We start from the raw sequence: 136,030 nt of genomic DNA, 5'->3' as shown, positions 1-136,030 counted from the left end.
GTATATAGACAGTAATTAGATAGACAATGTCTAGATAGACACCAGGGGCCAAATGTAATAGGTAGACAGTTTTAGCAACAGTACAAACTCGCACTTTTTAAAAGTGCGAGTTTGTACTGAAATTCGCAAATTGAATAGCCTGCAAACTTTTCAGCTCAAGGCTACTACATATGCGAGTTTAGGCGAGTTTAGGACTATGTAAACTGACACCTTTTAATGCGAGTTTTAGAGAAGCCATCACAGATCAGTGAGATCCATGATGGCTTCTGTGTGTGTTTTTAAAAAAAATGATGTGCACCCCCTCCCCAAAAGCATAACCATCCCCGGGCATTATATAGCCTGTCCTGGTTCTAAAAATATAGGGGCCAAAATGCTTAGGGGGCCCCTGTATATTAAGAACCAGCACAGGGCTTTGTTTTCCTAGTTCTAGAAAATCAGGGGACAAAACAAGTAGGGGTCCCCTGACAGATCCAAAACCAGTACTGAACTCTTTCTAGCGAGGGAGATAATGCCACAGCCAGGGAAAACCTTTCACCGGTTTCCCCGGCCAAAGCATTACCCCTGACCGCTAGTCAGCCCAGGCCGGGGATGCCTGGGAAGTTGAAGACCCCCCAATAAATGGGTCCCCCTCTCCAGGGTAGCCCTGAGGCTATCCCCGCCCTAGGGTGCCGGGGATAGCCCCGGGGCTATCCCCGGCACCCTAGGGCGGTGGGTGCCGGGTTGATAGTGTTAGTGTTTTGTGTAAATTAAAGGGTTAAATATTGTCTTTAGATGTAGAACCACACATACCAGCAAGCCTCCCTCCCATGCTGGTATTTGGAGAAGCACAAATACCAGCATGCGGGGCATTATGGGCCTGCTGGCACTTGTAGTTCCACAACTAAAGAAATAAGGGGTGAGCGGGTTTCGATTTCTGAAATCTGAACCCCCCCGAGCCGCCCGATCCGAGGCAGGCTCGACTTTTCCCGCCTGACTCGGATCTGAAATCGAGGCAAAACGTCATCATCCCGCCTTCCGGGTCTCGCGGGTTTTGGATCCTATATAAGGTACCCGCGTCGGCGCCATTTTCTCACTCGGCTGTGGACAGTGAAGAGGGAGGGTGGGAGTTAGGGCTGGCTGGGCTGTGTAGTGTAGTGTAGTGTAGTGCAGTGTAGTGTTGTGCTGTGCTGTGCTGCGCTGTGCTGCTGTTGTCCATAGGGGCTGTGTCCACTCCTTCAAAGTCCATAGGGGCTGGCTGGACTGTGTTGTGCAGTCAGTTGTCCATAGGGGCTGTATCCACTCCAAAGTCCTGTGCAGTGTCCCAGTCCTAAAGGGGTGCTGTAGTGTTGTCCAGGGGGTGCTCTGTCCATCAGGGGTGCTCCCCCCAAGTGCAAAAAAAAAATATTTTTTCTGTGTTTGTGAATTGTGTGCACTGTGGCTGCACGTGCAACAACAAAGGAGCAGCGCCAAGCGTGCGCCTGTGTCCCATAAGTAAAGGGCCGGCTGGCTCATTTCTTAAAGGGTGGTGTAACCCACAAAGTGCACTAGTCTCCAACAAAAATAAAAAAATATTTTCTGTGTTTGTGTGCACCTTAGCCGCACGTATATATCAATATAACATAAATGGAGGACCAAACTTTCTCCAATAAAAATAAAATAGGGAAAGATCAAGAACCACTTCCTCCAAGTGCTGAAGCTGCTGCCACTAGTCATGACATAGACGATAACATGCCATCAACGTCGTCTGCCAAGGCTGATGCCCAATGTCATAGTAGAGGGCACATACAATCCCAAATGACAAAGTTCAGGAAAATGACCTTAAAAAAAACATTTAAATCATCTGAAGAGAAACGTAAACTTGCCAATATGACATTTATGACACGGAGTGGCAAGGAATGGCTAAGGTCTTTCCCTATGTTCATGACTAGTGGTTCAGCTTCACATGACAATGGAAGCCCTCCTCCCGCTAAAAAAATCAAACGAGTTAAGCTGGCAAAAGCACAGCGAAGAACTGTGCGTTCTAAGAAGATATCACAAATCCCCAAGGAGAGTCCAAGTGTGGTGGCGGTTGCGATGCCTGACCTTCCCAGCACTGGACGGGAAGAGGTGGCTCTTTCCACCATTTGCACGCCCCCTGCAAGTGCTGAAAGGAGCACCCACAGTCCACTTGCTGATATGCAAATTGAAGATGTCACTGTTGAAGTACAACAGGATGAGGATACTGGTGTAGCTGGCGCTGAGGAGGAAGTTGGCGAGGAGGATTCTGATGGTTTGTTTAAATCAGGCTCCGGGGGAGACAGTTGTTATCCGTGGGATGAAAAAGCTAGGGGTGTGCACCGGCCACTTTTCGTGTTTTGTGTTTTGGATCTGGATCTTTCTTCGTGTTTTGGATCTCGATTGGTTTTGCCAAAACCACCCTTCTGTGTTTTGGGTTATGGGTTTTGTGTTTTGGATCTGTATTTTTTTTTTAAAAAGCATAAAAACAGCTAAAATCACAGAATGTGTTGGTTTTTCTGCTCCTATGCTATTATAAACCTCAATAACCTTAATTTCCACTAATTTCCAGTCTATTCTGAACACCTCACACCTCACAATAGTGTTTTTATGTCCAAAAGGCTGCACCGAGGTAGCTGGATGACTATGCTAAGCGACACGAGTGGGCGGCACAAACACGTGACCCATCTAGGAGTGACACTGCAGTGGCAGACAGGATGGCAGTTTGAAAAACTAGGCCCCAAACTGTACATAATGCAAAGAAAAAAAAGAGGTGCAAGATGGAATTGTCCTTGGGCCCTCCCACCCACCCTTATGTTGTATAAACAGGACATGCACACTTTAACAAACCAATCATTTCAGCGCCAGGGTCTGCCACACAACTGTGGCTGAAATGATTGGTTCGTTTGGGCCCCCACAAAACAAGCTGGCAATTAATCTGTCCCTGCACAAACTGGCTCTATGGAGGCAAGATGTCGTCCTCATCCTCCTCATCCACCGATTCCTCACCCTCTTCAGTGTTGTGTACATCCTCATCCTCACAGAGTATTAACTCGTCCCCACTGGAATCCACCACCACAGGTCCCTCTGTACATTCTGGAGGCTGGTCTCCCTGGAAGAGTTGATAATTCATTTTTATGAACATCATCTTCTCCACATTTTGTGGAAGCAACCTCCTACGCCTTTCGCTGACAAGGTTCCCGGGTGCACTAAACACTCTTTCGGAGTACACACTGGAGGGGGGGCAACTCAGTTAAAATAGAGCCAGTTTGTACAGGGGCCTCCAAATTGCCTCTTTTTCCTGCCAGTACAGGTATGGACTGTCTGACATGCCTACTTGGATGCTGTCACCGATGTAATCCTCCACCATTCTGTCAATGGTGACAGTATCATATGTAGTGACAGTAGACATGTCAGAAATTGTTGCCAGGTCCTTCAGTCCAGATCAGATGTCCAAACTTGGTCCTGCCTGCCCTGCATCACCGCCAGCGGGTTGCTTAGGATACCTAAGTTTTTTCCTGGCAGCCCCAGTTGCGGGAGAAAATGAAGAAGGAGCTGTTGACGTGTCACGTTCCGCTTCAGCTGACAGTGTGTTCACCAGCAGGTCTTTGCACCTCTGCAGGCTTGTGTCAGCCGGAAAGAGAGACACCACATAGGCTTTAAACCTAGGATCGAGCACGGTGGCCAAAATGTAGTGGTCTGATTTCAACAGATTAACCACCCTGGAATCCTGGCAAAGCGAATGAAGGGCTTCATCCACAAGTCCCACATGCCGAGCAGAATCGCTCCGTCTTAGCTCCTCCTTCACTTTCTCCAGCTGCTTCTGCAAAAGCCTGATGAGGGGAATGACCTGACTCAAGCTGGCAGTGTCTGAACTGACTTCACATGTGGCAAGTTCGAAGGGCTGGAGAACCTTGCACAACACGGAAATCATTCTCCACTGCGCTTGAGTCAGGTGCATACCCCCTCCTTTGCCTATGTCATAGGTGGATGTATAGTCTTGAATGGCCTTTTGCTGCTCCTCCATCCTCTGAAGCATATAGAGGGTTGAGTTCCACCGCGTCACAACCTCTTGCTTCAGGTGATGGCGGGCAGGTTCAAGAGTGTTTGCTGGCGCTCCAGTCTTCGGCACGCAGTCGCTGAATGGCGAAAGTGGCCAGAAATTTTTCTTGCCACCCAAAGCGTCTCCTGCACGCCCCTGTCGCTTTTCAGAAAATTCTGCACCACCAAGTTTATTGTGTGAGCAAAACATGGGAGGTGCTGGAATTTGACAGATGTAATGCCCGCACAATATTGGTGGCGTTGTCAGATATCACAAATCCCCAGGAGAGTCTAAGTGGGGTAAGCCACTGGGCGATGATTTCCCTCAGTTTCTCTAAGAGGTTGTCGGCGGTGTGCCTCTTACTGAAACCGGTGATACACAGCGTAGCCTGCCTAGGAACGAGCTAGCGTTTCTGAGATGCTGCTACTGGTGACGCTGCTGCTGTTGCTGCGTAAGGTGATACATCTACCCAGTGGGCTGTCACAGTCATATAGTCCTTAGTCTGCCCTGTTCCACTTGTCCACATGTCCGTGGTTAAGTGGACATTGGGTACAATGGCATTTTTCAGGACACTGAGGACACTTTTTCTGACGTTTCTGTACAGTCTCGGTATCGCCTGCCTAGTGAAGTGGAATCTAGACGGGATTTGGAACCAGGGGCACACTACCTCCATCAATTGTCTAAATCCCACTGCACTAATGGCGGATACCTGACGCACGTCTAACACCAACATAGCAGTCAAGGCCTCAGTTATACGTTTTGCTTCAGGATGACTGCTGTCGTACTTCATCCTCCTCGCTAAGGACTGTTGGAGGGTCAATTGTTTAGTAAAAGTAGTGGTGTTCCTACTTCCTCTCTGGGATGATGAACGACTCCCAGCAGCAGCAACAGCAGCAGCGGCAGCAGGAGGCGTAGCAATGCAGGATCCTCCGGAGGAATCCCGGATAGGAGAGTCAGTCATGCCAGTGACATGACCTGCAGGACTACTTCCGATCCTGACTAAGGAGGAAATTGACGAGGGGGGAGTTGACGGTGTGGTTTGCAGGCGCTTGGATACAACAGGACAACGGGATTTAGGTGTCCCTGGACTGCTTACAGTCTTAGCCAAAGTTTCTGAACTTGACAGTAACTTTTTATGAAGGCGCTGCAGGTGCCGTATAAGGGAGGATGTTCCTAGGTGGTTAACGTCCCTACCCCTACTTATTTCACCTTTACATATGGTACATATGGCAAGACAGTTGTTGTCCGGATTTGGATAGAAATATTGCCAGACCAAAGAGGTGGAATGTTTGGTCTTCTGCCCAGGCATGACCGTGATGGGCTTTTTCATCCCACGGACAACAACTGTCTCCCCCGGAGCCTGATTTAAACAAACCACATCACCATCAGAATCCTCCTCACCAACTTCCTCCTCAGCGCCAGCTACACCAGTATCCTCATCCTGTTGTACTTCAACAGTGACATCTTCAATTTGCATATCAGCAAGTGGACTGTGGGTGCTCTTTTCAGCACTTGCAGGGGGCGTGCAAATGGTGGAAAGAGCCACCTCTTCCCGTCCAGTGCTGGGAAGGTCAGGCATCGCAACCGCCACCACACTTGGACTCTCCTTGGGGATTTGTGATATCTTCTTAGAACGCACAGTTCTTCGCTGTGCTTTTGCCAGCTTAACTCTTTTGATTTTTTTAGTGGGAGGAGGGCTTCCATCGTCACGTGAAGCTGAACCACTAGTCATAAACATAGGGAAAGACCTTAGCCATTCCTTGCCACTCCGTGTCGTAAATGGCATATTGGCAAGTTTAGGTTTCTCTTCAGATGATTTAAATGTTTTTTTCAAGGTCATTTACCTGAACTTTGCCATTTGGGATTGTATGTGCCCTCTACTATGACATTGGGCATCGGCCTTAGCAGACGACATTGATGGCATGTTATCATCTATGTCATGACTAGTGGCAGCAGCTTCAGCACTAGGAGGAAGTGGTTCTTGATCTTTCCCTATTTTATTTTTATCAGAGAAAGTTTGGTCCTCCATTTATGTTATATTGATATATACGTGCGGCTAAGGCGCACACAAACACAGAAAATAATTTTTTATTTTTGTTGGAGACTAGTGCACTTTGTGGGTTACACCACCCTTTAAGAAATGAGCCAGCCGGCCCTTTACTTATGGGACACAGGCGCACGCTTGGCGTTGCTCCTTTGTTGATGCATGTGCAGCCACAGTGCACACAATTCACAAACACAGAAAAAAAAATGTAATTTTGTTTGGAGTGTACTTTGGGGGTTACAGCACCCTTTAACGGTCAAGCCAGCCGGCCCTTTACTTATGACACAGGCGCACGCTTGGCACTACTTTGTTGATGCACGTGCGGCTACTGCGCACACAATTCACAAACACAGAAAATATTTTTTTATTTGGTTTGGAGTGTACTTTGGGGGTTACAGCACCCTTTAACGGACAAGCCAGCCGGCCCCCTTTACTTATGACACAGGCGCACGCTTGGCACTACTTTGTTGATGCATGTGCGGCTACTGCGCACACAATTCACAAACACAGAAAATATCTTTTTATTTTGTTTGGAGTGTACTTTGGGGGTTACAGCACCCTTTAACGGTCAAGCCAGCCGGTCCTTTACTTATGACACAGGCGCACGCTTGGCACTACTTTGTTGATGCACGTGCGGCTACTGCGCACACAATTCACAAACACAGAAAATATTTTTTTATTTGGTTTGGAGTGTACTTTAGGGGTTACAGCACCCTTTAACGGACAAGCCAGCCGGCCCTTTACTTATGACACAGGCGCACGCTTGGCACTACTTTGTTGATGCACGTGCGGCTACTGCGCACACAATTCAAAAACACAAAAAAATATATTTTTTTATTTTGTTTGGAGTGCCCTTTGGGGGTTACAGCACCCTTTAACGGACAAGCCAGCCGGCCTTTTACTTATGGGACACAGGCGCACGCTTGGCGCTGCTCCTTCGTTGATGCACGTGCAGCCACAAAGCACACAATTCACAAATACAGAAAAAAAAAATTAATTTTGTTTGGAGTGCCCTTTGGGGGTTACAGCACCCTTAGCGGTCAATCCAGCCGGCCCTTTATTTATGGGACACAGGCGCACGCTTGGCACTACTTTGTTGATGCACGTGCGGCTACTGCGCACACAATTTACAAACACAAAAAAATATTTTTTTTTATTTTGTTTGGAGTGCCCTTTGGGGGTTACAGCACCCTTTAACGGACTAGCCAGCCGGCCTTTTACTTATGGGACACAGGCGCACGCTTGGCACTACTTTGTTGATGCATGTGCGGCTACTGCGCACACAATTCACAAACACAAAAAAATATATATTTTTTTGTTTTGTTTATTTTGTTTTTTCACAAACACAGAAAAAAAATTATTTTTTTTAGCACTTGGGGGGAGCACCCCTGATGTACAGAGCACCCCGTGGACAACACTACAGCACCCCTTTAGGACTGGGACACTGCACAGGACTTTGGAGTGGACACAGCCCCTATGGAGAACTGACTGCACAACACAGTCCAGCCAGCCCCTATGGACTTTGAAGTAGTGGACACAGCCCCTATGGACAACAGCAGCACAGCGCAGCACAGCACAGCACAACACTACACTGCACTACACTACACTACATTACAACACTACACTACACTACACAGCCCAGCCAGCCCTAACTCCCACCCTCCCTCTTCACTGTCCACTGCCGAGTGAGAAAATGGCGCTGACGCGGGTACCTTATATAGGATCCAAAACCCGCGAGACCCGGAAGGCGGGATGATGACGTTTTGCCTCGATTTCAGATCCGAGTCAGGCGGGAAAAGTCGAGCCTGACTCGTATCGGCCTCGCATCGGGGGGGCTCGGGGGGGTTCGGATTTCAGAAATCCGAACCCGCTCACCCCTAGAAAAAGCCCATCACGGTCATGCCTGGGCAGAAAACCAAACATTCCACCTCTTTGGTCTGGCAATATTTCTATCCAAATCCGGACAACAAATGTCTTGCCATATGTACCATATGTAAAGGAGAAATAAGTAGGGGTAGGGATGTTAACCACCTAGGAACATCCTCCCTTATACGGCACCTGCAGCGCCTTCATAAAAAGTTACTGTCAAGTTCAGAAACTTTGGCTAAGACTGTAAGCAGTCCAGGGACACCTAAATCCCTTTTTCCTGTTTTATCCAAGGAATCGGTGGATGAGGAGGATGAGGACGACATCTTGCCTCCGTAGAGCCAGTTTGTGCAGGGACACATTAATTGCCAGCTTGTTTTGTGGGGGACCAAACGAACCAATCATTTCAGCCACAGTCATGTGGCAGACCTTGGCGCTGAAATGATTGGTTTGTTAAAGTGTGCATGTCCTATTTATACAACCATAAGGGTGGGTGGGAGGGCCCAAGGACAATTCCATCTTGCACCTCATTTTTTTCTTTGCAGTATGTACTGTTTGGGGCCTAGTTTTTCAAACTGCCATCCTGTCTGCCACTGCAGTGTCACTCCTAGATGGGCCACGTGTTTGTGCCGCCCACTCGTGTCGCTTAACATAGTCATCCAGCTACCTCGGTGCAACCTTTTGGCCATAAAAACAATATTTTGAGGTGTGAGGTGTTCAGAATAGACTGGAAATGAGTGGAAATGACGGTTATTGAGGTTAATAATTGAATAGGAGCATAAAAACCCACAAATTCTGTGATTTTAGCTGTTTTTATGCTTTTTTTCAAAAAAATACAGATCCAAAACACAAAACCCAGAACCCAAAACACGGAAGGGTAGTTTTGGCAAAACCAATCCAGATCCAAAACACGAAGAAAGATCCAGATCCAAAACCAAAACACAAAACACGAAAAGTGGCCGGTGCACACCCTTAAAAGAAATACGTAAAAAAAACAAACACACACCGTGAAAGTATTATTTAACCCTTTAAATTACACACAACACTAACACTATCAACCCAGCACCCACCGCCCTAGGGTGCTGAGGATAGCCCCGGGCTATCAGTCTAGGCCTGGGGTGCCCTGCAGAGGGGGACCCCTTTATTGGGGGGTCCCCAACTCCCCAGGGATCCCCGCCTTTGGCTGACTAGCGGTCAGGGGTAATGCTTTGGCCGGGGAAACCGGTGAAAGGTTTTCCCTGGCTGTGGCATTATCCTCCTGCTAGAAATAATTCGGTGCTGGTTTTGGATTTTTCAGGGGACCCCTACTTGTTTTTTCCCCTGATTTTCCCGAACCAGGACCAGCTCAACAAAGCCCTGTGCTGGTTCTTAATATACAGGGGCCCCCTACGCATTTTGGCCCCTGTATTTTTAGAACCAGGACAGGCTTTATAAAGCCCGGGGCTGGTTATGCTTTTGGGGAGGGCGTGCATGTTATGTTTTTTTAAGTTTTACAAAAGTACACACAGAAACATGCACATATCTCATGGATATGTGCATGTTTCTGTGTTAATCTGACCTGCTCAGGATATACTCGCTATCCTGAAGCAGGTCTATTATTTGGGGACCATTGGTTATCTTTTTTTTGACACCCTATTACATTGGGCGAGTTGATTGTTTTTAATGTGAAAACATCTGGATGCGAGTTTGAGAATGGGGATTTTTAGTAACTCTGAAAAATGTGAGTTTTAGTGAACTGACACCCTAGTACATTGGACAGTTGTGAAAAATTACGAATTTAGCACAAAACTCGCAATTTAGCAAAACTGACACCCTATTACATTTGGCCCCAGAGGTTAGACAGTCAATAGGTTGACAGGGACATATAGTTGACACACAAAAGGTCGACATGTAAGACATACTTTCCAACTCTGCCTGATTGTCAGGGAGACTCCCTGAAATAGCAGCAATCTCCCTGACTCCCTGAAGAGTCAAGCAATCTCCCTGATTGTACCTTACCCCCATTATATAGCTATTATATACAAAAAAAACAACAACAGAGATATATACATATAAATGGGATCATTAGTATAATTTCCCTGCATTGGGTATAAGGCACAATGACCCCTATGGCTACATGTACATGTATTTTCTGAAAGTATCAGTGTGTTTTCATCAACAAGTAGATCTTACTAACTGCTTTAGGGGTCATTTACATTTGTATGTAAGCCACGCACTTATATATATATAGTGTGTGTGTATATACAGAGAGGGAGAGAGATATTTGGAAATCCCCCCTAGAAATCCTGTGTTTGCCCCTGCCTGGGGACACAGAATGTAATTATTCAGAAAATATGGAGGGAGGGGGGCGCCAGTCCATTACTTTGCCAGGGGCGCACAGACCCCTAGATATACCCCTGCACTGGGGTACGGCCTGCAGCATCACAGTGCTTATATGGATACACTGGCGTACAGAAACATACACTGGAGTACGGCCTGCAGCATCACAGTGCTTATATGGATACACTGGGGTACGGCCTGCAGCGTCACAGTGCTTATATGGATACACTGGAGTACGGCCTGCAGCATCACAGTGCTTATATGGATACACTGGGGTACGGCCTGCAGCATCACAGTGCTTATATGGATACACTGGGGTACGGCCTGCAGCATCACAGTGCTTATATGGATACACTGGGGTACGGCCTGCAGCATCACAGTGCTTATATGGATACACTGGGGTACGGCCTGCAGCATCACAGTGCTTATATGGATTCACTGGAGTACGGCCTGCAGCATCACAGTGCTTATATGGATACACTGGGGTACGGCCTGCAGCATCACAGTGCTTATATGGATACACTGGGGTACGGCCTGCAGCATCACAGTGCTTATATGGATACACTGGGGTACGGCCTGCAGCATCACAGTGCATATATGGATACACTGGGGTACGGCCTGCAGCATCACAGTGCTTATATGGATACACTGGGGTACGGCCTGCAGCATCACAGTGCTTATATGGATACACTGGGGTACGACCTGCAGCATCACAGTGCTAATATGGATACACTGGAGTACGGCCTGCAGCATCACAGTGCTTATATGGATACACTGGGGTACGGCCTGCAGCATCACAGTGCTTATATGGATACACTGGAGTACGGCCTGCAGCGTCACAGTGCTTATATGGATTATGGATACACTGGAGTACGGCCTGCAGCATCACAGTGCTTATATGGATTATGGATACACTGGAGTACGGCCTGCAGCATCACAGTGCTTATATGGATACACTGGAGTACGGCCTGCAGCGTCATAGTGCTTATATGGATTATGGATACACTGGAGTACGGCCTGCAGCATCACAGTGCTTATATGGATTCACTGGGGTATGGCCTGCAACTCCACAGTGCTTATATGGATACACTGGGGTATGGCCTGCAGCATCACAGAGCTTATATGGATACACTGGAGTTCAATGAGAGCTGTCCTTTGCGATGCTGCCGGGCAGAGGGACTTCCGGGCTGAACACCCAGAAGTCCGTCTGCGCATGCGCAGAAGGACGTGGGCCGCGGTGGCTCATGGGTTGGATCTGTTCTGATCCCTCCCAGCCCCGAGCGTCGCGCTAAGAAGCCCATAGGCTTCTATTGGGTAACGCCACCTGAAGGTGGCGTTACCTAGCAACGCGAAGCAGCACATACGGGGAATGCGGTAAATCCCCCGAAAACTGCATTTTCGGGGGTTTTACCGCATTTTCGCCGATGATACATCTCCCCCTATGTTCTCTACTTATAAGATTTTGAATACCCAGAGCAGAGGTACAGTCACTAACGTATCAGTGGTTTTCACCTTGGACCCCAGCAAGGGAATTTGGGCTTCCGATACGCTGGTCACAGACCTCTGACTGGGTTCCTAATGTACAGGACTGGTGGTCTCTGTATAAACTGAAAGCAGACAGAAAACTGGGCGCCGTAAGGCATACTGGAGTGTTCATCAGAAACGGGTCAGAACTAGGCTGGCAGTGCGGTACCAGGGGTTAGACAGAATACGGTCAGGACAAAGTTAAAGTCGGAGTAAGGAAGTCACTACAAGCAGTACCAAGAGAGCAGACAGGGAGAATTTTCAGATGGACCGGACCAGAATACAGATAAGTACACTGGGAGTTGTAAGAGAACTGACTCTGGAGATTAGGTAATGAGGCTAATACTTTGGCACTGAATAGTGACCAGAGACTTCCTTCAATAGGAGGAAATTTTAATTTGGTGTCAAACGTTTGGTGCACCTTGTCCTTTAAGTTTCAGAAAGGCATCCGCATCCCTATAGAAGCCACAGCCACCTGGAGCCATGTTCGGATCCCAGAACGAAGCAAAACATAATTTTCCCAGAAATGTCAGATCTCACCTGTTTTGGATTGTATATAAGAGTTCCTTCACCGTGATCAGGTGCTGGAAGGAGAGGGTTTGTATATATAAAACATTTATAAACACCATTAGGACACCAGATTAGGGCAGAGAGAGTTGTAGCTGGTGTATGCAGTAGGTGGGAAGGGTGACTGCAGGCATCATTGTCACTGTGTACGTGTGTTTTTCAGACATATTTATCTACACTGCAGTAAACTGATTAAGGCCCTCATTCAGACCCACTCGCAAGTGGGCGTATGCACGTTCGCCGTACGTAAAAAAATATTTAAATTCAAGCACTAGCTCGTATTTTCCTACGCAGCTAAAAATCCCCCCCAAACTCAGGCGACCCCTCCTCTGACTAACGAGCGTGCCAAATAGCGAGCGTACATCCCCGAAATGGCTTGAAGGGAACGCACGCACAAGTACAAACCGGAAGTGGGACTGTCAGATTCCGATTACCTGCTCGTTTTTTCGGCCTACCTCCCTCAATCGTATCATGCCAATCAATGTATCAATTAGCTTAATTGTTGTTTTTTTTTCAACACAATGCAATAAACTTTAATCTTGTCCGTGTTTGTGTTTGCTCGCAGAATACGTACGGCTGAAACCTTCGCTTTTATTGTTCAAAAGACATGTTAGCCCCAATTAAACAATTGTTCTATTTGTTTGTCTCCCCACAATTTTTCAGTGGTTCATTTCTTTATTTAAATTTGCTTACGCATGTCACTGCATCAAGCCAATCATAACTCTCAAGAGATTTCTGGCCCTGTCGAACACATGACTCATACACTAACCAATAGAATTGGTCCTGTTAATTTCCCAAATACATTAGCCAATCAAATTTTTTTGGGGTGCTTTATTAAAAATATTTTGTCAAAAAAACACCATTGCCATCATGAGATCCGCCGCATTCACCAGGCGCGAACTGCTGGTGCTGACGGAGGTGATGGACAGGAGGATCACCAGTCAGCCTCCACCCATCTCCAATAGGCGCAAGCGTTCCGCATATGCGGAGGTACGTCGACGCCTGCGCTCCTTCGGCTCACGCCGACATATTGGCCAGCTGGAGCGCAGGTGGTCGGACCTGCACCGGCGGACGCCCCGCTTGCTGGCATGCTTTCGCATGCAGATTGCGGAAAGTAAGTGTTCTGGACTGTGGTTTTCAAGTTTATCTTGTGGGCCCTAACTGCGTGTGCATGTTTTCATGTCTGTCCTATTGAGTCATTGTAGTCATATCTGCATGTGCATGTTTTCATGTCTGTCCTATTGAGTCATTGTAGTCATATCTGCATGTGCATGTTTTCATATCTGTCCTATTAAGTCATTGTAGTCATATCTGCATGTGCATGTTTTCATGTCTGTCCTATTGAGTCATTGTAGTCATATCTGCATGTGCATGTTTTCATGTCTGTCCTATTGAGTCATTGTAGTCATATCTGCATGTGCATGTTTTCATGTCTGTCCTATTGAGTCATTGTAGTCATATCTGCATGTGCATGTTTTCATGTCTGTCCTATTGAGTAATTGTAGTCATATCTGCGTGTGCATGTTTTCATGTCTGTCCTATTGAGTCATTGTAGTCATATCTGCGTGTGCATGTTTTCATGTCTGTCCTATTGAGTCATTGTAGTCATATCTGCGTGTGCATGTTTTCATGTCTGTCCTATTGAGTCATTGTAGTCATATCTGCATGTGCATGTTTTCATGTCTGTCCTTATTGAGTCATTGTAGTCATCTCTGCATGTGCATGTTTTCATGTCTGTCCTATTGAGTCATTGTAGTCATCTCTGCGTGTGCATGTTTTCATGTCTGTCCTATTGAGTCATTGTAGTCATATCTGCATGTGCATGTTTTCATTTCTGTCCTATTGAGTCATTGTAGTCATATCTGCATGTGCATGTTTTCATGTCTGTCCTATTGAGTCATTGTAGTCATATCTGCATGTGCATGTTTTCATGTCTGTCCTATTGTGTTTTTTTTTTTGGTTTCCTGTTGAAACAAACAACAATTTTTTGGTCATTTTTTAGGGGCACAGCAAACACTACGGCGGCATCGCCACACAAGACGCCGGTCCCGGCCCCTCTCTCCAACCCCCAATTCCTCTATTACCCCCTCCTCCCCAGACCCTGTGGAAGAAATTTCAGGCCTACTTCCCCTCCAGCCCAATTCCCCCTCTCCTCCATCCGTCCTTCCTCCAAATCCCAGGATCGCGAAAACACCTTGCCCCTCGGGTTGGGGAATGTAGCCACCTCCGAGGTGGTCCAGGGAGTGGCTTCTGGCTCTGTCGTTTTGGAGAACGGTATGTTTTTAATGTTTATTTTGGACACCACAAACTGTTTGTATGTAATCATGTGTCGTCCCCATTTTTTTTGTCTTTTTTTCGCCTTAGGGTATTTTTGGGGGTTGTCTTTACCTGTTCATGCTGATGTCACCATACACATATCACACCTGTGTGCCTTTTTTTAGGGCCCTTGTATTTTTGGCATACGACATTTTGGGGTGCTGGGTTTTATCCGTGTAATGTTTTTTTGGCCCACAAGCTTGTAAGTTGTTGTTTGCTTGTTTTTTGTTTTTTTACAATGTTGCTTCATTATCGATTTATTAATCCCCAAACTTTTGTCACCCACAGAGGAACAGAGGCGTCGGGAAGAGATTGTGAATTGTGTGGGCCGTATGCGGGAGCAGGTCACCGGGCTAATGCAGGGCCTTGACCATCTGTTGGTCCTCCTTAGGAATTAGTTTATTTTTTTATTTTTTTACAAATTGTTTCTTAATAAATCCGTTTAAAATCAAGCTCTGTCTCATGCGTTTGGAGTAAATCCAAGATTCTTTACACTGACATAAGTAGACTCTTCAAGCAAGGTTTGCCCCAGAAACTCACTACAGATTGTGTGTTGTATTTTGAATGCAAACAGGCACAAGAAACACCTCCCAGTACCAATGTCATTTTCCTTTTTTGTGGTGGTCAACATGATAGTTTACACCATTTTTCAGGTTCCTATTTGGTGGCCAAACTGCTTAGGACAATCTTACGAAGGCAACTGATTGTACACGATTCCTTGTTGTGTTGGTTAGTACCCCGAAAACATATTACATTTTAGCTCCACTTGCTTCATTACTGGGTTACCCCTTAGGTAAAATTAACGTTTGGGATTTTGTTTACACTTGCTTCTAACGTGCCCAAAAAGGAAACAAATTACACTCTCCAAATATTTATTCACAACAGAAATCAAAATACAAAGTGGTCACTCACAAACAAAACACACAGTGATAATCAGAAAAACACCACATACCAAAATCACTAAACAAACACACAACAAATCAAGAACTGGTTGACGAAGGTCCATGCCCACATGATTTCAAAAATATGGCGTTGCAATATTGGTGTCAGAATATATTCCCGAAGTATCCACAGAAAGGTTTTTGAAGGGTAGCAGGAAGTAGTCATCGTGGGAGTGCCAAAGATTATGCAAACAAACAGAAGATGGTGCAAGAATTAATATAAAAAAAGATGAACGTTAAAAAACCGTAACACATTGGGTATACACACTGTTGTTTGATCAATAATTACCTAAAATATCGGGCCACCACATCATCGCGTATGGCCCCCCCACATACTGACCTCCGACCAACCTCGGGGGGGCCATCCTCAGGTAAGGCATCCTCTGGCTGCATTGGAACACCACTCCTTATGGCGATGTTGTGAAAGATCCCACACAGGACCACAATTTTCGAAACCATATCCGGCAAATACATGAGCTCGCCACCAGAGCGGTGGAGGCATCTGAATCGGCCTTTTAAAAGGCCGATACAGTGCTCCACCACTTGCCTGGTGGCTGTAAGTGCGGTATTAAACTCACTTTGTGGACCTGGTGTGGGAGCCAAATAAGGAGTGAGCAGCCAGGGCATGCAAGGGTATCCACTGTCTCCTGTGAAAAAGAATAGACAACATCAGGAACACTGTGTATCAAGCTTAACATTGTTATGTACTAAAGGTCTCCACTTACCCAGAAGCCACGCATCACCAGCTTGTAGGTTGTTTAATTTGTGCCATATCCCTGATTGCCGGATGACGAAGGAGTCATGTGCACTTCCTGGTAATTTTGCATTCAGGGACAGGATCTGGAGGGAGGCATCACATACCACCATTACATTCAGGGAGTGATAGTGTTTCCTGTTTCGAAATATGGCCTCCAGCCGTGCTGGAAGCTGAAGTGGTATGTTCCACAACCCCTATGATGTGTGGGAAACCAGCTATTTGGTAAAAATTGGCCTTGGCCACTCTAAGGGCACCCATATCCAAAGGCATTTGAATAAAATGATGGAGGTGCTTGAAAAGTGCCTCCATCACTGCCCTCAGGATCCGGGAAAAGGAGGATTGTGAGATGCCCGCCACTATTCCCACCGTTGTTTGAAACGATCCTGAGGCACAGAAATGTAACACCGCCATAAATTGCGTAAGTGGTGGTATTGCTGTAGGACTGTCAATTTGCCGCTCAAGATCACTCTCTATTAATGAGAGTGTCTATGATGATTTTGGGAGGAAGACGGTAGCGTCTTAAAACCTCATCATCGGGCATTCCAAAAAGGGTGACACGTGTTCGAAATATCTGGGGCCTTGCATGCCTACGATGCCTACGCCTGGGACAAGATTGAGGTTGGTGGGCTTCCGGGAGCATGGCCAGAACAATCCGCCCTAGATCAACCTGAAATGGCAAGATTGTAATGTAAGGCTTTGGACCCACCCCAAAAGAAAATTCAAAACAACTTAGCTTGATGATACCATCCATTGCTGCTTACATGCCGGGGTATTGTCATGATACGTCCAAACTGAAATTAATCACAAAAATAATTTGACAAATTTCACTCTGTGCATTTTTGTTTCTAAATTTTGTGCTAGACAAAACTTAAAATATGCGAAACACACATTTGGCAAAAGAGCAAAACGACATTGCACAGAGTACATCAAAATGGGTTGAAATGTTTGCCAAAAAAGCGAAAGGGCAACCACAAAAAATTTCAAATGATTAATAAGCATTTAAAAATGCGCAAATTAGTTCGCAAATACAAGTCACAATAGTAAGTAGTAAAAATGCGCTAATTAGTTGGCAAATACAAGTCACAATAGTAAGTAGTAAAAATGCGCTAATTAGTTCGCAAATACAAGTCACAACAGTAAGTAGTAAAAATGCGCTAATTAGTTCGCAAATACAAGTCACAATAGTAAGTAGTAAAAATGTGCTAATTAGTTCGCAAATACAAGTCACAATAGTAAGTAGTGAAAATGCGCTAATTAGTTCGCAAATACAAGTCACAATAGTAAGTAGTAAAAATGCGCTAATTAGTTCGCAAATACAAGTCACTATACAAACTGTGAAAAATGCGCTAATTAGTTCACAAATACAAGATAAAAAATGGACTTACCAAGAGCAAATATATAAGAGGCCAAATCAAAAGGTCTTTGGGTCCGAAATTAATCAAAAGCTAAAATATATCAAATTATGGATCCAAAAATTAAAAAAAAGAAGAAACACAATGAAACAACAATTGATCAAAAGTTAGACTTCACAAAACTTACCAAATCAAGAAACGAGGTCAAAAAAATAAAAACCAAAAAATTTGACAATTTCACTCTGTGCATTTTTGTTTCTAAATTTTGTGCTAGACAAAACTTAAAATATGCGAAACACACATTTGGTAAAAGAGCAAAACAACATTGCACACAGTACATCAAAATGGGTTGAAATGTTTGCCAAAAAAGCGAAAGGGCAACCACAAAAAATTTAAAATGATTAATAAGCATTTAAAAATGCGCTAATTAGTTTGCAAATACAAGTCACAATAGTAAGTAGTAAAAATGCGCTAATTAGTTTGCAAATACAAGTCACAATAGTAAGCAGTAAAAATGCGCTAATTAGTTCGCAAATACAAGTCACAATAGTAAGTAGTAAAAATGCGCTAATTAGTTCGCAAATACAAGTCACAATAGTAAGTAGTAAAAATGCGCTAATTAGTTCGCAAATACAAGTCACAATAGTAAGTAGTAAAAATGCGCTAATTAGTTCGCAAATACAAGTCACTATACAAACTGTGAAAAATGCGCTAATTAGTTCACAAATACAAGATAAAAAATGGACTTACCAAGAGCAAATATATAAGAGTCCAAATCAAAAGGTCTTTGGGTCCGAAATTAATCAAAAGCTAAAATATATCAAATTATGGATCCAAAAATTAAAAAAAAGAAGAAACACAATGAAACAACAATTGATCAAAAGTTAGACTTCACAAAACTTACCAAATCAAGAAACGAGGTCAAAAAAATAAAAACCAAAAAAGAGAACGGAAAATAAAAACGCAAATCTACCAAACAAAATAATCTCCAACCGCCAACTCCTTTATCCGCAAACAATAAACTCCAGCCAAGGTAACCTCCAACAATCCAAAAACGCCACCTCGACTCGAGACACACCAAGCCATAAATAGTGTTTCGTTTCCCGCACAAATTAAGGAGGGATCATAGGAACGCACAATCAATGATGCGGCCGCAAAATAAGGACGCATGTATAAATACGTCACGAAAACACATTAAAATTCTGGTGTATTTCTTGTTTGGACCTCAGACATGGCGACAGACCAGGGAAACAATGCCCAAGAGTCAGGCGGTAAGTCTTTCATGCATTTTGTATCAATGATTAATTTGAAACATAAGATTGGGCAAGTTGTGATTTTGTGAAATCTGAATATTTACACAAATAGGTGAGGAGGATGACATGGAAGAGGCTGCTGGGCCCAGTATTCCGGCCAAAGCTGCCAAAAAAAAGGCAGCCACATTTCACAAGAAAGGAGATGGAGGTTTTGATACAGAAGTGTGTGGACATCCTGCCACAGGCAGACAGGAATATGAGTCTAAGCTAGAAGGGGAGAATGTGGGAAGAGGTAGCCGTTGCTGTCAATAGGGTGGGTGATTATGTCCGTCTAGCCCGGGATGTCAAACGGCGGTAAGTAAACACTTGCCCCCCCTAAAAACAAACACCATTTTAAACAAAGGATAATGGCTTCCATTTTTTCCCACAGATGGGGCGACTTCAAATATCGCCTAAAGCAAAAACTCACGGACAGGGCTAGGCATGCAAGGGGGACAGGTGGGGGTCCCACCCCTGTGTCATTGGAGTTGACGGATTTAGAAGAGCTGGAACAGGGGTGTGTGCAGCCTGTGGAGGTGTTTGGCGTGTCCAACATGGATACGGACATGCCAGACTTTGCGGCTCCTCATGTTGTCCCAGGTAAATCTTTTGATGTAATCAACTCTGAAATGTTATTGTGCCAATATGTAGATTCTAATGTGAGGCTTTTCTCTTTTTTCCTAACAGAGACACAGGCGGATGAGTCTGCTCCAGAGGGGAGCCTTGGCCGCCGAATTTCTGCTGGCCCGGCAGGGGAGGAACCAGTACATCCAGCTGAGGACCCTGCAGAAGCCAGTCCAGGGCAATCCCCCTCGCAGGCAGTGTCCCTCCTCACAGAACTCAATTTCAAATCGGATTTCCATACGGAGATTCTGCAGAGGATGGACGCCAGTCTGCTACGGGTGGCTGAGGCCCTGGAGCAAAATGCTGCGGCCAACGTGACCATTGGTCAGGCCCTGGCGGAAAATACCAGGGCCAACATCCGCATCGCCAATGCCCTGGAGCAGCTCGTTCGCCAGCACATGGTGGAGCCGACCTCCCTTCCTGCCGGAACATCAGGATCCTCCACCTCTGGCACAACATCAGCCAATCCTCCAAATGTGCCTAGCCCTGTGCCTAGTCCAGAGGCCACAACATCTGCCTCTGGACAGGCCAGCCCAATGACATCCCGGACCCGGTCTGGCGCCCTCCCTCCCCCATCCAAATGGGTGAAAAAACGGTGACAGCAATGGTGACTTTTCCCACAATCCTTCTGTGCTTGGCTCATATTCCTTTCTGGTCAAAGCTTCCCTCTCCTTTCTTGTGAAATGTTTTTAAATTTTTGTTGTATGTTTATGTCAACAGTTATGTTGGGCCAATTTGTTTGATTTTGGGACATATCTTTGGCAAAAAAAGATGTCGCCAATTTTTTAATTAATTTTTTTTTTGTTTGAGCAATAAATTGACACCAAAAATCTGACATTGGATTGTGAAATTATTGTACAAATGGGTTACATTTAATCCTGGACCAAAAGGCAAAAACTGGCCAAAAAATAAAAAATAAAAAATAAAAAAATGGGCTCTTTAAGGAACGTTTAAAAAATCATATAACGAGGCAAATTCAAGAGGCAAAAATAAAATGGTGCGAAAATTAAAACATGATGACATTATTGTTACAATAGGCCCTAACCACCAAATTGAGGGCAAAATAAACCCCCACAAATGTACGCAAATTGATTGTGTCATCCTGACATTAGCAGCTCTGAGTTCCACCTGCGTACGGTTTTGTGCTATCCCAAAAAACTGATTTCAAAACACATACCAAGCCGGTTTTCAATCCAACACTAATTGCTTTTCAGCCCTCCCGCGATTAATCGCAACAACATCGTGGAGTCCCGGGATGGAGGAGAAGGCCATCGCCAATGTGGTCGAGTAATCCAGACCCTAAGCTGTGCGAGCATTTTGAAGGGAAAGAGGATCATCCAGTGATGTATGAGTCGTTCCGAACACATTTTACGCTCGCATTTGCTAATGTATGTACGCCCCAAAAACGCCTCGCCACGCCTGCGTTTTTCCATCTCCACCCCCGTCAACACCCAAAAACGCCCTGTTCTGTCAATCACATTTGACATGTCACTTCCTGTACGCTATTTGATGAACGAGACCAAAAAAACTCGCAATCTGCCGTACGCACATGCGCAGTGTTACACCGACGCATGCGCGGTTATTCAACATCAGAACGCAACGAGCGTACTGCTGTTTGCGAGTGGCTCTGAATGAGGGCCTAACACTGTCTCTGTCCTCATACATAAGTGACAATTTCAAGATTATTTGTCCAAAAAATGCTCTGCTGTGTCAGAGATGGACCAACCCTGTCCCCCCCACCAAAAAAAAAAAAACTCTTTGTTTAAAAAAAAAAAATCCTGCTGTCTTTTCTAATTCAAATAAAACTGCATTTTTCGAGAAGCGTGTATTGAGACACAGCGTATATTACTGTTCTAACTGTTTAAGAGAGGAGGGAGCCCATGTGCATCCTCCGTGTAGGCCCCTCCTCTGACTTTGTCTACTGTGCTTGCTCAGACCCGCGCTATGGGTGGTCGGTAAAACGCAGGCGTGCCAGTGCATTTGAACGCCGTTACAGTTGCGTGCATAAATTATCTACTGCGATGCCATACACAGCTTGGGCTTTCACTGCATGCAATGAGGTTAGCAATTCCTGAGTAAGGTCAGACCTTGTGCAAGTGTGCATGAGGCTGCGATTGTACTCGATGTTACCGATGGTTAGCGAGCCTTGCTGAGTCAGGTCCTATATTTGCCAATAAATGACACCTGAAATGCAATAACAAATTTTATTAAACTAGAACTCTCCTGGTGAGATATCTCCTCTACTGCGATAAAATACAGTTAACCAGAACAAATAGCTTTATTACAGTATCTCTTTAGACTATTAAGCACACTTTTATGCATTTTACTATGACTAGGCTACAAAGAGCACCTTAATGGTTTTAGTAAATTTCACAACAACAATACCTGTAAGTATATCAAACACTAACAAAAGTTTGGTTAAACTGCCCAATCCAATAGGAAAAGTAAAGATTTCTAAGTTTAACACACCAAGTACATCAACATGTTTATATATACTTTAATGGGGCCCCGTTAGTCTAAATATCACAGTTCAGCTGATTACTTACAGTTATTGCACTTTGTTAGTGTGATACTCTTCCTTTTGTTGTATATAGAGCCTGATTCATCACAGATCACAGATGCAACAGCGTATGCAGAACGGCCGATGGTGCGTACTGTGCATGCATATGCACCACAGTGCGCATGCTCAGGCCAGTATTGCGATCGCACTGCGATCACATACGCAGATGAAAAGCCATCACAGAGTGAGTGACAGGACATTAGCATTTGGGGGTGGTGACAGGGGAGTGGTTGAAGAAACACAGGCGCGCCTGTCTGTTTGAATGCCGTTTCTTAGGCGTGCATAAATTATCCACTGCGACGGCATTTTCATCTTGTGTACTCACTGCGTGCAATGAGAGTTTCAAATCCTGAGATAGGTCAGAGCTGCTGTAATTCTGCACGTGGGGCCGATGTTACCGATGTGTACGCAGGATTGCGAGGTCTTACGGATGTGAGAAAGCGGTAGTGGGTGTCTCTATGCTGGCTGAGCAGCTGCAAACATTAGCATATTTTCACAGCATGACTGCGTGCTTAATCTCAGCTGTGATCGCAATAGCGATCCATGAAGAATCATGCCCATAGAGTGTAAATAGCACCGTGTAGTTGCTGACTACTGATGCTCTGTCGAAGAATTCCTTCTGCAGGTTTTACTATTAACAGGGGTATTCAATATGGGAGCGAAAAGTCCGTGCTGGACTTTTCGCTCCACATCGGAGATTTTCCTGGGATAAAGTATCGGGCGCGCGCCCGCTTTATCCCTGTATTCAATATAAAACCTACGAAAACGGGAACCTGCGAATTGGGATCTGCGAAAAAAAAATGAAATTTACCTGGAATAAATTGTAGGACCTCCCTAAAACTGTAAAAACATGGGGGATCACTATGGGTACCCCCGTTTTAGCCTGCAAATGAAGGTCGGGGATTTAAATAGCCGCAGCAGGTGTTTTTTTCCCGACATTGAAGAAGTGATGCAGAAGAGCACTTAGGTTATTTTTTTAGTTTTCTTTAAGTCGTCCCATCAAATTTGGGGTACATGAAAATGGGTACTAGCATATTTTTATGTCCCTAAAGTAAGTTTTAAAAAATTCTGCAACTATGCACCTGCCGCTAATAGCCTATTCTAGAATACACCTGTCGCATACTTACAGAATAGCCCTGAACCTATTTCCCTATTTTTAAACACTTTTTTTCCATTTTTTTTTTTCACCCCAATTTTTAAATAAATTTTTTGGGGTGTCCCTATTTTTTTTTAAAACTTTTTTTGACACAGTTATTTTTAAAATGTCATTCCCAGGGGTGCAGGCTATTTTTTTTAAGCACTTTTTTTCGCCACCTGTTCAGTGGTGAAAAGTTATCCCGGTTTTTTTCAAAGACTTTTCGAACCTGCGAAAAGTCTTTGAAATTGAATACGGTGTGAAACCAAAACCTGCGAAAATGACGTAATCGGTGAGAAAACATCGCAAAAACAGAGTTTTCGCTCCATATTGAATACCCCTGTATATCACTGTTGACTGGTTAACAGCCTATTTGTCATTGTTGCTGCCTGAAGTGAAATAGAGATGCGCTTTCTTAATCTTGGAGTAAACAGAAAGCTGTCGGCAATAATCTCTTTGTAGATCCTCAGCGAAGTCTGGCAATGGTATTGGCACCTATATAGCAGAGAGTGCTTGGCAAGGTAGTTGTTTTATTCTTATGTATTGTGACACAGTTAGGTTAGGGGGTCCCTCTCCTGGGTAGAGGACTCCTTCCTTACACACACACACAGCAGCAGGGAAGCAGCACACCAGTCTGGATGCAAGTACAAGCTGGTCGGCGCCAGTCTTTATTGTACAATGTCAGAAATATAAAGAAAACATAAATATAAATCCTAGCCCTGTCGGGGCACTAACTTCACAGGTAGTTCCCTCACTACCAGAACCTGGCAGGGCCTAATGCCCTCGCCAGCAACAAAAGCACAGCACAACACTCACAGTTAGGTATCCAAGTGTCTCTGAGCAAACTCCCTGCCTGCTCTCCCAGGTGAGACACTCAGCCTTATCCAAACTAGGCTTATATTGGCCACTCTCAGGTGGAAACCCTAACAAGCCTGTTACCAGGCTGCGAGAACCAAAACCTGGAGTGGCCGTTTGTGGAGCCCTCCCTCTCCTCTCACCCACAACCCCCAGGTCCCAAACCGGCTTTTCAAAAAGCCGAAACTCAAGCCTGCTATACTGCAGACTTTCTCCTGGGGGTTTAAAACACATAAGACAGGAATCTGGGACAAATGTACCTGCCACAGACCACTTTACCAATGATCCTATCACATATCCCCCCCTTTGTTTCGACCTGTGGGGCAGAACAACTGAAGCCCCCAAACAATGAACGTGTGACAACGCGTCAGCATTGGCCAGCTGGCTTCCTGGCCTGTGTTCCACTGAAAATGTAAAAGTTTGTAACGCCAAGAACCATCTCGTAATTCTCGCATTACTGTCCTTATTTTCGGACATCCACTTCAAAGGGGCATGGTCAGTGATCAATTTGAACTTTCTTCCGACCAAGTAGTACCTGAGAGCCTCTAACGCCCACTTTATGGCCAACGCCTCCTTCTCCACTGTGGCATAGTTTCTCTCATGTACATTCAACTTTCTACTTAGATAGAAAATAGGGTGTTCCTCACCCTCCTTGTTCTGGGACAGGACCGCTCCTATACCTACTTCTGATGCATCGGTTTGTACTATGAATTCCCTTTCAAAATTAGGAGTCATCAGGACTGGTTGGGAACACAACGCTACTTTCAACTCCTGAAAAGCTTTCTCTGCCTCAGGACTCCATTCTACCATGACTTTTTGTTTGCCTTTGGTCAGGTCAGTCAGTGGGACTGCCATGGTGGCAAAGTTGGGTATAAACCTCCTGTAGTACCCCGTAATTCCCAAGAAGGCTCTCACCTGCTTCTTATTCAGAGGCCGTGGCCAGTTTTGTATGGCATCAACTTTATTGAGCTGAGGCTTTATCAGGCCTCTGCCAATGGTGTATCCCAGATATTTTACTTCCTCCATGCCTAGACAACACTTTTTTGGGTTGGCTGTCAAACCTGCCTTATAGATGGAGTCCAACACTGCTTGTACCCTGGGTAAGTGAGACTGCCAATCAGGACTATGAATGACCACGTCATCCAGATAAGCAGCCGCATACCGTCTATGGGGCCTTAGAATCCTGTCCATCATTCTTTGGAAGGTAGCAGGTGCCCCATGTAGCCCGAAGGGCAACATCTTGTACTGAAACAAGCCCTCTGGCGCTGAAAAAGCTGTCTTTTGTTTGGCGCTCTCGGTTAACGGTACTTGCCAATACCCTTTGGTTAGGTCAAGAGTGGTTAAATACCTTGCCGTCCCTAGTCTCTCAATCAGTTCATCCACTCTTGGCATCGGGTAGGCATTGAATTTTGAAACACTGTTCAACTTTCGGAAGTCATTGCAGAAACGCACACTCCCGTCGGGCTTTGGAATCAACACAATGGGACTTGACCATTCACTATGTGATTCTTCAATAACCCCTAACTCTAGCATATTTTTAATTTCTTTCGACACCGATTCTCTTTGTGCTTCTGGTAACCTATAGGGCTTTAGATTAACTTTAACCCCTGGGTCAGTGATTATGTCATGTTTAATGACCGAGGTTTTCCCAGGTACGTCAGAGAACAGCACCCTATTTCTGATCAGAAACTCCTTGACCTCTTGTTGTTGAATTGCCGACAGGGTTTTTGCCACTGTCACTTCGGGAACTAAGGGCCCTGGATTTAATGGAGGGGCTCGGACGGCCGACAGTACCGCTCTATCTTTCCAGGGCTTTAATAGATTTATATGGTATATCTGTTCCGGCTTTCTTTTCCCCGGCTGGTAAACTTTGTAATTGACCTGTCCCACTCTTTCTAAGATTTCAAATGGCCCTTGCCATTTAGCCAAAAGTTTATTTTCCACAGTGGGAACCAACACTCTGTCCCCAGGAGCAAAGCTGCGTAACCGGGCATTGCGGTTGTATACCCTCTGCTGTGCCTGTTGAGCCTGTTCCAGGTGCTCACTCACTATCGGCACTACCGCAGCAACTCTTTCCTGCATTTGAGAAACATACTCAATCACCGTTTTGTAAGGACTAGACTGCCCCTCCCATGTCTCTTTGGCAATGTCTAGTAACCCCCTTGGGTGTCTCCCATACAACAAGTCGAAGGGTGAAAACCCGGTGGAGGACTGGGGAACCTCTCTTATGACCAACAATAAATACGGCAATAAGTAATCCCAATCCCTACCATCCTTGTCGACCACTTTCCTAAGCATGTGTTTTAACGTCTTGTTAAACCTCTCGACCAGCCCATCGGTTTGGGGGTGATAAACCGAAGTTCTTAACTGTTCAATTTTGAACAGGCGGCATAACTCTTTCATGACTTTTGACATAAACGGTGTACCCTGGTCAGTTAGTATCTCCTTGTGTATACCCAGCCTGCTAAAGACATGAACTAGCTCTCTGGCAATGGTCTTGGTTGACGTATTGCGCAACGGGATCGCTTCCGGGTACCTGGTAGCGTAATCCATTATGACCAGAATATACTGGTGTCCCCTGGCAGACTTCATTAAGGGTCCCACCAAATCCATCGCTATTCTTTCAAATGGCACCTCTATGATAGGCAATGGAACTAGTGGACCCTTAAAATGTGGCCTTGGAGCATGATACTGACACTCAGGGCAGGATGCGCAAAAGTCAGACACCTCTTTATGAAGCCTGGGCCAGAAAAACCTCTGCATTATTCGCTCAGTGGTTTTCTCTACCCCTAGATGGCCTGCCGTTATATGACCATGGGCCAGATCCAACACTGTTCTTCTGTAGGCTTTGTGAACTATTAGTTGTTCCACAATATCTTCCCCCTTCTTAGTCACCTGATATAACAAATCCTGACACATTGCCATGTGGGGATAGGACAAAGGACTATCAGGGTCTACGGGTTTACCATCAACTACTTTTACATTCTCCCTGGCTTTTACCAAAGTAGGGTCATTCAACTGCTCCACGGCAAAGACCTCTCTTCTGACCTCTAAATCAGGCAGACGATCACCTGGCCCAACAACACTTTCCACCTCAATGGGAGGCACATCAGTTGGCGGGCCACCGTTACATTCCGCATTCTCTAGTTCGCCAACCATAGTAGAAAAAGGCAATAACTCTGACTCAGAAGAAACTCCCTCCTCCACTACATCGACAACCTTCTCAAATGGATCGGGGTTGTTCACCTCTGGAACAAAACGGCTTTCCCACAACTTCCAGAAATGAGCAAAGTCTCTCCCCAATATTGCATCGTACACCAGACCATGCACCAAATCCACAGAAACTATAGCAGAGCCACATGGTGTCTCGATGTTCACCTCGGCCGTAACATAATATCGAGTATCCCCATGTATGCATGTCACACCAACAGATTTCCCTGTATGCCTCAAGGGGTTCACCAGCTCAGCTTTTATAAGTGTCACCAAGCTACCAGAGTCTAACAGTGCCTCTACTCGGTTGCTATCTACAGTGAGTACACACATGTGCTTATCAGTCTCAGCCTGCCAGTCAGCCATACAGGCTGTCTGTGCAAAGAAAGACCCCCTGCGGTAGACATGAGCAGTATCACATTGCATAGGTTCAGTTGTAAGTGAACAATTAGCGGCAATATGGCCGAAGCCACCACATTGGAAACACTGAGTCATATTAATGTCTAGTCATTTACGGGGCAAGAACCTTCCTGGCCTGGCAGGCCTGTCTCCAGGTTCTACACCCTCAGTCTTAGGTACATTCCACCGCCCAGCACCCTTCTCCCCTGGAACAGTCTTACCAGTGTCTGTGGGAGTTCGCTGGTGCGCCATCGGGGCTTGGTGGGGCATACTCATCAGCTCCTCAGCCGCCACGTACCTCTCCACCAGCTCGACCAACTGGTCTACGGACTTAGGGTCTGCATGGCTCACCCACTTGCGCAGAGTCACAGGTAATGATCGCAGGTACCGGTCCATCACGACCCTTTCCACGATCTGTGGTCCCGTCAGCGTCTCGGGCTGTAGCCATTTTGAGGACAGATGGACGAGGTCATGCATCTGTGAACGTGGAGGCTTGTCCCTATGGAACTCCCAGCGGTGGACCCATTGGGCACGAACAAAGGTGGTGACTCCCAAGCGAGTTAGGATCTCCTGTTTTAGTTTTTTATAGTCCTTGGCATCAGCCAGGCATAAGTCGAAATAGGCCTTTTGTGGCTCCCCAGACAAAAAAGGTGCCACCAGACTTGCCCACTGCTCCTTGGGCCAACTCTCCCTTTCGGCTGTTCTTTCAAATGCGGTGAGATAGGCCTCCACATCATCGCCCGAAGTCATCTTTTGGAGGAAGTGACTGGCTCGTACGGAGTGAGTGGGGGTGGGAGGACCAGTAGCAACATCTCTGGGCCGGGCGAGCAGGTGCTGTACCACCTCTTTTATGGCCTGGCAGGTTTCCTCGATGGCGACCTGTTGTTACCTCTGGGCTGTCTCCAAGGCCAACAGTTGCACCCTGGTGGATTCCTGCTGAGCTCTGGTAGATTCCTGCTGAAGTTTGTTTGTCTCCTGCTGAGCTGCTGTAGCTTGGAGCAAGGCCTTAATAATGTCCTCCATTTTGTCCTGGGGTGTAGGTTGGAAGCTGAACCTTGCCTCTCTGAGCATTGGCTGATGCCTCCTCTATGGGACTCCAAGGACACAGCGTTATTTCCACACTTACAAATTGGGTGTCTGTCCCTTTAATTTTTAAATGGAAAGTTTTCCTCTTGCTGCAACTTCAGTGTGTGTGGGTGCCGGCATTCTCCACCATATTGTGACACTAGCTAATGTATCACTAGATGAAATGGGGTGCTGAAGGAAATGTACCCTCTTCTGTAATGTTTGTGCAGCTAATCTGTACTGTATACGGCCAGTCTCTAGCAAACTGTAATGTTTGTCAGCTGGTGTGTGATATAAGTGTTCAAAGCTGCAATATCTCTCCTGATGCCTGCAATGTCTTCAAAGCTGAGGGAGCCTGTCAGAGATGCTGCTCCTTCTTACTGCTGGCTGTTCCTCTCTGTGGCTCTGTCCTCAAACTGCCTTTTAAGGTTAACGGTGTCCTCTCTCAGCCCGTCTAGACCCCACCTCTGGTCTCTGCCGCACACCCTCTGCTGCTGAGCCTGCTGGGATGTGCTGGAGAACAGCTCCCATCAGCAGTTACCTTCCCACAGTGCAGCCACAACTGCCGTTCTCTCTTGTTCAATCTTTGAGCCTGCCACAGTAGTCACTGGTCACCTAGTGTCCACCACCAATGGGGGGCCAGTGCAAAAAGGTCCCTGAGCCCCAATGAAAACATTTCAATCATATATTAGACAATGGCAGGAGGCACATTATAACTTTATAACTATGTAGGGGCACTTCAGGGTGGGTAGGCACAAAGGGGCTTGGTGAGGTTCCACACATGTATCTGCCAGTTATGGCAGGTTGATCCTGCTCACACTTACATCGGCTAGGACCAGCATCATCCTTAATTGAATTTGCCCTATTCACTTCAATTATAAATGTGTAAATGATGATTAAGCTCAGATCATATATATACTGAGCATACAGAGCTTATAGTGGGCAGACATTATGGGGTATATTTAATAAAGTGAGAGTTTTTTAGAACTGAAGATGTTGCCCATAGCAACCCATCAGATTCTACTTAACATTTATCTAGCACTTTATAGAAGATAGTAGCTAGAGTCCACTTTATAAAACTCTCACTTTAGTAAATTTACCTCTATGAGGGGTATTCAATATGAAACGTTAACTTCACGGTCGAAGTTAACGTTTCATATCGGAGTTTTTACCTGCGTTAAAGTATCGGGCGCGCTCCCGCTTATCCCCGTTTTCAATATAAAATTAACGAAAACGGGAAACTCCGAAGTTGGATTTGCGTAAATTTACGAATTTTTCCTTTAAAAAATTGTAGGACCCCCCTAAAGTTGTAAAAACATGGGGGAACACTATGGGTACCCCCGTTTTAGCCTTTAAATGAAAGTCGGGGATGTAAATAGCCGCAGCAGGTGTTTTTTTCCCGACATTGAAGAAGTGTTGCAGAAGAGCACTTAGGTAATTTTTTTTTGTTTTTTTAAGTGGTCCCATCAAATTTGGGGTACATGAAAATGGGTACTAGCATATATTTAAGTCCCTAAAGTAAATTTTTTTAAATTCTGCATTTGTGCACCTGCCGCTATAATTTTATTCTAGAAAACACCTGCCGCATACTTGCAGAATAGCCCTGAACCTATTTCCCTATTGTTATACAATTTTTTCCCAATTTTTTTTTTTTTCACCCCAATTTTTAAATACATTTTTTGGGGTGTCCCTATTTTTTCTTTAAACTTTTTTTGACACAGTTCTTTTTTAAATGTCATTCCCAGGAGTGCAGGCTATTTTTATTAAGCCTGCACCCCTAAACCCCAATTCTGCACTTTTTTTCGACACCTATTTAATGGTGAAAAGTTATCTCTGTTTTTTATCAAAGACTTTTCAAAACTGCGATAAGTCTTTGAAATTGAATACGGTGTAAAAGTAAAACCTGCAATAATGACATCATACCTCCGATATTAATGCAAAAACGATGTTTTCGCTCCCATATTCAATACCCCTGTATATGTGTGTGTTAGATACTCCTTGTGCATATGGCAATGTGACTGTATGTGTGGATGGGAGATATCTTTTCTTGTTTCTATGGTTTAAATTTTACAAATTGTCAATACAAACTGAACCACTTCAGCCATGTTTATATCTCCAACTGCCAGGGTCTAATATCCATCTGCCAGGGTCTGATATGCAGGCAGGGTAATTCCTCCACATGTTCTCTGGCCCATTGGTTGCAGATTACAGATGTGAAATCTGAGTCCCCCCGAACAGAGGCACGGGTGTTCCCGCCTCACTCAGATTCGACCGCGAGGCCGAACATCATCCTCCCGACGTCGGATTCTTGCGAGACTTGGATGACGTTCGGCCTCTATATAAGGCACCACGCTTGGGACTTGGCGCCATTTGTTACTAGGTTCTCTATAGGCTCAGGCTGTGTACTCCTCCAGACTAGTGGCTGTGCTGTGGTTAAGTGACTGTAGGGGGCACACTGCACGCTGATGTATGCAGCGCTATACTCTGATGATTAAAGTGACTGTGTCCAGAAGATCCAGACTTACAAGTGGCTGTGCTGAGCTGGCAAAGTGACTGTGTATAGGGGGCACACTGCACGCTGATGCTGCGCAATACTCTGCTGATTAAAGTGGCTGTGTCCAGGCTCACAAGTGGTTGTGTGTATAATTAAAAAAGTATCGTTTAAAAAAGTAAAATAAAAGTTAAAAGTAAAAAAAATAATATATTTCTTGGTGCTGTACCCCACTGTGCATACAAGCACCGTGACTCCTTTGGCCTTAGCCGGGTGGCCCTCTGTGTATATAAGCACAGTGACTCCTTGGGCCTTAGCCCTCTGTATATACAAGCACCGTGATTCCTTGAGCAGTAGCCCTCTGTGAATAAAAGCACAGTGACTCCTTGGGCCTTAGCCCTCTGTGTATAAATGCACAGTGACTCCTTCGGCAGTAGCCCTCTGTGCAGTGGAGTAACTAGGGATTTTTACATTTAAAAATAGCACCGTGACTCCTTGGGCCTTAGTTCTCTGTGTATAAAAGCACCATGACTCCTTGGGCCTTAGTCCTCTATGTATACAAGCATTGTAACTCCTTGGGCCTTAGCCCACTGTGCATACAAGCACCGTGACTCCTTGGGCCTTAGCCCACTGTGTAAACAAGTAATGTGACTCTGCAGGCCATAGGCCACTGTGTATAAAAGCACTGTGACTCCTTGGGCTGTAGCCCACTGTGTAAACAAGTACTGTGACTCTGCTGGCCGCACGGCACTGTGTGTACAACCACTATGACTCCTTGGACCATACCCCACTGTGTATACAAGCACTGTGACTCCTTGGGCTGTAGCCCACTGTGTTATATAAGTACAGGTTGAGTTTCCCATATCCAAATATTCCAAAATACAGATTTTTTTTCACATGACTGAGATAGTAAAACCTTTGCTTTTTGATGGTTCAATGTACACAAACTTTGTTTAAGGCACAAAATTATAAAAAATATTGTATAAAATTACTTTCATGCTTTGTGTATAAGGTGTATATGAAACATAAATGAATTTCATGTATGTACCCAAACTTTATTTGAGCTACAAGATTATTGAAAATTTTGTATAAAATTACCTGCAGGATGTGTGTATAAGGTGTATGTCAAACATAAATGCATTCTGTGTTTAGATTTGTGCCCCATTCCCAAGATATTTCATTGTGGTATGCAATTATTCCAAAATATGGAATATTCCGATATCCAAAATACCCCTGGTCCCAAGCATTTTGGATATGCGAGACTCAACCTGTAATGTGACTCTGCTGGCCGTACCCCACTGGGTGAGGGCCCAAGGACAATTCCATCTTGCACTACCTTTCATTTCTGCCACTACTGAGTGGCAATGTGTCATAGATGTGCTTTAAACTGCAGTGTCTGTGCCGCTGCTCTGTCACCTAGTAACCAGCCAGCTCACTGCAGTCTTTGGCCAATAATGGTGAAAACAATATTATGAGCTGTGAGGTGGTCTAAATTGACTGTAAATGACTAGAAATTTATGTTATTGAGGTTAATAATACTCTAGGAACAAAAAAAAACCAAATTATGTGATTTTAGCTGTTTTGACAATTTTTCTAAAAAATTAAAATCCAAATCTAAAACCAGTCACGGCAGGTTTGGCAAATCCAAATCCAAAGGCGGACGACGAATCAGAGTCAAATCCAAATCCAGATGGTCCGGCACACATTGTTACTTTAGATGGGATGAGAAAAATGAAGACATTAACATTTATTGTAACAGTGTGCTGATAATTACCATACAGCCTCATTGTCCAGCTGATGATTGCATAGTTACTTATTACATAAAAAAATAAAGCCCCTGAATAAACAAGCGTACAATGATATAAATAAGCATGAAATATTACTGATCCACTAAATATAAATGTCTCTGTTCTGTGATTACATTACTGCATCCTTCTAGCAATTACCCAGCAGTATTTCCTCCTCACTCTTCTGTACCTCCCTAGTGTGGTGTTACAGTAATGGTAACAGAGATTCTAGTTGGTTGATTCCAAAGATTTGTCTCTCCCCCCCCTCACACACACACACCATCCCCCATATTAACCACACAACCGAAAAGAAATGGAACCCAACCATTATCAGTAAAAGCCTTAAGCCGCATACACACATTTTAATGAATGATATGGCGATAATAATATCGTTCAACGATATATCGTTCATATTGTTCAGTGTGTATGCAGTGAACGACCAAGATGCTCACTCCCGCGAGTCGTTAACGATGTCTTTTGTCATCTGTACATGCAGGCCAATCTGACGATATCATCAAGAATTGTCTGTTCAGAGATGTGGCAGGATGACTTCACTGAAAGATATCTTTATGAAGCAGTAAAAAGAGTGGAGAAGTGGATCAGTATAGAAATTGCCCATAGCAACCAATCAGCTTATACTTATCACTTGATAAATACTACCTCTAAGCTAATTGGTTGCTATGGGCAACTTCTCCACTGGTCCACTTCTCCACTCTTTTTACTGCTTCATACATCAACCCCCTATCAGATTCCCAGCAAGTCATTATGACCTCACTGTTACCAAATGCATAACACCAGCAAGTGGTTTCCATGTTACATATCCAAATGTGTATTTGGATATTTGGATTATATCCACTTAAGATCACTGAACATATCTGATATGTTCCATATAGAACTGGAAGGTATGCAGTCGGGATGCCGACGGTCTAAATCATGACTGTCGGCATCCCGACTGTCTAATCCCGGCAAAAGGTCTAATGACAGGCGTCAAAATCCCGACGCCTGTCATTTCACCTACGCCGGGAGCCCGGCGTTTGGCATCCCGATCAAAAGCAAGCTGGGCGCCAGATGTGGACAGCCGTGGGGGGGGGTTAGGTAAGGGGCTCCTGGGGGGGACTTAGGGTTAGGCACCCCTCCGGAAGGGTTAGGGATAGGCTAGGGGAAGGGGGGTTAGGGTTAGGTACCCCCTGGGGGAAGTTAGAGTTGAGCACCCCCCAGGAGACTTAGGTTTAGGCAGTGGGGAATGGGGGGTTAGGTTTAGGCACTTAGAGGTGGGATTGGGTTAGGCACTTGGGGATCTTCACCTCTGCCGGGCTTCCACTGTAGGCGGCAGTAAATTATACCGATCCCAGCTGGAGATTGGCGCGATCTTGCCTCATTTGTAGGAAACCACCAGTCCCAAGGCCACTCCACACGTGACATAAAACATGGGGGGATGGAGGTTTATTTTATTATACTTTACTCCCCACAGGCAGGTATATTGTACTCCAGTTCCCAATTGAACCACATGGTACGGAGCAAAACCCCTGAAGTTTGGAAGTGGGGGCAGACATTTTTTAATCCCACAAAATACAAGCCACTTCTGCCCTACTGAATACGAGCTAAGTTCTAGGACATAATTTTATTCATTTGCTGTGGTATGATACAGTGTTACCCTACAGCATCCAAGCTTAGTACTAGGACATGAGCTTCTTTATTTGCTGCGGTATGATACAGTTTTACCCTACTACATCCAAGCTTAGTACTAGGACATGAGCTTATTTATTTGCTGTGGTATGATACAGTGTTACCATGTTGCATCCGAGCTTAGTACTAGGTTATAATGTTATATATTTACTGCAGTATGGTACAGTGGGCTGATTCAGAGGTGGACGCTATTGCAATTCGCACGCAGACTGAGCGATTGTTTGCCATTGCGCATGCGTATGCATCGCAGTGTGCGTACGCGAAGGCAGCAGTGTGATCTCGCAGACCATGGAGGCCCAATGCAGATTGATTGACAGGAAGTGACCATTTGGGGGTGTTGACGGAGGGTGGTTAAGGAAACGCAGGCGTGCCTGGCCGTTTGAACGCCGTTTCATGGGCATGCATAAATTAGCCACTGCAAGTGCATGTCACGACCAGGACTGCGGGTCCCCGGAGAGCGCGGACCTTACCTGTCTGGGCACTCTGGTAGGATCCCTCCTGCGGGGGTCCTGGCTTCTGGAGGTGATCCTGGTGCTGGAGATCGGGCAGGTTGGCAGACGGGACAGCTGGCAGTTGATTCTCCTAGCAGCGCTGATGACTACTGGACGCCGCCATCTTGGATTTGGACATGTGACCTGGTTGAGCCACTCCAGTCACAGCAGCTTCTTGGGAGTCCTAGCAGCCTATCCTGCACTAATCCATGGTACTTAAGGGTGTTTAGCACACCCTCTAGTTAACAGTGCAACGTTATACACAGCGCAAGCTGTGTGCTAGCTCCTGTGCTCCCTTGCCTCAGTATTGCTGCAGTTCTTTTGTAGTCTGCCTGCTATTCTACCATCTCTGTTCCAGACTAAACCACCTCCGACTCCAGTCCCTGAGTGCATCATCCTATTTGCCTACCCAGCAGGAGGGCCTGCCGTCCCCGGGGTTCAGTGTCCTCTTCAGCATCCAACTCCAGCTCCAGTGTCCGACTTACCTCATCTCCCTCAGTTACCACAGTCTGAGCTTCCCACACTTCTCTTCCTCATCCATGAATCACACACCCCTGAGGCCGGCTTAGTTCCAATACCAGCAAACCGTCCCACGTACTTCTCCTGTGTCCACTCCAGATCCAAGTTCTAATCAAGTTGTGACAGTTTGCACTGGCCCAATGGATATGGCTAGTGGACAGGGCTCTAGTGCAGACCTACTACAGGGTATTGCCAGCCGGCTAGAAAGCCTAGAAGCCTCTCAGCGGCAGTTAGCTCAATTTCTGCAGGATATGTCGCTCAGGCAAGACGTTCTGCAAGCTTCCCTCGTTACAGTGAACATGACCGCTGCTGCTAATCCGCAATCCTCTCCGGTTGTTACCGCTCCGGCTACCCCATCACATCTGCATTTACCAACGCCTAGCAAGTTTGATGGAAATACAAAAATGTGCCGCGGATTCCTTAACCAGTGTGACGTCCATTTTACACTCCAACCATCAAACTTTCCTACCGCAAAATCTAAGGTCAACTACATTGTCTCCCTTCTATCCGGGTCTGCATTAGACTGGGTGTCCCCACTCTGGGAGAGGTTGGATCCACTGCTGGACAATTATACCGACTTTTTGGCTTCCTTTCAGAGGATATTCGGTGAACCGGGAAGAACCACATCCGGCTCCACGGAGATTATGCATCTCCGTCAAGGGAGTCGTCCAGTCAGCCAATATGTTATTCAATTCCAAACTTTGGCTTCTGAACTAAAATGGAATGAGGAAGCTCTAGTTTCAGCCTTTTGGAATGGTCTCTCGGATTGATTAAAAGATGACCTTGCCACTCGAGACGTTCCAACAAAATTAAATGAGATGATTTCTCTCTGCAATAAAGTGGACCTGCGTTATTGTGAGAGGCAGGCTGAGAAGAATAAGAGCGACCGTTTCAGGTTCCGAGCTGCCAATCCTCCGATTACTCCCAGTCCTGAACCTACGGGCGATGAACCAATGCAGATTACCTGGGCTCGACTCACTATTGAAGAACGGCAAAGACGCCGCCGCGAGAACCTGTGTATGTACTGCAGAGAGACTGGCCATTTGTTTGCTACCTGTTCCCGTCGTCCGGGAAACCTTCGCTCCTAACTGGCACCGGAGACACCAGGTTAGGAGTTATGTCATTGTCTCCAATTAAGGACGAATCTGCTATGTCTATTTTATTGGAATTAAAACAAGGATCTCAAATTGTTCCTTCTCTCCTCGATTCAGGGGCTGATGAAAACTTCATCACCGCAGAACTGGTCCAAGAACTTCAAATTCCTGTCAAACCCCTCACCCGTACCATCACCTTGTCGGCAGTAGATGGCAGTCAAATTGTCAATGGGACTGTATCCTTGCAAACCCAAGCTGTTCGTGTTCATGTGGGGGCTCTTCATACTGAACTAATTTATTTTTTAGTTATCCCCAAAGCTTCTCACGGAATTATTCTGGGATATCCGTGGTTATGTAAACACAACCCCAGAATGGATTGGAGCTCCATGTAAGTTTTGTCCTGGGGGATTCCTGTTATGCTTCATGCCTGCCTTGTATTAAGCCTATTAAAAAAATTAAAATCTCAGAAAGTCCGCAGATTCCTATCCATTATAAATCTTTTAGTGACGTGTTCTGTAAAACCAGGGCTGACGCATTACCTCCGCATCGAAACTGGGATTGTAACATTGAGTTAGTTCCAGGCAAGATTCCTCCCCGTAGTCGTATATACCCGCTGTCATTACCGGAGACCAAGGCCATGTCAGAATACATACAAGAAAACCTCCAAAAGGGTTTTATCTACCCTTCCACTTCTCCCGATAGCGCTGGTTTCTTTTTTGTATCAAAGAAGGATGGGGGTCTCTGACCCTGTATCGACTATCGGGGCCTGAATGACATTACGGTGAAAAATCGATACCCATTGCCCCTTATCACTGAATTGTTTGACCGAGTCAAAGGAGCCACAGTGTTTTCAAAATTAGGCCTACGAGATGCATACAACCTCATTAGAATACGTTCAGGCGATGAATGGAAAACCGCCTTCAATACTAGGAAAGGAAAATTTGGATATTTGGTGATGCCATTCGGGCTCTGCAATGCACCTGCTGTCTTCCAGAACTTTGTGAATGAAATTTTCAGAGATTTGCTGTATGTTTATGTGGTTGTATATCTGGATGACATCCTGATCTTTTCCTCTTCCCTTTCTAAACATCGATCACATGTGAAGGAGGTCTTGTCTCGCTTGAGGGAGAATCATTTGTATTGCAAGCTGGAAAAATGTGTATTCAAAGTATCCTCCATTCCATTTCTAGGATATATCATCTCAGGATCTGGGTTAGAAATGGATCCCAAGAAGGTACAGGCCATTTTGGATTGGTCTCGCCCTAACTCATTAAAAGCAGTACAGAGATTCTTGGGATTTGCAAATTATTACAGAAAATGTATAAAAGGGTTCTCTACTCTAGTGGCTCCGATTTCGGCTTTGACTTGCAAAGGAGCTAATCCCTCGCAGTGGCCTCCTGAAGCTGACACAGCCTTCCAGATGCTGAAACAGGCCTTCATTTCTGCACCCATCCTGAGACAGCCCGATGTCAACAGTCCTTTTTTCTTGGAAGTAAATGCCTCATCCGAAGCTGTGGGGGCGGTGTTATCGCAAAAGTTTGAAGACAACAGGATACATCCTTGTGGTTACTTTTCTAATAAATTTCTGCCAGCAGAGAGAAATTATCCAATTGGGGAACAGGAGTTGTTGGCAGTCAAAGCAGCTTTTATGGAGTTATCTCCTCGAAGGAGCCAAATTTCCCATCACTGTCTACACGGATCATCGGAACTTATTGTTCTTAAAGAACATTCAGTGCCTCAGTTCTCGTCTGGCCAGATGGGCAATATTCTTCTCCAGATTTAATTTTATTCTGACCTTTCGACCGGGATCTCTGAATCAGAAGGCGGATGCTCTCTCCCGTTCATTCTCCTCTGAAACTCTCTCTGGCGTTCTTAAAGAAACTATGGTTCTGGAGTCCAAGGTATTTGCCACCGTTCAGATCCAGCCACCCCCTGGGAAAACCTTCATTGCTCCTGCTCTTCATAACGACTTCTCACTTGGGAACATATGTCTCATTTTTCTGGGCATACTGGCATTCGCAAGACACATATACAGTGGCCCACCATGAAGTCCGAAATTACTGAATTTATTTCTTCCTTCACTCTAAGCGCAAAGCACAAAACACCCAGACAACCTCCAGCAGGAGCTCTGATGCCTCTTTCCATTCCGACTCGACCCTGGTCTCATTTGTCTAATGACTTTGTGACGGATTTATCCAAATCCAATGGCTTTTCCACCATTTCGGTAGTAATTGATCGGTTCTCGAATATGGTACACTACATTCCCCTTAAAAAGCTACCCACAGCCTTTGAGTTGGCTCGACTTTTTGTTCTTCATATATTCCGCCTACACGGACTTCCTTCTGGATCGTTTCGGACCGAGGAGTTGTTTGTGGCCAAATTCTGGAGGTCCTTATGTTCCGTGTTCCATGTCAAATTAAAATTTTCTACGGCATATCATCCCCAGACCAACAGATCTACTGAGCGAGTGAATCAGGACCTTGAAACCTTTTTAAGAATTTATATGTCTTCATCTCAGGATAACTGGTCCGATTCTCTACCATGGGCGAAATTCGCGCACAATAGCTCCTACCACTCTTCTACTGGACAAACCCCATTTATGGTCGTCTACGGTCTTCACCCCAGAGTGCCCGAGTTAAAAGATTTGCCAGTCTTTGATGTTCCAGCCGTGGCTTCGACTTTACAAAGCTTTTCAATAATTTGGACTCAGGTTCACTCTTCCCTTCAAAAAACATCTCACCAATACAAACTAGGGGCAGATAAAAAGAGAAGAGCCATCCCCAGTATCAAGGTGGGGAATCAAGTGTGGCTGTCTACTCGTAATTTATGACTCAGAGTTCCTTCCATGAAGTTCGCTCCTCGCTTCATTGGTCCTTTTTCTATAACCGATATCATCAATCCCGTGGCCTTAAAACTTCCTCCTTACCTCAAAATTCCAAATTCCTTCCATATTTCTCTGTTAAAACCGTTAATCCTCAATCGATTCTTCAAAGTTTTACCCCCGTCCCCTAAGTTTAAGACCGAGAGAGGAGTGGAATTCGAGGTTAAACAAGTTTTGGACTCCAAGTTTTGTTCTGTTATGGTCAACTGCAATACCTTCTAGATTGGAAAGGTTACAGTTCTGAAGAACGGTCTTGGGTGAAAGCGGAAGATGTCCAGGCACCTCGTTTGATCCGCGATTTCCATTCTAAAATCCAGGGAAACCAAAAAAGTGTCCGGAGACCATCTCTAAAGGAGGGGGTACTGTCACGACCAGGACTGCGGGTCCCCGGAGAGCGCGGACCTTACCTGTCTAGGCACTCTGGCAGGGTCCCTCCTGCGGGGGTCCTGGCTTCTGGAGGTGATCCTGGTGCTGGAGATCGGGCAGGATGGCAGACGGGACAGCTGGCAGTTGATTCTCCTAGCAGCGCCGATGACTACTGGGCGCCGCCATCTTGGATTCGGCCATGTGACCTGGTTGAGCCAATCCAGTCACAGCAGCTTCCTGGGAGTCCTAGCAGCCTATCCTGCACTAATCCATGGTACTTAAGGGTGTTTAGCACACCCTCTATTTGCCAATGCAACGTTATACACAGCGCAAGCTGTGTGCTAGTTCCTGTGCTCCCTTGCCTCAGTATTGCTGCAGTCCTGTTGTAGTCTGCCTGCTATTCTACCATCTCTGTTCAAGTCTAAACCACCTCTGACTCCAGTCCCTGAGTGCATCATCCTATTTACCTACGCAGCAGGAGGGCCTGCCGTCCCCGGGGTTCAGTGTCCTCTTCAGCATCCAACTCCAGCTCCAGTGTCCGACTTACCTCGTCTCCCTCAGTTACCACAATATGAGCCTCTCGCACTTCTCTTCCTCATTCATGAATCACACCCCCCTGAGGCCGGCTTCGTTCCAATACCAGCAAACCGTCCCACGAACGTCTCCTGTGTCCACTCGGATCCAAGTTATAATCAAGTTGTGACAGTGCATACGCAGCACTGCGTGGCAGAAAAGCTCCCTAGGCTGCAGCATGACAGACCTTCCGCAAGTGTAAAATGGCTGCCGATGTCCTTCGATGTTACCGATATTTATGCATGCATGCGATCGCGCATGCAAGTACGAAGGCAGCAGTGGGCGTCTTTATGCTCGGGTGATCTTCGCTAACATTAGCATATTTACACAGCTGCGTGCGTGGGAATGCGCAGTTGCGTACGCATTAGTGTCCACCTCTGAATCAGGCCCAGTGTTAAAGCACTGCATCTGAGCTTAGTACTAATACATGATGTTATTTATTTACTGCAATATGGTACAATGTTACCCTACTGCATCCAAGCTTAGTACTAGGATATGAGCTTATTTATTTGCTGAGGTATGGTACAGTGTTACCCTACAGCATCCAAGTTTAGTAGGACATTAGGTTATTTATTTTCTACAGTGTTATACAGTGTTACCCTACTGCATCTGAGCTTAGTACTAGCACATGATGATATTTATTTCCTGCGGTGTACTCTACTGAATCTGAGCTTAGTACTAGGACACGAGGTTATTTATTTGCTGCAGTATGATACAGTGTTACCCTACTGCATCCAAGCTTAGTACTAGGATATAATGTTATTTATTTTCTGAGGTATGGTACAAAGTTAATGGAGGGGGGCTGGGCTGCACATGCTAATGTAAACATAATAAGAGGTGCTACCATGCTGAGACCTGTAGTTTTAATGCAGAAAAAAGGGGGGATGCAGATGCACACTCTAAGTACTAGCGCTACTAAATATCAAAATATATATAATAAACTATCAATTAGTATGGTTTTCTATTGAGGTTCATAGTAGATATTTGTCCAAAGATGTTTGCCCACCTACCACGTCACAATGACCTCATCAGGTGGGTCCCCAACATCCCTAATACTGACACATTATAAAAATGTATCTAGGACTTACCTGTAATAGCGCCCATTACATGTGTCTACTGCAATGCACAGGACCCATACTAATTAAAATCACCTGGGGCAGGTAGGAGGAGTGCTAGCCCAGGAGAAGGGGTCTCACACTTTCTAGTGTACCTTAAATACACACATACATAGGAAAAAGGGGGGGGGCTGGGCTGCACATCCTAATTTAAACATAATAAGAGGTGCTACCATGCTGAGACCTGTATTACTAATGCACAAAAAAGAAGGGATGCAGATGCACACTCTAAGCACTAAGGATACTGAATATTAACATATAAATAATAAACTATCAATTAACATGGTTTTCTATTGAGGTTCTTAGTACATGTTTAGCCAAAGATGTGTGCCTTACTGCATCCGATCTTAGTACTAGAACAATATATTATTTATTTACTGCGGAGTGATACAATGTTACCCTATTGCATCTAAGCTTAGTACTAGGACATGATGTTATTTATTTACTTCAATATGGTACCTCCCACCTGTCACTCGCTGCACACGTCATCTCCAGGAAGTGTGTATTTAATCAGGAACATCGAGGGCCATCGGAGCTGCTCGCAGCGCTTGTGATAGACCCTACCCTCCCGCAAGCACTGCGAGCAGTTCATGCTAAAAAACAACCAAGTGACGTGACCATGATGCTACTTTGCTAATTATGCACACCCATTAAACTCCGTTCTGACGGCCAGCCCTGCGTTCGCATAACCACACCCCCGTTCACAAGCACCTTCCCGTTTACCACCCACAAACGGCGCTAGCTGTCACTCAAAGTAGCGGCTAGTCTGTGTGCAACGAGCGCTCGATTCCCGATTGCTAAGACTGGCTTGTGCACGCGGACATGATGTTATATATTTACTGCAATATGGTACAGTGTTACTCTGCTGCATCTGAGCTTAGTACTAGGACATGAGCTTATTTATTTGCTGCAGTGTTATACAGTGTTACCCTACTGCATCCTTACTTAGTACTAGGACATGATGTTATTTATTTGCTGCAGTATGATACAGTGTTACCCTACTACATCCGAGCTTAGTATTAGAACATGAGGTTATATATTTGCTGCGGTGTAATAAAGTGTTACCCTACTGCATCCAAGGTTAGTACTAGGACATGATATTATTTGCTGGGGTGTAATACAGAATTACCCTACTGCATCTGATCTTAGTACTAGGACATGAGGTTATTCATTTGCTTCAGTATGATACAGTGTTACTCTACTGTAAAGTTATTTTACACAGCCCAATATTTAAAAGCAATGAATACCTTTACTTAATGATATCAATTAGGATAATAACAAGTAATACTTCCTGAGGAAGGTGGAATAAAAATTAAAAGTTTCCTTTCACAGAATAAAGAGGAACGAACCAAATATCTATATTTACATCTAGTCACAAGCCAAATCCTGCTATTTCTATCACATACTGAACAAAATCCAAAAAAACATAAATGTGCATATGTAACATTAATCAGGAGATGTAATGAGAAATATATATGCAACTTTAGCTCCTGAAAGTGATATGTTTTACACAATATAAATCTTAATTTTAAAAATCTGAATGGATCAGGATTCCTAATCAAAGTGTTTTATAAAGTTTATTTTAAGTGTAAAATTATTTAGTCCAATAGAAACTTAATCTCAATATTCATACATACAAGTATTCAGTAGTTCAGAATAAAATCATTGATACCTGCAGAGAAAGGTCAGAGAGAGGTTCTGCTGTAAACCACTAGGTGGCAGAACAATTTCCTGGGATCAATGCACTTGCTGTGATCCCTAGTAAAGAACAAAAACAAATTTAGCTCAAAAAAGAACAAGGACCAGGAAACAGCAATAGTATTTAATAAGAACAATGAAAATAATTTGCATATACATTTTTATTTCCTGAACATTAGAATAAAAAGAAACTAAGTCAAGTTGTCACTGCTGGCCACACCTGCCAATTTATCTCCTGTATTAGGAGAAGGATTCAATGTAGAGGAATTAAAGTGTGCAAAGGCCCATACCCTTTCACATATAGGTTACATATCCATACAGCAAGGGCAGGGGCTGGCTGGCAACTTTTAGTCTGGGGGGCAAATGCAATCAAGTTTTTTCTACCAGCACATCGCAACGGCAAAATGAATGTGACAAAAAAACTGCAGGCATGTTTTATCTAATGGGGATGAGGTGTATCAGGGGTATTCAATATAGAAGCGATAAGTCCGTTTTTGCGTTAATATCGGAGGTATGACGTCATTATCGCAGGTTTTACTTTTACACCGTATTCAATTTCAGAGACTTATTGCAGTTTTGAAAAGTCTTTGATAAAAAACGGGGATAACTTTCACCACTGAATAGGTGGCGAAAAAAAGTGCAGAATTGGGGTTTAGGGGTGCAGGTTTAAAAAAAATAGCCTGCACCCTTCAGAATGACCCCTTGAAACGATCTGTGTCAAAAAAAAAAATCGGGACACCCCAAAAAAAAGCACTTTGAATTTGGGGGTCAAAAAAAAAAATGTTGGGGAACAAAGTTAAAAAATAGCGAACTTGACTCTGGTGGGGGTCCCCAAGTATGGCCCAGGTGTTTTTTTCATTGCAGCTCCTTGCGGCAGGTGGGTTTTTCACGATTTTTTCAAGTCTCTTTAGCAACTTTAAAATATGCTGACCCCCATTTTCAAGTACCCCAAATTTGCTGGGCATAGTTATTTTTCCCCCCCAAAAAAATCTAAATGCTCTTCTGCACCACTTTCTTCAAAGTCGCATTTATGCACTTGCCGCGGCTATTAGAAACCCTGACTTCCTTCAGCAGTTAAAAATGGGGGTATGCTAAGGAAAACCCCATGTGTAGACATCTTTAGGGGGGTGCCTAGAATATTTCCCGAAAATTCCCGTTTTTGTTATCCTGTAAAAAAAATTAGTAAAAATTTACAAAAAAAATTACATAAGGTCCCCCCCCCAAAAGCCAAACCAGCCCCAGGCTTGCAGCCAGTGGTGGTTTCTAAAAATACGGGGAACAAAATGTATAGGGTTCTACCGTATTTTAGAAACCAACCCAAGGCTGCAGGGACTAGTGCTGGTTTTAAATATAGGGGGCAAAAACGACGTGGGGTACCCCCTATATTTAAGACCAGCACCAGACCCAACCGACCGGGGTGTAATGCCACAGCCCGGAGACCCAATCGCCGGGGCTCCAGGTCCAAAGCATTACACCCCAAGTCGGTCAGCGCAAGCCGGTGATCTCGCAGGAGTCGGGGACCCCCCAAAATAGGGTCCCCCCTCTCCCGAGCACCACAGGCTTACGCTGAAGACTGGGGCTCATCCCCATACCCCTGGAGTGGTGGGTATGGGGGTAATAGGGGGGCCAAATAATGTAAGACTATTGTAATTTACAGTGGAACTACAAGTGCCAGCATGCCTGCCATTTTGCACTTGTGGAACTACAAGTGCCAGCAGACATGCGGCACCTGTAATTTCACTGTAAAATAAATAGTTAAAAAAAGACAAAACACACACACCGTGCCCAGTATAAGTTTATTACATACACCTACCCATTCACACATACTTACCTATACCAGATGTTCGGTCCCCTTGTCCAAGTAGAGTATCCAAAAAACATGGCCCTGCAAGAAAGATTTCATACTCACCTACATCCAGCGCTGGTGTCCGCAGTAATCCTTGCTGGAGCCAATCAGCGCCCGCTGATTGGGTCCAGCAACTGACAGTTCCCACGTGGTGTGGCTCGCCCACGTGGGAACTGTCAGCTCTACAGTGAGCGCTGCCGCTGATTGGCTGACGGGACTGCAATGCCCCGTGAGGTGCCGATAGCAGGCATTCGGGAGCTATCTGTATGTGTGGCAACACACATACAGATAGCTTGTAGCGTGGATCGGCTAAATGCGTTTTTTTTTTTTTAAATCGCATGGATTACTGCGGAGACCAGCGCTGGATGTAGGTGAGTATGAAATCTTTCTTGCAGGGCCATGTTTTTTGGATATTCTACTTGGACAAGGGGACCAAACATCTGGTATAGGTAAGTATGTGTGAATGGGTAGGTGTGTGTAATAAACTTATACTGGGCACTGTGTGTGTGTTTCGTCTTTTTTTAACTATTTTACAGTGAAATTACAGGTGCCGCATCTCTGCTGGCACTTGTAGTTCCACAAGTGCAAAATGGCAGGCATGCTGGCACTTGTAGTTCCACTGTAAATTACAATAGTCTTACATTATTTGGCCCCCCTATTACTCCCATACCCACCACTCCAGGGGTATGGGGATGAGCCCCAGGCTTCAGCGTAAACCTGTGGTGCTCGGGAGAGGGGGGACCCTTTTTTGGGGGGTCCCCGACTCCCCCGAGATCACCGGCTTGCACTGACTGACTTGGGGTGTAATGCTTTGGACCTGGAGCCCCAGTGATTGGGTCTCCGGGCTGTGGCATTACACCCCGGTCGGTTGGGTCTGGTGCTGGTCTTAAATATAGGGGGTACCCCACGTCGTTTTTGCCCCCTATATTTAAAACCAGCACTAGTCCCTGCAGCCTGGTGTTGGTTTCTAAAATACGGTGGAACCCTACACATTTTGTTCCCTGTATTTTTAGAAACCACCACTGGCTGGCAAGCCTGGGGCTGGTTTGGCTTTTGAGGGGGGGACCTTATGTCATTTTTTTTCTAAATTTTGACAGATTTTTTTACAGTTTAACAAAAACGGGAATTTTCGGAAAATATTCTAGGGACCACCCTAATGATATCTAGATATGGGGGATCACTATGGGTACCCCCATTTTTAACTACTGAAGGAAGTCGGGGTTTCTAATAGCCGCGGCAGGAAAAAACACCTGGCAAAGCTATTTAAAAACCTGACTTTCTTTTGCAGGCAAAAACGGGGTTACCCATAGTGATCCCCCATGTCTGGACATCTTTAGGGGGGTCCCAGGCATATTTCCCGAAAATTCCCGTTTTTTTCCTTAAATGGGGTCAAGGTTCATTTTTTAAAAAACAGGGATAATTTTTCAAATCACTATAGCAAGTGAAAAAAATGCAGAATAGGGGTTTGGGGGTGTAGGCTTATAAAAAAATACCCTGTAGCTTTGGGAATGTCCCCTTAAAAGGAAATGTTAAAAAAAAAAAAATCCCTAAAAAAATCGGGACACCATTAAAAAAAAAAAAAAAAAAAATTTTGGGGGGGTTAGAAAAAAAAAATTAGGTAAAAAAATTACCAAACTAACGAAATTATTTCTGGTGGGGTCCCCAAGTATGGGGTAGGTGTTTTATTCATTGCGCAAAGTAGCGGCAGGTGCATTTTTGCAGAATTTTTAAAAATTACCTTTAGGGACTTAAAAATATGCGAGTACCCATTTTCATGTACCCCAAATTTGATGGGACCACTTAAAAAATGAAAAAAATAACCTAAGTGCTCTTCTGCAACACTTCTTCAATGTCAGGAAAAAAACACCTGCTGCGGCTATTTAAATCCCCGACTTTCATTTAAAGGCTAAAACGGGGGTACCCATAGTGATCCACCATGATTTTACAACTTTAGGGGGGTCTTACAAATTTTTCATGGAAAAAATCGTAACTTTACGCAAATCCAACTTCGGAGGTTCCCGTTTTCGACGATTTCAAATTGAATACGGGGATACGCGGGAGCGCACCTGATACTTTAACGCAGAAAAAAACTCCGATATGAAACGTTAACTTCGCCAGGGAAGTTAACCTTTCATATTGAATACCCCTCTAAATGTATAATCAAATATATGAAAAATCATTATGTCTAAGAAGAACTACAATCAACTATGTCATCTACAAGCTCTGTCTGACAAACATACAGGTTAGCACACGTACTTGGAAGTGATTCTGCCAATTGTGAAAAATCGATAAGCCACAAAATTGCGCTTATCGGTTCTAATAACATCTAAAAGATTTTACAATGCCATATAATAGTATGACGATGGCAAAATCATTAGATTTTGGCCAATAATGTAGAGAAAAGTGATTTTTTTCTAAGTTATCTGCTTTCATAAATACTAATGTTCAGTGTAACTCTGTAAGTGTCAAATAGCACTGGTTATAGTACATTTGACACTTACCACCTCTTCTTACCATTCTATCCCATGGTAACAGTAGCAGATTTACTCTATTGCACAGTCCAAAACAATCAGGATAAAATTAAGAAAAGTTTTTCTAAATCAAATTACTATGACTACATCTTTATAATCACCCAGATACATAAAAATGATGTATGTGCAGCACTTGTCACACTCTCAATAATGAACCACTTGGGTATCGTACATCTAATCCTGCATCCATTGTTTTTTACATACTGCCTTTTGAATAAAAAAAGTAGCTGAGGACTACTTTCCTATTCTGCTCCATCTCCACTACAATCTCTCCCTGTCTCACAATTCTGCCGTTTCCGTTTATATCACGCTTTCCCCCAATCTGTCCCTGCTCCGATGACATCACTCTCTCCCCCAATCTGTCTAGACTCCATAATGACATCACTCTTTCCCCCCACTCTGTCCCTGCTGCCTGATTACATCAATCTCTCCCCCAATCTGTCCCTATTCCCTGATTACATCAATCTCTCCCCCAATCTGTCCCTGCTCCCATCACTCTCTCCCCCAATCTGTCCCTACTCCCTGATGACATCACTCTCTCCCCCAATCTGTCCCTGTTCCCTGATGACATCACTCTCTCCCCAATCTGTCCCTGCTCTGATGACATCACTCTCTCCCCCAATCTGTCCCTACTCCCTGATGGCATCACTCTTTCACCTCAATCTGTCCCTGCTCCCATCACTCTCTCCCCCAATCTGTTCCTGCTCCCTTATGACATCACTCTCTCCCCCAATCTGCCCCTACTCCCTGATGACATCACTCATTCCCCCAATCTGTCCCTACTCCCTGATGGCATCACTCACTCCCCCAATGTGTCCCTACTCCCTGATGGCATCACTCTTTCCCCCCAGTCTGTCCCTTCCTAATGACCTCTTCGTTTCCTCCACTTTTTCTAAATACGTCTCGTTCTGTTCATCACTTTTATCTCCTCCGCCTATATCTTCTCCCAGTCTTCCCCATACTGCACCCTCTTCCTCAGTCCACCTTTTCTAACCTCCCTTCTAGGCATCTGCCAGATAGCGCCCTGTTCATGATGACTTTTGTCTGTTGCCTCTTATGATTATTCCCTTTTTTGTGCCCCAGAAGAGGTGGAGGCACTAAGACGAGGATACGGGACGGAGCATGGGAGCTGGGCAGAGCTGGATTAAGGCTTGAGGGCACCTAGGCCACTTATGACTGGGGGTCCTTAAGAGCATAATTTGGGACAAGGGGATAGTGTGGGGGACACTAGGAGGGATCCTAATGAATCCTTTTTGGAGAGTTATGTGGAAAGAAGACTATAGGCTTCTATAAGCAATGCCATCTATAGTAGTTGTTGCGTATCAGGTACAAGTTCGAACTTGATACAGGTAATGTGGCTAGACATCTGAAAACAGCAATTTTCAGAGTTTTGACCAAATTTTGCCATTAGTACATCCCACCTATAGGGGCCCAGTTATCATTAAATATTTTAGGTAAAATCCCAGAAAAAACACGTTTTTGGCGGTTTACCTCAAATATTAAGTATCCCCTGGATGCATGAAGGAGGGACCGCAGCAAGTATTGGAGATTGGAGATGCTGCAATCCCTCCATTCCCACAGGCAGCTGCATCCCCCATAGCTTTCTGTGGGAGATGCAATGCTGCCAGATTTATCAATATCCGGAATGCGATGCATTCCTAATATTGACCCCCTCAGTTAAAACCATCTGAAGATGGTGCTAGTCGTTGTAGCCTATGGCCATAATTAGCCGACGCAGGGTTCCGGCGTTGTAGCCACCGCATAATCAGCCGGCGCAGGGTTCCCCCAGCAATGGCCACCAGTCTCCGGTACTGCGCATGTGATGCAGCCAGGCACTGGCCAGCAGCTCTCCAGAGACATCGCAGGGACGGATTCCTTTTGGAGCCCGTGTCCCTGCATGTCCCGGATAATACATTGGGGCGCTATGATCGCATTTTGCAATGAGATCATGGGCGGTAATGTCATGCCCTATCGCATTGCAAATGCGATCATTAATAAATGGGGGCCATAGTCACATACATACAGTCACATATACTGTTTATACAAATACATAGTTACACACATACATAGTCACATACATATAGTTACGCGTACATATAGACACAGTTATTCACACTTATTCGGTCAAAAAACAATTTCAAAAATTAAAAAATTGTTAGAAAATGGGTAAAAAGCGGGGGGATTGGTATTTTGGGGGCCTATATCGATGAGACAGGTGTTTTTAGATTGCAGGAGGCTGCAACAGGTGTATCTTTATGTTTTATTTAAATCTTCATTTTTGAGACATCAGAATATACTAGAACCCATTTTCATGTTCCCCAAACTTAACTACATTAGTTATTTATTTATGTATTACCAGTTATTTATATAGCGCACACATATTCCTGCAGTGCTTTACAGAGAATATTTGGCCATTCACATCAGTCCCTGCCCCAGAAGAGCTTACAATCTATATTCCCTATCACATGCACACACACATACGCACTAGGGTTAATTTTGCAGGAAGCCAATTAACCTACCAGTATATTTTTGGAACTTCTTAGTTCTTTTTCTGAAAAAAAACATTGTTTTCTATCATTTTTCCAAACATATGCATATAACAGCCCTTTGCCTCAAAATAAGTTCACTAAATACTTTTATTAGGGCTTCTATTACTATTCTATATTGATTCCCAGGGTCACTGAAGCTTTTTATGGGGTACAGACTGATTTCTTCTCCAAAAAAGATGTCCTTTTTGCTAGTTTTACTTAGTAAAACATTTGCCTATCCGCGTTTTCCCATTTTACAATTGAATAGGGCGAAAAGCGGGGACGCGCATGGCAAAAACATTGCATCAAAATAGGAGATGAGGCGAATTCATTCCACTTTTCGCCAGATGGCACTTTTCACAGCTTACTGAATTTGGCCCATAGTTTAAAAACAAAATTTTAGTTTATATTTTCTATATCATTCTGTTGTCTGGACATGTGAGTGTTTTCAAATAATTTATTGTATATAGTTTGCAAGTGAAAGGGTATTTTTTAATCACAAAAATAAAAATAATATATTTATAATAATCTAAAAATGATATATACAATGTGAAAATAGACTTACCTGAATAACTGTCCATATAATCTTTCCTCTCCATTTCTTCTCTCGCAATCTCGCAAGATGCTGTAGCCCATCTTATGTGCATAGGCGCATGCAATTAATGTTGCCCAATACAAACAATTAAGCGTAAGATAGACGGAGAGACATTTATTCACATAGAAAGTAGGAGACCAAGGGCAGTGGTGGATCTAGAGAGTGGTGGGCCCAGGTGCAAGAATATGCAGGGGCGCCGAGAGGGGGGGGGAGCGGGTACAGATTACCCGGGCTTCCTGAGGGGCCCGGCGGGGGCCCGGGTCCGGCGCCGCTCCCCCTCCCTCACAGCAGCCCAGCACACAGCGTGTGCTGAGCTGCAGTGGAGACTGCTCGTGGCTGCTGAGCAGCAGCCACAGCAGTCTCCTAAGCCTGTGGGGGGAGCGATCACACTGATCGCGACCCCCTGGCTTTGCGCTGGGCTGAGGGGGCCCAGAGCGCCCTCCCTCCCCAGCGCGCAGCGCCGCTTCGTGGCGCTGCATATCTTTCTTTTTCCGGGAAGGGGGCGTGGCCACGCCTCCCACGATTAGGCCACGCCCCCTATTACCCGGGCCCGCCGCAGCTCTCAGCGGGCCTGAGAATATGCTTTGTCCCCACCCCCCTTTCATTTCTGGCACCTCAACATCCGACGCAAACTCAGACTTTTTTTTCACCACCTCACTAAACCCCCTCCCAGTCATTAAATCCAGTGTCTGTCCTGCTGCCCAACCTTTTTTTTCCCCACCTCACACCCTCCCCCCCCAGTCATTAAATCCAGTGTCTGTCCTACTGCCCAGACTTTTTTTGTTCACCACTCCACACCGCAACAACTCCCCCCCTACTCTCGATCCGCGCCTCTTACCTGTCCCTCCAGCAACAAGGGCTGGGCCGCGGTGGGTGTCTGTCATGTTGGTGGAGTCGGAGCCGCCGGAGGGGGCCCGCTCCGGCTCCATCCATTTACTTAATGGAGACCGGGTCAGTAGGCAGCGGCGGCGGCGCTGTCGGCTATGGGCCCCTGCACCACAACGGGCCCCGGTGCAAGCCACCGGCTGCACCGCCAGTAGTTCCGCCCTTGACCAAGGAATACATACGAGGGCAAACAGGTGAGACATGGGGGGATAGCTAGAGAAACTGGGGGAGTGGGGGTGGGAAGCGGTTCAGAAAGACCTAGACAATGGGCCTGATTCACAGGAGTATGTTCATCCGAGGAACGTACATCTCCAATGTTTAGGGGTTTGTGCCTGCATAGGACCCATTCCGTGCATGTGCAGAAAGGGTCCTGCAATCTCGCTCGCAGATCCCCCAAGCCGCATCATGATTGGCATGCCTGGTTGTAGTGCCTGGAAATATGCTGGGCTTAGAGCACATACTGTGCATCTTATGCTCCCAGTTCACTTACGAGCCGAGTCACTCACTCACACTGACTTGTTCAGCCTGGACTCGGGAACATGTGGCGCATAAAACAACCTGACACATTGGCCGGATTGTACTTGAAGTGTTTTTAGTCATTTAAGTTTCTGTAACTAGTTCCTACTGAGATTTCAAAATAGAGAGATAAATAGGTAAGAAAGGACTGAAAAGTAAAACATGAAAACAGTTTATACTGAGGTGGAAGAAAGAATAGAATTATGATGTATTGTCTGAGAACCTGGAGTTACAAATCATTAACTTTATAGATAGAGATGTGCGGTTCGGTTTTCCAGAAATACAAATACATCCAAACTTAGGTGTTCCGAGTCGAATCGAGTCAAAATTCGGAATCACTTTGGGGTTCCAAGTCAAATCAAGTTCCGGTACAGTTATCTCCTATTCCAGAGAGCAATAGCTTTGCAATAGCTTTGGCTTTCCAATGATAAGGCCCAATAAAAACAGTACCACTTGCAATATATCCCAATGATCTTCAGCACTGCACAGTAGCAATAACTCAGGGCCTGATTCATGGCCTCTGAAGTGACCAGCATCCAGTCAGGCTGCGAGAAGCTTCAGCTCTGGCAGCCTGACCAACGGCTGCCGGGCAGTCACACTGACCGATTCTTGACCTGGATTTGCGCTGGGCTGAGGGGCTCACAGAATTTTTTTTTTTTTCAAAAGGGGTTGTGGCTGCGCTTCACGCAATTAGGCCACGCCTCCTTCCCCTGGCTTTCTACGCCCCTGCACACATTCCTATGCTGTGAACAACAGATTGCTTCTTCCTGCATCCAAGGTGCTCTGTTCAGCAAGTTACGGACCACTCCCTTTGGATAATGATGCCCTGGGCCGGCGCAGCCAATCAAGTTGCACTCTATGACGTCCAGGGTGAAGTTCTCTACCCCAGACTACTCTACTGCACACCCATAGGATTGGCGCAATTCTCGATCAGCGAGGCCCACAGCTGCTGCAGCTTCCACGTCGGTCATGCTAAAACAGGGAAAGTGGCCGGCGCAGCACTGCTCAATATAGAGAGCAGCATTTCTGCTGTCATCACCTCCTCCCTCTTCTCAAGGTGGACCGATGTAGTTTTGCCTATGGTGACTGACAGCCGGGCAACAACTAGAGAATGCTTCCCAGCAGCTGTGATTGTGTCCTAAATACAATCAGTGCGATTGCAGAGCACTTTCTGCCTGTTGCCCGGCTGTAAGTTGAGTATGTGCAGTGCCTGTCTGCGGCCCTCACTGAACCAAAATTGTACCGACCCAGTTGGGCATATGTCATCCTGGCCTCCAGTAGAGCCCACACCTGGCTGCAAATCAGTAGCGACATCTCCCTTTTACAGCTCTTATACTCACAGCCTCCAAGGAGCTCAACTGCAGCTCTCAGTGCTGACACAATGTCTCTGGCTCTCAGACAGCGCTTCTACAGGGGTCACTCAGTGCACCATCAGCTTGTATTCAGTAGCTTCTGTCATCTCGCCATTTCAGCTATAATGCTTTGCCCAGTCTCTTGTCTCTCCCAGCAGACCTGCGGCAGTTCATCCCGCTCAACACTCCACTCCTTTGCATCTCCCCCTGGCAACTGCGCATGTGCAACCACAAAAACATTGTCCTTTTACTGACTTGTCTCAGTTTTGGAGCATAACGACTCCACTGATGGCAGCCGACTATATTGCAACGTCAACTGGCTCCTATCAGAACCAGGGGTATCACATCAGCTGGCACAAACAGAAGGGAGGGAGGACAGCGAAAGAGGCTGCAACACGCTGAGGGGAGAGAGGGGAAAATAGAGGGGTAGGCTGTCACATGATGAGGCAGGGGGTAGCCAGAAGCTGTGAAATGCAAGGGAAGGGAGTTGGTTGGCAGAGGTTTTCACGTAAAGTGGTAAAGCAGATGAGAGGCTGTTATATGCAGAGTGGAGGAAAGGGGCAGGCAGAAGCTGTCACACACAGCGAGGATGGGGGAGGGAGACAGTTATCATATACAAAGGTGGAAAACAGAGTCTGTCACATGGGGAGGAGACACCAGCTGATAAACTGGGTTAGGTGATGAGACAAAAGCATAGTTGTCCTCTCTTCCATATTGCGGGTAGTTCCCTGCATCCCGGAGGAGTAGGTGGCCCTCCAGCATCCTGCCGACTTCCTAGTAAAGTGGGAAGGATGGGAAAGACAATATGGAAATTGCAGGTCCTTGAAAAGAGGCAGGGCCAATATGACATATTTCTATGAGAAAAATGTCATGTTGGCCCCACCACTTCTCAATCGACTCACGATTTGCATTATTACATTGTGAGGGATAGGGGCCTAATGATGTGAAGTGCCTGCCCCCGCCCCCACCATCAGTTAACTGCATCTCTCCTCAGGGCATCACAGACCCTCCAACATGACCCCTTCCATCAGGTACACAATGCTCTGCTCCTGGACTTCTCACCTAATTTATGATTGCAGCCACCTATGCTGAACTAGGTAATTGATAAGAAAAGTGTTTCACCACAGGTGGCTACAACCATAAATTAGGTGGGAAGTCCAGGAGCAGAGCATTATGTACCGGATGGAGTGGATAATGTTGGAGGATCTGCCATTAACATGGGGAAACGGAGGAGACACACAAAGGAGGAAGGGGGGAGACAGGGAAGGGTGAGGAAAGACAGGGTTACCAAATGGGGGTGAGGTTTGGGAGGAGAAAGAAGCTTCTGCAACACATATAGGGGAGGGGAAGAGACATCATGTGGAGCGGGAAACAGACAGAAGATATCAAATGCAGGGTAGGACATGGACTGATTGGCCGTCTCATATCACATACTGGAGAGGGAGTGTAGGCTGGCACACACGGAGAGCGAGGGTGGCACACACGGAGAGCGAGGGTGTCACACACAGCAGATGGGAGAGTGCCTGGCACACGCAGAATTTATATACAATATAGGGTCATATTCAATATGGGAGCAAAAAGTCTGTGCTAGACTTTTCGCTCCACATCGGATGTTAGAGTGGGGATAAAGTATCGGGCGCGTACCCGCTTATCCCCGTATTCAATTTAAAAGGAGCGAAAACAGGACCCGGCGAAATTGGATCTTTGAAAAAAACTGGAATTTTCGGGAAATGTGGCTGGTACCCCCCTAAAGATGTCCAGACATGGTGGATCACTATGGGTACACCCATTTTTGCCTGCTGATGGAAGTCGGGGTTTGTAATAGCCGCGGCAGGTGCATATTTGCGGCTATGAAGAAGGGTGAAGAATAACACAGATTTTTGGGGGGGATAAAAATAACTATTGCTATCAAATTTGGGCTACATGAAAATGGGCATAAGCATTTTTTAAAGTCCCTAAAATGATTTAAAAAATGCTGCAAAAAAGCACCTGCCGCTACTCCCACAATGAAGAAAACACCTGCTGCATATTTGGGGAGCCCTCTGAATTTAATTTGGCTATTTTAGAAGTGTGTTCCCTATTTATTTATTTTTTACCCCCAAAATTAAAGTAATTTTTTGCTGTGTCCCGATTTTTTTTTTTTACTTTTTTTGACACAGTTTGTTTTTAAATGACATTCCCAGGGGTGCAGGCTATTTTTTTAAGCCTGCATCCCTAAACCCCAATTCTGCACTTTTTTTTGCCACCTATTTCAGTGGTGAAAAATATTCCCGTTTTTTTCAAAGACTTTTCGAACCTGCGAAAAGTCTTTGAAATTGAATACGGGGATAATTGAAATAGGCAAAAATGACATCACCGACTTTTCGCTTCAAATTGAATATGGCGCATAGTGTCATATAATATACTAGTTGTCTCTCTTTAGGCAGCAGGCCGGGTGGCACTTCTGGACTAGAATAGTGGTTCTCAAACTTAGAGCCGTATTCAATTTGAATGGACCCGCGATACTTTTCGCCTACATCGCGTGTTTTGCAGGCAGAAAAGTATCGTTCACGTGCCCGCGTATCCCCATATTCAATTTCAAAGCACGCAAGAACGGGACCCGGCGAAACTTGAACAGGCGGAAAGTATTGTCAGATTTGGGGAAGTCAGCCTGACAACCCCCAAAAGATGCTCTGACATGGGGGTTAGCTATGGTTACCTCCAATTTGGCTTGCTGAAGGTGTTTGGTGTTTTTAAACGGGCTCAATAGCTGCTAAACAGCGTTTTTGTATAAATGGTGAAGAATAGTATTCAGGTTTATTTTTTGCAGAAAATAACTTATCCCAGCAAATTTGGGGTACTTGAAAATCGGTGCCAGCATATTTTAAAGTTGCTAAAGTTAAGTTGAAAAAATCGTAAAAAATCCACCTGCCGCAAACCCTTGCAATAAAAAAACACGTGGGCATACTTGGGGACCCCCCCCCAGAGTCTAATTCGCTAGTTTTTAACTTTGTCCCCCCCAAAAAATTTTTGCCCCCAAATTCAAAGTGATTTTTTTGGGGTGTCCTTAAGTGCTTTTTTTTTTTTTAATTATGCAGTTTACCTTTGAGGGACTGTCTGAAGGCTGCACGGGGGTTCCCGCAACGTTGCACCCCAAACCCCAATTCTGCACTTTTTTCTGCTTGCTATTCATAGGCGAAACTTTTCCGCCTATTACATTGCATTGACTTTCCGCCTAGGCGGAAAGTCTTTCAAATTGAATACGGCGATACTTTTCCGCCTTGCGGGATGACATCATCAGCGAAACTTATCCGCGGATTCCTGGCTTTTCGCCTCAAATTGGATACGGGCCTTGGTCCTCAGGACCCCACACAGGTCACGTTTTCCAGGTCAACCAGTAGGTTCACTGGTGTATTCATTACTTACTGACACATTCTAAAGATCCACAGGTGGAGCTAATTATTTCACTGATGATTCTGTGAGAAGATATGAAAACATGCAAGTTTGAGAACCAGTGGACTAGAAAATAATGACAAGAATGATTGTCTCCTTATCCGTTTCAGGGATTTACTAACTTTCCTCAGGGACCCTGTGAAATGTGAGTAAATCACTGAAACTGTGTATAAGGTGACAACTGTTCTGGTCATTAAATATTGAGATGTATCGATATGTAGTATTAAAATTTATAAACTACTTGGCATTCCCATATTGGCATGTATGTAACTCCCTTCAGACCAGAGTTTGCCAAACTCCATATTACAGTCCAGGTTTTAAAGATATCCATGCTTGAGTACAGATAGTTAAATCAAATTGACTGAGGTACTAATTAAGTCACCTGTGCTTGCTCAATCATGGATATTCTTAAAACATGGAGTGTAAGTGTGGATTTTGGGAAAAACTGCTTCAGACCCAGGTGGTTTATATGTAAATGTATAAAATCAGCACCTCAGCATGCTAGTAGGGTCTACTCTAGATTGCCCCGTGTGTGCAGGCAGGGGCAGCACCGTGCATAACTTCTCCTCCACGTCTCCCCAGTGACAGCTGTCATCCAAATCCCCCAGCCCGATTGGAGCCAGTACTACAAGTTCCTCTGAGGAAGAGGGCCGAGCCGTTCCGGGTTTTACCGTATCCATACCAACGTTATCCGCACCTGTGCCGGCCCTGGCGTCACCGGCCCCTCTCAACTACATAAGCCGGGCAGCGCGGCCTGGACTACTACACCCGAGGGAGAGAGAGTGGTAGGTGGAGTGAGAGCCGGTAAATTACTGACGTCTGTGTCCCTCACACATGTACATTATTTCTCGTGTTTGCCTTTTTTGCAAGATTAATAATTTAACGAGTTTTCTTGATGTATGCTGAATGTTGTGATCCTAGTCTCCTATAACCTTATGCATAGGAAGCCATGGAGCATCTAACAAAGATCGTGCAGTTTGTGGAGAAGCGGATCGGGTTGTTGTCCAATCAGCTCCTTAAGGTGGTGTTCCTGTCTTATTTATTATAATAATATTATTATTATTATTATTATCTGTATTTTTCCTTATAATGCTGGCCATACACTCTACAATTATTGGGGCGATCCGCCTGATATCGGCAGATTGCCCTGATAATTGTAGCGTGTGGGGGGGCGACTGAGGGTTAAATATTGCTTGGTCGGGCATGCTGGATTGTCCAGCATGCCCGTCCGATGCGATATTTCCTGGTAAACTGTCGGCCGCATCGGGCAGTGTATGCCCAGCCGCGGCCGACAGACAGACATTTCCTGTGTTCCTTCCTACAGAAGGAACAGGGAAATGTCCTCCCCCGGGGGTGGAGCGCAGATGTCTGCCGAATACACTGAGAGAAATCTCAGTGTATGTTGGCGACATCTGCGGCTGGCAGGCTGCCAGATAAAATGTCTGACAGGCATTTTATCTGGCTGTGTATGCCTAGCATAAGTAATGTGTATCATTTGGTGGTGTAATAAGGTGTATCTCTGGCTTGATGATGTACCTGTACCATAGGGTTGTCTATATGCGCATGAGTAGGCTTCATTCCCTCCTTACTGGCATTAGCAAACTAGGGGGTCTATGTACTAAGCAGTGATAAGAGAGAGTGAAAAGTGATAAGTCTGTGATAAGGTGCCAGCCAATCAGCTCCCAACTGACATCTCACAGGCTGTGTTTGAAAAATGACAGTTGGGAGCTGATTGGCTGGCACCTGATCACTTTTCACTCTGTCTCCTAACACTGCATAGTAAATAGACCCCTAGATACTATAGGACACCATGGGGTAGATGTACGAAGCCCAGAAGCTGTATCAGTGCACGTTATGTGCGCTGATACTGCTTCTCCCCGATGTATGATCGGAGGTCTGGGTTGTAAATGACAGGGGTGCTATGTGTCCCTGTCATTATCCGCACTGCTAGCTACAAGATAGCTGTGCCGATAGCCTGGGCTATGTACGAACGGTCATACCGCATGACCGTTCAGCCGGCTGTGGCTGTCGTTATCGACAGCTACAGCCTGGCGCTAGCCTATCCCCACAGCAGGGACAGTGCTGACCCTGCTGGGGCTACTGCCGGCTCCAGGCTGCATGCGGGGATCTCGCGATACTTGTGAGATCCCGCGCATGCTCAGTGGAGCCGGCCGGGGACAGACACAGGGCATCAGCACTAGGCTGATGCAATGTGATCTCTAGCGGGTAGCGCGGAGGGGGGAGTTAACGCTCCCCCTCTCTGGCCGATGAGATGTTCTTGCATCTCATCGGTAGTGCTTCCTGCTTCGCCTCGGTAAAGTGGCGAAGCAGGAAGCGGTATAGCGGCACGTTAAGTGCCGCTATCGTACATCTACCCCCATGTGTTTGTGGGGTTTTCCCCATTTGTAATGTCTACTGGTTTTTTGTTTGTTTTTTTATGCCAGAGAAAAGTGAAATCATAAGTTTCTGCATTATAAAAGTGTATGAACTTTGATCCTATGAAGTCTAATGGCTGGGGAAAAATACACTATGCCAGTGGTTACCAAACTGGGTGCTGTGGCACCCTGGGATGCCCCAGGGCACTTGCAGGGGTGCTTTGGATTGGTGGTCCAGTACATATAAAATTAGATTTATTCAGTTTGATGGGCAAAACCAGTGCTGGCTGCTGCCAATCAAAAAAAGTGGAGCCCTGTCAACCACCATGTGACTGAACCCAAGGGTGACATATAAGCACAATTTACTTGCTGAATTTCTCTGTGAAAAAAATGCTGATACTCTAAGGTGCTGTGATTCTAAAGTTTGGGAACAACTGCACTATGAGCTTGTAAGTACCTGTGTGGTGTGAGGATAAAGTAGTAACGGACACTAATGGTGTGTACACACAGGATGATTAAAATGCTCGATATGAATGATAATGTTTTTCATATCGTGCATTTTTTTTATTTTTGGTCCCTTCAATTGACCTGCGATGCACGGGCCTGTATGGACTATAACAAATATTGTCCATTGCTTGTGCATGCAGGCCGACCTGGTCGATATCGACCAAGTTACTATAGGGACGTGATTGTGGGTAGTTAGGGGTGTGCTGGATGACCGATATTGATCGTTCAGCGATATTGTTATCGCTGATGGTGGTCCCGTGTGTATGCAAGGGGCATATCCAATTGTGGTTGGATATTTGGGGAAAACCCCGCCTTGCAGGGTTTTGCCATTAAATAAAGTGACTGAAAATGGGATGAAATCACCGTCTTTATTCTTTTCTTCTTGCACCTCCAGAACGTGTGTATGTGTGAGCATGTCGTGGTTTCTTTTTTTTTTTTTTTTATACCATGGGTATCGGGAGCGTGAATACCCACGGTAATCCAAAATTGAGTGCAAGTTTTTTTTTACCTTTATGCCCCTATGTGGAAACTTATGCTTTGCATTATCAATCTAGGGCCATCTTATAAAATGTATAGCGGTATACAAAGCTTAGATGCACCTCCTGTGGCTGTTCTAGCATCATCTCTTGTGAATATGCTGGGAGAGGGATGTAGTTTAAATCCTGGCGGTAATAGTGGGTCTAGTTAAGCACTAGAGAAGGAGGGTTAAGCTTTAGGCACTGGGGGAGGCTTAGGTTTAGGCGCTAGGGTGTAGGTAAGGTTTATTGGTGCAGGGGTGGGGTCATGGGTAGGATACTTACCAACAGGTGTTGGTAGCCTAACCCTGTCGGGATGCTGGCGTCGGGATGCTGACCGCTGGGATCCCAAGCACTGGCGTTCCATACCCCCCTATATTGCTAGTACTAGTTAGTCTCCCTCTTATAGCAGAAATGCCTGCAGTTTCTCTTGCTCTATGAAAGTAAAAAAAAAAGGGCTTGGCCCACGTTCTGAGCAGAGTAACTCGCGATATATTGGCTGTTCAATTGAACTGTTGATATATTGCCCAGTGTGTACACAGCTTTATTCAAGCACTGACAAAGAATTAAAACCCTCTTTCAAAATATTCTGGGTTATTACTGAACTCCTTGTTTTAACATTACCAACTGAATACAACATTTTTAATTTTTAAAGTACATGTGGGAGACTTATTAATCTGGCACCTATCATGTGGTAAATGCCTGGACCTGCTTCCCCTTTTTTTTTTTTTTGTTGTTGTGGGGCAGCGGGTGCATTCACCACCTACATGTATTAACAGGTGGTTTGCCGAAGAGGAGTGTTCATTTACCTGGTTGCTGAAGTGTACTCTCCCTCTTTTGGCTTCTGACTGCCGCTTGTAGTGCATCTATGCCCCCCCCCCCCCCCCCCCCCCCCTCTGTCTGCGGCTGATTGAAGACATTTTTTTTTTTTTTTAATGAATGCACAATCCCTGACTGTTGGAACAGACAGCCTGTGACAATGCTATATGTGCTGCAATGACATATGAAATGTGCCACGGACCGTTCGTACATCTGTCTGCACTTCGGTGCTTTATCTTGAAAATAGGAAGGGTGGCAATGACAGGGGTGGATAGAGCCCATCATTCTGCTTGCTTCCCTGCATTACTACATGCAGGGAAGCAGTAACGGCAGCACTTAATATGTGCAGTTTCACCCTTATAGCCACTTCATACATATCCCCCACAATACTTTACAGCTAGGTTTAGTCTCAAAGGAAATTCTGGTCTACAGTTTTGTTGCAAGTCAGAGAAGCATAATGACCCAAATTACACTAATCAAAATTCATAGCTAGATGGGTTCCTGACAATTGTTTAGTTGCTTGAACTTCATTGACTGGATGTGCTACAAGGTACATTTAACTTAATGTATCTGGAGTCACTTATTAGATGGATATTCATTTTTATTTTATTTTTTAACCCTTCATCACTGTAGGGGGTGTGCCCAGCACTCGGCTGCTGGACTGCTCCAACACCAGAACCTCAACCACCCTGGTGGGACAGTTATTTCAGTGGAGTGCCATCATAAGGGCAGGACTCATTTTAGTCCTTTTAAATTGGGCAGGCCAAGGTAATACGCTAAAACAGCATAGCTGGAACACTACAAATGCATTAAGCTGCAGATGGTTTCAGTTATGAACTGAAAATAAAACTAATAAATGGCTTTAACACCTATCTTGCTTGCCTTTACATAGTGATTTGTGTATGTTATCAAATATGGAAGTACTTTAACAGCTGTGACATAAAGCATAAGTGATCTAACCACAACTGACCTGTGCTCCTTCTTTTTATAGTGTGTCCTGCTGAACACTGCAATTGAGCTCTTCAGTTACATTGATGCATCCACCTATTCTTGTTTAACATATCAATATCATGACTGGGTAAGCTGTAATTTTGCTGCAGGCAAACTTGTGAAAGAACCTGACTTGAATTTGACCAGAAAAGCATGAAGCTAACCTGTTGTAGAAATATGCTTTTATTAGTTATGTGATTTTTTTATTTATATAAACTGCTTATTACCTTCTAGAGGTTTCAGTATTGAGATTATTTGTGATTATTTACAAATTTTGTAAGTGGTGCCCTTGTCCAGATAGTGATGGTCAAATCAAAACTACTTCTGACATTCTGGTCCACTTGTAATGGAACCAGTGAGTGATGCTGCATGTCTCAGTCAACCCCTCTTGTATACTATTGTACAAATGTTAATCACTTTCCTATTCATCTTTACAGAAGGAGTTAATGTTGCCTTCTGGTTGTGTATGTATTTGGCTGCACCTCATTTACTTGTACCGCAGGCTGCCAGATTGTAGCTCTTCTATTTTTGTGGGGACAGTGTTTGTCTATAGACCTGTATTATAAAACTTAGCTCTGTGCTATATGATTGACATGACATCAGAAGAGGATAGTGGTTTTAAAAGTGCCTGTTTCCTCTTCGGGAATAGAATACAATATTGTAAGTAACTGCATCTTGGTAAAATCATGCTCCACTGCTGGTGGGGCAGATGTAGGATGTTAGATTTGGGAGGAGTGTGTCCAAACTGAGATCTAAATTGCAGTGTAAAAATAAAGCTGTGCAGTGTTTGTGAGCTACATGTAGAAGCAGCCAGTATTTACCCCACATGCAAATTGTATGGATTTGCTCCTCTTGCATTGTAACCTGGTTTGTCCAGGTTTGCAATTACTTGCCATATCATACTCTACTCCTAAAGCTGAATCGGGCCCTAAGTCTGTCATTGAAATGCTAAGAAAGCAGATGGCTCTTCATGCCTGCCACTATAGTACAGTGACCATTTGTCAGTTAGCCATATGTGGAGTATAAAATGCAACTTCATGTCATTTTAGACTATGGAAGACTTTGACCACTTGTATGCTAGACTCCCTGATACAGGACAACTTTCAAAATTTCCTGACGTCTTGGTCACATCTGTGCCATCAGATGGGTATGTTTATTTATTTTTTCTGTGCACCAGTCTTCCTCCGACAAAGGTCTTGCATCCTGACTCTTGAAACCTGTGACGTGAGTAATCCTGTACCCATGGCTAACATTAGCATTGTACTGTAAAGGTCCCCTTGTCATAAGGTAATTTATAATCTACAGTACTGTTCTCCAAAACTGTTACTAGAGGAACCATAGTATTTTTAAATACGAACTGCTGTCACTAAAGAAAACTGTTTGTTTAAAGGTCCTCTAAAAACAGGATTCACTGACTTGTTCACACTGAAACATGATTATTTGATTTATAATTGTTAGACGGGTGTTGTGTGCAAAAGCCTGCACAGATGACCTGCTTCTAATGTTCATTAAGCTGGCAAATTTTAGTTGCCAAAATAATTTGAAGCTTGGTTTTGAATCTGATTTGTCCTACTTGTTTAAATTTAAAATAAAATTAAACTCGTTGAACAGGACAGTGGTGGAAAAACAATGGTTAGATGTCCTAAATCAGGGGTAGCAAATCTCTATCTTTGAGAGCTACTAACAGTTCACGTTTTCCAGACCACCTAGCTGGTGCACAGGTGTATTCATTACTCACAAAATCTTGAAAAGATCCACAGGTGGAGATAATTAGTTCACTTGTGATTCTGTGAGGAGACCTGGAAAACATGCACTGTTGGTATCTCTCGAGGACCAGGGTTGGCTACCCCTGTCCTAAATAATGCTTTAACTTTTAAAGCATTAAACAGGTTGTGGTAGTGCTGTGCAGAGTGACCACATGCCAAAACAGAGGCAGAGGAAATTCCTAGTGAAGTACATATTTGATTCATTACTGACTCTGCAAATAATATTTCAGTGATTTAGCCAGAGTGATATTAAAATGGGGAGGTGCATACTAATGTGAGCTGGTGCAAAAGTCCTGTTGCAATTCTAAAGGCTTGACTAATGTAAGTGGTTTTTGTATGGTCTATGAACCCACCCAATCTGAGCAGTGTTAAAAGCAGACTATTTTGCTGAACCCTGTACAATATAATGTATTAGTGACCTACAATATAGAGGGCCATATTCACAGATCTACTCAATACCAATATTTACACAATCACACAATGGTTTGCCGTTGCACAAGCATGTAAGCCGCACAGTGATTGGTTTGCCACACTACTCAGAGTAGTCACTTGTAAAGCAAGTGACTATTAGTCAGCGTTTGGGGGAGGTAACGGGGTGGTTAGGCAAACTCATGTGTATCTGACCGTTGAATGGTATTTCATGGGCATGCATAAATTGGCAATTGCAATTTTTTTTGCAACATAAGAGCTCTCTGCGTGTCATAGGGTTTCAGGCGGGTCTGACTTGACTTACAAGATGCCTAGCTGCCTAATCTGTGCTGATGTTTACACTGTCGGATGGAAATGAGAAGGCGACACTGTCCCTATGCTCGGGTAACCTCTGAAAACTGCATTTTCACAGCTGTGTTCTGTGCAAAATCACAGCCGCAATTGCATTAGCATAAAAAATCTCTGAATCTGGCCCAGAGTGTTCTAATGATATGTTGGTCTTTAACATAGGAGGCAATTCAATTAAGAGCCACGTGGAGACAAAAGTACATAGTACTCCTCCAGCAATGGGTTCCCTGATATTTTGTTAAACACCTGCAATATCTGGTGCCAATTCAATTCAGCGCACTGTTAGGGCGACTAAATGATTTCTCCAGCAGTGCGATGTATTGATTCTGCCCCATAGATTGCAGGTGTATAACAATATCAGGGAATCCATTTCTGGAGTATTATAAACTTGTATTGATGTGATCTGTAGACTTTATCGCAATCTGCTGAAATTATGAAACCATTTTTCTTGCTATTTCAGGGTCACTGAACAGGCTGGCTTACAACAAAACCCTTCTATATCTGAAAATACTGTTAATTCATCAGACCAACTGGGACCCACACATTTGCCACTGTCAGAAACACTGATTGCACAAACCATACAAGAACTTGACCTATTAGACTTGGAGACTCTAAAGTCTGATCAGGACATATCTGAAATGCTGTGTTTGTTTGGCCCTGTGGACATATTGTTGGAGTTTCCACTGTTTTGTGTTGAACAAGTAACATCTACAGAGAATTTATATCAGCTGCTTGCAGCTGATCTTCAAGTCCTACCACACATCACAGTGCTAAACTGTAGCACCACAGGAAATGGCAATGAAACCATTAATGCCTGTGGGGTACAAACAGATGACCTAATTATAACTGACATCAGAACATTAAGTTCTTCACAGATGGATGGATTTTTTGGCTCCTTTAACAATGAAGATGAAACAGAACCCAAAAGTGTCTTCTGGGATAGCTATGATCTGCATGTGTCAAGAAGTCCCCACAGTTTTCAGCATGCAAATATGTGAGTACTCTAGAGGTAAAAAGTTACCATTTACAAGAATACTCTGGTTCCATCCACTCTTATGGGTTATGCTAAGGTTCTGTGTAAAGTTTTTTTTTTTTTTTTTTTTTTTTTTTAAATGCTTTTCCCTTTAAACACTGATGTTTAATCCCAACATGAAGTTTATTTATGGAAGAAATTGTGGTATGCTACATCAGTGCCCTGCAGAGTGAGATGTTAAAACTTCAGCTAAGTTCTATAAATCACTATTTGACAAATGTGACATGTAAAATGACCAATGTTCTCTAACTTTAATATTCGTGTGTGTTCTCTAAGCACTGGACGCCACTCTAGGTCTAAACTTCAAGGAAAAAAAACCATTTCCAGGACCCTGAGATGGTCAACGTTTCTGGGCACAAACCCTTTTATCAAGACACTATAAAAATCTTTACATCACTTTAAATAGTGGTCAACCATTCACACCTACACCCAGCCACGACTCCTCCTGTCGGAAAGGCCATATTAACAATGGGGCGGATGGAGCTCCAGGCCTCCACATAAAATAGGCCCATCACTATGACTGCATGATTATCACCAGCCGGCCACACAGCTGGGCATAAATCATAATATGTAAAAGGATAAAAATTGCATCATTTTGTGAGGGGAAAATATAAATACAATTATAATATCTTAGGCAGTCATTAGGGCTAATAGTGTATGGGGCTACAGCACTAGCCACTCCTCCTTCCCTTCTAAGTATAGGCCCATCAAAAATTTTCAGCCCCATGTCACTTAATCTGGCCCTGCCTATCAGAAGCTCGATGACTACACGATGTGTGCCATAGCATCACATGGGGAGTGGCTGACCTGTGACATCAATCACCATGGTGATTCCTGATACAATAGTTTTAAACTGTGTGTAAACACAACAATAAAGCGACTAGTCAAAAAATTAAATAAAAAATGCAGCACCAGATTATGGCAAAAGCCACTCAACAGTCAAAGTGGTACTAAACCTGAAAATATAGAAAAAAAAAGTTTATACACATCATGGGACAATCTATATATCCAAGTGTGTAGTATAATGAGCCTAGGGGAAACAAGTCTTGCTGACACTAAATCATGTGGCACTGTGTACTAGAAAGAAAGCCTATCATGATGTACAATAGCCTGACTACCACCAGACTAGAAAAATGTCAGTATATGAAAACTCATCAATAGAAATAACTGCATATGTAATTACAGAAAACAGACAATATTTCATTCAAACCATGGGGATTCACTGTGCTTCCCTCTGGAGAAGGATGCGATTCCAATCCCCACCTCTGGGTACCACCTAAGCCTAATCTATCAATTTATATCTCATAGTAGACAGGTTGTGATTGAAAAAATTTCTAGCCACTGGGTGTTCTGAAGTTTTACCATCAAGGGCTGCACATACCGTATATTATTGCATTCTTATTACGTCTCTCTACTGCGGGGGGGGGGCGGGGACTACTGGGGGGGATTACTACTGGGGGCACTAAAGGGGGGGATTACTACTGGGGCCACTAAAAGGGGGGATTACTACTGGGGGCACTACCAGCTGCTGCATTTCCCACCCTAGGCTTATACTCGAGTCAATAAGTTTTCCCAGTTTTTTGTGGTAAAAGTAGGTACCTCGGCTTATATTCGGGTCGACTTATACTCGAGTATATACGGTATGTTAGACCTGTGTAGTGCCATCCTCTTTTAGTTGTCTGGAGGCTTTCAGTCCACAAGGACATCGTATATAGTATACAATGCATCTACTTGAGCAAGTCAAAGGATGTCTGGTCTTGAAACTTTTTTTCCCCGAATGAGGAGGGGCAAAAGTATTGCGTGTCTTTAAAAAAAAAAAAAAAAAAAAAAAAACCTGTCGATTCAGCCCAAACATCCTGGACATCATTGCCACATAATAAATATATAATGTGGCAATGATGCCTGGGATGTTTGGGCTGTATCACAAGTAGTTTGTTTAGAGATTGGCAATACTTTTGCCCATCCTCATTGGGAAAAATTTTCAAGATCAGGCATCCTTTGACATTTAACCTCTAACCACATTTAATTGTCGAGCATAGGGAAGGGGATTCTGGATAAGACCTGAACTACTATAAACTATGACTATAGGAACAAATGTTTCTTTACCCTTGGTAGATCTGCTAGATGGGCAAGATGCCAGTACTTGTGCAGCATCTAGCACAAATTTGGTTTTCATAGCTAGCAATTATAAATTCTTGATTTTTAAAGCTTGAAGTAGATTAATATTGTACACTTTCCACCTAAAGTGCCCTCAAGACCAAAATGCATTTTTTTTTTTTATTAGGGAAATGGCCACCCCCCTGCCACCATAGGTCAGATATATGCAGAATATAGGAGGTTGTCACATGTAGGTAGTGACCAGTTCCTGCCAAATTTCCAGTTTTGCTGTTGGCCTCTTTGAATGACAGGACAATGGGATAGTCAGGGTTGATACACTTTGGACAGATTCCCTGATCTTGGCAATGCCTGTACAAAGTTTGTTGCTTTTTGAGTCTTCATTGGTACATGTAATTCTTCTGAGTGGTAACAGGAAGGCCCTGTAGACCTAGACAGATTGACCTCACCAGGACTTTTCCCATTGGGCTTCCCAGAGAGATCACATAGGAGAATGGGAGTGGAAAGCAGGCAGTATCCAGCCAACTGGAATGAGTTCTTTCCTTGTCCTCTTAAAAGCTGTGCGATTCAAATCCCGACAGTGGCAACCCAACAAGGATGAAAATCCCGATCGTCCCCAGGTAAGTATTCACTAACCTATTCTACCCCTAACCCTCCTTTAGGGGTGCCTAACCGTCCCATCCCCCCCTCACGATAAGAGCTATCCTCTGTGATGCCCACCACTAGCGCACGTGAGGGGGGGTTACCAGAGACAACCCCACACCTGACAGACTGGAGAGCAGGCACGATCTAAAGCCCTGCCCCATTGCAAAATGCAGCAATTTCCCCTCCTGGTCCATGATCAGCAACATTTTGATGCTGGGGGGCCTAATGACATGGTGCCAGCCTGCCAGGTCCCATCCTTATCAGTTCTACAACCTGCAGTTGCTGTAAGGTGTGTGTGTGTGTGTGTGTGTGTGTGTGTGTGTGTATGCAATCAGTTGGAGCGTCCCAGGAAAGAAGTCCATCTGCTTCTATTTGGTAACCCCACCTGGACGAAGCAACGGCATACATCGCTTTCTGGTGCTCTGTACATATGGGGTATGTGGTAAAACCCCTGAAAATTGTGTTGGGGGGACTTTACTGCATTTTCCTTTTTAGTACATCCTGCCCTGTCACATGCAGCATTGTATAACCATTGGTGGATATATGACTAACTCATTGCGAGTAAGGTGCTGAAGCCATGAATCTGCATAAAAGACTGTTACTGGCTGCTACATTCCTGGGTTTTTTTTTTTCCTATTCTCCACCATTGCAGCACACTGTTTAGTAACATTGGTCAATGGCATCTGATGCAGCTATTGGGTCTGAATCAGGCACTATGTCTCAGTGGGATGTATAAAACAAAATACAATTAAATCCCTACAGGAGCAGGCTTCATCTTTCATTGCTTGCTAAATGTTACTGGCTAAATCTGAACACTGATGCAACCACATTATGAAAGTGCACACCTGTGCAGCCATTGTACTTCCACTTTTTCCACAAAGAAACATCCATCCAAATGTTGAGGGTGTAATGAAGGCACAGTAAGTTGGTTAGGGAACACAAATCAAGCACTAATGAAAGCTGCTCAGAGTAACTGATACTTCTCATGTTTGTTACCCTTCCAAATCCCCAAGACAGTAGTCATTGAATACATAATATCAATCTCAAGATTACAGAAATTCCAAATGGTTTCCAGGAGCTGCTACAGTAAGTTTGTTTCTTATACAGGTGAAGCATTGAAATGGTAACATTAGAGGCCTACATGATTTAAAAATCCGATGTATAGCTCGGAGGAATGCATATTGGCTGTTAATGTTCCAACTACCCTCATTTAAAGAAATTGTTTTTACTTTCTAGGTCAGATGTTTGGGAGTGTAAACACCAAGATATCTGTAGTATTGAAGATGCATTATTTATGGTACAGTAAATATACTTTTTATCTTTACTTTGAAAAGTCTCTAATGCCTCAGTACCAACTTCATTCCTGTTTGTCCTTCCCAAGATGTAGGTGCCTATGCAGGAGTTGTTGCACTTGTTGGGCAAAAGACCCGTAAAGCACCACAATTCTAAATGGGGCTGCAGTCTGGACCAAGTTATCAAGCTCTACTTTGAAGCTAATGTCATCTGAAGATTGAATTTGTTTTATACTGGGCTTGGCCAACCTGTGCTTCTCCCAAATGTTAAACTAAAGGTGCATGTTCACTAGATCACGGGTTCTCAAACTCTGTCCTCAGGACCCCAAACAGTGCAGGTTTTCCAGGTCTCCTCACAGAATCACAAGTGACGTAATTGGCTTCACCTGTGAATTTTTCAAAATGAATGAGTAACAAATGCACCTGCTCAGTGACCTGGAAAACGTGACCTGTGTGGGGTCCTGAGGACTGAGTTGGAGAACCACTGTACTAATAAAATGAGCGATTGAACAACAACTGTCGTAATCGTTCATAAATCGTCCAGTAAAATGTCAAACTACCAGCGATGCGCTCTCCTGCTGGTCGTTTTTTACATCTCTCATCGCCTAAACATGCAGGCCAACCTGCCGATAATGACAGGTTGGGCATGTTCAGGGAAGAGTGTGCCTGCACTGGATGACATATCGTTCAGTGTGGGCACATTATCCACTGCACAAGATGAATGACTGCATGATTACGATTTTGTAATCATGCAGTCGTTCCACTCTCGTCTAGTGGATACGCATATTTAGTCCCAGCATACCCTCCCACCAATCAGCTGGTAAAGCTTGCTGGAACTTGTAGCTTCACAACAGCTGGAGAGCCACAGGCTGGCCAAGCCTGTTCTAGACTATAGGGGGAGCATTGCCAGAGTAGCCTTCAGATCCTTACTTGGCATGCTGAAAGCTTCACTGCTCCCTCCTGTAACTCATTCCCCATGCAGCAGGGAAGCTGGGTTAGAAGCCAGAAGTAGTGGCGAGGAGAGCCTTTTCCATGGGACAGGCTTGTGCCCGAGTCATTGTCCTGTCAGGAGTTTCTAGTTAAATAGCCCTGAAGTCTGCTTGTCAATAGTGGCAAAAACAGATACTTAAAGGAGTGTAAACAAAGTTGTTGTAAATAGACCCCTTAGCCATATTCAGGGATTTTGAGTTATAGGGCATCACTTGCTGAGGTAAGTTAGTTTGGTAAAGCAGATGTTTACACTCAGATTTCTTTGTCTCTTCAAGGAATATTAAACACGTGATCTGTTTCATGTGGCTTAAGTAAGCATTTTGAACCAGACTGAATCGACTACAGAAATTGATGCCATTATCTAGCTAATCAGCTAACTGTTGCAACTGTTGGCCTTTAGAGGTACTAGTAGGGCAGAGGTTCCCAAACGCAGTCCTCAAGGCTCCCCAACAGTTCAGGTTTTAGAGATCCATGGTTGAGCACAGGTGGTTAAATCAAATTGACTGAGGTACTAATTAAGCCACCTGTGATCAACCATGGATAGCTCTAAAACCTGAACTGTTTAGGGAACCACTGTAGTAGGGGTATTCTGGAAAAATAGGTTCAGGAACTGTGGGTGGAGCTTTAGAAAAACATATTTAGATTTTAAAGTCCTTTTTGAGTGCCTTCTTTTCTATCATATAGAAAATATTTTTGGCCCAGGACACTACATCATAGTTAATGAGAGGTTCAGGAACTGCGTTCCTGCTTGTTGCTGCTGAAGAATAACACTGGGTACTAATATAAGTGATGGGTCTAGTTCTGACTGCAGATGGTTTTGCCTCGCTGATTAAGCTATCACAGCTTGTAATTTTCTGTAACCTAAAATCAGATTTCTCCAGAATTATCATCATCTCTGATTTACTTAGGGGGAAGAAGTGGCTGAAGAGTGTGATTTGGACAATTGGCTCTATGCTGAACTGTATCCAGTGTGCACAATGACTGATGAAACTGATATGTGCAACCAGGTTGGCCTTACTTTGGAATCCCTATTAAAACCTATGCTTGCACCCTCTGGTACACTTTTGTGTTAGTCACACTTGCCAGAGTTTTGCATATGTATTTACATACACTAGGCAATGCCATAAACCAGGGGTATTAAACATGCGGCCTTCCAGCTGCTGTTGAACTAAATTGCCACAATTTGCCGTTAAGGCTTACTGGGCTTTGCATGGGATGTGTGGTTCCACAGCAGCTGATGGGCCGCATGTTTAAAACCCCAGTGGTGTCCTAAGGGGGGGTGCAGGCCGCATCCGGGTGTCACCTGCCAACTCCTCAGTGACTGGACCTGGCTGCTGCACTGTAGCATTGCGTGTAGCACTCTGTTCCTGACAGTGAGGGAGCCAGCACTGCAGTTGTCCCCAGGGGTAGTCTTCACCTCCAGGACCCCCTAGAGTGACAAAATGGGGGTTACTGTGGGGCCACACCCCTTACATTCAAGTCTCCAACATTTTTTTTTTTTGGAGCCTAATGCACTAGAAGCCTCCCCAAACCAGGTGTCTACATAGGTAGGTATGTCACTGATACCCCTATGCTACACCAGAAGTCCTAGAAATCTATTTTCCCATATGGAACACCATTCAAGGGCTTGTGATGCAGGCTTTCTTGAGCTGTATGTCTAGAGACTGTTCCAGGCACCTGTCTTCTAGACTTTTATTAACATTACTTAGTGCATACATTCTGCAACACTTGCCTGTGAATAACACTTAGTACATTTACACTTTAGGAATAATTGTCAAATTGTGGTTCTGAAGTCTCTTGGCTGTTCTGAATTGAGTGTCAACCTCAACCATTGGCTTTACAAATGGCTTAAAATGTATGTTATAGCTCGTTGTGCTCCAACCAGCAACAGACAAGATGTGTGCTGGAGATCTTCAGCTAATATCCTGGTAAATATTCTACAGTTCTTGACCCCTAACTGTTATAGTATGTCCCAACTGTCCAGTTTTTGTAAAATAGACCCAATTTGAGGGCTTTGTCCTGTAAACACTATTTTGACTGTTATCCTGACTTGATGGGCTGACATGCTATTCTCACTTTAGTGCAGTACATGAAGGCAAGGGGTATTTGGGTATAAATGGTGTACATGGAGATGATTGGGTAACTACTGCATTAATTGAGAAATGTTCTAAATGGCAATTCTGAAAATTGGCTGCCAGCACTGGATTAGTCAATGCTTTACAGTGTCATGATATCAGATTGACAAATGTCACATTGCTATGGTCTCTTACCGATTTGCATAAAAATGTAATGGCTTTTGTTTCCCCCCCTTCCACTCAGGTAACTCCAAACCTCTCTGAGGATACTAGAGGGGAACCAGTGTCTTCTACACCATGCATGAAGAAACCCAGGTCCAGAAACCTAATTCAATCTTAACTTGAGGTGAAAAGGACTTCTGGAACAACTCCCAGATGGGAGACAGGATCAATGATTGCAAAAATATTTATTAAATTATGAGCGGCAAAATTGTTTGGGGACTAGCAACTTGTAATGCTAAATGTTTTTGTTTGGCTTTTCAAGAATTTCATCAAATGATCATTCATGCAAAATGAAATGCCATGACCGAACTGGCATGATTTTAATGTTTAACACATGACTACATGTAGCACTAACATAGCTAACTTTTTTCACTAATGTTTGAATGCACAAATGTTTGAATGCACAAATGTTTAACTGACACAACTTTGACTTATTACTAAACTTTTCCCTTCCACGTTTTATTTGTGTTCTCACAATGGTATTTAATCCTATTGTTTCTCAACATAATATTTCAGATGTATTTACTCACTATTTTCATCTTATTTGTATTCTCACGACTTGCTTATTTTTACTCACAATGGTATTTCATTCTGTATGGTTTTTGCATGAGTGAAGTCGGGTTTTGCACTAAATGACTTGCCAATGTACAGTGTCTTCTCTGGGTGCTATAGGTTTTTAATAAAAATTTTTTATCTAAATTGTAAACTGGAGTAAGTCTTTGAATTCTAAACCAATGTGACGCTAGTTGGGAGCAGTATGGGGATGTATTTAGTGAGTTTCTCTAGCCAAAATGAGTAATCTTTCTCAAGCTTTGTTATTGGTGGTGTGATGGCACACTTCTGAACTAGCGAATCTGTGTGCCTACACACATCAATATACTTACGATCCGACTGTCCGATTTTCCCTTGAAATTCTCCTCGGCAGCTCAGCACACAATATGCTGTCCAATCTTAATCCGATCTCCTACAGCCAGACTTTTTTTTTTTTTTCTTCTTACATATATTTATTAGCAGTGTGTCCTAGATTGGCAGATCTGAATGTGTGACCTGCGGGGATGCGCATTGTGATCATGAGTGGGGACTCACTATTTGGGCTTTTTATATACACACGATCTGTCGTTCCAATGTGTCGGGATCAGCCAGATCAGGAAAAAAATCGCTGTGTGGGCACCTTAAGATTCAGTTACTGGTGCTCCTTTATGGAGGTGGAGTAAAAATGCCTATATATGAAGTGACCCATGCATTTGCTTTATTCATATTGCAATTATGGGGAAAAAATAATGTGCATGTCACAATAACTTACAACAAGTTAATTTCTCACTTCATTGATATTCACTTAATACAGATTGTGGCTGCAGCACAGTCCATTATTAAAACAGCTGACAATCAGTCACTCGGGACACTGCACATGGGAGGAAACATTTTGCACTTTAAAAATCCCTGCTTTGTGGGTGCTTACATCATGGAAGGAATTTTGTGTTTCTAGGCCCAGGAGGGATTTGGGCTGGGGGTTTGTCAGTCGGGTCATTTGATTTTATATAGAAAGTCCTGTTTTGCTTCATGTAGTTAACTAATCTGAAGTAAAATTTGATCCAGTTTTCAGAGCTGTGACCTCTAGCATGCCCCATTGCAATAGAGGGCAATATGTGATGAAGGAGCGTTCTCCATGGATGACCTGCCCCTGCCTTACACTATTCCCAGTCCTATGGAATGACCAAAGGTCGTCTCTTGTAATTTAAGACTTTTGCCTAGGTTCATGTTGCCCTCTCCACCTTCTAATTGAAGTTGCTGCTACTTATTATGGTGGGGGTTGTCTAGGAGGTACATCATAACTAGAATAAGATGTAAGTCTTTGACTAAAAGAAACATAACTTCTTCCTAGTTGAGGGGCCTGTATCATTGACTGACGCTGGTGCCCTGAAAAATGTGGCAGTAACTTCCTCCATAGGGACAAACAGGCACTGGCTAATGGATCTTGGTAAACTGGCCTTGACTGCAGTCTCTATCAAGAATGGAGAGAGGGACCGGCGAAAGGTTCCTCTGGAATCCTCGCCGGCAATGGCGGTTGTGCATGTGTGCGCAGCAGTCCTAGCAGCTCTCCGTGCACATTGCAGGGATGAGCCAGTGTCCCGGATTATACATCCGGGCGATATGATTGCATATCGCAATGTCATAACCAGATCACTTTGCAGTCATTCCTAAATGGGGGCCTAATTATCTTGAGTTATTCGCCTATCACAAAGTTGGATGTGTAGCTCAGAAGAATCTGCAGATTTGTGTATGTTGCTAGGTTCCTTTTATAGTGTATGCTCTGATAAACTGACTATCAGATTTACAAATCATTGATTACATTATATGGTAATTGTATTGGCAATAGAACAGTTGACTGAACAGTCAAGACCTGAATACAGAGCACCTAACTTGTGAAAGTAAATATCTTGCATATATTTTGTTAAGTGTATAAATATAGACATCAAGGATGCTGAATTAATGCATTACGCTTCATAACTTGTCTATAGACGTTTTGGGCAACTTAAATATTACAAAAATATGATAATGTTCAGCTTGTTTACATGACTACTGTGGCAGAGTATACAGTGAAGGACACTTACTTTATAACCTATTAAGCATTAGGTAATTGTGACAAAATATTGGGCATGATTCAGAGGTGTACGAAGGTCAGTCACTGCTGCGATTCCTAACTTTTTCTCAAGTAAAAAAATTTGCCAATGGGAGTCTAGTCATTCCCTTGTGCACTACTGTACACCTGATTGCAAACCATGTGACATCCACTTTGCATATGTGAGCAATGTGCAAGTGCACTGGTGGATCTGATATCTCCAACACTGGAGCACCTTCAACTCATCGAGCAGCCCCTGCCTGGTGCAGTGTCTCCCTTGTAACTTTCTTAAGATGTGACTGTTACTGTGATCTCATTCACAGTATATGTTGAAATACGAGACCACCTCTTTGCAAAGACTAAAGGTGCATACAATTTTTTTTTTTTTTTTTTACGATTATCGTTCAATTGTTGACAAAATCGTTCACTTTCTAAGTTAAAATGATTAACTATTGTTCATGTGTGTTCATGTTTGTAGTTCAGTCAGACTGACCAACTCAATGATTTTCATTAAGGGAATATGCAAAAATTGTTTAGTTAATAAAAAAATCGTTAATTACATTTAGTAAACGAACTATTTTAGTAAACTATTTTCATTAATTTTTCCCTTGAAAAAAATGAACGAAAATCATTCATTTACAAAATTGTTTGTGTGTATGCAGCTTAAGAGGTAAATTTACTAAAGTGAGGTTTTTAGAAGTGATATTGCCCATAGCAGCTAAACCTATCTTCTAGAAGGTGCTAGTTAAATGTTAAGTAGAATCTGGTTGCCATGGGCAACATCACTTTTAAAACTAAACTCACTTTAGTAAATTTACCCCTAAGTCTCCACCATGAACCGCCCATGTATTGCAGAAGTTGTCTCTGCTAATAGCAACGTTGTCTACCATCAGGGACGTGCAGGCATCGTACTCCTGAGATTTTATATAACAATTAGAATAATACAAAGAAGATATTTCTAATTGAAACATCTTTGTTTTATTGTCATTTTTATACTTAACACTCACCAGCTTTGTGTTGCTCCCTGGGATTACAGGGACACCAGAGATGAGGCAGCAACAGCTCAGCCTTGCTTCTGTATATAGTCACACTGCCTGCAGAGCTGGGGCGGGGCCACTCCTTGGTAGTAAACTGCATAGAAAGAGAGCTAATGGTGCATACACACGGTCAGATCTGTCAGACGAACAATAAACGACTATTTCGTGAACTACAAACAATTTTTGACAGTTAAAATTAATGAAAATCAACCAAATCTGACTGCAAACACATCAGACATCATCATCTGACAAACTGGAACGCGCATTGTTCATCGTTGTAGGGACACATGTCAGATTTTCTTTCAGATATGAACGATTTTAAAATAGTTATTGTACAAATCTGAAGGAAAATCTGACTGTGTATGCACCATAATAGAGGCATGCCTTGGGCACTAAACATCTTGGATGTCATATGACTGGGAAGTGCACTGCAGAGCTGAGTCAGCAGCAGCAAGAGAAGAGTGATGAAGGTAGGAGAATCAATGGACACTGAAGCTTAGTGTAGTGAGGGGAGAGAGGCTCCCAGCACTCAGACCCACCTCCATGGGTGCCTCCCCAGCCATTGACCTCACATCACTGTTCACTGTACTGGTTTTGCGCAATAAGGGTTTATTCTGGGCTGTGCATGCGCAGTTTGTTGATTATCGCTTCTAACCTCTGTATATAATTGCATCAATCTCTGAATATGGCCCATTGCTTTTTAAAAAAATAAAAAAAAGCCAGATGTGCTAAATACAATTCAGGGAATCCCATATGGATAAAAATAATATCCATATGCATTACTGGCTGTACTCCATAAATCCCACAGACATACATGATGACGTGAGTGTGGTGCTTCCACTAATAAACAAAAGATATATATTATAATATAGGGGGCTATTCAATTTGGGAGTGAAAAGTCAGTGCAGGGCTTTTCGCTCCACATTGCAGCTTTTTCCAGGGATAAAGTATCGGGCAGCGAAAATGGGAGCTGGCGGAAAGGTAAGTATCGCAAAAAATTTGGGAATTTTTGGGAAATGTCCCTGCGTCCGCCCTAAATATGTCCAGACATGGGGGTTAACTATGGGTACACCCATTTTAGCCTGCTGAAGGAAGTCGGGGATTGTAATAGCCGAGGCAGGTGCATAAATGCGGCTATTGAAGTGGTGAAGAATAGCGCTTAGGTGTGTTTTTTTTTTTTTAAATAACTTGTTCCATCAAATCTGGGGTACATGAAAATGGGTGCAAGCATATTTTAAAGTCCCTAAAAGGATTTTTAAAAATTCTTAAAAAATGCACCTGCCGCTACTCTGGCAATGAAGAAAACACCTGCCGCATATAAGAGAAACCCTCTGGATTTAATTTGGCTTTTTTTTTTTATGTGTGTGTTCTGTATTGTATTTTATTTTTTTTTTCACCCTAAATTTAAAGGTAATTTTTTGAGGTGTCCCAAATTTTTTTTTTTTTTTTTTAAGTGGACAATCCCAGGGGTGCAGGCTATTTTTTTTTAAGCCTGCACCCCCTAAGCCCCAATTCTGCACTTTTTTTCGCCAGTGAAAGGCTGGTGAAAACTTATCCCTGTTTTTTTTTACTTTGACTTTTCGCATCAACGAAAAGTCAATGTAATTGAATACGGGGATAATTGAAATTAAAATAGGCAAAATTTACATCATCGGCGATAGATTATCGACGATTCCGACATTTCACCTCAAATTGAAAATGGCCCATGATGTACAGTAAAACATATTTGTCTATAGATGTATAGGGAACTGTACACGTTTGGACTTGTTTTAGTAGCGTCTTTATGTAAGGCATGTAAAATAAACCGTCGCCAGCAATGTGAAAAAAAAAAAAGAAAAATCAGTACATCACAATAACCATGTATAACATGGCATGAATAAGTCCGCCACCCTGTGTATTTAGCTGCTGCGCCTCCTGGTGGCATACATGTTACAGTACAGTTTAGGGTAGACGTTCTATCACATAGGCGAGACTACTGTAGATGGAAAAGAGGAAAACAGGCTTACGCACAATGCGTCCGGACGTGCGTTGCTACGTTATATCTCCATGGCGACGGTTTATAAACAAGTTGCGCCGACAAGTTACAGAGCTGACCCGGCTACCACTGGCGATTACATACAGTATATGGTGAACTGTACATCAGCATAGGTAATGTACCACACTGTAACCCGCTCTCATTAATACAATAGAGTGTGCATATGGCTTCCTGTATGCAGACTGCTACGTCTGTGCTGCAGTAAAGCAACAGTCCATGGCATGTAACCAAAACTTTACAAAATCCTAAAAAACGTAAGTAAACGTGCAGCGAATAATTGGTCTTGCTTCACATGATTTGTATCAAATATTTTTGCAACTTTGTCTGTTGTATTTCCTGTGCTGAGAGATTTTTTTTTCCAGCTAATATGTCACACACTCAGGCTGAAAGTGTAATAAAGAATATTATCCGGGAAATTGCTCTAGAATGTGCAGCGAAGGGTCACACGGTATCTGAAACAATGATAGCATTTGTGGTAAGTAACCTCTGACAATGTCCTATGGAATAATGTGTATATATAGTATAGCCACAGTTTGTTTATCCAATAAACCATACTTTCTTTTAAATTTAAAGTTATCAGTTTGTGTTTGCCAAAGGCTGAACAAGCCTTTTGTTTTTACTTCTCATTCAGTTGCTGAACCCTGAATTCCCACTTTGTATTGTCCTATATGACAAATATATAATGTTTATTTCTTAGATAACTTGCACTTTTGAAGGCCATTTTACTTTAGAATAGATATTACAAACTGAAATGATATGCCAGTGTGTCACAGTGCTCAATAAGGGTACTTTGAATTGAGGAATATTATATGCTGCATAGGCAAACGCAGGGGGGGTTCCGTCTGCCTGGAAACCCTCCTCCCCAGCCAACACCAATAGAATAGATCGAATAGTAATATAATAGAATGTTACTAGTGCTGCATGTTGTTCTCAGTATCACAAATGAAATAATTAGCACCACCTGTGGATCTTTTAAAATGTGTCAGCCAGTAATAAATACACCTGTGCACCAACTAGAAGATGTGGAAGACATGCACTGTTAGGGGTGCACTGCTACTGACTATCTATAGGGCTAATTATTAATACTGTATAATACACTATTCAGTACATAAGGAGACCGATATGTACATATATGTCCAGGGCAGTGCTAGGTTCTTCTGTGGCTACCCCAGACTCCCGGACTTGCTCCAATGCTCTGGAATGGTGCCCACATCTGACATAAAAACATTCAGCTCAGGCAGGATGGCCCTACTGCCGCATTTAATGGCTTACTGTGATTGCTGGTCCTGTATATGCTGGGATTATGACACAATACACTTTGTATGTAACATATTAAAGCTGGATAAGTGGTAATTATGCCCTCTTCATGGACTAGCCACACTCACTCTAAAATCAAGCATTTGGAAACCCCCCTCTAGAAATCCTGCGTTTGCCACTGTGCTGACTGTCCCATAATATAATTTTTGCTGTTAAGTATTGATCCAGATTGGGGCTAGGTTAAGCTATACTAAATACTACATTATATTGTATCAATACTCTATATTTATGCAATTAAAATGTTACATTTCTGCCAGAAAAAAACAAAATGAAAAAATAAAAAATGAAGACCACGTCTTCAATATATGCTTAAAGCCTTTTTGTTACGGGTTTGTGTTCTGTAGAACATAGCTTTGTCTTGTACCTGCCTTACTTGTCTAGTATCCAGGAACTCTGAGTACTTTACCATATGGAGATGGCTCAGTAGCAAACTCTTCCTCTCTGTAATGCAATGCATCCAGCTTTCTGCAGACAAGCCTCATTTTTACAGACAAGCATCTGTGTTGGCACATTAAGAGGCAGCTTATTGTGAGAGGAACTGGCTGGATCTGAGCATATTGGGGTGTTCCATGAAGATTGCAGGCTATCTGTAGTATTGTACCAGAGTTTCTTTCCAAGTGCAAAATAAGATTTCATTTTGCATGACAATATTCTAATAAACTTGAAGATTTTGCATTTAAGTGGATTTTGCATTTCGGTGGAAATTGTTGATCTGTAACGTAACCTGATGTCATCTTGTCACCTTACTTCAAACTCCAATAGTAAAATGAGATATTGTAATTATTATTTATATATAAGTATTGGTGATAGGTTTTACTTTCAATTTATATTCTTACTTTTAGCAAACATGCATTTCTTTCATGGGCTGCCAGCTTCAAAAATATTGTGCATATCCTTTGCACAGACAGAAAAATGACACAGTAGAATGGGGGGGTGAACCAGTGTATAGTAGCATTGCCCACTCTCTTTCTGTGAAGAAGGCTCACCAATATTTGGTACTTCTCCTGGATGATGATTCTTCTGTCCTGCATCCAGCTCTTCCCTGGCAAAGTGCGCAGGGACAGTTTTGTAGTGAATTGTGTGCCTTGTCCCTGCGGTGTAATGCTGCAAATGGCACGGGCAGTGATTTATGCAACTTGTGTCAACATGTCTCCCACTCATGCCACGTGGTTCACCCCCCATCTCTTGGAGAAAGCAGGCCTGTATGCAGTGTAGGCATCTAATAAATAGCTTCTCTTGGAGAAATAATAAAGCATGCTGCAACTAGATCTGTGAAGATTTAATTTTTTTAAATTACAATGTATGATTAAAACACGATTTGGTTAATTGGGAATGACGATGAAATAAAGCTAGTGATGGAGAAGGACAGGTTCATGATGGACGATGACTAATGAATGATGGAGGAGGTAATAAGCCAGAGTGAACATTAATCAATGATTAATGGTAGTAGCCATGCCCCTCCTGAGAGATAGGTGAGGCCTGTGGCTGCAACTGAAATTACACAGGGCCCATTATTTGCAAAGACTAGCCATCCAACCTTCTGCAGTCTCACTACTTTATTCCGTACAATGTGCTGTGTATGTGTTAGCAGCAGACTTCAGTGCTGTAAAGTTCATTTATAGCAGTGCAGCCTGAAGCTGCACATATTACTCTGTGTTGCTCCTTCAGCCCATTGCCTTACTGCATCTTCTGCCTACCCCTGCCCTACTAGAGACCAGCGATGTGGCAGAGCTATACAGCAGAACCCCCCTGGACTGTTGCATTGTAAAGTCCCCCTGAGGGCCTGGAAATAAATAATGTTGATGAAGGTGGGGGATACTTATGGTGACAGCGATATTATGGGTTGAAAATGTCAGTGAAATTATTATGATGTGGTGAAATTCATTGGGTGTAAACCCTAATGAAATATGCTGTGTGAGCCCCTACCCTGAGGTGTTATAAGTGTGGCTGTAATAATAGAGAGTGATTACACTATTCTACTAGTAACTAGACTCATTTTCATAATGTGAACACAAACATCTGTGTATTTAATAAAAGGCACTATAATAATCTAGGAGGGATGAGGTGTCAGATATAACTAACATGTAGCCCCCCTATTGTGGGGCTGAAATAATATATTGAGCACTGGTGTAGACCCTGGGAAGCATTTACGTTGGCAGCAAACTACACACAGTCATCCCAGCACTTGAATGTCTAGCATTTGGCTGACCAATGGTAACAAATATTCTGTTTTTGTATTATCATTAATTTTAAAATGCCAAATTGCCTCTGTTATTCATTGACTCAAAATGGTGTTCCTAAAATGTGTGCCCACTGCTATTATAATTAGGGGGATTGTTCAAAAATAACTTCTAGATTTATTTCTATCGTAATTTACACATTTTCTTCTAAACCTTAGGTAAAAGCTATAGTGCTAGACCCAAGAAATGGATTTAATGTCGATCGAACTCTAACAAAAAATGATGTACAGAAACTGATCAAGGTAACGTGCAATATATATTTCTTTGTATCAAGATTGTGATTTTTATTCAATTTTAGTATATTGTATTTATCTAAAAATCTTTTTATTGTAACCTCTTAAAGAGAAATAGATTGAAAATAAATTGGTCTTGTTTAGAAACATTCTCAAATAAGATGTTTATGAAAACTGACTGCACACTGCAATTCACACAATATGGCTGTCGTTGGCATCCTGGGGGTGGAATATGTATTCCTCCATCACTGTATCCAGTTTACAAACTGAGCACTGTGTGCAGCGAATACCGTCACTGAATGTGAGATCATGTGATGTAACTGAGACTTTACCTGTTGGAAGGAAAGCCATTGAGGTCCAGAAGAGACTTAAATCATGCAAAATGGATCTACCAGTAACTGCCTGTATACTGCAAATAGTCCCGTTTTACATAAGATCTATCGCCTATCGTTTGGTATCTAGGGACCCTTTAAGTGTAGACCAATCAACAATCTGCTATAGTGACCTACACTGTAAATCACTTAACACATAAATCTTAAATAAAATAATGACAGACAACAGGATTGGCATGTAATGGCCACAACTTTTATTTCATTTAAATTAATTGAATTAGGCTGGCGAGAAAACATGGAACCAGCCAATCTCAACTAATATTAAATAATTAGGGGACATTGCCTAAATATGCCAGGAAACCACTCCCCCTTTTTGATACTGTTCCCTCAAAGTGTCCACCCTGCCCCTCAGGTGGAGGCAACAAACTTGTCCTGGAGCAAGAGGTATGTCCTGCAACCACTATAACGCCCACTATGGCTGCCAGAAACCACTGCTTTACCGCCTAGCTGTACCTGAACTGCAAAGGAAAGGTTAATGGGGAAAACAATATAAATCTGTGCAAATTAAATATAAGTATCTATATGCATAGGAAATGTATCACAAAATATGACTGGTTAAGTAATTTAAGTGCAACATACTTACAGTGATTAAGGGGATAATGAGCAGTTTTCCCTTGCGTCATATTCTTGCACTACTGCTGTCCTTTAAAATATCTTTTCAACAACACCTGTGGGTTATAATTTTTTTTCTATTAACATTTGACTTCCTGTCTGCAGGCCTATTGGAGCCCCAACAAAATGTAGTAAGAATTTAAAATGTGAATTTCACACACCTTTATTTTTATTTTGGAAGGATATATATTATCCATTTTGTATAGATTTGACTTGTGCTCCTAACCATTTAGACTAGAACATATTATGAAAGTCAGCAAGCTTGCCCCAAACTTGCAAGCCCCTCTCACTCCCACAATGAAAATTGTATGCTGGAGCTGAACCACTCCCACTCCCATTAATAATCATACCCCAAATCTGCTACCCCCCTCTGTCATTAAAATTTATGGGCCAGATGTAAACCCCTCCCCTCTTATACCCTTAATTTTCAACCAAAAAACAGACTAGGGAGTATATTTATTAATTAAAGTGCGGCTTTAGAGCAGTGGAGTTGTTGTCCATAGCAACCAAACAGATTCTACTTATCATTTATCTAGCACCAACTATAATCTGGTTGCTATGGGCAACAACTCCACTTCTAAAAACTTGCACTTTAGTAAAAGTACCCCTATATCTGAAGATATTTAATTAAAGTTTGCATGATGTTGAGGATTTTCATTAACACTATTCAAAGACACATAGAATGGCCTTGCTAAAATCAAATAGTTTGAATTCAATACTGTATGTTATGCTACATGTGTGTCCACTTACACCTATCATCCATTCATGCCAAATAGCTCCACTGAGCGTGCCATGGACTGTCTGACTGTGCAGCTTCAGAAAACTAATACTAAGTACCTACCCAGTTGACTATAAACAAACTAAGGAAAACTGAGGAAAAAGCAGCACAATGGAGGAAACAGTAGCAAAAAGAAGAAGAAAAAGTACATACCGTAATGTAGAGCGTGGTTCTCAACTCCAAGCAAGTACCCCTGTCTGTTCTAACAAAATAGATTCTTTCTTCTTCAGGATCCATAGGGGACCCACAGGGATACCATGGGGTGTGTGGTTGGAGAGATCCGGGCAGCAAACAGTCAAAGCTTTAGCTCCCAGGATTCCCCCGGTCCTCCTCCACATATACCCCGCCCCCAGCCACAGGCAGACAGTTTTTTTCGTTTGGTGCTAGCAGGACCGGTCACACCTTCTTTGACAGGAAGACTGCTTTAGCAACCCCAAGTTTTAATTTTATTAGTTGTTTTATTTTGTTGTTTATCTGAGGAAGCAGCGAGGAGTCCTTATCGGCACCTGTGCTGCTGCTCCAACTACCTCCTGCAACACTGGTGAGTGCTCCGGTGATTCGGCGGGCGCCAGCGGGCTGCTAGCTGCTCCACTGGGGACCCAGGGCTGCAGCCAGACAAACAGAGAAGAAGAACAGGTAAGGCGATTCCATGCTTGCGCAGTCCTTGCCTTCGGTGGTGGAAGCCTGCTGGAGGGCGTTGCAGTGGGGTGACTGGTTCGTCCACTCCCCCACTGGGGCAGTTAAAATCCGGCGTCGGGGACCATGTAGAGGCCAGCGGGACCCGGCAGTTGATGCAACAGCGGGGAGGTAGGCTCTCTCCCGGCAGCCCCTGAGCGTGATCCCTAACAAGAGGTTTCCCGCCTTTGAGCTGCTCCTTCTCTCTGTGGAGGTTCGGCTTTCTCTCTCATGGTGGCTATTGATGTCCCATCTGGACAAGGGTCGCCCTTTCTGGATTCCAAATTGGGAACTTCTCACTACAGATGCCAGCCTTCGCGGATGGGGTGCAATCACCGGTCATCATACCTTTCAGGGACGGTGGACTACCCAGGAAAGTCGCCTGCCCATAAACATTCTGGAGCTGCGGGCAGTGTACAGAGCACTCACTCGGATGCAAGACCTTTTCCGGGGCAGGCCAGTCCAAATCCATTTGACAACGCAACTGCTGTAGTCTACCGCAACCATCAGGGAGGCAAGCGAAGTCGAGAAGCCATGAGGGAAGTGGCAAACATCTTGGTCTGGGCCGAATGTCATCTCATAGCAATCTCGGCAGTGTTAATTTCCGGAGTCCTCAATTGGGAAGCAGACTTCCCAAGCCATCAGGACATACACGCCAAGAGTGGGCTTTCCACACGGAGGTCTTTAAACTCCTGGTGGAGAAATGGGGCCTGCCAGACGTAGACCTCATGTCACAACCACAAGGTCCCCAGGACCAGAGACCCCTCAGCCACCTTCGTGGTCACTCTGGCAGTGAGGTGGGACTTCAATCTCGCATACCTCTTTCCTCCGAACTCCCTCCTCCCGAGGGTTCTCAGAAAGTTCAAGCAAGAGAGCGGCACATTGATACTAATAGCCCTAGCCTGGCCCAGGCAACATTGGTTAATCAACCTACAGAGTCTCTCCATAGACACTTCTTTTACACTTCCTCTATGGCAGGATCTACTAGCACAGGGTCCTTACCTGCACCCGAACCTACCTTGTCTGTCTTTGATGGTATGGCTCTTGAGTCATCCCTCTTAAGAGCCAAGGGTTTCTCTCGCTCTGTGGTCCAGACGATGCTCAGGGCACGTAAGCCTTCCTCAGCCCGCATCTATTACAGAGTTTGGCACTCTTACTTTCAATGGTGCTCCCCCAGAGGCTATGACCCTACAGTTTTTAGGGTCTGCCGGGTGCTTGCCTTTCTCCAGGTGGGGTTAGACCTCTGCCTCCACCTGGCCTCCCTTAGAGTTCAGGTTTCTGCTCTATCAGTCTGGCTCCAGCAAAGGATCGCTCCCCTGTCTGATGTTAGAACATTCTTTCACGGCGATCTCCGCCTTCATCCTCCTTTTGTCCTTCCGGACACTCTATCTCCTTACTATTTCCTCTGCCCGCAGAGTATCTGATTTGGCAGTGCTCTCCTGACGCTCCCCCTTCTTGATCTTTCACCCGGACAGAGCTGTCCTCCGTACTCGAGTACCTCCCTAAAGTGCTATCCTGGATCCATTTGAATGAAGAGATTGTAGGTCTGGCCTTCCAGTCCTCGGATCTTTCAGCTGGTGAAGCCTCCTTGGATGTGGTTCATGCTCTTTGGATCTTTGTGGATCGTACTAATCCTTTTAGGAAATCCGATTCTCTTTGTGTTGTATGGCTTTCACAAGCGAGGCTGGCCAACTAACAAACAGACTCTGGCTTGATGGCTCCGCATGACAATCTCTTAGGCCTACACGCAAGCTGATCTCCCTTTCCAAACAGGGTTACAGCACATTCTATTTGGTCTGTGGGACCCTCGTGGGTGGTTTGACGTGGCGCTTCTGCTGTACAATTGTGCAAGGCGGCCACGTGGTCTTCCGTCCACACCTTTCTCAGGTTCTATGCCTTTGATACCTGCCTCTCGGGATGCTTCCTTTGGTCGTTGGATTCTCCTTTCTGATCAGGAGCGTTCACTCCCTTAGGGAAAACTGCTATGGGACATCCCTATGGTATTCCTGTGGTTCCCCTATGGACCCTGAGGAAGAAAATAAGAGTTATGGTAAACTTACCTTTTGTTAACTCTATTTCTTTGAAGTCCATAGGATCCACTAGTCGCCCACCCTGACGCACCTGGCCTCATTGGGTATTTTTTCTCTTTATCACTGATTCCTTCATCTTCTGGGAGAGTGTTTCTTGAATGTACTGTTCTTCCTTCTCCTCTTTCCTGCTCCTGCCTTGGGCTTGTTTCCAAAACTATCTGCCTGTGGCTGGGGATGGCGTATATATTTGGAGGAGAACCTGTGCATCCTGGGAGATAAAGCTTTGACTGTTTGGTGCCCGGATCTCTCCAACCACACACACCCTATGGTATCCCTATGGATCATAGGGACTTCGAAGAAATAGAGTTAACAAAGGTAAATCTACCATAACTCTTAATATCACCTGACCATGATTAAAGAAATCCACAAAACATGAACTGTTAGGGGTACTTGAGGACTCTGGTCAAGAACCACTGATTTAGGGTAAAAAGGCAAAAGACTGGTCTGATATGAGTGACCTGTGCTATTCATCGTTATGCTTTATTTGCAACTTTATACTAATTCCTTTGCGACCTAAAAACTAATCATAAGTACCTAGTACCTTGGGCGTAACTACCATAGGTGCTAGGGGTGCAGCTGCTATGGGGCCCAGAGCTGAGGAACCCATCTCCCTTGTCAAAGTTACATGTGTTATATACATTTTTCACCATTAGGTGGTACATAGGGGCTCTTACAAACTTTAGCTATGGGGCCTTCAAATGCCCCTGTCTAGTAAGTTATTTGCAAACTAAGGCGTCATATGGCGAAAAAGATGTACGAGGACACATCTGTATATTAGTGTATGTAATACAATATACATTTCAAAAAATATAATTTGTTGAATATTTGCAAAGCTTGCTATAAATGTTAAGTGTGTTATTGTTCATTTGTTCTTATTAAAAAAAACTTACTCCTATCACAATAAATTTGTTTAGTATTTTTTTAAAGATGTAGAAATGTAATTGTCATTGTTTTTTTTAAGCTTTGTGTGGAGAGACTGCTTGATCCAAGGAGCCCTTCTCTGGAAACGATAAAGATGCAAGTGTACTTTGACCTGAATTATACAAACAGAGGTGATGTGACTACTTGAATTTGGCTTGTCAGTTTTAAAAAAAAATCTGCCATTAATGGTAGAATCTGAGTAAAAGCCAATTTACAAGGTTAAGGTATGGCTCTATTCATCATCACTTAATTTCTACAAAAGCAGATGAAAATGCACATTTTCACCTGCAACTGTAGAAATTAAGTATTTGGGCCATTCATCAAGAAGGTAAATCAGGAGATATCACAGATATCTCCTGCTTAACTTTCTCTGACAGAATGGGCCGCTGTCCCCATACACTAGTATCACAGATATCTCCTGCTTAGCTTTCTCTGGTAGAATGGGCCGCTGCCCCCATACAGTAGTATGGGGACAGAATTAATCAAGCTCTGAAAATATAATATTTTTGGAGCTTGAGTGTTGGAGCATTCGCCATCTTCAGATGGCGTTTGCTCCTGCTCTGGGCTCGCAACATGCTCCTTCCCTATGAGAAGGAGTCCCGGGTTGCGAAGACGGATCCCTCCCACGGCTCCCTCCCTGTCTGGCTTCTTCCACCGGACATCGTGGCTCTTGTGCACATGTGTGACCTGTAGGTCACTCATGCGCACTAGTGTCACTGCTCCGAAAGGAGCAGCTGCTCCGCGAGGAGCAGCTGTCTCCACGCTGGAGCAATGTCCACGGCGAGTTAGAATGTCAATTATCGGGGTCCGTTTGGACCCCGATAATTAACATCATGAATAGACACCTAACACACACAGTGCCTGATTCAGACTTGCACACAAGTCAGCCGCATTCCCAGCACAGGAATAATAGTGGATCTCGACTGCTCACAGTTCCACATACTCTGCTACGTGTAAAGTGAAATCGCAAGATCTGTCCAACTCTGAATGGGGCCTTACTGCCCTTCAGAAAACGACAGCTATTAAGCTGCAACAACATCTTAGGCATTATTTAAATAAATTGCTGGGGTAGGCTGAAAGCTGGCAGGACTTCCTATAGTTTGATGATATGATAAAGTTCCTTGCACTGTCATTAATAGTAATTTAAATGTCAGCTTAAGAGAAGGCTATGTTCATGCAGGCTTACAGAACAATGAGTTTAAAAGACACCAAAGAGCTATAACTTATGTAAATATATCTTATATTTAATCATATGCCTTTTTATTTGGCTATTTTACTATGCTGTTTGTGTGACATATTCTCTTAAGGGAACACATCACTGTAAACACTATGAATATGTTTGTGTTTCAAAGTCTGTGTACAAGTGGTTTAAAATAATGTCCAGTATGTATCTGCTAAATCTGACCTATTTAACGCGTGGTTATTTCTTCTCTCCATTAATCACAGGCAGTAAATGATACCCAGCTAAGATGGAAGAAGCTCATACATACAAAAAAGGAAAGCCTATATCCTCAAACTAGGGCCTCATTCATAGATGGACGTAGTGCCAATTTTTAGTTGAACAGTGTTTTGCTAGTGCACATGAGCAAAAAGTCTCAAACCGTTAGTGTGCACACACAAACAAACGTGAGTGATGCCATTCGCAATTACATACAGTACCGCTAACACTTCAGAAGGGGTTTGCAATCTCTGGGCATTATCAGAGTGACCTAATGTGATCGCACAAAGGGGCAGTGACCTAATGTGATTGCACAAAGGGGCAGTTTCATGGGCGTGTAATGGGCGTGACTGGAAACGCTGCTGCATTCCTAATTGCAAATACGATGCTTCAGAGGCCATGTTTAGTTGGATTAGAGGAGAGTAGCTAGAGTAGACCCTAGGCTACTGCAAATGTCAATGGTGCGACTGATGTTGCATTAATATTCGTGTTATTACAATCTCTGGCAAATGCACAGACTACGCAACCTGAAAGTGGGCATCTCACTACGACGTGGCTGTGATCACGGCTGCATTACTAACCATCTCTGAATCAGGCCCTTGGTCATACCACTGGTCACGTACCAGTATTTGATGCTATCAGTTTGTACAGTGCGTTCCCAATATCAAAGAACCTGCAAGCCAGTCGCCCAGAAATAAAGAGCTTTAGGGGCATATGTATCAAAGCTTGAGGTGAGATAAAATTGTGAAATATATATCACCAACCAATCGGCTCCAAACTATCATTTCTTAAACACAGACAGCAAAATGTAACTTAGATCTGATTGGTTGTGATGTATATCTCACAATTTAATCTCACATCAAGCTTTGATACATATGCCCCTTAGGGTGTTGCTCACTACCCGTCTAGTACTTAATTCTAGAATAGTGCAAATTGCTCCAACTTCCTGTCACCTCACAATATATTCAGAGAAAGCAATAGCGTCTAGCTATGATTACAGGATGAGCAACTAACAAATATCATTGTAGACACATGACTGAAAATATCATAAATAACTTTTGTTGGACAAGTGTAGCTTCTTTATTTTTTTAAGTTTGTTTAATCACCAGTTGTCACGGCCAGAGTATTTCAGCATGGCGCTAGGCGAGTGTTACCTGTGAGGTCATTGTGGCGCGGGCTGTCTGGTGGCGGAGCTGGTGTCTGGCGGGGGGCTTTGGCTGCGCGCGTTGTTGTGCGGGCCTGTTGTCACTCTGCGCTGGTAAGGCCTGGCGGCGTCTCCATTCCGTTTGGCATGGGCGCCGCCATCTTGCCTTCTGGCCATGTGATGCGGCTGGCCAATCCTGGTGAGTCACATGTTCCCTCCGGCCAGTAACAGCACGGCATGGGGTATTTAGGAAGGGTCAGTGCCTTCCTTCTTTGCCAGTGCAACGTGTATCTCAGCCTAGCTGAGAGGGAGTTCTCTGTACTTTCCTGTTCCTGTGAATCCGCTGTCTGCCAGTCTGTCTGTCAGCTCCTAGTTCCCACTGGACTACCCCGCTACCTCCATCACCCTTGCCCATACCTGAGTGCCTGAGCCTGCTGACATCCTGCACTTCAGTTCACTATCTGCAAACCTGGCTTGTTTATTTTCAGTTTCACTACCTGCACACCTGGACTGCTCTAATTGTTTCTACCTGGACATTAACCCTTTTGCTCCCACCACAGAACTCTTGTGCACATTTATATTTTCCTGGACTTTTATTTACTGCCACATTATATGTCTACTCGAGCACTTATTAAAATCCTAGTTTTATTTACAAATCTGCTTCTGTGATCGCTCCTGCTACCACCCCGGGTCCACAAATAACCCAGAACGTAACAGTTTGCACTGGCCCCATGGAGCCGGCCACGGATCAGGAGTCAGGAGTGGATTTGTTCAGGTGCATTTCTGGTCGATTAGAAAATCTGGAAAACATGCAGCATCAGATGGCTAAATTTCTGCAAGAGATGTCCAAGCGACAGGATAGTTTGCAAACTTCCTTTTCTACCCCTGAAGTACCAGCAACTACATCCGCATCAGCGTCTGGGAATACAGGAGGCAGATCATCTCCCCGCTTACGTCTTCCTTTACCAAATAAATTTGACGGCAATCATAAACTCTGCCGAGGATTCCTAAATCAGTGTGACATACATTTTACCCTGCAGCCTGACAACTTTCTAACTGCAAGAACTAAAGTGGCTTATATAGTCTCTCTGTTATCCGGCCAGGCCTTGGAATGGGCTTCCCCACTCTGGGAGCGCTCAGATCCACTGCTGGATAATTACGCAGGCTTTGTGTCATCCTTCAGGAGGATTTTCGATGAACCTGGGCGTACTGTATCAGCATCATCAAACATCATGACACTGAGACAAGGGGTCCGTCCTGTCAGTCAATATGCCGTGCAATTTCAAATTTTAGCATCAGAGCTCAAATGGAATGAGGAAGCCCTCACCTCGGCCTTCTGGCATGGGTTGTCAGACCGACTAAAGGATGATCTAGTCACTCGAGAGCTTCCTACTAATCTGAACGACATGATTTTGTTGTGTATCAAAGTTGACCTACGCTTCAGGGAACGTCAGGCTGAAAAAAACAGAACTGACCGGCAAAGGTCATTTACCCCCTCCATTTCTACCCGTCCCATTCCTTCTCCCACTGAAGAGGAGCCTATGCAGGTGAATCATACACACCTCTCCAAAGAAGAACGTCAGAGAAGAATGCAAAAGAACCTCTGTCTGTACTGCGGAGAGTCTGGTCACCTGCTGATCTCCTGCCCCCGTAAACCGGGAAATGCCAAATCCTAACTGACCCTGGAGACATTAAGTTAGGAGTTATGAACCCGTCTCCAAAAATTAAAGATTTCACGATTACCCTAATCTTGGATCTTAAACCCAAACCTGTCTTTGCTTCTGCTCTAATCGACTCAGGAGCAGCCGGAAATTTCATAACGTCTAGTTTCATTGATAAATTTCAGATACCTTGTTTGTCTCTCAACCATGCTATCTCTCTGACCTCGATAGACGGACGCCCTCTGACTAACGGGATAGTCACCAAAGAGACTCAACCAGTATTGGTCCGAATTGGGGCACTTCATTCTGAGTCCTTAAAATTCCTGGTGATATCAGAGGCCTCTCAAGAAATTGTTCTCGGTCTACCCTGGTTACGTAAACATAATCCCAGGATTGATTGGAGTTCTATGCAGATTCTGTCATGGGGTATGGACTGTCAGAAATCCTGTCTTCCAAAAATTCGACCTGTGAGAAAGACCGTTTCATTAGTTTCTTCTGCCATTCCCAAGGAATATCAGATGTTTGCCGACGTTTTCTCTGAACAACAAGCAAATATCTTACCCCCTCATAGGGAATGGGACTGTCCAATTGAATTGATACCTGATAAGATGCCACCTCGTGGTCGTACCTATCCGCTGTCCTTGCCTGAGACTCAAGCCATGACCGAGTACATCCGGGACAACCTGGCAAAGGGGTTCATCTGCCCCTCTACTTCACCTGCCGGAGCTGGGTTTTTCTTCGTTGGCAAGAAGGACGGTGGTCTAAGACCATGTATCGATTATCGAGGCCTTAATGACATTACTGTAAAAAATCGATACCCTCTTCCCCTGATTACTGAGTTGTTTGATAGGGTCAAGGGCTCTGTCATTTTTTCTAAATTAGATCTAAGAGGGGCTTACAACCTCATTCGTATCCGAGCTGGTGATGAATGGAAGACCGCTTTTAATACCTGAGATGGACATTTCGAGTATTTAGTAATGCCTTTTGGATTATGTAACGCCCCTGCTGTCTTTCAAAGTTTCGTTAATGAGATTTTCCAGGATCTGTTATATGTTTCGGTTGTTGTCTATCTGGATGACATACTGATTTTTTCACCCTCTGTGGCTAAACATCAAGAACATGTTAGGGAAGTCCTGACCCGTTTGAGAGAAAACCACCTTTACTGCAAACTGGAGAAGTGCGTCTTTGGAGTGCCCAGTGTACCTTTTCTCGGCTATGTAATATCTGGCTCCAGTTTAGAAATGGACCCCAAGAAGGTACAAGCAATTCTGGATTGGACCCGACCTCAGACACTGAAGGCCATCCAGAGATTGTTGGGCTTCGCCAATTATTATAGACGCTTCATTAAGGGATTTTCTACACTGCTGGCTCCCATTACAGCCTTGACCCGCAAAAGTGCTAATCCTGCCCAATGGTCACCTGAGGCAGAGTCTGCCTTTCATCTTCTAAAACAGGCCTTCATCTCAGCACCAGTCCTTCGACAACCAGATCTGGACAGGCCTTTTTTGTTGGAAGTAGATGCATCATCTGAAGCTGTGGGAGCAGTCTTGTGTCAACGTTATGAGGACAACCGAGTCCATCCGTGTGGGTTCTTTTCTAAAAAATTCTCACCTGCCGAAAGGAACTACGCCAAAGGCGAGCAAGAACTACTAGCTGTAAAGTTGGCGTTGAAAGAATGGAGATATTTGCTAGAAGGCGCCAAGTTTCCATTTACTGTATTTACGGACCATAGAAATCTCCTATTTCTCAAAAACCTCCAATGTGTGAGTCCTCGTTTGGCCCTCTGGGCAATATTCTTTGCCAGGTTTCAGTTCACCCTGACCTTTCGGTCTGGAGCACTTAATCAGAAGGCTGATGCCCTATCGAGATCTCTCCTCTGTGATGATCAATCTGAAAATCAAAGCAATACCCCTGTCTTGGAATCAAGAGTTTTCGCCGCATTACAACTTCAGCCTCCTACGGGAAAATCATTTGTGTCCCCGGAATTAAGGAAGCAGCTTCTCACTTGGGCACATTCCTCTCGCTTCGCAGGGCACTCAGGCACTCGGAAGACCTTGGAGTTCCTGAAAAGACACTATTGGTGGCCTTCTATGAAGGCAGACATAATGGAGTTTATCTCTTCCTGCTCCTCCTGTGCCCAGCATAAATCATCACGACAAGCTCCAGCTGGGGAATTGCTTCCATTACCTACTCCATCACGTCCATGGACGCATCTCTCCATGGATTTCGTCACAGACCTGCCAGTCTCTCAAGGTTTCAACACTATCTGGGTTGTAATAGACCGATTTTCTAAGATGGTCCACTATATACCGTTGAAGAAGTTACCTTCTGCCCCTGACCTGGCACAGTTGTTTGTCCAACACATATTTCGTCTACACGGCCTTCCTGCTGAAATTGTCTCTGACCGTGGTGTGCAGTTTACTGCAAAATTCTGGAGGGCTTTGTGTTCTGTTCTTCAAGTGAAGTTAAACTTTTCCACGGCCTACCATCCGCAAAGCAACGGCTCCACCGAGAGAGTTAATCAAGATCTAGAGACTTTCTTAAGAATTTTTATGTCATCTTCCCAGGACAATTGGGCTGCCTTGCTGCCGTGGGCTGAGTTTGCACATAATGCTTCCTACCACTCGTCAACTAACCAAACGCCATTTCAGGTTGTATATGGCCTTCATCCTCGTGTTCCCGAATTCCGAAGCCTACCTGTTTTCGATGTTCCGGCCGTGGAGGACACGGTGCGGAATTTTGCTGCCATCTGGACTCAAGTACGGTCTGATTTGTTGAAGGCATCCTCTCGCTATAAGACCCAGGCCGATAAGAAGCGTAGAATAGTTCCACGCATGCAAGTTGGAAGCCAGGTCTGGTTATCCACCCGGAATCTTCGTCTGAGGGTTCCTTCTATGAAATTTGCACCACGCTTCATCGGTCCCTTCTCCATAACAGAAGTCATTAATCCAGTGGCCTATCGTCTACAGTTACCCCCATACCTAAAAATCCCTAATTCCTTCCATATTTCCTTATTGAAGCCCCTGGTCCTGAATAAATTCCATAGTGCTCTACCTGCTTCTCCTCGAGTCCAGACGGAGAGAGGAGTTGAGTTTGAGGTCGCCCAGATCTTGGACTCTCGTCTACGCAGAGGTCATCTACAGTATTTGCTGGACTGGAAAGGTTACGGTCCAGAGGAACGTTGCTGGACCGATGCTCGTGATGTCCACACTCCCACGCTCATCAGGAGATTCCATTCTGCCCATCCGGAGAAGCCTGGTGAGTGTCCTGAGGCCACCCCAAAAGGGGGGGGTACTGTCACGGCCAGGGTATTTCAGCATGGTGCTAGGCGAGTGTTACCTGTGAGGTCATTGTGGCGCGGGCTGTCTGGTGGCGGAGCTGGTGTCTGGCGGGGGGCTTTGGCTGCGCGCGTTGTTGTGCAGGCCTGTTGTCACTCTGCGCTGGTAAGGCCTGGCGGCGTCTCCATTCTGTTTGGCATGGGCGCCGCCATCTTGCCTTCTGGCCATGTGATGCGGCTGGCCAATCCTGGTGAGTCACATGTTCCCTCCGGCCAGTAACAGCACGGCATGGGGTATTTAGGAAGGGTCAGTGCCTTCCTTCTTTGCCAGTGCAACGTGTATCTCAGCCTAGCTGAGAGGGAGTTCTCTGTGCTTTCCTGTTCCTGTGTATCCGCTGTCTGCCAGTCTGTCTGTCAGCTCCTAGTTCCCACTGGACTACCCCGCTGGACTACCCCGCTACCTCCATCACCCTTGCCCATACCTGAGTGCCTGAGCCTGCTGACATCCTGCACTTCAGTTCACTATCTGCAAACCTGGCTTGTTTATTTTCAGTTTCACTACCTGCACACCTGGACTGCTCTAATTGTTTCTACCTGGACATTAACCCTTTTGCTTCCACCACAGAACTCTTGTGCACATTTATATTTTCCTGGACTTTTATTTACTGCCACATTATATGTCTACTCAAGCACTTATTAAAATCCTAGTTTTATTTACAAATCTGCTTCTGTGATCGTTCCTGCTACCACCCCGGGTCCACAAATAACCCAGAACGTAACACCAGTGTTGACTAGGAGAAAAAGAGGTAACCAGTTGTGTATTACCACTTTGGCTAATTACAGGTGAGTTCCTGGATGAACATCATCGGGTTCTGGAATCAAGGCTTGCGTCTGTGCGCAGAGAGATCACCGACAGCCGGGCTCGTACAGCTGAGGAGTTAGAAAGCCTGTATCGCAAGATTGTCAGCTATGTTCTACTGAGATCTGGCCTCGGCTCTCCTACTGAAATCAAGGTGGTCAGAGAAGCTACAGGTCAGCAAACATGATAAAGAAAAATTAAAGAGCAACAAAAGCAAATCTAGAAGTGTATTAGTTATGGCAAAGACAAAATTAGTGAACTAGTTCCCATTCCTAGATAGAAAATAAAGGTATCGCCACCAACATAATACAATTTTTTCGGCAGCATTGAAGACCCGTAGAAAATGTTTGATCATAAGAGATTTTGTTTAACATGTAAGTTTGTGTCTTCCCAGCTGCTCTTCAGAGTGTATTTCCACACACAGAGCTTGGTACCTTTCTGTCTCTTGTAAAGAAAGACAAAGAACGACAGCTGAAGGAACTCACCATGATTGTCACTGGAATCAGATTATTCAACAAAGACTGTGGAAAAGGTGGCGAGGGCATTGATGATTGTACGTATGAAGGATGTATTGTGACTTCTAAATGGTCTTTTCACCTATTATTAGAACATGCTTTCTTTTTTTGTATTTTGTAAAGGTCAGTTATAATGGTATACAATATAGAGTGTAAGCTTAGGATATGCACTTCTTTAATTCATATAGATATATACATAACATTGCCAGTCAAAAGCTTTAGAACACCTCCATTTTTACAGTTTTATTGAAATCTAAGCAATTTAAATCTAGATAATAACCTGAAGTTATATATATAGATATATATATAGATTATCTATATCTATCTATATATATCTATATATATCTATATAGATATAGATAAACATATATATATATATAACATCTTTCCATGCAGGTAATACAATATGTTCCTGCTGGCTGTTATATACATGCGTGTGACCATGTCTTGTGTATGAATGACCCACAGCTTTACATAACTTGTACTTATTTGTGATTATTCTGTTCAGAATTTAGATTTTGTTGGAGCTATGTATATCTGTTTGTATTTAAAACTTGAGCTAAGCCAATGTCCAATAAACTTTGCTTCATTACATCAGAAAATGGGGCTTTAAACAGGATATAAATACATTTTGGTTATTTCGGCAGTGCCAAGTATTCTAAAAGAGGCAATACCTGCCACCACAAAGCATATTGAATCAGAGCTGCAGTCATGTCGGGAGATGATATACAAGTATACAGCTGTCATTGAAGAGATGGACGGAAAAGCAGAAAAAAGTAATCTGTTGAATTTAACCCAGCTGAAAGAAATGCTTTTCAACGCAAGGCAGCATGAGGTCTTTTTAAATATTATTCTGGTAAGTGTGCAATAACAATGAGTTTGTGAAGGTATTAGATGTATTCAGATAAAATAATATTTTTATTAACTTTTATTTATAAAGCGCTGACATTATTACGCAGCACTGTCATTGAGGGGATCATAACACAAATAAATTACATAGAAAAACATAAAACAGAAGGCAATAATGGCCTTGATCAAATGAGCTACAATCTATGAGTTGTGGAGACAAATGAAGCATGAGATAGAGAATTAACAATTTGAGCTGCTGGTGTGCAAAGTGCATCGGCTTTTCCTAGGCAGCAACATTATCAGCCTCCAAATAATAACATTAATTGGTGACTAGTATTTCTGTGTACTACTGATGGTCATGTACAGCTAGAATGAGGAGACCTTAGAAGGCAGTGACATGAAACATGAACTAGTCATCTGTTGTCAGCCATAACTGTCCTTCAACATTCTTCCTTCCTCTAATGATGCTACTGCATCTGTACTGCATGGCAGGGGCGTGCAGTCAGTGTGGGCAGGAGAGGCAGAGCCTCCCCTGGCATACTCCCTCTCCTATCATACTCCCTGTCATGCTCCAAAGTTTTGATATAGAACCTGTGGTTTTATACATGTGTGCCTCCCCAGCCATTGACCTCACTGCACGTCACTGCTGCACGGGTACTGTTGTAATGAAATGTACTTGTTTAAATGACCACAAGTATTTTTATTTATCACAAACATATGTGACTCATAAAATAAAAAAGCAAGTGGAAGGTGTAGAGTTAATCTGTTTTGTCTTTTTTGTTTTGTTTTTTAAAACCAATTATGAACTATAATGCACTGGAACAAGTGTTAACCATGCCATTGGTTGAAGTGTATTGTTGTGGAGCTGTAATATGCTTGTGTCAGTGCATGAAAGCTTATCATCTATTATTTTCTAGACTGATGTCAACATATGCGCACAACAGATGGAAATGATGGATAAACAGTATGGATCACAGATGGAACAATTAAGAACCACTGTCCAATCAAAGATAGCAATTCCCACTGCACAAGTCTATGTAAGTAATAATAGTTGAATGTATTTCAGATGTCTTTTGTGTGTGTGTTTGTGTATGTATGTATGTATGCATGTGTGTGTATATGTGTGTGTATATATATATATATATAATATATGTGTGCTTGTGTATAATCTAAAATATATATATTTATTTATTTTTATAATCTAAATTGATTGTTTTATTCCAAACTACAGCTAAGTGCAAACAATCAATTCCTCCTAAACTGGCTGCATATGGTGCAGTCCTGCCAATCTGCTAGACTGCCTGGATCAGTGGGCAATTATACATTGCAGATTTGGCCATTTACCATGGAAGTGACCAGATTGCACTGCACATATAGCCACTGTGTGCAATACATATACTGCAATCTGTAAATTGTTTATTAATGCACATGGCAAACACCATGTTGGTAGTGAAGAGCTTGTTCTATATTAGTGAAAAATAACTTTTTGCTACAAACTCTCAGCTAACAGTGGTTTAATTTCTTCCAGCCACTCTTTATTTCACTGTCAAAGCTTTGGAACAGCTTCCAGGATGAGATTGTTTTGTTAAGTGTCCTTAGCAATACGACGACAAACCTGCAGCCATTTCTAGGACTCCATGAAGAGCTCTTCCCCGAGCATGTCATCCAGCCACTTCTCAGTGATATAACCATGAAAACTGATGAAGAACGGATCAGAGAAAGCACAGGTGAGAATAGGAGTCAGTATAAATAAGGAGAGTTATGGTAAAACTTACCTTGGTTAACTCTGTTTTCAAAGTCCATAGGGTCCACTGGGAGCCATTGGGGCTGTAGGTGGGACCTGTTGGACCGGACACCAACAGCAAAGCTTTTCAGTCCCAGGATGCTCCAGTCCTTCCCCCTATACCCCGCCCACAGCCTTAGGGCACTTTAGTTTTGTTAACAATTCCAAGGCAGGAGCAGGATAGGAGAGAATGAAGACTGGTACACTGAGGAATCACACTCTCACAAGTGTCCAGGTAGCCGCCTTGCATAGCTGTTCAGCTGAGGCGCCACACCGGGCTGCCCACGAGGGACCCACAGAGCAAGTAGAATGAGCTGAGACTGTAGTCTGCACAGGAAGGCCTGTCTGCGTGTAAGCCTGTGAGATAGTCATGCGAATCCATCTGGCCAGAGTCTGTTAGCTGGCTATCCCTTCTTGTGGAATCAATATAGTACAAAGAGGTAGTCCGATTTCCTGATGGAAGCAGTACGGTCCACGTACATCTTTAAAGCACGTACCACATCTAAAGAGGCCTCACCTGCCGAGAGGTCTGGTGAATTAAGGGCCGGAACTACAACTTCGTCATTCAGGTGGAAGCGAGAAACCACCTTGGGAAGGAAGCCTGGGTGTGTTTGAAGAACAGCCCTGTCCTGATGAAATATCAAAAAGGGGGAGCAACATGAAAGCGCCCCTAAATCCGATACCCTACTGGCAGATACTATAGCCAGAAGAAACAGAGTCTTCGCATTGAGCCATTTGACATCCACTGATTCCAGGGGTTCGAATGGAGGTTCCTGAAGTGCTTGGAGCACCACTGACAAATCCCATGGAGCCACAGAAGGGACAAAGTGAGGTTGTATTCGTAGAACACCCTGCATGAAGCTGTGAACATTTGGTATAGGAGCAATTCTGCGCTGAAACCAGATAGACAAAGCAGACATCAGCATTTTTAGAGATGCTAGGCGGAGGTCTAGATCCAATCCAGCTTGAAGAATGGCAAGAATTCTAGAAACCTTAAAGACCTGAGGGTCATAGTTTCTTGGAGCACACCATTGGAAATATTTATGACATTCTGTGGTAAATCCTGGCTGAGGCTGTTTTACATGCTTTTAGCATGGTCTGGACCACAGAGCTAGAAAAACCTTTAGCCGTTAGGAAGAATTAAAGACAAACTGGCTAGGTCCAGATGTAGACATGGTCCCAGAGACAATAAGTCTACTCGTAGAGGAAGCTGAAGAGGAACGTCTATGGAGAGCCTTTGAAGATTGGAGTACCAGTGACGTCTGGGCCAGGCCGGAGCTATTAACATGACTGTGCCTCCCTCATTTCTGAATTTTTGAAGCACTCGAAGAAGCAGGGATATTGGAGGGAAGAGAAATGCTAAATAGAAGTTCCATTTCACCGACAATACGTCAATGAAGGCTGTATCGGGGTCCTTTGTTCTGGCTCCATAAATTGGAAGTTTGTAGTTGTGGCTGAAGACCATGAGATCCACCTCTGGAAGACTCCATTTGTCCACTAGAAGCTGAAAGACTTCTGGATGTAGAGACCATTCTCCTGCATGCACATCGTGACGGCTGAGGAAATCCGCCTCCCAATTGAGAATCCCAGGGATGAACATTGCGGAGATGGCTGGGAGATTGCGGTCGGCTCATGTGAGAATGGACACTGCAGTCATTGCTGACTGACTTTGAGTGCCCCCTTGGTGATTGAGGTAGGCATCAGCCGTGGCGTTGACAGACTGTACTTGTACTGGCCTGTTTTTCAGAATATCCTGAGCCAGAGGGGGAGCTCTGTAGATGGCTCGAAGTTCTCGGATGTTGATTGGCAACACTGCCTCAACTGGGGACCATCGGCCCTGGAAGAAGTGGTGGCCAGTTACTGTGCCCCACCCTTGGAGGCTTGCATCAGTGGTGAGGAGAGCCCAGTCCCAAAAGGGATGACCTTGGTTCAAATGAGAACCAGGCCACCAGGCTGGGATTTGAGCAGATGGGGTAGCCCGTACCACCTGGAGAGGATCAGATGTTGGAGGGGCCTGGAGTGAAGCTCCACCATGTCGAAGGTGGACACCATTGATCCCAAGGCCTGCATTGCAGAGTGAATCGACACTCGGCGATTGTGAACGGTCTGCATAGTCTGTCCTGTAGTGCTGAAATTTTGTCCGCCGTTAGGAAGATTCTCTGAACTCGAGAGTCCAGGATGGCTCCCAAATGTACCATTCTTTGAGAGAGTGTCAGGGAAGACGTTTTCCAGTTGATCCACCAACCGTGCATTTGTAGAAAGGCAATGGTTAACTGCAGATGGCTATGAAGAGTCTCTGGGCAGCTTGCCAACAGCAAGAGATAGTCTAAGTATGGGAGCAGTCTGATCCCTTGATGACAAAGATAGGCCGCCATAACTGCCATGATCTTTGTAAAGACCCGAGGGGCTGTTGAGAGGCCAAACGGCAGAGTCTGGAATTAGTAATGTTGCTGCAGTATAGCAAACAGGAGATATTGTTGATGAGAAGGCGTTATATGTAGGTAAGCGTCCTGAATGTCTAGGGATACCATGAAATCTCCAGGCTCCATAGCTAGGATAATAGAACGGAGGGTTTCCATATGAAACCTGGGCACCCTGATAAACTTGTTCAGAGACTTGAGGTTGAGGATAGGCCGATGAGACCCATTGGGCTTCTGAACTAAGAAAAGGGTAGAATTATAGCCCTTGCCCGCTGTAAGAAGGGGATCCAAATTATTACTCCTGAATTTAGTAAGTACTGAATGGCTTTTTGGAGCAGCAATGCCATGGTTGAGTCCGATGGAGGTCCTGTGCAAAAGAACTGTTGGGGTCGCCTCAGGGAGGAGAAGGCATATCAAAAATTGCATGTTTTTCTTAGGAGTGGGTTCATCCTCTTCTATTTGTAAAATAGTTTTAACAGCTCTCACAAGAGCAGGTATATTTAGTTTAGAGGGTGGCTCCTCTTCTCCTGAGATGGAGTCAGAGTGAGAGAGATCTGCGTCTTCTGCCTCCCCAGATGATATCTCAGAATCAGATAACTGTGTGGACTAGGAAGATATCATAGTACATTTAGTAGGCTTGGTAGGTAAAGGTTTATCTTTTTGCAGAATTTTCTGAAAAACCATAGAGGTATTAGCCAAACTCTGTATAACACTGGGGAACAGTCAATCTGTTGCCAGGGATTTAAGAGTCGATTTTGATTAATTTTTAATTGGCTTTAGTTTTTGATATATGCATATGTCTTTAATATTTATGAAAATTTAAAAAACAATGTTAAAAATAGTTAAAAAGATATTTTTTTAATTCTGATTAAATATGATTCATAAAATGTTATAAAAAGAAACAGGATAATTACATACATAAGTGTTAGGAAGCTATGAGAACCATTTTTTGTAGGATTTTCTTTTGTATTCTTGTTGTGGGCAGTCCCTCTGCAGACTCCAACAGTAATCGGCCATCGTGTGACGATCCCACCTTCCTTGATATATTTCTTACATTACCTAAATATCCTGGTGGAACCATTCACCCTGTTCTTCATTTAAATCTCCTAGATTGGACGGGAAGTGATCTAAATGGCTGTACAAAAAATGTACTTTAATACTCATGTTGGCACCTACTTTCTCAAAACATTTTAGCATATTGTGGACTAATTCATGATAGTTGTCTGCCTTGTGATTGCCTAAAAGTTTTTGAATGACCGACACATAACTCAGCCATGCTTCAGATTCGGTTTCAGTCAAAGATGTGGTAAAATTTGGATCCTTCACCAGTTTCCATATCTGTGGGCCGTCAAAAACTCTGGCCTTTAATTTTTCAATACTAAAAGTTGGAAATGTTCGACAAATACTGTATACGTGAAACAATCGCCTGACTTGTCCAATGCTGTTACAAATTGTTTCATTAAACCCAGTTTGATATGGAGAGGCGGCAGTATGATTTTTTTTTTTCCTGTCAATTAAGGGCTCATGAATGATGTTGGCTTCTCCTACAGTTATAACTTCTCTTGGAGGCCATACGGTTTGCTGCCAGTACTTTTGTTTTGCACGACTATCCCATAAGCATATGTGACAAGGATACTTAGTATATCCAATTTGCTGCCCAAGAAGAAAGACTAACTTGATATTTTCATACTGTTCTTTAAGTTTTGTTGAATGACCGATAGAAAGCGACGCAAATGTATTCCCATTGTGCAGTAATACGCATTTTAACTCCTTTCAGAACTATCCAAATAGAGCCGCCAGTCCTTTGCTCGATATTCTGGTAAGCCCATCATCTGGAGAAGTTCCGGAATATTGTTGCAATACACAAGATTGTTATCTTGGCTAAAGAACGGCAATATGGCTTGCTCTCTATTTCGATACGACGTTATAGTAACATCCGGCTCAAGACAGTGCTTTTCTTGAAGTCTGGATTCTAAAAGCTCAGTTCCTTTTTTCGATAAATTCAAGTCACAAATTAAATTGTTTAGTTCCTTTTGAGAAAATTTGTTTGGAGTAGAGGAACTTTCTTCAAACTCACTTTCATCTGTGTTGTCCCTTGCACTGGATGAAATTAACATTTCCACATCATCACATTCAACTTCGCACAAAGAACTGAATGATGGTACAGGTAAATCTTTGCTATGTGGTATCAGTTGTTTTGCAGAATTCATACTTGGATATTCACATTTCTGGATCACAGAATCCGACTGGTACAGAATCAAGCAGAGCATTGACTCCAAGTGCCGCACCGCCTGGCGCCGGAAGCAATGAGGGAAGAGCTTGGCAGTGAAGAGCTTCTCACGTAGAACTCCTCATACAGCACCGCAGGAAGAACATATATATGCATACATATTATTTGAAGAAGCGATTTTATCTAAAGAGGTTGAGAAGGTTTTCTAAGAGTACTTTGGAATATTACTACGGATAAGGGCTTCTTGGAATTTCCTATACTTTGGGAATCCCTGTACCCCAGAGGAGCGCAATTGACTGCAAGTCTTGTACTTTTGGTACATTTTTTTCTGGTTTATAGAGGGTGTTAGTGACCATCCTCGCAGTCAGTGCAGCACCATTTGGATTTGGAGCGCAAGTTTTTATTATTTGTATATTATACATAATACGAATTACACTCACAGCCAGGAAGTGACACAATGACAAAATATAAAATCGCCATTGGTCACCATGGCAACCACTGACATAGCGTGAGTGACGTTCCAAAAAACGGAACTAGTCACCTGGTGCTATGTCAAACCGTAAATAAATAGATGTCAATTCCACTGATATATATACGAGGTGTGAGTAGAAGATCGATGTATACAGATAGTAACATTATGTATATTATCACATATTATACATAGAAAAAAATTGCATACATCGAGAAGATAATTGGCATATGATTCAGTAAGTTAAAAAAAGAAAGAATATAATGTCCCATTACAGATATAACATCCTATTAGAGATAAAGATGATTTTATCTACAAAAAACAACCTAGTGTCAATGCTTCATTAAGTCCATTTGGTGCTATAGAATTCAAACGATCAATCCACATACACTTGCGCTGCAGTAATAGTGTATCACGGTCTCCACCTCTTCTCAGAGGGGGAACGTGGTCGATAGGGAAAAAACTAAACTCTCTCATAGTGTGTTTAAAGAGGGCAAAGTGTCTGGCAACAGGAAGCCTATTGGACTATACCAATGACATGGCTTTTTTAATAGATGAACGATGAAGGGCAATTCTCTCTTTGAGATGCCTAAAAGTCTTGCCCACATATAGTAATTGACAAGGGCACATGATGAGGTAGATCACGTAACGTCTGTCGCAATCCAAGTGAAATCTGATGTCATATTTAATGTTCGTAATAGGGTTTATAAAATGTGTCCCAACATTGAGGAACTGACAATTAACACAACCCTGACATCTAAAGACCCCATTTTTTGGCCGCAGCCATGTGTTCTTATTCTTTAAATTGGGACCAAGGTCAGACTTGGCAACAATGTCCTTTAATATTGCTGCTCCGCTTGTAACAAAAAAGTGGTTTCTGCCAAAATTGTCCAATATTCTCGTCAGACCGAAGGATGTGCCAATGTCTATTAACAGCTTCATGAATATGTTTTGATGCAATAGAGAAAGTAGATGTAAACACCATGCGTTCTAATCCTTGGTTGCGATCTTGCTTCTCAAGGGCCTGAGTCAAATTGAGACCGTATGTTATTGCTTCCTGGATCTCATCTCTAGGGTAGCCTCTATTAATAAATTTGTTACCCATGTCTTGTAGTGCCTCTGGTAGTTCCGTAGCTGCAGATGTAATACGCACAACCCGTAGTAACTGTGATAGAGGAAGTCCTTTTTTAAGGGGCTTAGGGTGAAAGCTATTTGCTTCCAACAGCGTGTTCTTATCAGTGGATTTCCTAAATAATTTAGTAGTTAGCATTGCACTATGTTTACATATACAAACATCTAAATAATTTAATGGTAGTTTCACTGTACGACAAAGTAAATCTTATGGCAGTGTTCAAAGCGTTAAGTTCATCAATAAACTGAGTGCGCGCATCCACCCCCCCCAGTCCACACCATAAAGAGGTCGTCTATGTAGCGTACATAAAAGTGTATAAACTGGCAAAAATTTGAGTTCCCCATAATATGTTGTATTTCATACATATACATGAAAAGGTTAGCGTAGGATGGGGCCATATTCAACCCCATTGCTGTACCCCTTAGCTGTAAAAAGAAGGAATTTTCAAAAAGGAAATAATTTTTCCGTAACACTATTTCTATTAGTAACAATAAGTATTCAACATTAGGACCCTTATAGTGTGGACTACAGGAGAGAAGACTCCTTACGGTACTCATCAGTATGACTAATCATACTCATAGAGACTAGTAATGTCAAGGGTAACGAGAAGACTGGTTCAGGGAATGGTTTGATAGTCTTTAATTTGTTGATAAAGTCAGTTGTATCTTTTAAATAATAACATGTATTTTGGACAACAGGCTATAACCAGAAATCTATATATTGAGAGACAGGTTGACACAATGAGCCACAAGAAGATATAATAGGCCTACCAGGAGGCTTATGTAGCGTTTTGTGGATTTTGGGTAGAATATAAATCAAGGGGACCCTTGGATGTGTCTGTATCAAAAATTGTGAAGTAGATTCGTCTATATAGTTGTTCAATAGACCCAAGTTGATCACACTATCTCTTTTTTTATAAGCATAGGTCGGGTCGTATGTTACAAGTTTATAACATTCATCATCCGAGAGCTGTCTTTGAATCTCACATATATAGTCAGACCTATTTAATAGAACAATGCCATCCCCTTTATCGGAGGGGCGAATCACAATTTAATAGTTATCCCTCAAAGTATTGACTGCAAGATTTTCATCTTTAGATAAGTTAGAATGTGAAATTCTCTGTCTATTCATGCGAGGAAAAGTATCACGCTTAACCAGTTTAATAACTGTTTCAATAGAAGAATTAATGTGTGTGTATCTATTTCCGAATATGACCTGTCTGCTCTTATTTTTCTAGTCCTGTTAGCGCCCCTAAAGTTAAAATTCGATTCAGTTCCCTGAAGCCAGCGATAAACCCGCATCTCCTTATAATCTTTAACACGTTTATATTTGTTTTTCTTAAATACCAATAAATTCGAATAAAATTGATTCACATTAGTCTCAATTTTAGATAACCAATCAACAGTGGATCTGTTCTCATAATATCCAAACCTGTACTCTCACATGCCTCAATATCCTTATCCAGTGTTAATACAGTATGTCAGCATTGACCTGTTCAATCACAAGAATCATGAGTTGAAAAGAACAATCATTGAGAGTCTGACACCAGCTATAGGTAGATCTAACACACCATTTTGTAAGCAGTGGTGTCAGATTCTCAATGATTGTTCTTTTCAACTCATGATATTTGTTCCTGAGACTATTCATGTGTGGGGTTGCTTCTCAGCCAGGGGAGTGGGATCACTCCCAATTTTGCCTAAGAACACAGTCATGAATAAAGAATGGTACCAAAACATCCTCCAAGAGCAACTTCTTCCAACCATCCAAGAACAGATGGTGACGAACAATGCCTTTTCCAGCATGATGGAGCACCTTGCCATAAGGCAAAAGTGATAACTAGGTGGCTCGGGGAACAAAACATCAAAATTTTGAGTCCATGGCCAGGAAACTCCCCAGACCTTAATCCCTTTGAAGACTTGTGGTCAATCCTCAAGAGGTGCGTGGACATGCAAAAAACCCACAAATTCTGACAAACTCCAAGCATTGATTAGGCCAGAATGGGCGGCCATCAGCCAGTATGTGGCCCAGAAGTTGATAGACAGCATGCCAGGGCGAATTGCAGAGCTCTTGAAAAAGAAGGGTCAACACTGCAAATATTGACTCTTTGCATAAATGTAATGTAATTGTCAGTATAGCATAGTAACATCTGACAAAAAGGTCTAAAAACACTGAAGCAGCAAACTTTGTGAAAACCAATACTTGTGTCATTCTCAAAACTTATCGCCATGGCTGTATATATGCTATCATCGGATATATCCCTATTATTTACATGTGTAAATCCTGAATATATATATACATATATGCTATATTGTTTTATGGTTTCAATGTGGGACTGATCATCCCTTTTTATATGATAGATTGTATCTATTGCTAATAAATTATTATTCAAACGGAGAGTTGCAAATTGTATATTCTTTCTATCCAAGCCTCCTATACCATATTCATAGGAGACTTGTGAGCTATCAGATGTAGTGTGATTTACTACAGTTAGATACCCAACACAATGGACTCCTGGTAATTCTAACTACAATATATGAAGCTAGCTGTAATTGTCAGCTTAAACCATTATATTGAAGCAGATCTATGTAGTGTGCAACCACACTTACACAGATCTGCTTAGCTGCAATGGTTTTATGCGAAATGTGCATTTTTAAATACAGGGGGATGTAACTGAAGGTCTACATATCCTGCACATATGGGAGCTTGTCTGCTACCCTGCCCCCCCTCAACACATCAGTATAACATCGGCCACCATATGTTTCAGAAAACAATTCGGTCTGCCGAGGGCTGTTTCTGGGTACTCAGACCCCACCTCCGCGTGCGTCACTGGTGTTTATGTAGAGTCAGATACAACTACACTTTGGGACTTTTTCCCACAAATTGCACTTTTTTCAACTTCACTTCAATCTGGAAGATTCTGTCTGAGGAAGCCGCTGAGGTTATACCACAAGGCGGGGGAACGCGTTACAGACTCTTTGCTACACTCTATGATTTATCAAACAGGGGTCTCTGTTGGATCAGCTTCACTGTGAGTAACCACATTAAGATAACTCTCAGTGAGCATTATTAGCTGGGCAGTAACAAGATCCCTGCCAAACATCTCTGTTTACAAGGCTGATGCATGGATAGCTGAGATTATTTGTACCTGGTGAGCACGCATATCCCATTTAAAGGAGATGGGAAGATTTTTATCTCTTTATGAGAAATTTTCCAACTAATAAGTGGACTTAAGCATTCAATCTTGGGTACCCACACTTATCTGCAACCAAGTTCTTTCCAACCACTAAGGACGAAGAGTACTGTTATACTAATTGGCTCCTGACCAAACAAAATGGTATGGATTAATATACACTTGGAAGTTTGAAGTGTTTTGGGACATAGTCCAGAGAAGTGTGGAGCAATTTCATTATTTCTTTTTATATATTTGTATTTCTATATTTTTACTTTCACATCACAACAACCTCTGTGGAGGTGTTGATGGCTTGCTAATATTTCTGCTGCCTCATAATTACCTGATATTTTAGAAGTTTACGTCATTATTTCTATTTATGTATTTTTCTTGTGTGTTAATTCTTTGTGTTTTATATTTGGCCATTTGTATGTAATATTAAATTGTATTCAAAACGATTGAGCAAGATGGTCTCCAATCAGCAGCGCTTTTTATTTTTCTTTTGTCAATCTGGAAGACCTATGTTTTATATGGGAAAACCCCTGCCTATTCAATTACTTTGTACGTTTGCTAATATGGTTCCAAACTGGAACTCATTTATTATAGATGTTAGGGGCATAGCAGTCCATCTGTGCCTTACACCTGCTGTACTGACAGATGCCCATTCCTCCCTGCCTATTTTATAACTGCTTACTTACATTGTTCCATTACCTGTTATGATGGGTCTATTTTTATGATCAAAAAGCCTCAATTATATATCATTATTCTCATTCATTATATTTACTGTACATGCACCCATCCTGCCCCATTCTCCACTGCATCTTCATTCCCAATATTCTGCAAATGTCTGTATTGTACTGTGCATACACTAGGTAACTTATACTCAAGGTAAACTGGCTGAGCCAAGCTTTCTACAGTCCTGAAAGGCATGTAAGACACCATATAGTTTGTAATTCAGTGTAGTTTTGACTTGAGACACTTGTCTGATTATTTTTTTGTTTTGATTCTCTAGGGACTCTGGTAAATCCCTCAGATTTTCTCGCTCAGGAGTGGTTTTTCCAGGAAACCACAGCTAATTATGAACGACTTCCAATTCAGTACCATGGATTTTGTGGCTTTACTATTGCTACAAAAGATGGGCTCCTGTTACCAGGTGCTGTATGACTTCATTTGATGCTGAGACAGTTGCTTTTTCATTAGGGATTGTATGCTCTGGAAAATACATGAAAACAAATTTTGGGGACAGGCTACATCTTCTGATGCATTAGTTATACAACAATGGACTAGTTTTAAAACTTTGAAGTCTAACCAAATTCAGTAGCTATATTCTTTTGTGTTACTTTGCTGTTTAACATACACAATATGTTAGTGATGACATATGCACTAGACTAGACATCCTGCAGCCACAGGAAGATTACAAATAGTTTGAAGTGTTGGATATTGGATTTTTTTTATTTACTTTTTAATTTTTTTATTGAAAAATATATTTCACTACAAAATAGGGGAAACCTCATACAGCATATATTCTTCCTGTCAATGGAGAATTGAGAATGTGGACATCAACATATTAAGCGAGAAAGTATGTCTGTCTGTCTGTTTGTCCTTTATGCACGGCCAGAGTTTTGGACCTAGATCCACCAAATTTGGCATTGTGGTGTCGTTTACACAGGGTTAAACATGCACCAATAAGAGGGCGCTCTTTTTAAGTACCAGGTTCCAAAGAGTGCAAATAATATCCAAATGATGTGTAACACCAGTAAATAAAATGACAATAATCACACAGGTTTAATTTACAAGTTGCACTTACAAAAACAGCATAAACTCGCGTGGCTCTAAGTTTGTAGTGGACTCCCGAGTTGTTTCTGCCGCTGACTGGAGGAGGATTCCATAGTACTTGACTGAGAAATCCAGAGCTCTGATCTGATTGTGTCTTTGCAACATCTAGGATTTCCTGGGACTCCCATCCAGGCTGCATTTTCTGGGATTACAGGGTTCATTGATACGTTTGTATTATTGCTGTTTTTGTAAGTGCAACTTGTAAATTACAACTGTGTTTCCTAAAGGTTTTTTTGTACTATGATTGTTTTTGCTATGTCTTCCTGAACCTATGTGGATTCTTTAAGCGCAGTGGGAAGGGAGACATGTTTTACAGATTCTAAATATTGAAGAACAAATCTACCCTGTATCATGACTGGCTGCATAGAGGAATACATCTTTATTTGCAACATCCTCCTACAGATACAATATTTTTTGGGGGGAGATTATTGTAATTTTATTTATTGGCAATTCACATCATTTGGACATTATTTGCACTCTTTGGAACCTGGTACTTAAAGAGTGCCCTCCTATTGGTGCATGTTTAAACGTGTGTTATATCTCTTAAGTATATTTTGGATGTATATTTTATTACACTGGCGGTGGCTGCACTTTACGTTTTATTGCGCATATCTGTCTATACCATTTTATATTTATGGTGGTGTAGTTTGACCATGATTAGGCTTTTGCCTAGGTTTGAACTTTGTCAGGGCCACACACTGTCAGACAATCCCTAAAAATGGGGACACTCTTAAAGTACACAGGTTCCAGGGCTTGCTCCAGTGGAAATTGGCAGTCTGCCAAAAACCTGTATGAAAGCTACAAAAGTATCCTTTTAACCTTAGTCTGAGCAAGTGTCAAACTTTATAACTCATGCAAATTCATATTAAATCCAGAGTTATACCCATTTTACAGCAACCGAATAACCCGGGTTATTGCTGGGTCGATCCGGGTCAGGCCTCAGTGTGAACAGCTCCCAAAAACATAACCCAGGACAATTTACCCGGCAATCCTATTCTGGTTGAGAGCAGGGTTGAAAACGGGTTGGTTCCGGGTCATGCGGCAGTGTAAACAGGTGCTAGCCGGATTATTTCAGCCGGCTAGCTCCGAAAGATGCTGATTGGATCTTCTAGGGCGCTGGCAGATGATGTCATTTGTCAGTGCCCTGCAGAGAGAGACAGCACATGCAGCCATCGCTTGCCTGCCTAACCCCCTTCACCACAGCAGCCTGACCAGCAGCCACAAAAGCAGGCAGACATTGCGTGCCACAGCCAGAACTGCAGCCTGCACCATCGGTTGACCAGCAGCCACTAGCGCAGGCAGATACACAGCCTGCCACAGCCAGAACAGCAGTCTGTCCAGCAGCCACAATAGCAGGCAGATACAAAAGGCATCATTGCTGCAATGCTGTAAGCATAGGGAAAAACAGGTATTACCCAGGTTCAGTGTAAACAGGGCAAACCCGGGAACAACCTAGGTCGAGTTGCAGTGTAAATGGGGTTTGAAGCCGAGCTCGACCCGGGATTGACTAGTGTTCATATTCCTGGGTCGGACCCGGGATTTTGGTGTAAAAGGGGTATGAATCCTTTTTAGAGTGACCATATATATTAGTCAGCACTCTGTGTTTGCATGCAAGGGCATAACTAAAACTTTGTGGGCCACATACCAAGATCTTAAAAGCCCCCCAGAGGTAAAAAAAAATACATACACACACAGAGCCCATTCAGGTTATGCCACACAGTAGTACCCCTTATACACATTATGCCACGCAGTAGTAGTGCCCTTATACATCATGCCACACAATAATAACCCTTACACATTTTACCACACAGTAATGCCCTTTACAGATTATGCCACATAGCAGTAGTGCCCCATGTAACACATTATTCCAAACAATAGTAGTGCCCCTTAAACATTATGCCCCCCCAACAACACACCTCTGTGTTCCTCCAGCAGCCACCCCCCCCTTCCCCCCAAGTTTGCCATCTGCAGCCAGCAGGTGTGGATTTGGTCCCAAGCCGCTAGCTAATTACAGCTGGCACACCGGCAGGCAGGACTGACAGCGCCGGCGCCATTAGAATCTGGTACCGGTCAGGAGTCAATCAGGAGCTGCCACTGCTGATTGTCTGCCAGTCCACGAGCTCTGATTGCCTTGCTACCGGCGGCGCTTTCTCACTCAGGCAGCAGGCCAGCACCAAATCAACACTGCTGACACCCAGGCTCCCCTCGGTGGCCTTGACTGGACCAGCCCACCTTGTCTGCGTGACTGGGTGCAGGTGGAGCGGCAGGCCACAGAGGCAGCATGGGCACCATTGCAGCTGCACCCCTTGCACCCACGGTAGTTACGCTTTTGTTTTTGCATGCATTTTAGCAAACAGTGGGGTCCTTTTCAGGATCAATGGAATGGGGTTATAGGCGAGGACAATGTAAACAAATGCTGCAGGTGTACTTCAGGGTCCAGTCTTCAACCTGGGCAAAGCTGGGTATCCCAGCTAGTGATTTATAAACCAGAAATCTATTGAAAAAAATTCACATATTAAAAACAGATAATTAAACGCTGTATAAATATAGGAAACAGTTATAATACAATCCCAAAATTGACTCCATCACAAAAGGAGGGAGGGGAGAGAGAAAGGAAGGGGAGGGAGAGAAGGAGAGAATGGAAATGGGGGAAATAAGGCCATCCAGTGTATGAAGGAAGAAAATGGGATTAAAATAAAGCAAATGAGAAACTAGATAGAAGCTAAAGGAGGTTCGGTCTTAAGTGAGACGTCCAGGGAGTCCAATACTCCTGACCATATTTATGAAATGGTCAGGAGTATTGTGTAAAACCGAAGTGATGTGTTTCATTCAGGGCCAGATTAAGGGACACATGGGCCTGGGGTTGAAAATGTTTGATGGGCCTATACTTGGAAGGAGGTGTGGCCAGTGCTGTGGGGGTGTGGCCTCATACACTATTAGCCCCAATGACTCCCTAAATATGTAAAAGGATAAAAATTGCATCATTTTGTGAGGAAAATATAAATACAATTATAATATTTATGATTTATGGCCGGCTGTGTGGCCAGCTGGGCGGCTGGTGATCATCATGCTGTCATAGTGATGGGCCTAGTTTTATGTGGAGGCTTGGAGCTGTAGCTCCATCCGCCCCATTGTTAATTTGGCCTTGGTTCCATCCAGTACAGATGTATCCTCATACATCTAGCCTCGTAGCGCTTTAAATAGCCCTTCTAGTCGCTCCATGCTGTGGCATTACTTGGTAGTGCCAAGCGTCTTCTTGTGCAACTTTTTACCTTCAAATGTGCCTTATTCACACAGCAGTTGTACACAGAAAATAAGCATGCCGCATATAATTTTGATCAGCAGAAGCTGCTTGTGCATCCTATTCGCTTTGCTGTGCAAATAAGACACATTTGAAGGTAAAAAAGTTGCCCAAAAAGACGCCCTGTGTTGCCAAGTCACGCATTATGTGTAGTGCGCCTTGTAGGGCACAGAGGATAGATGTATGTGGACACATCTATAGGTGGACCAGATAGCAGAGCCGTAACTAGACCATTTGGTGCCCTGTGCCAGAAAGAGCATTGGCACCCCCCTATTTTTCAAATAGGAACATAAAGCACCCGAAAAAGGGCCATGGCCTCATGGGGAAGGGCCAGGAAAGAGATAGGGGAGATCAGTAGACGCTGGGGATAAAAGAAGAGGAAGCTACAAGTGAGAATGATAATAAACAGGAAAATTGACAGGCCCGAACAGCGCCCCTTGTCCTGCGGTGCCCTGTGCAAGGCACAGGTCGCACTACCCTAGTTAAGGCTCTGCCAGATTAGTATTTATTATAGCATACAGAGAGGACAGATCATTTTCCGGCTTGAGGCAAATAAGCATTTAGCTGTATTAAGTATATGTTTTAGTTAAACCAATTTCTATGTTGGCCTCAAAAAGAAGGATTTTTTTATTTTAATAACGTTAAGTAAATAGGGAGAGTCTGATTGTGTGGCACACAAGTCAAAAAGCGGGTGCATTTAGCGATTATTTGCAAACTGCGCATAAGACTCACCATGTATGCGCACTTTGACGGAGGCCATTTCTCTGCATTTGTGAAATGGACAATTACAGGTGCCAACTGGAACTCTTTTGTGGGAGTGCCATTGGTGTGTAACTATGGTTCTGTGCTATTCTGACACCTGTAGACGGATTGCTTGGACCCAGCATATGGGGTAGGTGTAACTGCCGATAGTAATGATGATGTTACAACTGTGGATGGAAAAACTGTGGGTGGTGTGCAGGGGCGGTTTCAAAAGAGCCTCGACCCATGTGTAGACTCCATGTGGGCCCCTCATCTCTGCGGTGTAGTAGTCTACTTCACATTCGCTGGTCCCGGGAAACATGGCGCCCACGCCATGGTCCCAGAAACTTTTTTACTGCACATGGGCAAATCTCCAAGAAAAATGACCGTCGAGCCTTTTTCCTAGTGATTTGTGCTGCTCCTGCAGCACAGACTCAGAACTTCGGAGAGGTATGTATTAAACATGGGTGCACCCATTATATATAATCCAATGACGGTGCGGCAATACACATGAAACCGCGTGGATAGCTGCATTGGCATGTAGTACTAAATTTGGCTGCCACGGCTGTCCAGGCTTGCGAACGCCTTTGCGTGCGACTCAGGCAGAATCTTCCAACCAGCTGTTTCATGCTTTTAATAAAAATTACATGTAGGCTTGTGTTGCACAATTTATAATTTTACAGATACATATAAAAGGTTGTTTCATTGTAAAATATTTTATTGTTATTAGGAAATCCAAGCATTGGTATTCTAAAGCACAGGGAAAGATATTATGTTTTCAGCTCCAAGGAAGCCGCCTACATGTTTGCTCAAGATCCTGATCACTACATAAATTTAATTGGAGAGAAAGCCAAACAGTGTGCAGAACTGATACAGTTATTGGAGCTGTACCAGCAGTTTGCATCCATCAGTCCTTACTCCCAGGTATGAGAACTATGTGATATCACTGCTGTATTCTATACGAAATAGCCGAGAAGTGTATATTGTAGCTGGTAATGTCTGAACTCTCCTTTCTATTACTACTTTTACCCTCATACTTTAACCAGGGCCAACGCAATGCAGTAAGCAGGGTATGAATTTTGCAGCCAGACAGCTTACCAATGGAGCCATTTGCTGCTCAAGGAAGCTTGTGAATTCTAACTACGAGGGACTGATTGAAAAGTAGTGAGACTGCCTCTGATTTTCTATCCCATAGGTAGATGTGGCAACACTATGCTGGTTATTGTGAAGCTCATACATCGAAGTGTCTGAACGTGCCGTTGGACTGCTGTAGTCTTCTTTGTTTGGTCATAGCTAGTGGAAGATCTTTGTACGTTTTGTCATGGCGGATGAGGAAGACGTGTATGCGAGATGAAGTCAGAGATGTTATTGAACTTTGTGTTAAACGTGGAAAAAGCGGTAATGAAACTCATGAAATGTTACGGCAAGCATACAGTGGAGAAACAATTAGCCGTGCTGCAGTATTTCGGTGGTGGAAGCATTTCAAAGAGGGTAATACACGGGTGACTGATGAAGTGCATTCTGGGAGACCAACCACCGTGGTTACAGATGTCAGCATTGCCATAGCTGCGGAGAGGTTGCAAACTGACAGAAGGTTAACTTACGCAAACTTTCGGCTTCACTTGGCATCTCATTTTAACAGGTTCAGCATATTGTGACAAAGGAACTGAAAATGCATCGCGTGTGTGCCAGGTGGGTACCCAGAAATCTCACAGAGGAGCAGATGCGACGACAAGTTGAATCTTGCAAGAACACCATTTGCATGTTGGAGAGGATACACAATTTTGATTGTGACGTGTGACGAATCGTGGATTCGTTATTATGATCTGGAATTCAAACAACAGTGCAATGTATGGAAACACACAAATTCGCCTCTGCCCAAAAAAATTCCATGTGATTCCTTCTGCGTGTAAAGTCATGCTTCTGCTGTTCTTTGATGCGCACGGTATGATCGTACACCACTGGGTTCCCTGTGGACAAGACAATTAATGGTGACTACTATGCAAACATCCTGAAAACCCATTTGCGTGGAGCATGAGGAAGAAAAAAATACATTTGCTTAACAAACAGGAGATTTTTGCTCCAAGACCATGCCCGACCACATGTTGCTGCTGTTGCATTGGCAGCACTGACTGAAATTATTGGGACGATACTGGAACCCTCCATATAGCCCAGACTTAGCACCCTGTGATTTCTGGGCATTCCCAACCCTGAATAAACAACTGCATGGAAGTTCTCAACAGATGATGAAGTGAAAAATGCCACAGCTCCAACACTAAAAGTGATGTCACAAAACAGTCAACTGCACGTCTTGAATCGTTGTTAAAACGCTGCAAAAAATGTATGGAATGCGAAGGACGCTACGAATGTTCAGATCCTTTGGAATCATCTGATTCTAAATTTAAAAAAATCAGTCTCATTACTTTAATCAGCCCTCTTATATGAAGTTACTTCACATTCTTATTAATTTAAAATACAGTCATACCTGGAATTTAATTTGAACCTATCACTCCACACTTTGTAGTCGGACACTTTAGAACACTTTAGAAATGTGTGCTCCTGCATTAGAAATGTGTGCTCCTGCATTAGAAATGTGTGCTCCTGCATTACAAATGTGTGCTCCTGCATTACAAATGTGTGCTCCTGCATTACAAATGTGTGCTCCTGCATTAGAAATGTGTGCTCCTGCATTAGAAATGTGTGTGTGCTCCTGCATTACAAATGTGTGCTCCTGCATTACAAATGTGTGCTCCTGCATTACAAATGTGTGCTCCTGCATTAGAAATGTGTGCTCCTGCATTAGAAATGTGTGCTCCTGCATTAGAAATGTGTGCTCCTGCATTAGAAATGTGTGCTCCTGCATTACAAATGTGTGCTCCTGCATTACAAATGTGTGCTCCTGCATTACAAATGTGTGCTTCTGCATTACAAATGTGTGTGTGCTCCTGCATTACAAATGTGTGCTCCTGCATTACAAATGTGTGCTCCTGCATTACAAATGTGTGCTCCTGCATTACAAATGTGTGCTCCTGCATTACAAATGTGTGTGTGCTCCTGCATTACAAATGTGTGTGTGCTCCTGCATTACAAATGTGTGCTCCTGCATTAGAAATGTGTGCTCCTGCATTACAAATGTGTGCTCCTGCATTACAAATGTGTGCTCCTGCATTACAAATGTGTGCTCCTGCATTACAAATGTGTGCTCCTGCATTACAAATGTGTGCTCCTGCATTACAAATGTGTGCTCCTGCATTACAAATGTGTGCTCCTGCATTACAAATGTGTGCTTCTGCATTACAAATGTGTGCTTCTGCATTACAAATGTGTGTGTGCTCCTGCATTACAAATGTGTGCTCCTGCATTACAAATGTGTGCTCCTGCATTACAAATGTGTGCTCCTGCATTACAAATGTGTGTGTGCTTCTGCATTACAAATGTGTGTGTGCTCCTGCATTACAAATGTGTGCTCCTGCATTACAAATGTGTGCTCCTGCATTACAAATGTGTGCTCCTGCATTACAAATGTGTGCTCCTGCATTACAAATGTGTGCTCCTGCATTACAAATGTGTATGTGCTCCTGCATTACAAATGTGTGTGTGCTCCTGCATTACAAATGTGTGTGTGCTCCTGCATTACAAATGTGTGCTCCTGCATTACAAATGTGTGCTCCTGCATTACAAATGTGTGCTCCTGCATTACAAATGTGTGCTACTTCATTAGAAATGTGTGCTACTTCATTACAAATGTGTGCTCCTGCATTACAAATGTGTGCTCCTGCATTACAAATGTGTGCTCCTGCATTACAAATGTGTGCTCCTGCATTACAAATGTGTGTGTGCTCCTGCATTACAAATGTGTGTGTGCTCCTGCATTACAAATGTGTGTGTGCTCCTGCATTACAAATGTGTGCTCCTGCATTACAAATGTGTGCTCCTGCATTACAAATGTGTGTGTGCTCCTGCATTACAAATGTGTGTGTGCTCCTGCATTACAAATGTGTGCTCCTGCATTACAAATGTGTGTGTGCTCCTGCATTACAAATGTGTGCTCCTGCATTACAAATGTGTGCTCCTGCATTACAAATGTGTGAATGCTAACTATATGAGGGCACAAATTTATACTTTGCAGGAAGGCACCGAAAACCCTAGCACCGGCCCTGACTTTAACTACTGTTATCGGGGTAGTCCATTAGGATTGTTAGAGCTAACTGAAAGTGCTTTTACTAAGTTGTAAGAGGGAGCCATTGAAGATAACTGGTTATTGGGTTCAAGATAATTCTTTATTTCCTTATTACAAAGTCCCTTGTGCACTACAAGGCTAATGCAGTGGTAACTATGCAAATTTGCACTGCACACGCCAGGAAAAATAAGCCCCGTGCATTTTCAAATCGGTAAGCATCTGACCCTTGCACCTATAAAAAAAGGTAGCACTGATAGACAAACATAGACAATTTATTACAACACAATGTGCAATAAAACAAATATAATCTAATGTTTGCAATGCAATAATCTGTAATAGTCAGGGGCTGGCTGGGGGGCAAATGCATGCAGGCGGCCCTGGCAGAGGAGTAGCGTGTAGCCAGGGTGCCCAAAGAACGTGCGTGTTACGGTGCCCCCCCTCAAGTGTTCCTGGGAGGAGGCTGGCCATATGGGATTAATGTAAAGTAAAAATAAAGATTAGGGACAGCCCCGTCGTGGTGCCCATATGCAGTGCCCCCCTGTGCCCCAGGAGAGGACCCCCTTATGCAGGCCTCCAGTAGTGCCCCCAGTAGTGACCCCCCCTATGCAGTGCCCATTATACAGTACCCCCAGTAGTGGTCCTCCCTGTGCAGTGCCCCCAATAGTGGTAACCCTTATGCAGTGCCCCTTAAATAGTGGCCCCAGTTGTAATCTCCCCCCTATGCAGTACCCCCAGTATTGCCCTTTTTATAGAGCCCCCAGCAGTGGTCCCTCAATGCAGTGCCCCCAGTGGTAGTCCCCTCCCCCCTATGTAGTGCCGCTAGTAGTAGTCCCCCCCCCCCCTATGCAGTGCCCCTAGTAGTTGTCCCCTCCCCTTGTAGTGCCCATAGTAGTAGTAGTCCCCCCTTGTAGTGCCCCCAGTAGTAGTTCCCCCAGTTGTAGTCCCCCCCCTTGAAGTGCCCCCAGTTATAATCCCCAGTACTGGTCCCCCCTTGTAGTGCCCCCAGTAGTGATCTCCCCCTTGTAGTACCCCCAGTAGTGGTCTCCCTCTTGTAGTGCCCCCAGTAGTAGTCCCTCCCTCTTGTAGTGCCCCCAGTAGTAGTCCCTCCCTCTTGTAGTGCCCCCAGTAGTAGTCCCTCCCTCTTGTAGTGCCCCCAGTAGTAGTCCCTCCCTCTTGCAGTGCCCCCAGTAGTGGTTCCCCCTTTGTAGTGCCACCAGTAGTAGTAGTTTCCCCCCTTGTATTGCCCCCATTAGTAGTAGTCCACCCCTTGTGGTGCCCCCAGTAGTGGTTCCCCCTTTGTAGTGCCACCAGTAGTCCCCCCCCTTGTAGTGCCCCCAGTAGTAGTAGTCCCCCCCTTGTATTGCCCCCATTAGTAGTAGTCCACCCCTTGTGGTGCCCCCAGTAGTTCTCTCCCCCTTGTGGTGCCCCCAGTAGTGGTCTCCCCCTTGTAGTGCCAACCTCCCCCCCCCCAGTAGACACACGTAGTAAAAAAAAATAAAAATAAATACTTCCTGAATCCCTGCTCCCGCCGTCGCCATCCGCTCCTCCGTCTGTCCTTCCCGGGCATTATGGGAGAGACGTCATATGATGTCATGACGCCTCTCCCATTGCCCACTGCAGGAGCTGGAAGATGGAGCGGCTCCTGCAGTGGGTGCAGCAGCAGCTAATGAGAGTCTGACAGACTCTCATTGGCTGCTACTTACAACAAACACACAGATGCCGGAGCCGGCGGCTGTGTGTCTGTCACTTGTGTAGCGTTGACCGAACTCTGTCCGGTCAGCGCTTCACACGCGGTACAGTCTGTGTCACAGTGACACAGACTTCCCGTGGCCCTCCTGATGCTGCGGCCCGGGGGGCACATGGAACCCTGCCCCCCGGCCCAGCCCGCCACTGGTAACAGTGTAGTTAAAAAGTTAAAAAGCTGCTTGTACTGACAGAATGGTATCAATAATCTCCCCAATGTATCACTTCTGAGATATATCTTTCCAGATGGTATATGGAAATAGAAAACAAATTCCCGTTAATATGGGATCTCGCCTAATAGGAAATGTTTGAAATGTCAAATCCAGTATATAGAATGATGCTTTGAGAATAAAGTCTCTATAACAAGCTGCATGCACAGCACAGTGAAGCTAATATAGATGCTGCCGAAGTATAAAAATAATTGAGAGTCCCGTGGAATAATACCCATCTGGTCCTGTGGCTCACCTCAGCCTTGGTCAGCTTCTTGTTACACAGTCTCCGTTTGAAGCTCCTGGATTAAGTTGTCTGACACGCTGCATCTGTGTCAGTGCCGGGATGGCCAGCAGCCGCTGTTGGTTGTATCCAAATAGGTGTGATGTGAGAAGCTCCCAGGGATATGGATAATTTCCAGAACAATAGGAGATCACTTCAGTGTAAGTCTGTCCTAAAGTAGCAGCATAAAAACAGATAGCCCATAAGCGTTTCTCCGGGACTTGACTCCCAGTTTCTTCAGAAGGAGGGCACCTGCCTATGTTTAGAGGAAGGACAGTTGAGAAAAGGGACAGGTAAGTATAGGCCAAGTACAGTAAAGACACTGACAGATAGCCACATACATGCCTGTCAGAAGCTATATCTTTTGTGACTGCTTAAAATTAATGAGAATAAAAAAGAAAATGGTGTGACTCCTTCAGTGTATTGAGTAGAAATAGGAAGAAGGAAAGAACTCTGTTTTCCCAGCACTAGCCTTCACAGATTGGTGGCAGCAAAATCGAGGGGTTAAATGTAAAAACTTCCCCACACACCCTCGTTATCCTCTTCATTTCCCCCATGCTGTCATGGCTAGTGATAAAACTCGTAACGTATGATAATGGTGCTCCAGCCAATCAGATCCCAACTGACAGTTGACAGCTCCCAATTGACCGTTGGGAGCTGATTGTCTGGAGCATCATTTATCATTTGCAACAAGTTTTCCGTAATACTCGCCCTTATGTATAGATGCTGATTAGATCCCTGTGACTCGGCATGTATGTGTAATTGCGTGTTTTTTATTTTGCTGAACATCAATTTGTACCTGTAACTAGAGCCGGATTTAGACCTCATGGGGCCCTAGGCAAGATACCGGTTTGGGGCCCACCCTCCCTCAAACAATTCATGTACTTTGTTAGGCTCTGCGGAAACATTGTGGCGCCATATAAATGAAGGATAATATATATACGTATTTCACAATATGCCCCACAGCGCTGGGTGACAGAGAGAGGCAGAGAGCAACTGATGGAGGGTGACAGGGAAAGGGTGACAAGCAGAGGGTGATAGGGGAAAGCAGTGGATGACAGGGAGAATGTGACGGATAGTGGGTGAAAGGGAGAAGGTTACAAAGAGGGACAGTGGGTGACAGGGAGAGGGAGTGGATGACAAGGAGAAGCAGTGGGTGACAGGAAGAGGCAGAGGGTGACAGGGAGAGGCAGAGGCTGATGGGGAGAGGGTGACAAGCAGAGGGTGATGGGGAGAAGCAGTGGGTGACAGGCAGAGGGTAACGGAGAGGAAGAGGATGACAGAGTAGGTGAAACAGGGAGACAGGGAGAGGCAGTTGGAGACAGGGAGAAGATGACGGAGAGTGGGTGAAAGGGAGAGGGTGACAAGGAGAAGCAGTGAGTGACAGGTAATGGATAGAGGCAAAGGGTATGTTAGGTTTCTGAAGGAGGGAGTAAAGGGGGTAAATTGAGCTGAAAGGGTACACTGGGACATGATGGGAAAGTATTAGCGGGGCAGACAGGCAGAAAAAACAAGGGGGGTTTAACACGAGAGCTGAGGAAATATAATACTAGTGGAAGGAGAGAGAGCGAGCAAATCAGGAGTTAACTGTGAGTGAAGAACTGACCTTTCATGCAGTCCTTGTGCAGAGAAGCTACAGCAGGTAAGTATTTTCCCCTGGCCAACACAGCAGGAGCCCAGAGAGAGGCTGAGGAGATCCGGACCGGCATGCCTGACTTTAGACTTAACCCTGACTGTAGCGCTCCTCTCCTCTGGTTTTCACGCCGGGGACGGTCACTAGATTGTGACGTCTGACCTCTAATAACAGCAGTATCAGAGAGGTAAGATGAGAAGAGGAGACCATAGGGGAGGAGAGGAGGCGGGCTGGACCGCAGTGTACTGTAATGAATCAGTTTGACTTATTATTAGCACTGCTGTCAATGCTGCTGCACAGCTGATATGTCCACCACTGAGCTGCACCATCGATATGTCCGCCACTGAGCCTGCCGGATGGTCAGGGCTGGATTTCGAGGGGCCTGTCCGCATGCCCCGTGGGACTTGCGGACAGTAAATCCGGCCCTGCTTGTAGCACATTCTGTGTTTAAAAAAGGTTTTTCTATGTACCCCAGGTTGACTATTTTCTATGCTTACAGGTAAAGATGATTTTGTGTCAAACTTCTCAGAATAGTTATGTTATTTCCCCTCCAGGCCCATGCTGCTGAAACGCTGCTGATGAAACCAATCACCAAATGCAATAGCAGCACACAAACGGATACACATATTCTGGAAACCAACATTGTCAAGTTATATGAGTGGAATGAATGGGAACTGCGGAGGAAAGCAATTAAACTGGTTTGTGTAAACATTGTTAAAGCAATAATTTTGTCTCTCCAAACTTATTCTGAACAGTCTCTCAATAGAATTAATTTTTTTTTTTAACTATTTAAATTAAATTCCAGTGTGAAGCTTTTTGGAATAGTAAATTGGTCATAATTTCAGTATAACAGAGGCAGCAGACATTGTGCAATTTAAAGAGAACCTGCTGCATACTTAAACTGGGGGCAGTCATTGCTCCTGCAACTTCATTGGGGCACATAGCATATGAAGCATGAATAGTATTCATAAAGGCAATGGTACCTATTGAGTTTGATAGTAAAGCTGCATACACACGTAAAGATTATCTGTCAAGCTAACCAACTAGTTGATTGGTTGGAATGAAAATCTGGTAAGGTATGAAAGCAAATGACAATCGTCAATTTTCTCCTAAATGCCAGAAAACAGATGAAAATGGTCGTTCAGACAAGTTTGTTAAATGTTTGATCTAAACAATTTGTTCAAGCAACAGTTTTTGTCCATTTTCTGGCATTGTGAGCAAATTGCTGATTGTCATTTGCTTTCATACCTTATCGGATTTTCATTCCAACCAATCAACTAGTTGGTTGGTTTGACAGGTAATCTTTACGTGTGTATGCAGCTTTAAACTCTGGATATTGGTTTGTTCAAATTTGTGCTGAGACAGGAATGTACGCCTGTTGATAAGGAGTTCTATTTGCCTATTGTGAGGAGTTTTGGAGATGTATAAACAAATCTCGGAATGCAAGGTCACTATGCATAGTCTCAGAGATAATGAGAAGAACTTTTTAATTATGTGTAAAAAAATATATAATATTAGTATTTGCTTATTAATAATACAATACCGCCCCCTGCTGCTGACACAAGTAATAGCTCCCAGTGTGTATGTGACTGTCTTAATCAAATCGTTAGTACGCATGCCTACAAATGATAACTACTGAAGAAGCTATATAAATGCTTGACACGCCTAATAAAGTTTAGAGTATTGTTTGACCCCATTGCTGGTTGTGTCTCAATTTACTCTCTGGCCGTGATTAACTCTTTCCATTCCGGATAGCCTGGTTACCAGACAACTTGCCTTTATCAAGTTCTTAAGAATGTATTCTCATGAATGTTGGTTTAGACCAAAAAATGCTTAAATCTACAATGTATATAGTGTATATAGACGACGTGTGCTTTCATGAGATCACAAAATACCATTCTACTATAGTTAGTGTTTTAGAATGCCCAATACTTTTTTCTTCTGCAGGGTCCATAGGGGGTCCACAGGGAGTCCACAGGGATTACCATAGAGTGCAGTTGGTTGGAGTGAGCCGTGCACCATACAGTTAAAGCTTTAGCTCCCAGGATGCACCGGCTCTCTTCCATATATACCCCAGCCAATGGCAGCCAGTTTTTTTGTTTGGTGCTGGCAGAAGCAGTAGCACCTTTGAGAATAGTGGGGCTGTGTTAGACATCCCCAAGCTTTTATTTTATATTTGAAAGTTTTTACTTTGTTTCTGAGCAAGTCGCGCTGAGCTTTTTAATGGACACCTGCGTGACTGCTTCTACTACCCCTGCGGGTGCTGCAACACCGGTGAGCGGTGCGGTGATTACAGCAGGCACCAGCGGAGCTTGGCTAGCACTTCCCTGGGAGACCCTGGACTGCGGCCGGATAACGGGGATGTCAGGTAAGATGATTCCCTGCTTGCGGGTAATCACGTTGTTATGCAGTCCTTACCTCCGGCTGTGGAGACCAGTCTGAGGCCGCTATTGTGGGGTGACTGGTGTGTCCGCTGCCCCACTACACCACCAGGGCAGTAAAATCTGGCGTTTGGCGCCTTTGTTAAGCCAGTAGATCCGGGGGTATATACAGCAGTGGGGAAGTAAGCTCTCGTCTGACAGCCCCTTTCCCAGCTCAGAATGTGATTTCTCAGCTGAGTCTTCCCACATCTGAGCTGCTCCTCCTACACCCTCCCTAATGAGACGCTCAGGTGCCTTTAATGAGGGCTTTTCTGAAGCTGTAGGTCTTAGGATATCGGATCCTGTATCCCTATATACCTCTCCCTGGAGCCAGGTTATACAGCACTCAAATCCTACCAGCCTAGTTTTGCTTGAGTAGTTGATTCAGTGCCCATTGCAAGTATATTTATATGCATTGTATGTGAATTGTGCTACAGTAGCTCTGCTGTGGTGGTATACTGCCTTTAACTTTCTGACTGTAAGCTATATCTATCCCTGCTGCTCTTTCTTAACCCATCACTACCAGGTGTGTAGAGGTTCATTTGTACTTCACATTTACATGTATTTGTGAAGGGTGTTGCATTGGATTATTAGCTATACACTGTATTGTGTGCTGCTTACTGGTATTACTATGTCTTCCAAAGGCAAGGGTATACAGGAGGCTCCTCTCATGATATTGTGCAGGATGGTCAGTGTGCTAATTGTCATGTACCTCCTCTCTAGCTTAATTTACCAGTACTGATGCAGGAGCCACCTTGGGTGTCCTCCTTTGCACAAATTATGACGACGTTAGTGGATCGCTTATCAGCTCCCATGCTTCCACCCACTGTGGGGTACCCACAGCATTTAGAACCTGCTAGTTTGGCACCCCCTATGCATCCTTCCTGGATGGATGCTTATGGCGACCCAGCTCAGGAAATGGTGCATACGTCTGCCGCCTTTCAGCAAAATATGTTACAGGCGGACAGACCATTAGCCACCAAAGCACATAGGCGGCCTGTATTATTGCAGTCTGCCCAGCTTTCAAATTCTGACACATCATCTGAGGAGGCAGATGATGCACAGGGTTCTCCTCCGGGGTCCCCGTCATTCGATAATGGATGTTCCTTCTCTAGTAAGGGCGGTTAAATTGATCTTGAATATAGAGGATGAGGAACCCGCTCCTAAGTCTAAAGCCCCAGTGTTTAAATGACAAAAGGTGGTTAAGGCTGAGTTCCCTCAGTCAGAACAGCTCACAGAGCTTATGGGGGAAGCATGGAATATTACTAACTAATGTTTCCAGATTCCAAGAAAACTGGTCTTTTTTTACCCTCTCCCACCTGGTGAGTGTACTAAATGTAAAGTCCCTTCTATGGTGGATTCTCATGTGGCACCTTTATTAAGCGCTCTATGTTGCCTATACCATCCTCATCCTTCCTTAAGGATACTACAGATGGAAAACTAGAGACTTGTCTTAAGTCTGTTTACTCTTTTTCTGGCGCTATTACTAGGCTGGCTTGGGCTGCAGCCTGGGTAGCTAAGGCTATTGAAGGATGGACAATTGCACTGGGAGACAGCATGTCATTAGATGCTATCAGGGAGCAACTGGCCTACATCTCCCATATTCACGAGGCAGCCTCTTATTTGGAAGAAGCTGCGTTGGATACTGGACTCCTTGCTTCTGCGACTTCGGTAGTTGCCCGCAGAGTCCTTTGGCTACAATCCTGGACAGCAGACTCGGAATCTAAGAAAGTCCTTGAATCCTTGCCTTTCTCTGGCAACTTACTGTTTGGCGCAGACTTGGACAAAATAATGGCTACTCTGGCAGCCTCAAAATTAGCTTTTTTGCCATCAGCAGCTACTCCTAAGCCTAATAGGTCTTCCTTTTGGGCATTTCATCCCCAAGGTAAGGCAAAAGGACAGTCCTTTCCAAGGCAGCCTGCTTTAGACAAGACCAACAAGTCTAGATCTAAGCAGCCTTGGGGACCAGACATCCAGCTCCTAAGTCTGATGACAAACCCTCCACCTGATGGGGTGGGCCTCCTCCTGGAGGATCCCAGGGTGGGAGGCGGTTCGCCAACTTATGGCATCAGACAACCACAGACGCCTGGGTCAGAGAAGTGTTCTCTCGTGGATACGCTCTCACTTTCCGGAGATGTTCTCCCCAGCAATTCTTTTGTACAGGTCGTCCATCAGACCCCATCAAGGCCCAGGCCTTCGAGGCAGCCTCTCACTCCCTGCTGAGTTCAGGTGTGGTAATACCTGTTCCTTCGGATCTTCGAGGAACTGGTTTCTATTCCACTCTCTTTTTGATTCAGAAGTCGATGGGTCTCATCGGCCTATTCTCAACCCCCTCAACAGGTTTATCCGAGTGCCCAAGTTCCACATGGATACTTTACGAGCTTTTGTTCTGGCAATGGGACCTGGGGATTTTATGGTTTCTCTGGACATTCAGGATGCGTAACTGCATGTGCCTATTACACCATCCCACCACCGATTTCTATGGTTTGCTGTTCTGCAGCGACATTACCAGTTTCAGGCACTGCCATTTGGTCTGTTAATGGCCCCATGGGTCTTTACCAAAATAATGGCAGTAATGACGGCCTACCTGAGGCATCAGGGAGTCAGAATCGTGCTATACCTAGACGACCTCTTAATTTTGGCACAGTCACAGGCTGTTTTACAGCGCCATCTCCAACTGATCATTGCCTGTCTGCAGGTACAAAGGATCTTTCTGCCAGCAGACAAGATTTTGGTACTGCAATTGCATGTGCACAAATTTCTCTGCAATCAAAGAGTAACCATTCACTCAGCAATGCAGGTCCCGGGCCCATGGTATCCACCTTTGATATGGTGGAATATGCACAGTTCCACTCCAGGCCCCTTCAACAATTGATTCTCTCCCAGTGGAATGGACGGTATCATCTGATCCGGTCCCAGATGATCCTCCTCTCTCCATAGGTTCGGCTTTCCCTTTCATGGTGGGTACAGACGTTCCATCTGGATGAGGGTCGCCCCTTCTGGGTTCCAAATTGGGAACTTCTCACTACAGATGCCAGCCTTTCGCGGATGGGACGCAGTAACATGTCATCATACCTTTCAGGGAAGATGGACTACTCAGTAAAGTCACCTGCCTATAAATATCCTGGAGCTTCAAGCTGTGTACAGAGCGCTCCCTTTGGCGCAACACCTTCTCCAGGGCAGGCCAGTCCAAATCCAGTCCGACAATGCGACCACAGTATCCTACCTCAACCATCAAAGAGGCACGCAAAGTCGGGCAGCCATGCCGGAGGTAACACACATCCTAATGTTGGCCGAACGTTTTCTCCTGGCAATCTCTGAAGTATTCATCCCCGAAGTCTTCAACTGGGGAGAAGACTTCCTAAGCCATCAGGATGTACACACAGGTGAATGGCTTATTCACCTGGATGTCTTTCACCTCCTGGTGAACAAATGGGGCCTACCAAATGTATACCTCATGGCCTCACGTCACAACCACAAGGTCCCCAGGTATGGGTCCAGGACCAGAGACCCCTCAGCAGCTTTTTGTGTGCGTCTGCGGGTGTATCTGCATGCGAAACGCTACGTTAGTGTTACAGCTGCTGACACTGTAAGATAGCGCATTTCACATACAGATACACCCGCAGATGCACACAGTATATAGGCATGCTGCATATCATTTTAATCAGCAGAAGTTGCTTGTGCTAGCTATGCACATGACTGTGTGAATAAGATGCATTTGAAAAAAAAAGAACTCCCACGTCTCGTGGCACGACTTGTAGCGCGTTGAGGATCGATGTATGTGAACACATCTGTACACTATATTACTGACCCCTTAATAAGCTGCACTAATATCCACTGCGGACCCTTTTTAATGCATATGGGGAGCCATATGTATTGCGGAAGTGGAAATCTTGCTGCCTCTTGTTTCTTTATACCGCACATGCTTTATTACATAGGTACACATACAGCATACTCATACATTCACTTATATACATAGATACATACAGACCCTCATATACATATTTACACATATATTCATATATACAGAAACATACTGTAGGTTCACATACATGGAAACACACACAGACACTCATATACATATATATTCCCTTTTATAGTGAAAAACATGCTGCCATTTGTTTATTAATACTGCACACACTTTATTACATAGGTACACACAGTGCTTAAAGTGGTCCTAGAGAAGTGGTGGAATTGCCCCCCCCCCCCCCCAGCACTTTTAAAAACAAAAGGGACAGTGCGCGCCAAAAATGGGTGTGGTCTCAAAAGAAAGGGGCGTGGTCACCCAATAGTATTCCCAATTCAAATTACACCACACAGTAGCACAATCTTGATTCATCCGATTCACATTATACCACATAGTAGTGCCCCTTACACAATGCCCACAGCAGTAGTGCCCTTACCATAATGCCCACAGCAGTAGTGCCCCTTATGCAATGCCCATTGTAGTGGTGCCCCCAGTAGTGGTAGTGCCCCTTATGCAGTGCCCACAGTGGTAGTGCCCGTTATTCAGTGACCCCAGTAGTGGTGCCCCTTATGCAGTGCCCCCAGTAGTGGTAGTGCCCCCAGTAGTGATGCCCCCTGTAGTAGTGGCCCCAATAGTTATGCCTCCTGAGTAATGTCCCCTATAGTGAAACCACTTACACAAAAAGAAAACAAAACAATACTTACCTTAACCCCCTCTCATGCGTCCGCTGCCTCCGGTCCGCCTGGCTGCTCCTCTGAACTATGGGAGAGACGTCATGACATCTCTCCCATAGTGCCCATGGGGGGGGGGGGCCGGAAGCCGGAGCTCAAGAGTGAGCTCCAGCCGCTAGCTCTGCGGGGAGGGAGCCGGACGCCCACTGGTAACAAAATCTCAGCAGGCACACGACAAATGGAGACTCCCTGCGGTGCCGGGCTGAGTTGGGTCGGAGGAAGCGGAACTGGTTCTGTCTCCAAATAGAAGTGACTGAATGTAGTTCTGCCCCACTTTAACCCATGGGTACACATATAGTCATATACATAGATAAACATATACATACTGCACATAGGTACACATTTCAATGTACTTGCATACACCCACACTCCTATACATACTGTAGGTACACATCTATATACAGATAAAAAATAAATATATATATATATACACACACACACATATATACGAGGGTGAGTAAAAATTATCTGCACTTTTAATCAACTTTCAGAGAAATACAAATACATTATTTATCGACATGATCTCCCTGCTTTTCAATACACTTTGTCCATCTGTCATCAAGCTTTCGTATTCCCTCACTGCAAGCCATGAATGCACCGCTGTCTTCACTTCTTCATCAGACTTGTATCTTCATACTCTTAGGGCTAATGATTTGCAACATAATCCACTGTCACTCGTCTATCCAACAGAATCAGTTCACTTTCATGCTCAATGTTCTCAACAGTCGTGGACGTGGACAGGCGTCCGGCTCCTTCTTCATGGCTGACACTTGGGTGACCTTCTTTGAACTTCTCTATCCATTTATACACTTCTTTGCGACAAAACACTTTCTCCATACTGTGCACAAAGTCTTCGATAAATATCGGCACCAGACACACCCTCAGACCACAAAAAAACAAATCACTGCATGCTGCTCTTTCGTGCAAATCACAAATGGGGCAGCAATTTTTCTTACACTGCAGTCACAAATGAACTGATGCAACATGTTAAAACCTGGCAGCAGTGACTGGGGAGACAGCAACCTAGTTCCTGATTCAGCAAGGATCGCAACTGCGATTATGCACGCAATCGGCCAATTGTTGCATTCTGTGCCCCTGCGCAAACCAGCCACTGCGATCGGGACTGCGATTGCAGTGACTACACAGACTTATTGCAGAGTGATTGACAGGAAGTACCGTTTGGGGGTGGAGAAGGGGGGGGGGAGTCGGGAAACGTAGGGGTGTCAGTGCGTTTCAACCGATTGTTTCTCTATGTTGGCCAAGTATACGGATGTAAGGGGAAGTGGGCGTCTTTATGTCAGGCTGCGTTCGCAATGAGGATGCAAACATTTACATATCAATGCTGATAATTACCAACTGCGTTGCGTGCGTATAAGCAGAATAGTGATCCATAGTGAAACAGGCCCAGAGATGGAATGTCTCTTGACATCACATACCATGCTGCCGCTCTAATAATCCAGTCAGTGACAACAAGAGGCCGCATAGTGTGACACCAGCGACATCCTCACTATCCAGGGCCTTAGAGAGCTGGCCTGGTGGAAAGGGGGCATGGCCCAATTGCGGGAGGCATGGTCATGACCCCTTAGGAAAAAACCCTCTTTGCAGCCCCACTCAGGAAGGGGGGTGTTGTGAGTTCCTCAGCCCAGCACAAATCCAAGGGAGGTGCGATCAGTGTGATTGCTCTCCTCTGCCTGTGGGAGTGGTTTCTCGCTGCAGCCCAGCACACAACAGTGTGTGCTGGGCTGCTGACAGGTAAGAGGGAGATGGCATTGGACCCGGGCCCCCACCAGGCCCCTCTATCAAGCCCGGTAAGTAGTACCCACTCCCCTCCCCTCTCAGTGCTCCTATCTGCCAATTGTATGAGAGGTTAGAATGAGAGAAAGACATACAGAAGGAGTGTGCTGTGCAGCAAGAAGAAGGTGAGTGACTGTACATTTGTAGGAGGCAGAACAAGGGTTTTATCAGATGTGTCAGGCTGTTCTTTTGCATCCTGTACTCCTCCAGGATGTCCTAAATAGTTGCCATAGTGACTGGATTTTACTGAGACTTGCACATTCATTTGCATTCTATTCATTTTTCTAAATAAAAATTACATTGTAGAAATAATTATAGAGACCTATTTACAGATGGGTGAACAGCCATAAATTCCATGTATTCAGTTTCATCTGAAGTTGAAAGTAGAATTAAGGGCCCTCAGGACAGTTATCAATAGATCACTAAGATGACTGAGCTTTCAGTACTCCTATTTACACGGGATGGCAGCTGGGTGTAGCCCGGTGCCTTATTGATCTGTCCTACATTTGAACCCAATACTGTATACCTCATACGATCGAAGTTCTCTGTGATTTGAAGGTTAGGAAGGAATATGTAGGTCTTGCATAACAGAACTTACGTTAGTTTTTATTGACTGCATAACTCTGAGCAGTGTAATGACTATTTTCTTTCTCACAGACTAATTTGCGGCAGAAAGTGACTCATTCCATGCAGACACATTGCAGCCACATGAGAAGAGAAAACTTCACCCAGATGTACCTACCAAAGCAAGCGGGCACACAGACAAAACGGGATAACTCAAGCAATGTGCCAAAGCCACAGGTCTATCTGTCAGGACTCCGTGGTTGTGGAGTATCAAAGCCTACAAACATGGTTAAAGTGAACCTAACAAGAGATGTTGAGGAATCTTAAATTCAGATTTTATACAATAAATATTTTGGAAGTGTAAATATGGACTCAGCGTGAACTTTTAATAACTGTCCTGTATCATTGGTCTGCTAATATAAAAAGTAGAGATGTGCACTGATTCGTGCTTTGGTTCTGGATTCATCTTCATGTTTTGGTTAGGGTTTTGCTAAACCAAAGTCAAGTGTTTTTGTTCTGTTTTTAGTTTTAAATTGATAGAAATAGCTAAAATGATGTTATTTTGGGCATTTTTGTTCCTACAGTTTTAACCTCAATACCATTCATTTAAAGTAATTTCAAGTCAATTTTGACCACCTCACAATATTGTTGTCACCAATATTGGCCAAAGGCTGCAGCGAGCTAGCTGGCCAACTAAGCTAAGCAACAGCAGTGTTGCTGTTCAACTTCAAACATGGCACATCTAGGAAAGAGTGGCACTGCAGTGGAAGAGAGGATGCCAGTTTAATAAACTATACGACCCCATAGAAAAAATATTTTCATGAATCAAGAACTAGATCAGAGGCCCAAGGGCAGTACAGGGAAATGGAGATGGAGTATGTATGTAGTGGAAGGCAGGTAAAGGAATGATTTATTAGTTAATTTAATTGTTTGATTGACTAAGAAAATTTATGAGGAAGGAGAGGGTAGTATGGCCAGCCTCCTAATATGTGTTCTCTAACCCTTGACGGAAATCGTTGGCTAATAACATTGTAATTATTTTCTTTTTTAAAATGTGTAGTAATGCAACTACCAATAAAAATGTTTGTCTATGCAAAAATACCTTCAACAATTCCCCCCCAAAACAGTATTATACAATTATTGCTCTTTGTAATTATTTCGTTATATGCTGCTAGTCAAGCACATGCAACCAACATGATAAGAATAAAGTATGAGTTGGTAAAGGATCGACTTGAAAGAAGTTCATCACCAATGCCCCCCCAAAATACAGCCGATAATGAAAATTGGCGAAAGACGGAATTGTCCTCCCACCCACCCTTATGTTGTATATTAAGGACATGCAGTTTAACCAAGCACTTCTGCGACAGAGACTGCCACTTTTGTGGCATGAAGTCCTTGATTTGTTTGGGCCCATCAAAACAAGCTACCAGTGGGCTTAAGGTGGCTAACAGCATTGTTGTTAGTTAATCATCTCAATGTCATTATCATACTCATACTCCTCACCCTCATATCATACTCATACTCCTGTCACTGTTAGCTCATCCCCACTGGAATCCACCATTAGAGAAGACATGGGTGGAAAAGGTCTCCTTCCTAGAATTTGTATTTCATTTTTATGAACATGAGTTTTTCCACATTTTGAGGAAGTAGCCTCCTATGCTAATTGCTCACAAAGTTCACACCTATGCTTAACAGTCTTTTCAAGTATACACTGGAGGGTGGGCAAATTAAGTAAACCAAAGCTATCTTATACAAAGGGCTCCAAATTGTCTTTTTTTCCCCCAGTAATCAAAAGGACTGTGTGACTAGCTTTTTTTTACATTGTCATTCAAATAATCTACTATTCTAATCTATTAGTGTCTCAGATTGATTCATGGTACAGGTCTCAATAATTGTGGGCATCTCTGTCAATGTGGTGTTTGGTGCACTGAGTTGACTCATCATCCACCCTCCAGTGGGTCTCTTGGGAAGGGTCAGCTTTTTCCTGGCAGCAGCAACTGCAGGAAAAACTGAAGCAGGAGACATTGTTGTGTCATCATATGTCAGTTAGAAATAAAGATATTACAGAAGACTTAAACCTATGATCAAGCATGGTTGCCAAAATGTAGTGATCGAATTGCAAGATCTTGGCAAGACTTGGGTCCTGGCGAAGCGAAAAAAAAAGTTGATCTACAAGTCCAACATACTTGGTGGAATTACTTTGTTTCATCTCCTCCTTCAGTTTCTCTAGTTGTATTTCAAGTAGTTTTATTAAGGGAATCACCTTACTCAAGCAGACAGTTTCTGAACTCACTTCATTAGTTGCTACTTCAAATGGTTTCAGTAGCTTGCATAAAACAGTATTTTTGTGTAGGTTTTGATGGCTTGTTTCTGTACCTCCATTCGCTGAAGGATGTAAAGGGTGGAATTCCACCTGGTCAATACCTCTTGCTTCAGTTGGTGGCATGGCAAATGGAACTGTCCTTGCAGCCACTGCATCTTCTACATGCGGTTGCTGAATGCCAAAACTGTCCACAATTTTTTCTGGCCACAGACAGCATCTCCTGCATGCTCCTTTAATTTTTTTAAAGATTCAGAACCACCAAGTTTGTGCGGGCAAAATATGGGACATGTTCAAATTCACCCAGTTGTAATGCTCTCACAATGTTACATGCGTTATCGGAAATGACAAATTCTGAAGAGAGTCTTAGCAGGGTATGAATACCTAATAATCTATACACCCTAAATGACGCTATTTAGCGTCATTTGAGTGTGGTTCCAAAGCACAAAAAGTTATTATACAAATAAAAAGCATATAGTTATATGCTGTGATCTAAATACAGTTAGTGCAAAAGATTATACATAAACAAGGTATAGTCGTTACATACGCATGTGCACTGGTCCCAGTTACAGTCATCTATCCAGAGGTCTGTGGTCATCCAAGAGAATGGGTACTAACTGGGAACAGATCATGATAACAACAATGTAGACAGACAAACATAATTCCATTGGTTCTTGGTCTTTTTAGTACGCTGTAGTTCATAGGACAGTTCACTAGGGGTATGTCCCAATTCTCCAGATTACATTGTCTTTCTTTAATTGATTTAAACTAGATAAAGACACTACATTACAGTGTATACATTCTAACCAATAATTTCCTATATTCCATAACCGTCGAACGCAAGATGCGACTCCCTCGCTGATAGGTTCAGATATCTGGAAATAAACAGTGTGTCAGTTTAGTACCAAACATGTCATGTCTATCATGTTGTATACCATTAATATCAAATACATAAATTTTACATCATATTTAATAACTTTAATATAAACCATAATGTGCAGGAACCTTTTATGAGTGCGTGTATATTTATGATTATATGTAAGTATGAGTTGTGTGTCTACATG

The 136,030-nt window shown here is 43.9% G+C and overlaps 2 protein-coding genes across 3 annotated transcripts; both read left to right on the top strand.

The window, feature by feature from the left end:
- Positions 1–57,944: 57,944 nt before the first annotated feature.
- Positions 57,945–74,054, top strand: LOC148542167 (uncharacterized). Its single transcript, XM_088470708.1, has 8 exons — positions 57,945–58,031; positions 58,171–58,248; positions 62,435–62,521; positions 63,483–63,580; positions 65,437–65,970; positions 70,006–70,066; positions 71,960–72,058; positions 73,371–74,054. Exons 2-8 carry the CDS (start codon positions 58,177–58,179, stop codon positions 73,464–73,466), a joined length of 1,047 nt encoding a protein of 348 aa, XP_088326834.1. The 5' UTR covers positions 57,945–58,031; positions 58,171–58,176; the 3' UTR covers positions 73,467–74,054.
- A 5,022-nt stretch (positions 74,055–79,076) lies between these two features.
- On the top strand, positions 79,077–133,620 carry CFAP206 (cilia and flagella associated protein 206). Of its 2 annotated transcripts, none has more exons than XM_088470685.1 (13): positions 79,077–79,153; positions 79,403–79,515; positions 82,756–82,839; positions 88,339–88,429; positions 96,662–96,850; positions 97,072–97,230; positions 97,840–98,048; positions 98,959–99,078; positions 99,570–99,768; positions 110,257–110,397; positions 115,853–116,046; positions 123,725–123,868; positions 132,740–133,620. In XM_088470685.1, exons 2-13 carry the CDS (start codon positions 79,408–79,410, stop codon positions 132,971–132,973), a joined length of 1,872 nt encoding a protein of 623 aa, XP_088326811.1. In that variant the 5' UTR covers positions 79,077–79,153; positions 79,403–79,407; the 3' UTR covers positions 132,974–133,620. The 2 variants fall into 2 exon arrangements, with proteins under 2 accessions (XP_088326811.1, XP_088326820.1); XM_088470694.1 differs by lacking the exon at positions 79,077–79,153 and adding an exon at positions 79,205–79,294.
- The last annotated feature ends 2,410 nt before the right edge of the window (positions 133,621–136,030 follow it).

The sequence above is a fragment of the Taudactylus pleione genome, unplaced genomic scaffold, assembly GCF_031769625.1.
Source record: "Taudactylus pleione unplaced genomic scaffold, aTauple2 ptg000015l, whole genome shotgun sequence".
In the NCBI taxonomy this organism is placed as follows: Eukaryota; Metazoa; Chordata; class Amphibia; order Anura; family Myobatrachidae; genus Taudactylus; species Taudactylus pleione.
The sequence above is the reverse complement of the archived record's forward strand: the minus strand, read 5'-3'. Positions and strand labels throughout refer to the sequence as shown.

Bases quoted from the DNA above. Each gene is read 5' to 3' on its own strand.
- LOC148542167 (XM_088470708.1), top strand. From the start codon at position 58,177: ATGGAGCATCTAACAAAGATCGTGCAGTTTGTGGAGAAGCGGATCGGG. The intron at 58,249-62,434 runs GTGGTGTTCCTG...TTCTTTTTATAG, and splicing joins TGTCCAATCAGCTCCTTAAG to TGTGTCCTGCTGAACACTGC. The intron at 72,059-73,370 runs GTTGGCCTTACT...CCTTCCACTCAG, and splicing joins AAACTGATATGTGCAACCAG to GTAACTCCAAACCTCTCTGA.
- CFAP206 (XM_088470685.1), top strand. From the start codon at position 79,408: ATGTCACACACTCAGGCTGAAAGTGTAATAAAGAATATTATCCGGGAA. The intron at 98,049-98,958 runs GTAAGTGTGCAA...ATTATTTTCTAG, and splicing joins TCTTTTTAAATATTATTCTG to ACTGATGTCAACATATGCGC. The intron at 99,769-110,256 runs GTGAGAATAGGA...TTGATTCTCTAG, and splicing joins ACGGATCAGAGAAAGCACAG to GGACTCTGGTAAATCCCTCA.